This window comes from Dasypus novemcinctus, chromosome 17 (assembly GCF_030445035.2).
Source record: "Dasypus novemcinctus isolate mDasNov1 chromosome 17, mDasNov1.1.hap2, whole genome shotgun sequence".
Taxonomy (NCBI): Eukaryota; Metazoa; Chordata; class Mammalia; order Cingulata; family Dasypodidae; genus Dasypus; species Dasypus novemcinctus.
The window spans coordinates 37,637,975-37,782,153 of record NC_080689.1 but is presented as its reverse complement, the minus strand read 5'-3'; the positions used below and the strand labels follow the sequence as shown (position 1 = coordinate 37,782,153).

Sequence of the window (144,179 nt, the reverse complement as noted above, 5' to 3'; positions counted from 1 at the left end):
TTGGACTCTTTGCACCATATAAGTGATCAGAGAGTGAAAGTTTCTCTTGTGCCTGAGCCTGTGTTCCCATGATACACTGCATAGCAAGTCACTCCACAGGAGCTATGGTGCACTATGTAAGTAACATGGTGTATTAGTCAGCCAAAGGGATGCTGATGCAATATCCCAGAAATTGCTTGATTTTTATAAAGGGTATTTATTTGGGGTAGGAGCTTACAGATATCAGGTCATAAGCATAAGTTACTTCCCTTACCAAAGTCTATTTTTACCTGTTGGAGCAAGATGACTGCCGACATCTGCCAGGTTTCAGGCATCCTGGGTACCTCTGGGCTCAGCTCCTCTCTTTTCTCCACAAGGTCAGCTGTAGACTATCAAGTGAATGGCTCTGTCTCTCTCCCTGGGGTTCTGCCATGTCTAAGGAGCCATGTCTAAGGAGCCATTTCTATTCTTCAGTGTTTTTCTCCTGGCTCAGGTCCTCTCTTCCCATGGCTTGCTTCTCTTTCCTCTGTGTGGGGCTCCAGCTTAAGACTTCAGCATCAAACTCCAACATCAGAAAACCCTCAACTCTGTCCTTTGCCATGCCTTTTATACGTGAGTTCCCACTCCTTGATGGGTAGGAACTCAATGCCCTAATGATGTGGTCCAGTCAAAGCCCTAATCATAACTTAATCATGCCCAGGTACAGACCAGATTACAAACATAATCCAATATCTATTTTTGGAATTCATAACCATATCAAACTGCTACATATGGGGTTCTGGATTACCAGGTTGTTGCCCCCCACTTATGAAAAAAAGGCATTCTAACATAACAAGTGCCTCTTCTAACTTATATTAAATGCTGAGCCTGCCTCACCTCATGACTTGGGGGATCTGACTGAACTGGCTAATGATGGCCAGGTCTAGATGCTTGGACACTTAGTATCCCATAGGAGTGTTTCTTCTCTACCAGCATTAGCTGTGATCTGTTGCTGCTTATCAATAGGCATTAAGTCTGCCCTGCTGGTTTGCTTCAGAACCTCAGGAGGTCCTGCACTGTGTGACTCCCTCTTGGGCTTGCCATGTATTTCACATGGCATCCCCATTGACACCTCTAATACCTTAGGGCCTGCTGAATCTTATAGCCTAAGTGGCCCAGAAACCTGCAGAGCCCTTTCCTGTTCTGGGCAGTATTCCCAGGTATAGAATAAGTTATCTCCAAAACCTGAAAAGGTCTACAGATGTTGCCCTTCCTTCTTCACAGTGGAAGTAATGGATGTAATAATTTATCTTTTTCTTGATTAGGATGTCCCTAAATACCCCTGAATGCTAGACTACTAAAAATGTTACTGACCTGGCAGACCCCAAATCCTCATAGGGTTTACCTCCCATCTCCTGAGGGCAGTCAGGGGAGGACAGGCTCAGGCACCACAGAAACAGGGCCTCCAGTATCCTGGCCACATCCTGCTCATCTGACCCTATTAGCATGATAACAATAATGCAGCTGATCAATGTGATGTCCTCTGGAACGCTCAGATGGTGCAGATCTCATTATATAATATTATGACAGAGAGTGGGAGAGTTAACATAGCCTGGGGCAAAAATGGAAATGTTTATTTTTGTGCATTCCATGTGATTATGAAATGGTTTGATTCTCAGCAAATCAGTGGCTGAGTATTATGCATCTGAGGCCATGCTAATCTGCACTAACAAAGACACCCTATCTTGAGGCAAATTAAATGGAAATATGCTGGGGACCACTAGAACTGCATCTTCTAGATCCTTAAAATGGTACTAATTTATATTCAGGATGTAATATTACTCCTTTGATCATGTTGTGTGTTTGGTTAGGGAAAGGGGGCAATTTTAGAGGCTTCCAGTTAGCCTAACCCCCATAGGTCAAGAACCCAAATAGTGGGTTGACCCAAATACCAAATACATCAATCCCAATGATAAATTCTTGGTTGGAGAAATGACTACAAATATGGCCACAGACATGTGGATTCATTGTAAGCCAGACCTTGGACAGGACTCCTTTTATTGCCTGGCTCCATATTCCCCATGTCAACTCAGACACTACATCTATAATTAGTCCTCAAAATATTTGGATGGTTCCCTGTCACAATTACATGAATAAATGTCTATAACTTCCTTTGTGGGGAAAATTGGCTTTCAATTGTCTGGAAATTAATCACAGCTTCTGTTAACTTTTTTCAGAGGTCTCAGTGGTGCTTTGCAATAGCCATCATAGCCCATTGTCAGACACCTGATCCATCACACCAGTCAGTGCGTTCTCTTCCACCAGTGCACCAACCCAATTCACCACCAGTGAGAATTTCAACAATTTGACTGCCATCAGGAACCCACTGTGATTCACTGTGAGTCCCCATTGTCTGCTGGGTACCCCATTTTATTGCTGCTTGCTCAGACCACTCCTGGTGACATTTCACCAATGGGGGAAACAGTTCTGAAATCAAACTTAGTGTTCTGGGTAGTTCTTAGGATCAACTGCTGTGGTAGGAATGGGGAGGAAGCAGAATTAAGCAGAGGAAAAAGTGGGACTTCCCTTCAAGCCCAACACAGCCTCTGGAACTCTGGAGCCCATGCAGCCAGTCAAAGCTGTTTTACATTCTGATAGAATGGCTAAGACTTTATACTGCCCTGTCAATCAGCCACTTGATACGAGCCCACCCTCTCCTTATCCATGGAAAGGGAATGCCCTTGGGTGAGGCTCTCTGCTGCTGAAACAAACTAAAAAGGAGCAGACAGGCAGGGCAAGAAGTCCTTCCTGGAAGGGGTATCAATAGAGCGCATCTCCATATCCACCATAGTTCTTCCACAGGATGTTAATAGAGGTGCTGGAAAACAGTGTTGTACCTTCAAATTGGAATTGTTCAGTTAAAGAAATCTAGGTCTCAGAGCCTTGATAAGGCTAATATGTGCCGTGAGTCCCTGGAAGGAGATACAATATATATAGCATTTTCCAAAGCACAACAAAGTTCCAAGATACTTTTATTCTTAGCACAACTATTAACATCTACTAATATTGAAGAACACAGTTTGAAAATCACTGATCTATTCTGATAGTGTTTTCCTATAGTGATAGGGTTCTAAATCGAGTCCTGTTCCAGGGAGAAGTATACTCACAATTAAATATATCAGGGACACACCCTTCCCCCCGTTTCTACCAACATAAAGAATAGTTTCAGAGCCTCAGACAAAAAGCAAGCTCTGAGAGCTGCTATCACTCATAATTAATTTGGAAATGTGATTTTCTATTAATCAGCAATTTCCATTGAGTGTTTGAAACTAGCTACTTTTTTTGTTTTGTTTCGTATTTTGTATTGTTGAAGCTGGCTACTGTCAAAAGCTTGATTAATACTGTAGGGGGTGAGGGTCCAGGGTAGATTTCACCAGTTGTTTTTCTTCAATGAATTGATACCCTTTCAGAAGAAATGGATTGGGATGTAACCTTGCTATGCTTTGGGGAAGTCATCAAAAATATTTGAAAGAAGAAAGATAGGATGTAAGTAGGCCCTATGTTGATTATTTCAAGCTCATTTAGTCTGCGCCAATAAGGTTCCCCTGTGATGTTATATTTTAAGTGATTAAGTCTTTTGATTATAACAGTCTCTGATTGTGAAAGAAGAAAAATAAACTCTGTATTTCTTATGAAAATGTTTAGGAAGGAATTCACTTTTGCCTTCTTTGAGTAAGGTAGTAAAAAATATTTGTGATGAAATTCGGAAACAATTGAGTGTGTCTGAATTCACATACCTGTTCATGGAATCATCTGTACATAGAAACATATATTTTAGACTCCTGTACATAGAAACATATATTTTAGACTCCTTTGGCTCTTCTTGAAAGTAAATATTAAAGGAAGTCTCAGTGTCATCTTGCCTACACTATACAATAATTATTTACACTAAATTATTATACCATAATAAAAACAATGTGCTATACTGGAATTAATATGGACATTCTGATTCAGCTTGACATCCAGATGCCTCTAACTTGACCCTATACAAGTTAGGTAAGGAACTTGCTGAGTATGTTTACTCATCAGTAAAATGGAGATTATTGTAAAAATTAGAGCTATTTGTGAGAATTGGAGGTATTACATGTGATAAATTTAGCACAGCAGCCAGCAACCAGTGGGCATCCAATAAATGGTAGTTACTATTGTTGTCAACACAGAATTGAGGTTACTGTTCCCCCTTCTTTTCCCTAAAACTTTTAATTGACTTTAAAATCAGACAATTTAAGTAGAGAGTGAATACCTTACTCTACTGGCTTTTTATGCATGTTTAAATAATGTCAAGTGCTACAATGACAAACACTGTTTCCTTTGGCAAAGATCTATATTGCATTTTGCTGAAATGACAAATAGCTCTTCCATGCATGACGTCAGTGAAGCTTTTAAACAAATTACCCTCTTCGAAGCACAAAGAGAGCACCATCCCTAATGCTACAAGTATTTTTTTTTTCCTAATTATTTGTAATGGAAGCTGTGTAATAGGAACTCTTATGGTGCCTTCCATAAGTGCTAATTAAATTATACGGTGAATACATGTGCAATTGATTTAAATGCCTTAAATTCTTTTCAGCATTGTTATGAATAAAGGCACATATGCTTACAGATCCTAATGTGGTACTTTATTCCATTATCCTGAGTGGTTTGCTTCTGTGTCTGGGATGAAAGTCATGCAAGGGAAAATGTGTGGCTGTCAAATGTCCAATGCAATAAGAAATCAATTATTCTAGGAAGAGCCATAACAAGGGCTACTAGCTCCTGGGAATATGAATAATTTTATAGTCTCATCTGTCCCTATTGCTTCTGAAGATGGCATAACTACTCAGACATAGGAGATAAGAAGTCAAAGAGAAATTGGGTTTGGGAAATGTCTCATAAGATTGATATACCCAGAGCCATCCATGTAAATGATTTCCTAATGCAGATGTGCAAGCCCTACCAGGATTGACAATGCTTTGACTTTTCTAGGACATGTGAAAATGAGAAAAGGAAGGGTTCTAAGTATTTTTCCCAATACTATCAAAAATTCTGTGATTATGTCCCTCTGACTTTGGAAGAGAAGGCATTAAAATGACATTTCCTTTATGATATGAGAATACAAGCTAATGATAGTTTTCTGTTTTGTTTTGTCTTTGCGTCCTTACTTGGTCATATAAAACACTGACCATTCTTTATCAGTTTGACAGCTTGATTGAGATGCCAATGGTTTCTGAAATCCAAAAACACTGGGAACCACTGATCTATATGTATTTGGTCCTGGCTCCTTCCTTCTCCCAGAGGTCCCTTCTTCTGAAGCTCTGAGAAGTAAGTTTAAGACAAAACAATATCTGATTCACCATCACTATTAATGACTCATTTCAAAAATATCTATTTTCTTTAACCTATGTTATGTGAACTTGCTTCCCTGGCCTATCTGCTAGGAACCAGAAGTTTAAGGTTTCTGCACTTGGCTTGATATAAGAAGAAGGAAACTCCATCTTGTCAGGTTATTTCCTAAATGATAGTATTAATGGGTATACATAGGACTCTAAAGTTCATAAAATATTTCTATCTCATTTAACATGCAAAAGAAGTCTATGAGGTAGATTTTACCCTCCTTCTGTTCAAAAGAAGTAATTAAAATCTCAAAACAGGGTGGGAAAATCATAAAAGTAGTATGTTAGGACTTGAACCCAGGGTTTCTGCCCAATTTCTAACACTTCTCTGTAGCACAGCCTTCTCGGTCCTCCAGGAGCACAACTTCTACTCTCCCTAGACTATGGGTACAAGAGAATGGTTTCATCCCTTCTCCCCACAAGGGTGATATGCTTAAAAACTCTGGAGAAGTGAGACTTACTATCTCGCCCCAGTTTGAATTGTGTCTCATGTTTAATCATTGCTCATGTTTCACTGTCCTTTTCCAATGGTCTTTGTGTCTTCAGTTCACCAGATCCTTGAAAAAGAACTGCTGCTGCCTCATATTTCTTCTCTCTTCTTAGTGTTTGATCTGCCCCCTGAGCTGTCACTGCCACAGCTCTCTCGCCACTTAGTGTTATCATTATCACACGAGAGGACCATGGCTGATATGTCCTGGTAATTTGGTGAAAATCACTGGATTGCAAAGCTCGTCTTGGAATGTATTTGTCAAGCCTTTTATATTAGGGAGGCAGTCCTAGCTGTTCTGGAATATTCCTCCTTTGGCTCAGGTGAGCTTGGTTCCCTCAAGGTGCCAGGTCAGGTGTGGTAAAATGGGGGACATTGCATCCTACTGGATGATGAGATCCAGGGCCCACATTCCCTCTTCTGCTTCCTATATATGTAGATACATACCTAAATATATTCAAGGAAAAACCCCGAGCATTCCAAAGCTTCCTGAGATAAATGTGCAAAATAAAATACTGACCCTGGATTCTACTCTTAAAAGATTAACACCAGGCCAATGCCAATATGCAGGACTGCAAAAGACTATGGGAAAATGAATAAAGTGTTATTTTCGGGAAGCGGACTTGGCCCAATGGATAGGGCGTCCGCCTACCACATGGGAGGTCCGTGGCTCAAACCCAGGGTCTCCTTGACTCGTGTGGAGCTGGCCCATGCGCAGTGCTGATGTGCACAAGGAGTGTCGTGCTACACAGGGCTGTTCCCCACATAGGGGAGCCGCACACACAAGGAGTGCACCCCGTAAGGAGAGCTGCCCAGCGCGAAAGAAAGCGCAGTGCCACACACACGGAGAGCTGATGCAACAAGATGACGCAACTAAAAGAAACACAGATTCCCGGTGTTGCTGATAAGGACAGAAGCAGTCATAGAAGAACACACAGCAAATGGACACAGAGAGCAGACAACTGGGAAGGGAGAGAAAAATTAATAAAAAATAAATCTTTAAAAAAAATTTAAACAAATAAAGTGTTATTTTCAGCAGTGTTTTGTGTTTGTTTTCTAAGTGCCAGTCTTTGGATGCTTCTGCAAGATGGTTTCGCAGTTTGTATGGTCCTAAGCAGTTCAGAATTAAATTAGAGCAGACTTCAGCAAACCCTTATGAAGAATATGTATTTACCAATTTCAAAAGTCTCCTGGAAGATTTAAGAGGGCAGGAGTATTTCAGTCACAATCCATTAACCCTATTTATCATCCTCTGAAAATGTCTAAGTGTGAAACCATTTTCAATCTCCGCTAATGTGCCTAGAACTGATATAGCGTATCATACTTAATTTCCACACTGCATTATGTAGTTGTGTTTTGTGTTTGTTCATTGAAAGGTGGCAGATCTCACAAATTCAAGCTCTCACTCCTGCACAGCCCCCAGAGGACGGAGGCCTGAGGTTTTTTCATCCTTTAATGGAGGGGGAGTCAGCCACGCGGGCCGGATCCTGTCTCCTGTGCTTTTCACTGTCTAGCCTCTCCATCTCAGGGAAAGTGGTTTGGAGAATAAAATATGCAATAAGTTTGAGTTTGATTTACAGGTAGAACTTCAGCTCTAAAGAATTTTTTTCTCGTGTTCTTATTTTCGCTCTTTTGTTGATTTTCCCTGTTGATTTTCACAATCTTTATTGAACATCTATTATGTGTGCCTGGGTGGCAATTGGTTCAGTAACATTTCTTGAAAACGCACTATGTTTTAGGCGCCATGATAAACAGCTTGCAGGCAGTTTCATTAAATATTCGAAACAACCCCATATGACTCAAGTGGAGCAGATATCATTGAAACAACTTTACACTTGAGGAAACTGAGCCTGGGAGAGTTTAAGCAACTTGTCCAACAACAGAGTTATTGTGATTTGTTGCAACCCAGCTCCTGAAGGGCTCAGGTCGGGGCGGGGGCACGATCAAAGGACACACTCAGAAAAGGGTCAGACGTGAGCTTTATTTATTGGACTTATGCACAGGAGAGCATCTTGGGTGGCAGCAGGCTGAAGAATGAAAGTAGTGTCCTGCAAAGAGGTGGGAAAATGAGGGGCAATATATAGGATCTCAGAACAAAGACATTTCATAACAGTTACATAAACAGGGTCTGGTGATATCACAGTAGGAAGGAACTGTACAGTCTGGAGAACATTACAGTCTACATAACATCTGTTACATTGTTGTCCTGTGAGGAGGTTTGTTACATTTTAACTTGTGTCCTGCGCATTCAGGGGCTGCTTACTGCCAGCTGGCTGAGTTTCCCTAAGGGAGGGGACCCACTGAACCCCGCAACATTCAATACCAGTCCTTTCTACTGTGAAGCCCAGCTTTTAACCCCTGTTCTACAAAGACTTGAGGGGTTAACACACATTAGCACCCATCAGGCAGATTCAAAGTAGGTCAATCATTTCATTCAAGAACATGACTGTAGAAAAGTCAGATCAAGCCGTAAGTTGATTCCAAGGGGGAAATAGTAGAAAGAGGTTGGTATAGCATCTGGGCTTCAGGAAAGGAATGGAATTAGGACAGAGATCCAAAGAGGGCAGCAGAGCAAGAATATGCCAGAAGGACCATGGGAGAAGCAGGAATGAGAGGAAGAGAGGGGAAAAGTGGGACCAGGAATCAGGCAAGGGATGGAGCAAGAGAGGGTGGGCTCCTCTGGCAGGGTAGGGCACGTGAAGGTCATGACTACGTCCTTTTTGGACTCCAGGACCTTCGGCAGCTCTCCTATGAAGGCATGCACCAGTCATCAAGTCTGAGGCTGGAGCGAGTGAAAGGATCTCAGGAGGGCTAATGCCCAGGGTAACAGAGAAGCCCTGCTATTGAAACGGTTCCAATCAGGGTCGGAGATGATAGAGAGGGTGATGGGCTTTGGGGCTGGGGAGGCACTCTTGGAACTGTGCAGGGCTCAAGTGGCACGGTCCTAACTGCACACTTAAATGTATGGGGCTTTCCTTATCCCCACTCCCAACTGGCTTCAGACAAAATTAATCACACCTTCCTCTGTGGTCCGAGGCTTTAGGTCTATCTCTCTATGTGCCTTGCCCATAATTGTGAGTGGTCTGAGAGCATGTCCTCTAAATTATCATTACCAAAAAAAAAAAAATACAATTAAGTCTGCCTTTAACAAACACATTCAATGGCCTTTCCCTTAGAGACATTTTTCAGACATTGCATGACTGTGTTTTGCCTTTGTTCCTGACTTTTCCCATGTAAGACTTGTTGGGGCATGAAGGGGTAGATGCGGCCAGTGGCAGCCAGGAAGGGAAAGTGTGCCCAGTGCATCATGGGAACCCTGGGCCTGCAGGTGGGGATGGCCCGACACCCACTTCTGCCTAGGGATCACCTCCCCACATCCTGTACTAATAATCACCGATTCAACTCAATCTCCCTGCTCAGAGCTCTCTGGAAGCATGACGGCCCCACCTTGGCTCTCATGGGGCAAGGACCTGACCTTGTTTGAAACAATATCTGCCCTTGGCCCTCACTTCCCCAACCTCCTAAACAGTCTGCTGAGGTGGCCGAACTTCCCAAGAGGTGCTGGGGCCGAAGCCTCTCTTGCTGGTGGCTCTGGCAGCCCTGGATGGCAGGAGGGTTGGGAAGCACGCCCGCTGCTTAACCAGCCTCCAGGACCTGCCTTCTCATTGGATTTACAGACATCATTTGTGGGAGTGGACAGTGCAGTTCACTGGGCTGGCCTCACAGATGCTCAAGTAGATTTAGTTCCATGTCTGGAAATTACTATGCTTACTGAAGTCAGCCACAAATCTGAGCTTGGCTTGCAGAGAAAGTGATGAGTTCTAACCAGGAGCATTCCCTGAGGATGTTCTCTCTATGTAGAGAGTAAATGTGCTGATGTGTAGCTCCAAGTATTGTTACTGGAATTTGTCTAGGTTCTTGACTAGGCTGCTAAAAATGAATTTCAAGAGCGGGTCGGGTTAATTAGACAGTAATTTTTTAAGGAACGGTGGGAAGAGAAATGGGAGAAAATAACAGATCGTGGGTCCCAGGTAGAGAGGAAGGGGCTGAAAAGTGATAAAGTGTGCTGATTTACAGACTACAATTTCTCATTATAGATTATAAATGCCCAGGTTTTACTTGTGTGGCCATCATGGCAGAGGACAGACGGTGAGAGCTGGGCTCAGAGAGCAGGAACAGGCAGCAAAAGGCCTTTGCGTTTGCTTCTTTAACCATTAATTATTCTGCCCCTTTGCTAAAGGCGTGGGAGGAGTTTCAGCTGTTTGCTGTTTCGGTTGATTACCCCACCCACCAGTCCACCGGGAGGGCCCAACCATAAGGCCCCTGCAGATATCCGGGGCTTCTCCTGCTTCCCTGAGGAAATCACTTTCCGAATGGCAGAATCTCCTGAGAGTCTTCCGGCAGCCATCTTGTGGGTATTGATGTCACACAGACTTTTTGCCGAGTTCCAGATCCGTCTATTGATTCCCTATCTAGCCTGAATCAGTATGATAAAGGAAAGCTTTGCTGTTGATCAGAGTGGCAATTGGGAAGGGAAGGCCAGATTAAAAGATAGGGGGAATGCTTTGTGCTGGGTTCTAACTTTTACCACTTGCTTGTGCTGCTTCCTCAACATGAACTTCCTCTCCTATATCTTCTCTGTGTTGGGGAAAAATGTAATTTTGCAGCTGAGGGTGTGAGTTCTGGAGTCAGACAAACCTGGGCTTAAATCTCTATACTTTCATATATATGCTACTTAATTTTTAAAGGCTCAGTTACCTTTTCGGGGATCCAGAGAGCTCCTATTTCATCAACTTACTACCTGACAGAAAATAATCAAAAAATATTGTAAATTGTGGGCTTAGGTGTTCAAAGCCAAATTCACCCCCCCCTCACCCCCAACACACACACACACACACACACACACTGGCTTTTTTTCCCATCAGAACTACCATGCCTTTTACAGTCTACACCAAAGTAAATAAGGACTGTATAAACCTTAGACCCTCAGACATGTTTTATTTTTCCTCTTCACATGGTTAGAGAAAATGGATTGAATGATTTTGAAAACTAACAAGCAGTTAGTTTTTACCTAAAAATACTAATTTCTAGCATCTTCTCAAAATTCAGAAACTCTGACTACACTGGCCACCATTTCTACACAGCAACAGTTAACTGTAGCTCCATAGGTACTACGCCCCTCTGAGAAAAAGTGCTCTCCAATTAATTTAAGAGAATCCTCATCACTCTATAATCTCCCTGTAAACAAGGCATGTTGTCAATTGTCATTTTTTCATTGGGCTTTTGCTGCTTTTTTCCCCCTTTATTATAAAGAACACATGGCTTCTATTAGATTATTTTATTGTATTAAGCAACTCATTTTATTCTCCATACTCAGACTGGCATATTTAAACATTCACAGTGCTCAGCAAAATGCACTCCAGGTTACTAGAACCCATCCTCCTTAAAAGGCAGTTCAAATGGCTTGCTAATTACTTATTAACAGATCTTTTATGAATATGAATGTAAATGTAAATATGTATTAATAAAAATCATTCTTCAATTAGAGGACAACCACATAGATATCTCATGAAGGTGCCCTCTGTATAAATATGAAGATAATGTACTCAGACTTTATTTTCTCCTGATACAACTCAACCAAAAAGTGTTGCCCAGTGATTCAAGGCATAGACATACTATAGTATCCCTAAAAGAAACTGCACATTCTCAATAATTATCCCCAAAGTGGCCACTTTTATAAACTCATGACAAAATAAGGCTTTGCTTTCATATAAATCAAAACTGATCATATCATAATATAATAAAAACTTTATTCCCTGAATATTCTACATTGTTTAAACCACCCTTCATAGAGCTTAATTGTTCCTACCTTCTTTGATGATCATCTGGAAAATTTTGCTAACTCTGAACGATACAGACTAATCTACAATTTCTACTCTGCTTTTTTCTGTATTTCGCTTTTCTTCCTCTGCCTAATTTGATTTTCAAGGATTGTTCATCTCTGATCCTCTACTAATAGTTCCTTTTATTTACACTTTTCCAGTTTTTTAGGAGGAGAGTAGTGGGTTTCACAAAGAAGCTAATGAAGCTTGGGCTTCAGAAGACTGTTGTTAAGGGAGCCCCTTCCACAGTACTGGGAGGGGCTTTCACAACATGTTCCTACCGTCGTTTTTCTTAAACGTATACAATTAAGATATTTTAACCACAGTTGAGTAGGATCTCTCCCCTTGCTCTGAGTCCTTCCCCACCATGTAAGTGGTGCTGGAGTAGCCAAGGCATTTTTTTAATATGGCTAAGAGCAGACTGAGTTATGGGTAGATTGAGAAGGTTTGAGGAACATACAGTTCCGTAGTTTGTGACCACTTTTGGGTTTAAATATTGCCAGATAACCCAGTTTTGGAATGGCTTCCAAAACTACTTCCACCTCCCATTATCCTGGTTTACCCAATGTTGTAATAGGACATTGATAAGGCCAAAGGTCTTATCATGAAATGAGCATGCCCTGAGGTACCTACCGCCAGAAATACGGGCAGAGGAGAATCAAGGTTTGAATGTATTGAGGTTGGCACTAGTTTGCATAAAATCCTTGCATTCACTTTATAGAAAAAATTTTAAGTAGGGTCTTTGGTTCTCATTGACACCTAATCAAAGTATATGTTATCACTTGGACCACATTTGATAATGCAGTATATACAATTACAAAAGTGCCATACTCTTTACTGAAGACTAATCTACATACAACAAAATGTATAGTTTTCATTGTGGAGTTCAGTGGGTTTTGAGAGATGGTGACTCATGTCACCACACCAAATAGACTTATTTCCAATCCCAGGATGTTCCCTCACACCTCTTTGCAGGAAATCCCCTCCTCCTTCAAGTCTCCTCAGACAACCAGTGATCTGATTTCTATCACCTTAGATTAGTCCTAAAACTTCATACAAATGGAATCATACAATATGTACTATTTAATATTTGGCTTCATTAGTTCAACATGTTTGTGAAACTCATCCATGCTATGGAGTATATCAGTAGTTTGTTTTGTTTTATTGCTTAGCAGTATTTCATTGTATAAATATACCACAATTTGTTTATCCATTCACCTGTTGATAGCCATTTGTTTCCTTTTTTGTTTTCTAATTGTGATATAGATCAGCTATTCACATTCATGTACAAGGATTTGTGTGGATAATGTTTCATTTCTCTTAGGTAAATGCCTAGAAGTGTAATGCCTGGTTCATCTGGTATGTGCAGTTTAACTTTTTAAGATAAACTGGCAATTTTCAAATTGTCGTACCATTTTACATTGCCCCAGCATTGTATGGGAGTTCCAGTTGTTCCACATTCTTACCAACACTTGGGAATGCTAGTCTTTGTCTTTTAATCATTCTAATGGGAATCTAGTGGTACCTAACTATGGATTTAAATTCATTTCTCTAATAACTAATGACGTTGAGCATCGTCCAATGTGCTTATTTGCCATTTGTTTATCTTCTTTGAAGAAATGTCTGTTAATTATTTTTCCATTTTATTAGGTTTTCTTGTTGATTTGAAAGAGTTCACTGTATCTTCTGCTATAAGACAGTTGCTGTTATAGGTGTTGGAAGTGTTTTGTTTAACTCTATAGCTTTGCCTACTGCATAATAGTTTTGTAATGGAGGGTTAAGAATTAACAAATAATTTTGATTACTAACTCATTATATACATGCCTTTTTACTTCTGGTGTATTATAAAATAGCCAAAGGTTGAGATCTGAAATTGCTGAAACTGGCTGGACTGACCTCACCCTTTGTATCTGGTCATTCCCAACAACAAAACTGCCATTTTGATGATTTCCAGACAGACCTCACCTTTGTACACAATTATTTCTACCTGCTATTATAATGATTAATCTAGAGGCCTCTTACCCTTGTATATGAACATTTTCACTGAAGGGGTAACCACTCTACCCTCCTTTGTTTAATATACATACCAAAAACCTTGTAACTGACCTTGGTTCTGCATGCCCCTATCTCAGACGCCCTGATCTCTAGTAAAGAGTGTCTTATGATTGGAATAACCCTGTGACTTACCCTGGTTTGGTACCCCCCCCCCCCATCCTCTTCAGCCTCTTAATGTTTATTAATGAAGGAAACTGTACCAGTTCTACCCCAATTACTCATCAGCATAAATTGCTAGTCATGGATATTATTGCAATTCCGGGAGGCAGTTTTGGGGTCGTTAAGATGACTGTTCTTTACTTGTACAAATGTTTTCTCTCTTTGAAACCCTGGTGTCTCAGGAATTGGTCTCTAAAGTGCATCAGGATGAAAAGAACCCACATTTGCTCGGTATCAGTGTCTTGAAAAGCAGAAATATTTAATTTTGATTAAATCTAATTTACCAAATTTCTTATTTTAGAATTGGTATTTATTTAAGTCCTGTTTAAGAAATCTTTGCTTCCTTTAAGGAAGTAACGTTTTCCCCTATGTTTTCTTCTGAACATTTTTATCCATTTATTTATCTTTTTTGAGCATTTTATAAGTGTATTTATTATTGTTCCTTTCAAAATCAAGGAGTTTTCCCCTAGAAAACTATGGCATTCTGGGGCTGGCTGCGAGTGTTCCTGGTCCTTAGTGTTCTGTCATGTGGCAATGCACATAGTGGCCTCTCTTGTCTTCTCCATTCCATTGACTTTCAGCTTCTGCCTGCTTCCTGTGTGACCTTCTCCCTCTGTGTGACCTTTCCTATACGGCATGAAGTAAAAGGATTAAAACTCATTCTGACTCAGCTGGGTCACACCTTTAACTGAAGTCACCTCATTAAATCGTCATATTTATAAGAATTCACACCCACAGGAAGAATTAAGTTTAAGAACATGTTTTTCTGGAGGTACTTATCTCCAAATTGCCACAGTATACAGGATAAAAATATACACTACACTAAAAAATGCAGAGAACTCTGTATTTTCTGTATGATTTTTCTGTATACTTGCAATAACACTAATAAAAAAAATTAAACAAAATACAAATATGTATCTAAACTCCACCATCACTTCCTACCACCAAGGCTAAAATATGATTCTTAATTTTATGTATAGTATGTTGCAGCATATATATTACTTAATATACAATAAAATATTAGAAAACAGATATTTTATAAATGCTAAATATTTTATACAGTCATATTGTGGATATCAAAATATCAGCTATGTAAATTCAAACTCTGTTTTCATGATTATAAAGAAGTTCCACCTGAGGATGATAAATAGTACTTACCTATTTAAAAATTCATGTTTACTTTTTGTTTACATTTAATTTCCCTGGAACTAATCTTGGTATAAGGAATATAGAAGGGTTTTGCCATTGTTTTACCTCCTGGTGCCACTCTTTCTAGATGCAAAATCTTTAAAGGTTTTTAAATATTAGCATTTACATTTAGCTTTATAATTCATTCTGGATTAAATTTTGCATGTGGATAGAGTAGGGGTGGAAGTTCATTTTCTTTCACATGAATTATATAGTTGATCTAGCCCTGTTTGCTGAAAAGTCTGTCCTTTCTTCATGGAACTCTTTTGTCAACTGTGTCAAAAGTCAATTGACCATATATGACTGGTGCTATTTCTGAATTCTCTACTACATTACATTGATCCATCTGTGTATCCTTACAATAATACCACACAGGCTTGATTATTGGAGCATTATAATAACCTCGAAGTCAGAGATAGTATAAGCCCTCTGAATTTGTTTTCTTTTTGTCTGTATAGTTTTATTTACTCTATATCACTTGAATTTTCATATATTTTAGAATTAGCTTTCTATTTTCCATTGAAAAAAACTGCAAGGAATTTGACTGGGATTGCACTGAATAAATAGATTAATTAGGGAATAATTTATATCTTAAAGATATTGAGTCTTCTACCAAGAATATGCTATATCTCTACTTATTTAGGTCATCTTTAATTTCTTTCAGCAGTTATTTTATGCTTTTGCACATTTTGTTAACTATATTCCTAAGTATTTGATATTTTTATAAGATTATATGTAGAACTTTAACGTTATTTTACAAATATTCTTCATTATAATATATTGACCTTATTAATCCTGTGATATTATCAAATTCAAGTAGTAATTTAAAAATTTTTGTAGATTGATTTTTTTCTGTGTAAACAAACAATTCTTCTTTCCTTCTGACCTTTACAACTCTTATTTTCTTACCTTATTACACACTGAAACTTCCAATATGATACTGAATAGAAATGGTAACAGGTACCATCATTGCTTTTTTTCCAATCTTGGGGGAAATATAGCCATAGATGCCCTTTGTTAAGTGGAGGAATTTGTCTTGTTTTCCTAAGTTGCTAAGAATTTTTATCATGAGTGCCTTTTGTCAAGTGCTTTGCCCACTTCTATTGAGATGATCATATGAATTTTTTCTATTCCATTCCATTAATGTAGTTCATTACTTTGATTAATTTTCAAATGTTGAAATACTTGTATTCCTACATAAACCATGCTTGATTATGATATATTATCATTATTATATATTGTTGGATTTGATTTTGTTATATGTTGAGATTCTTATGCTTATGAGGGATAGCGATATACATTTTATTTTAACATATTTTTTGGATTTTTGTAGGATAAAAAATATAGTCCTCATTTTCCTTTATCTGAAGTATTTATGTAAGATTTCTAACATTTCTTCTTTGTATGTTTGGTGAAATCCACTACTGATATAGTATGGTCTATGAATTATGATGGGAAAGTTGTTTTATTATGGATCCAATGTTATTACTAAATCTAATTTTAGAAGTTCTACTACATATTCTATAAGTTATAGAAAGTAGTGTTTTCAAATAATGCTTCCATCCTGTCTATTGTTAAATTTATTGATATAAAATTATTCACACTATTCTTTTATCACCTTTTTATGACTCTGAGAGCTGTTGTAGTATTTTTTTTTTCATCCTATATGGGTAATTTGTATTTTTCTTCTTTTTTTCTTACTCAGACTTTCTTAGGATTTATTCACTCCATTAATATTTTCAAATGATGACACTTCATCCTTGTAATTTTTGCTGTTTGTACATTTTCTATTTTATTGTTCTATGTTTTTATCTTTTAAATTTTCTTCATTTGAGTTACTTTGTTTGAATTTCCTTTTCTTTTTAACCTTCCTAATGCGGAAACTTAGATTAATTTAAAACATTCTATTTTTACAATATGCACTTGTAACTATAAAATTAGTTACAAGAACTACTTAAGCTACATCCCACATACTGTGACATGTTGAGTTTTCATTATGATTCAGTTTGAAATTGTTTCTAATTTCCAAAGTGATTTCTTCTTTGGCACATGAGTTATTTAAAGTATTCTATAATTTCCAATTATTGAGGAATTTTATAAATATCTTATTATTATTTTTAATATAATGACATGCTCAAAGAATATATTTTTGTAGTTTTAGTATATTTAATTATAAAAAGTAAGATTTAAATATTTTCAGTTATATTGAGGCTTATTTGGAAAAGAATGTGTTCTCTATAAATGTTGGCTTTAGTATTCCATAAATGCAATCTATGTTGATTGTGTTGTTCAGATCCTCTATATCCTTTGTGCAGTCCTTTGTCAATTTGATCTAACAATTACTGAGGATAAGGTGTTAAAATATCTGGCTATGTTTATATGGATTGATCTATTTCTTCCTTGAGCTCTGTCAGTTTTTGCTTTAAAAACGATGAAAGAGTTGTTACATACCAATTTAGAATTACTATTTCTTCTCACTAAATTGACTGCTTTAGCATTAGGAAATGACAATTTTCATGTGCAATAATCCTTTGCTTTCTTATCTTAGTATTAGTATGGCATATCCTGTTCCAGACTCCTTCTTTCAAACCATTTGTGCCTTTATATTTAATGTATTTCCCTTTTATAATATGTTTGGGTCTTGCAATTTTGTATAGTCTGACAAATCTGTAATTTTAGTTGGAGTGTGTAGTTCATTATATTTAATGTACTATTGATATGGTTAGATTTAAGTCTACCAACTTTCAATGCTTTCTGTATTCATCTTATATATTTTTTACAGATTCTTCCCCCATCTTTTCCTATTTTTGGGTTAATTAAATATCATTTTTATTCCATTTTATTCAATATATTGGCATTTTAGCTATACCTCTCTATTATGTTTTATGGGTTGGAACCTTAGCTTTATATAGTTTACATTAAATTAATATTGCAACCATTCTTATTTCACTCTTTTCCACTCATCTTCATACTTGACCAATTAAAAAAAAACTTAAAATGGTATATTTCCATTTTTACATTCACCCAGCTTTTGTGTTAAGGCTGTCGTGTTTTACTACTACTTGCATCATAAATCTTACTTATAATGATATTTCTGCTTCTAACAGGCATTTGTCTTTTAAGATACATTTTCATGCTTCTTCAGATGTATGGAGTTTTATATATATACACTAAACATTGTGGATGATATGTCATTAGGAGACTGGATTATGTTATCTTCCTTTAAATAACGTTAAGTTTTTTTCTGGCAGTCAATTTCTAGTTTGGCAATTCTCCATGATGCTAACGAAGTTTTTTTTTTTTTTTTTTAGGATTTGTTAGAGTTGCTCTTATTTTAGGGTATTGTCCTTACTTCTAAGGTGTGAACTTTCTGGTGTTTTAGACTTAAAGCCTGGATACTGACAGGGTCTCTCCATTCTGGCTGTACCTAAGTCTGCCAAAACTACGTGACCTCTAGTTTTTCATTCCTCTTTCTACCCCATGGCAGCTGCTTTCCACTAGGACTTAAGGGGTCTTGCCATGCATGTGTACAGCCAGACCTCAACTAAAGTCCCACAGGGATCCCCATGCAGATTTCTGGGGCTCCCTGTATATAAAATTTCTCTCCTTTCCTGTACCATACCCCACAAGTTCCATCTGTTTCAGAAGCCCCAAACTCCAAACTCTGCCCTTCACCTCAGTAAGATGACCATGCTCTTGGTTGGGCTCCACCTGTTTCCCACAATTAGGAAATAGCCCCCGGCCAGAAAGCCAGGGAAACTTAAGGCTCACCGTGTGAGGTTTCCCTACTCTCAGAAACAGCAGTCCTGCTTATTGTCAATGCCTGAAAACCCCTGCTGTGTATATTTTGTCCAGTGTTATAGTTTACAGCAGGAAGTCAACTCTAGTACAAGTTACCTCATCATGGTTGGAAACTCCATATATTTATTTTTTCCTTTTTGATGTGAATCGTTCCATATGCATTTTTTTGAATTTATGTAGTTGTAGGCAGCACTAAAAACACAATGGTGTGTGAAACTGCATATTTTACATATCACAGCTAATCATAATAATAATTTTAAAAAAAAAGAAAGACTAGAGGAAGGCTGAATTGACTTTTTATTCTCCCAATAGAAAATATTATTACAAACTCATTAAGTGAAGAGGCAATCAAAAAATATGAAGCCAAAATGTATAGGAATAAATGGTTTTATAGTGTTGTTTTAGGCAGTTAATTAAAGAAAAAAATGTTTTGTTGTGTTGCTGGAATTTGTGAGTAGAGTACTATTTGTCAGCCCTACTAAGTTGTATATTCATTAATTTGTATGATGATTGTATAATCTTCCTGCCCCCCCTAAAACCTAAATTTCAGAAGTCTGAAATATCCTGGAATAATATTTTAGTAAATCAATAAAGATCAAGGAAACAAGAGACTTTAAAACAATTTAACTTGTTAAAAGTAGCATGCAATGACTTTTTTAGAGTATATGTGGATGTGATGAGAAAACATCAAACCAATCTATAGTATTTTATCTCTTTCAGTTTGTAGAAGGTAAATGCTAGACATAAAAAGTTCTTTGAAGGCTGAACTCTAATCACTGGGTGTAATGTGCTAACAATGTGGGGGAAATTTAGCAAAAGATTACAAGGAAAACCAAATCCTTGGAATTCAAATTCCAAGAGAATTGGGATACACACACACACACACACACATATATATATTTTTTCCACCTCCCAGTTTTAATCAAAATCAGTAAGTAAATTTGGAGAATTAGAACAGATACATAGATTCCCAACAGCAAAGATGATTCTCTCCCAACTTCCCCAAATCCCACAAACTGCTTGTTTAGAGAAAGGGGTAAGGGTTGGGGGAGTAACAATGAGTCCATTATCTGTTAGGCTCAATTAAAACAGCAGCTGTGTTCCAAAATAAACAAGGGAAGAGGCTATTTTGCATTAGAATGCATTAGGGAAAGAGCACTGGGGAAGCACAGATGGTTCTAATCAGGGACATTGGAAAATTACCATTCTCTTCACTTTTCCAATGTCTGTGTAACTTTGAGTTCTGGAGAACCATACTCCTTCTTCTCTCAGCCAATTAGGGGTAGAAGTTTTTATCACTAGCTGTGATGAGTGTGGCTTTTCTGAGCTAATCCTGTAGGGATGGCTGCCTGTTTCTTCCTTGGCAAGAATATATAAATTCTTGCCAAAGAAGAATGTATAGCAACATGCTTGTTTAATGTTGGAGAAGTGGGGAAAGAAGTTAGAGCCAGGTTCTAAAAAGACAGTTGACAATACAGGTGTCTGAATAAAGCACCTCTGGGCATTTAAAATGGAAATGAAAATGACACTGTGTGATATGTTAAGACCCAAAAGCTAACTGGAAAATTGATAATCAAAAATCTCTGGTTCAGTTCCTGGTTCAACTAGTAACTCATTTTGCAAAGTATTCCCAATTTTCATGTAGTTAAAATGTCCCTCGTTAAAACAGTTCACTCCTCTGTATCTCTTATTCCCTTCATCAACTTTTTGATGTCAGACTAAAATTCTCTAATCACTAAAAAAGAGCGAAGTATATTCCAAGGAGGAAAAATGAATAGAACTAGACAGATAGAGGGTGCTTGTCTGGGTGCCAAGTTGAGGTGGTAAGAGCACTGAGGATCTGGTTATTGTGTGTGGTTTATGGAAGCTGTTGGATGCTTACAAAATTTTATTCAGGTAGAAGATCCATGGCAATCAGAATGAAGCAAAACCTTGGAAACCTTATATTTTTTTATAGCACAATCTATCATGTACATTGGAATTGTGTGCACTGAAAATCCCTGTCTAAATACAAGATTTGCTGTCTTTATTAGGGCAGCTCCTTGGTGAAGTTCCTTGGCTGTACAATGGGATATCCAAGGTATAATGTTGCTGGGAAATATAATTATGGTTATTTTCAATATTAGAAAAATATATCACCAATGTTCCAGCCAGAAACTACTTGCTTTCTATTTATTGTCTAAAATTAATAAAATTTATGAGTTTAAAACTCAATTTGAGTTTGAATTGAGCTCTACTATAGATGTGGCCTCTCCTGGGAAACCTTTCCTGGCCTCACTGGCATTCCCCTGCCCACTGCAGCACAGCACTTTATGAGTCGGATTCAGACAATTCTAAGTCAAGTTGCAGCTACCATGATCAGTAAACAATGAGAGAAGTCAGTGCCTGACTCTTTTTATAAAATCTGAAAACGCTGCTGCTAGAATTCTCCAGCAGAAAAAGCCCCTGTCTCTTTCAAATACCATCACCCTTCTTCACCAAGAACAATCATTTGTAATTTCCAGCATCAACAGATTGCTTTTTCCATGCCTGGCAAACACAGTCATTTTAGCCATTCACCATACAGCTGAGAGCAGTCAGAGCAAAAAATCAGAAAGAAGAGGTCTTTTTGCCTTCAGAAAACTGAGAGCAAATATTAAATAGCATTTAGTGCTCACCATTTTAATAAGCTCATTCGAGGCCCCTAGTCTAACTTCTATAGAATTAAAGAGCTCTTATAGAAACATTTACCAAAAGTGCTAACTCATGTTTCAGAAGAATTTGGTGTCCTCAGTACTGAAGAAAATCATTTTGGAACACGTTTTCACAGATCACCTTAATTCAACTTGAACCAAATTCATTTATGAGAGCTACTGGGCTGTACATTTCAACTTATCTCTGTCTTCAATTTGCCTGCAATGGATATTGCTCACACTGCACGGATCATTGAGCAGAGAAGAACACTTGTGCCCTTTCTTGCCCTTCCCGATAATTAGACGTAACTTGTGACTTACATATTCCCATAATAAGGTATTTAGAAATAGCCTTTGCATGTGGTCAGGTCAGGGGTAGTGTGGAAATGCCTCCTCAGTCACTACAGTTATTGTTGGTTTTGTGGAGAGCTGTGGAGAATGTGGTCATGGAATGGAAACAGACTCAGAGTAGCTAGTAGTTGGCTGAATTCTCTGTGTCTGAACCGAGTCCCCAAACCAGGAATTGGGAACACACTGCTCTCACCCCATGTCCTGCTGCCTTCTACCTACTATGATGTCTAGTTTTTTGTGATGGGTTCCTCAGCTACAGTTCCTTATAAAATTAAATGCCTCTCAGATCTCTGCTTATACAATCTTTCTCATTCCATACCCTCTTCCTTTCTTCTCCCATTTGTTATGTGGTAATGATTCCTAAATCACAATTCCTGGTAGCTCTCACTCCTGAGCTACAGACTCAATGATCTAGCTACATACTGGACAAACACTTGGATATCATGCAGGCAACTCAAATCTGACATACCCAAATCTGAATGCAACTTCTTGTCCCCAGAATCTGCTCCTATTCCTAGATTTGCTATGTCTATGAGAGGCACAGTTGTCTAACTCGTAACCCAAGCCAGAAGCCTGGTGTATTAGCCATCTATTGACATGATAATGCTGTGTAACAAACTATCTCAAAACTCAGTCGCTTACAATTGCAAACATTAATTCTCCTGCCCATAGGTCTTAAGGTTGACTGTCATTTGGCTCATCTTATGTGAACTTGGCTGGCCAGCTCTGTTTCATGCTGCACATAAACTAGTATGGCTCAGGTTCAAGTATAGATTCTGGGATCCAGGCTAAAAAGGCAAGTGGGTACCTTGAGCATTTTCTTCAGATACTAGATTAATCTAGTAATCTTCAGATACTAGAGCCAAGTAAAACTGCACAGGGACAGATAAGTCCCATGCTTATATTGCTCTGCTAATATTCTATTGGCCAATGTGAGAGTAACATGGTCAAATCCAACATCAATGGGAATGGGAGTATATTTGTTCTCTACAAATAATGCAATCTATCATATCTGGGCATCATAATTATCTGTTCCTTTCTCCTTATCAACACTCTTCTACTGGGAAGTGGACTTGGCCCAGCAGTTAGGGTATCTGTCTACCACATGGGAGGTCCGCATTTCAAACCCCGGGCCTCCTTGACCTGTGTGGAGCTGGCCCATGCGCAGTGTTGATGTGCACAAGGAGTGCCCTGCCACTCAGGGGTGTCCCATGTGTAGGGGAGCCCCACGCACAAACAGTATGCCCAGTAAGGAGAGCCGCCCAGCGCAAAAGAAAGTGCAGCCTGCCTAAGGATGGCGCCGCCCACATGGAGAGCTGACACAACAAGATGACATAACAAAAAGAAATACAGATTCCCGTGCCGCTGACAACAACAGAAGCAGACAAAGAAGACAATGCAGCAAATAGACAGAGAACAGACAACCGGGGGGGGGGGGGGGAGGGGAAATAAATAAATAAATCTCTAAAAATAAATACTCTTCTACTATCACTGCCACCACCATACACAATCAATTGCTAAGCCCTATTGATTGTACCTCCTAAGAATCGCTAGAATCCATGGTACAGACCCCCATCATCTCTTGTCTGCAATAGCTTTCAGTTGGCTTTCCTGGTTCCAGGTCTGTTAACAATCCTTCAATCTACACATTGAAGGTAGAGTGACCATTCTAAAAATCTTTTTTTTTTCTTCAAACAAACAATACACAGTATATCAGAAAGTAGGTAAGGACAGTGGGGGGGGGGGCAGTGGGAGGGGGGAGGCCAGGGAAGAAGGAGATAGACAATTTTAGGGGAGGAGGAATGAATTTACAAATAGGGTGGACATAGAAGGCCTGACTGATTGAGAAGCTGACGTTTCAGCAAAGCCCTGAAGGAAGTGAGGGGATGGAGATCTAGGGCAAGACTGGTGTAAGTAGAATACAAGTGCATGGGCGACAAGGTGAGGTGGGCTGAAGCACACTGAGTGAGGAAGAAAGTTGTAGAAGATAAGATCAGAAAGGATTTGGGACCACAAAAATGCAAGATCTGAACCAGCTCCCTAGCTCAATGCCCTAATAAAACAAAGGTAAAATTCAAACTCTTTGATGTGAACTGCAAGGCCATTATTGGCCCCCTTTATTTATCATTTTAATTGCATTTCTTGTTTATTATGTCTTCACATTCCACTGTTAAAGCCATTTGGAACATCCTTGGGTTTTCTGAATCTATTCTACTCTTTCTCAATACAGAGTCCCTGAATGTACCATTCCCTTGATCTGAAACATCTTTCCCCCAGCTACTTTGCCTGGGTACTTCTTTCTCTTCCTTCTCTCCTTGGGTTGGAAATCACTTATCCAGGGAAACCATCCCCAAGCCCCCAAAGACAGTATTAGTTTTTTCTCCATTGTGATACAGAGCATCCTGTACTTGCCACCTCTCCACACTCATCCCTCTGTGTAGTAATCACCTGCTTATTGTCTGAATATCCCACTAGATATTGTTTTATTAGCCATTTTATATGCTCCATCTTAAACAGTGCATATCACAGAGTGGGTACTCAGCATATATATTTTGAATAAATGTAAAAACAAGAGAACAGAAATATGATTTTACTAAGGGGATTGGAGTGTTTTACTCAAATTTGCTATAAGAGTATAGAAAAGATTATCAGAGTAGGTGACATCATTAATAAAAGGGTTCAGAGACCTGGCTTCCAAATAGCTCAAGGATGGGATTTAGCAATAATGTACTGTCTTCAAAATGTGTATTTCCTGTCATCCTTCTTCCATCTGGTGCCTGCCTCTGTGTCCTTCCACAGGGCCACGTATTCTAATAGCTGTTGGATAATCCCTAATGCACTGGTAGAAGAGGTTTAAGGGTTATGCTTTCCACTAATATTTGCATTTAAATGTTCTTTAAAAATTAAAAAAAATCTTCAAAACTTAAAGGAAATGTTCACCAATAAAGGGAATTCAAGCAATGATTTAAAAAACAGAAGGAGAGATATTAGGAGAAATGAAGATCTTCTAGGTAGACTTCATAGTATGTGGGATAAGTAAACACCTACTCCAACAATTATAGACAATAAAAATCAGTCACTGAATTTCTTTCTGCTTTATATCTTACATAGCAGTCATATGCACTACCTCCTTTATACTTTGCAATGGGAATAATAGACTGTCTTAATTGGCCAGAACTTCTATAACAAAATACATAGACTTAAAGTACAAAATTCATCATCTCACAGTTTTGGAGGCTAAAAGTCCAAAACCAGGCATCAGCAGGCCATGACTTCTCCAAAGGCTGTAGCATTCTGGTGGAGGTTTGCTGGCAATCAGTCTGCCTCTGTCATACCACCACCTATTTCTGTCTTCTTGTACTTCTGTGTCCAAATGCCTTTGTTTATAAGGACCACAGTTGTACCAAATTAGGGTCCACCATGATGTAGTTCTGCCTTATCTTACTAAGATTGTCAAAGATCCTATCTACAAATGAGTTCATGCCCACAGGATGATGGGATAAGGACTTGAATTATCTTTGTGAGGGACATTAGTCAATCTACCAAATGGGCCAACTTCATAGATGAGGAAACCAAGTTTCAGAAAGGCTGAGGGACTAGTATAAAAGGACAAGCAATAGGTAAATTGGAGCCAAGACTCAAACCAACTCTAATGCCCATGCTTTTATAAGGAAAAAAAAAAAAAGGGGCAGAGAGAATTTAATTAATGCTTATAATCCAGGCCACCATCCACTCAATGGACATCCACTATGAGTTAGGAGATGTAACTCTACGACCCACAATTTCATAATTTTATCTCAGTTCCTGCAAACCAATCCTAAAGCAAACATTTTGCTGAGCTAAGCATGATTCCAATGTTAAAAAAATCAGTACTTTTCCTACACTGTGATAACTAAGCACAAGCTTACTGTTTTGTGAAATGTTACATAGTGATTAAGAGGATGGACTGTGGAGCCTGAGCTCAAATCTTGGCTCCAAATCTTACTAGTTACTTAACCTCTCTGGGCTTCAATTTCCTCTTCTATCAAATAACAATACTAGAACATTTGTCTGATAGGGTTATTGTGAGGGTTAAGTGAGATAATATCCTCAAAGTGACTAAAACAGTCCCAGGCACATAGTTAATAAAGAATAATTATTAACCATTACTTTCTCCTGCTCATCTGCCTGTTCTAGCTCTTCATGTTGGAATTATTGAGAGAAAAAGGGTTAGGAGATGAAGGGGTGTGAAAAAATTCTCCATGTTGGAATTACTGAGAGAAGGTATTTTGGTCCCCAAGGAAGTACATATGCATGATATGCTCACTTTACGGATGTGAGGCTGCTTTGCCAAAACCCAGGGAATTTTTTTATGTTAAACTTTGAGGAAAAAGCATGCTTTTAAAAAGCACACTCTGTAGGTTTGTGTTTGAAATTAGGCCAAATCAGAATTTGAGAATTGAATTTCGCATTAGATCTTATTATAGAAATATATTGATACGCATCTGGATGGTGAGTTTGTTCATAATAGTACTTTTAGGTCACTATAGCTGCAAGATAAAAAGACCTTTTAAACCTGTGGCTATCCCCTATTTTTTGGCTGTAACATTTCTATAATCTAAAACTTCTTTAAAAATAAAGTTAAAAAAACCTCTGAGACACACACAAAAAAAACAAAACAAAACAAAAAAACAACCGGTGTCATCTTATAAATAGTTTAAGGTCTCAAACAGGGTGGGAATGATTCAGCTGGAGGAAATGGAAAGTTCCCAAATGCCAAAGACAAGTTCAGAATGCAAAACCTTAGTTCTAAGAACTTGAGTTAATTTAGGCATCATTTTCAAGAAACAGAAGGTTCTTAATAAAGTTGCCTAGACAACAGAAGCTCAGTCCCAGGGCAACGGCCCCTTTGATTTCTCACCATCCTGCATCAGCTCACACCAACCCCCTAAACAACTTGAAAGCCATTAAGGGCCACTTGGAATGGCTGCTCGTTGCTGTCTGTAGGCCCATGTGTCTGCAACCAGAAGGATCAACATACGTAACTCAGCCAGTTCAAGGTATGGGAAAGATGTCGGCCACAAGGTAGCAGCTGGTACTTAGGAGAAATCTCATATGCTGGGTCAGCCACATATCTAGTTCCTACCATGGAATTTAAGCAGCAGGACTTATATTCAAGAAATGTTTGAGTCCAAACATTTCAAAGGCTGCTGAAGTACCATGTAATAATATCCATATTTCCCTGTTTTGGTTTTGTGATAGGTACTCAATGCTTAGAATCCTAATACACTGTAGTAGGAAGAACACCATTCATCCGATTCAGGACCGCTAAGAATTTGGCTTAAAATTCATTTATGTTAAGTCATTTATTCACCTCTTTGATTAAGTTTATGGGCCCTTTTATAGAAAAAAGGCACTTAGGCACAAACTTTTACATGCAGTTTAAGAAGTTTCATAACTCCTGAAGCTGAACAGGTAATCCACGTTAAGAACTTCATGTTCAGTATTTTATGGCTATTAGTCGGAAAGGTATAGGAAGTTTTCTTCCTAAGCAGCCCTTATCTAGGTGAGAGGGGTCCAACCGAGCTAAGTCAGAGTGCTTTCTGCTGTGCACAGTGGAGTAAAATCATGGGCCCCTATAGAACTGGGAAAGCCAGCTTCACAGACCATGTGGTGATGTAAAAGACTACCCATATGAGAGAAAGTAAGGAGTCCTGGAATATAGTTCTGCCCTGTCCCCAAATGCCTGGGTGATATTATTTTCTTTGTGCCTCAGTTGTCTCAACTGAGCAAGGAAGAACTGGATTAGTTGATCTTTGTAACTCTAAAATTCTATCATTCCAAAGTACAAGATACATACAAACTATAGCAAAGTTATACAATGGGAGGGAAAGTTTATGCCAAGTTAGAGAACTTTCACAAAAATTTGCCTGAAGCCTAAAATTGGTTATCAACACCACTTAGCTATTGGATTATAATAAATCCTCATGCCTTTTTCCTGTCTCCCTAGAAGGACATCACTTCTACCTCTTCCAGCAGTCACTATAGAGTTTACTTGGGAGGGGGGAGGGGAGAGTAGTAAGCTCAAAAGGTACACCTAGAATTCAGACTTCTTTGGATGAGACTGAGTAGGGAAAAAACACCATAATCTTCTTACTCTAAGAAGCCTTTACTAAGTCCACAGCTAACACACTGGTTAGCCTAGAGAGATCCCAAGTGGATGTACTGGACATGCAGTGTGCTTAAGAATGACCACCAATTTGAGCTTTCCTAATCTGACTCTTTGATGATTCAAATTCCCAGATTTAGAACTACATCTGCTTTTCTATGTTTCCTTAAATCAAAAGTCTTGTGTTTTTGGAATAAATACATTGGAATGCATCTGTGTTTCAGAGGTGTGATTAAGAAGAGAACTGTTTGGTAACAAATGAATAGGAAATAAAATTTCATACTGGTTCCTCCATCAGAAAAAAAACTGTTTTGAACTTTTCCAAGGTTATATAATGTTCAGACAAAGCTATTCACATCCCTTTGCAAAGATGACATCAGGATAAAAAAAAAAAACAAGAATGTTCTTATAATTGACTTAAAATACAATCCAGCTGTTGGTTTGTATAGTGCTCACTGCTACAAACAATAACTCAGGATAAGCTTGACATCGTTTTTCTTTGTTCTGAAAAATTTGAACATTCTCATATATTAATCTTGAGACTTTAAAGAGCTCAGTGCTTCAAAAAATTAAGTATAAACATCCCTCAAGTTCAAGGAAAATATGGCTATCCATATTAAATTTGTTTACCAGACACCCAGGCTCCTGGTCCATCCTGACCTTGAAACTTGGTCCATCCTGACCTTGAAACTTGCCCAGCCCCTCTGGGATACTGTAACTGGGACCAGCTCCCTCCTTTCTAAGAACTTCTTTTACATAGAACCATCTTTTTAAACCATGATAGGAAAGAAATACTGCTCATCTACTATCTATCAAACACTGCCACACACGCTACCTCATTTACTCTCCCTAAAAAATAATGTTGTATGGGAAACTAAGTCTTCGTGAGATTAATTTACTTGTCCAAATTCTCTTATTTATTAAAGGAAATAACCAGAATTCAAACCCATATATTTAAACTTCCAGGGCACACTTTTTTCCTTCCTATGTTATTAGGATCCAAACACCTTCCTATATTATCAGGCCTTTTTTTTTTTTAATAAAGCAGAGACTCCAAAAACATTTCCCCAAAAATGGTACTTGATTAAGAAATTGGATTTTAGGATTAAAAACAGCTTTGGAAATTTGTTCTGCTTTCCGTCTCTCACAGACCCTGTGATTTCCCTCATTGCATGTCCTATCCTCCTTATGGTCTTCTCCTGACTAGAAAATCTTCTAAAATTCTCCCATCCAAATTCTATAGGGACCTGATCTAATTGGCTAGCTGAAAACTCAAACCATCATTCTAATAATTCTTAAAATGACTTTTGCACCAGGACACCTATTGATTTGCTGATCAGCTATGGATGGGCCATCCTTGGGACCAGTGTCCACTCCTGGTCCAATCGATGGCTGCTCCTGAGCACAGCTTCCTTCCTTGGGCAGAGCTCTGGGTGGAGTCATTTCAGCCCAAACCACATACTGGAGCCTGAGAGTGAGGAATGCTGTGACTGTATACAATAAAGGTCTATTAAAGACAGGAGGCATCAGCTAGGGGAAAGCAGGGTATCTGATGATTCTGTGTTCCTTGACTCTTATTTGTATACAGCTAACCTGCCCTGTGAATGCTTCTGGGCAGCCTGTTTATGTAAATGGTTAAGAGATCTAACACCTTTTGACTTTGTTACTTTTTGCTTTTCCCTCACCCTGGAACCCTTTAAGTCAGTATTACACTTAGATGGCTTTCCAGTTTTCAACATGTTCAATATATCCATAACACAAAAGCATTTCAAAAAATATATGAACTAATTAAGCATAATAAATAAAAATGATTCCTAAAGAATGTTCTATCAATTCCTCTGTTGCCATAGGTTACCACTGTTGTTTTAAACTAATAAGCTTGCATACTCTTTACCTGAAAGCTGTCCTTGATTCACTCTCCTCCAAGTTATAAACCCTTCTACTAGCCCAGGGAATATGATAAGTCTAAAAGGCTCATGGTTGGATCTTTATCTTGATAAACTACAAAATATTTTGAGAAATTAGATCAAAATGTGTGATTCTGCTAGTTAAATAGGTAAAGTTTATCTTTCCAAATGATTACAGCTGACACATTTCTCTCTGAAATGTGACTGTTCTTTTTTTAGAGTCTCCTCCTCTCCTGCCACTAAAGTGGTATTCCAATACATCACAAGGTGTTCGGGCAAGTAGGTGTGCTTATATAAAGGCCCCATGATCACCTTAATCCCCTGCCCTCTATCTTCCTACCATTGCTTCCACCCAGCCCTCCATGCTTCTTTTCTGCCTCTGTTGACCCTTGGATTTGTGATATGCCATGAATCATTTCATATTCCAGCCTCCCCACATACACACAAACATATACTCTGCATCACACCCCCTCTGCATCACACCCCTCCACACACACATCCCACCCTTAAAGAGGGCACTGAATGCCATGGCTGTCTTTAACGAGGACATGGTGGCCTCCTGGCAAGGTGGCTCGTTGTACTGCAGTGGTTTGCAAAATTGTGATCTGTGACTTTCAGTTTTATAGCACTGACCCAAAGGTTGGAAAGGGGGAATCCTAAGAAGAGAAGGATCCCTTTCTCAGCTACTCCCATTTCAAATAAATGGTGTTCTGGTGTGTGTTTGTTTTTTAAGTTTGATTTTTTTAAATAGATCTTTATCTTAGGTCAGGTTCCCTAGAACTAGACTCTGAAATAAGGATTAATGTGAATTTAAGGGGTGGTCTCAAGAGAAACTGGAAAAGGGATGGCGGAAGCCGGAGAGGAAAGGAGACAAAGTCAATAAGGAATGAGAATTCACTTTTGGCAAAGATAAAGTAGAAGAATAAATTTTTCCTCAGAATTTGCCTGATTTGAGCCAAGAGATCTGGGCTTTCATATTCCCACACCAGTGAGTCATTGGCTAAGGTTATTTTCAGCCCCCTGGTACAAGCAAGGAGGCTCCAGCCTGAGACAAGACCATCAAGAAAGGCCACAGGTGTGAACTGTTAGACGAGAACATGCACTAGCAGAGGGAGGGAGGCACCTATGCGAAAAGGAATCCTGTGGTGCCTGGGAACAGTAGCAACAGTGTTTGCTATCGACCTCCATTCTGCTGGATCCCCAGTACTCACTGCACTTTATTTTTCAGTGCACTTTTATTTCCCACTGACCACTCTTTCCTTGAAATAGTCTTTTGGTTTTGCTTCCACGGCACCCACCTCTCTTGAGTGACTTCCCACCCCTTTACTCTTGCCCAGCCAATTTGTCAGCTCATTTAACTCTACTCTGACATTTCATTTTGGAGTCCCTCAAGGCTTGATTCTAGGCTCTCCTATCTCTCTGTACTTTTTCCTTATTTGATCACATTCCATGAATTTAATTAGCATCATACATTGATGTTTAAGCATTAATATCTCCAAACCAGAATTCCGTCCTGGGTTCCAGATATGTGGCATATAAAATTGTGCTTTTTTACTCCAGCACCTCAATTCAAACTTGCCAAAAACCATGATTGTTCCCTAAGGACCATACACTTTTCCAATATCCTTAATGCCATGTTCATTCATCATTCATCCATGCTATATCCAAAATTCACCACCAATTCTGTTAATTAAACTCTGAAATAGATCTCAAATCAATGTTTTACTACATCTATATGCTACCACCCTAGTCTTGCACTGCAATGATCTCTTGCAAGATAGATGATTAGCTTCCTAACTGGTCCACCCACTTTTACTACCTTCTATTAATCCAGTAATCCTCAAATCTTTGATCTATGATACCTTAGTAAAATTATTAAAAAGGGAGCTAGAAGAAAAATTTTAAATTAAGACTAACTTATACAAAAATATTGCTTTTGTGGATTATGTCTTTGATATAGGTCACATAAGAAATAAAAACTGAGAAGTTTTAAAAATATTTATTCACTATTTAAAAAGAATTATGTTAAATCCATTACATGTTGCTATAAATGACATTTTAATGAAAAACCATATATTTTTCAAAACAAAAATTTTAGTGAAAAGTGGCATTGTTTTTCATTTTGCAAATCTAATTATTGAGTTTAATAGAAGAGACCTGGATTCACATATCTGGTTCTAAATTCAATCTGTTGTAATATGCTATTTTGGATGAAGAATGTAAAGAAAAGCAGACTTCACACAGATATTTAGTTGAAAAGGAAAGCAGTATTTTAAAAGCCTTTGCAGATAGTTGTGGATATTCTTCTTTGATACTACACCAAAACTTAACAAACTGAGGCTTCTTGAATATAGATAGAATTTAAATTTTGTATTTAGTCACATTAAAATCTTTTGGTCTAGTTTATACTTTGAGTGGGTTTTTTAATATCATGCATTGGTCATTTAGAAAATATTATTTCTCAAGTTATAAAGATCTTCCAAATATTGATACATTTCATCATAGGATATTAAAAAATCATCTACATTGTGGTAGTCTGGAGCTTTATGTACCGAAGAAAAACATGTTCTTAGTCTTAACCCATTCATGAGGATAGTCCTTTTGATACTTCAGTTAAGGTGTGGCCCAATTCAATCATGATAAGTCTTAATCTCATTACTAGATTCCTTTATAAATGGAATGAAATTCAGACAGAAAGGGAGAAAGCCACAAGAAGCAAGAAGGTCAATGAAACCCAGGAGAGACCACCACTGCCATGTGATGCAGGAGTCCAGCACCAAGGTTCACCAGCAGCCAGCCCCAGAACACCCATCTTTGGGTAGAAAGTATGCTTTAATAACTCCTTGATTTGGGCATTTCCTTAGCCTCAAAACAGTGAGCTAATAAATTCCCATTGTTTAAATCAAGTCATTCCATGGTATTTGCTTGAGCAGCCAAGAAAATGAAAACACTCATTATCACTATCAGTTTTTCCATCTATAAAATGGACATTGATAACCTAAAGGGACCATTATGAGAATCAAATAAGAAAATTTTTATACATTGCTTGTCAGAGCATCAATGACATAGAAAACATATTCCAAACATTAGTTCCTTTCCTGTGTTGGAGATTTCTAGAGTCATCAATATTGATGTCATGGTTTCCAAGAAGTATCTGATCCCCACAATTACTTCCTTGCCAAACTGATGAGTCCTGAAATTCCTACTAACAGGTCTGGGCTTTGCATTAATAGTGACAGTTTTGGCCTAAATGTATACACGCAGGGGAGAAGACATTGATACAGTCCCTAAGGAAGCAATTAACAGCAACAATATTAGCAGCTAATAATTTTTAGCAATTGCTGTGCTTCAGGCATAGTGCTGAGACCTTCCTGTGCATTTAATCCTCACAATAATTGTTTTTACTTGCTAAATGCTGCTGGGAGCAAGATACCAGAAATGGGTTGGCTTTTATAATGGGAACTTTTTAGGTTAAAGGCTCACAGTTCTGAAGCTTTGAAAGTGTCCAAATCAAGGCTTCATCAGAGATGCTACCTCACCAAAAGATGCATACTGGAGATCCTGGATTCCTGCCACGTGGCATGACATAAGAGCAGCTCTGCAGGCACACAATAATAGCAGCTCTGCAGGTTTCTGCCTTCTCCTCCAGGCTTACTTTCTCCTGGAGCTCAGCTATAGGAAATCATTCCTTTCTTATCCTTTCTTCCCAGCCTCCTTGCTTCAGCTTCTTGCTTTCTATGGGCCTTCTCTCTCAGCTTCTCAGGGGCCTCTTTCTGTGCTCCTGAGCTCCACTGCTTCCAGCCTGTGGCCTCCAGAACCTCACTCTCTGTCTCTGCAGCTTTTTTTTTTCCAACTATGCCTGCAGCTTTTTAGTCCTCCATTTATAAAGGGCTCCAGAAAGAGGATTAAGACCTGCCCTGGGTCCTGCAATCCAATCAAAGACCCTTAAGTGAAATGATCTAATCATAGATCTAATCAAAAAATCCCTTAACCAAATCTAATCAAAAGGTCCCATCTATGATAGGTTTAAAGGCACAGGAATGGATAAACGCTAAGGACATGATCTACTGGTTCCACCCAGCTTCAAACTGTCACAATGATCTTACTTGGAAGATAATATTTTTAACCCTTATTTGCAAATGAAGAAACTGAGGGTTGAACTATTCTTCCTGAGAATAGTTTGAAGATATGGGAAGGGCAATTGAGGTAGGCAAGGGAATAGGAACATTATGAAGATCTGCAAATGGATCAGGTCATGGAGGATGGAAGGTACCCTGGTGATGTAAGCCCTGTACATACATTGGCCTTTTTCTCTGCACAGCTCACCATGAAGGGGCTTGTTTGGTTTGTGTGTCTGTTTCCAGGGGCTTACTATGTCAACTGTGGCTTTGCTTCTGTGCTCAGCCTTGGACCTGGCCCTTTATTTGAAGAGCAATCCCCCCACACCTTTCTTTCTCATCCCAGTAGAGAAGAACTGGGAAACACACACACACAGACATTCCTGTCTCGTGGGTGTCTTTCCCAGACCTTTCCTACCAGGGTCTTTGCTCACAGCTGCATTCAGAGCCAGAAGTAGGGCTCCTTTCTCCATGACCAAATGATCTTTCAAGGCAATGAATATCCAATGCCATCCTCACATACTTATTTTTTCCCTTCTCAGGAATCAGGCTAGAACTTTGCATCTCTTTCAGATATTCCAATAACTACCCAACCTGCCCTCCCAGCAATCTGTACTATGCCCACCCTGTTGGGACCGTCAGAGGATGAAACCAAATAGCTAAGGAGAAGACAGGATGCATTAGCAAAAGGGTGAACAGCATTCATCAGGTACCTAGGGCTGTCATGAAGTCATGTTCAAAGCACAGGATAAGAGCATATAGAAAAAAAACTAAACATAAAAACACTCAAGGCAGAACCAGGCATAAGACAGCACAATTTTCACCCCTTTCCCTATAATAGAGTAACGGTCATATGCTGTAAACCATTGAAAGGGGGCTAGACTGGTGATATGGTAGCAGATCAGCAGGTTTAGAAATTGGGGGTGTAGAGCACAAAATGTGGATGTTTTCAGTGACCACTCTTGCTATTTCTAACCAACTTGGATGGCGTTTGCCCACCTATATATCTGTGCTCCCTATTAGAATTCAGCTTGTCTTAAGTCTGCCATTAACTCTGTGACCTCAGGTAAGTTATTGAAGCATGTTCAGCTTTGTTTTTTGGGTTCTTTTCAGGTTTTAAAATTCCAGAGTTCAGACCAGACTTGAAAATATCTTCTTAAAATGGACCAGACTGTAAGTAGGCTACTGATTTCCAAATGTATAAGTAAACTCCCTCCCCATCTACCACCTGACCCTGAACATATTATTTTTCAGGAACTTAGGTTATTGTCCACATCCCTTCAAATAATATTAAGTCATACCTCCCCTACTGATTTCCCTTGTTGTATGCTCCTTTCATAGCTAACACAGAATTTTATTCCATACAATGAGCTCCCGCTCAACATGACAGTTAACAAAAGTGAATGCAGATTTTGGACTTTCACTCTAAGCATCATTCTACCTTAGTCCTCCCACCAACCATGTGATATGGGTATGGGTTTCATCCTTCTTTTTCTGATGAAACACAGATGCACACAACCAACTTCAGAGAACTTGAGCAAGTTGCCCAGCAAGTAGGTGACAGTGCAGAATTCTGAATACCCGAATACAAAGACCACTAACTTTTGTCCTCTGAAAGAGGTATCCATTTACATCAAATGTGCTAATAACTAAGAGGCAAGTGGGACCAAAGTTATAGAGATGATGTCTGATAATATGAAACTGTACCTTAACTCTACAGTATGTGTTGGACATCATAGTGGTACATACATTAAGGGAAATTACTATGATGTTAGTAATTCAATTTTTCAAAGAAGAAAGATCAGATTTGTAAATTTAAGAAACTTGCCAAAGGTGGATCTGACTTCTACCCAGATAGTTTCCAATTGTCAGGATAGCAACTTCAGATTTATCTGGAGAGAGTCATTTAAGAAAAGTTGTGATTCAGTATACCTGAATCACAATGGGGCCTGGGAACCTATAGTTGCAAAAGGTTCCCAGGTGACTCTGATGCATTCCCAAGTAGAAGAAAGACAAGAATCATATAAATATAAAATTTCTTAGGGCTCAGCCCATTTATAATACTAAAATACCAGGCCAGTGATGTCTCCTAACTTAACAGACTTTCAGAAATTACTTTTAAGACAGGTTCTAAGGGATGTCTTTTCTCCCTACCTCCCTGAAAACTTGAAGAAATTCCCAAGCCCATTTGCACCTTGGGTGTCAAGAACATTCTCCTTTCTAACAAGATCACTACTCCATACTTACTCTAAGGCAATGGGAGGCAGAAGGGACTTTGAGCCAGTCTCTAGCTCATGGCACCAATGCCATGCTTGTAGGGTACTAATGCCTTTTTATAACTGGGTCAAATCTTTTTGGTAGTGATTTTTTTTACCCACCTCTCTCAGGGTTATTTTACCCCCTCTCAGGGTTATTTTACTCCCTCTACTAACCATTTTTTCTTCTCCCTTCAACATTCCTGTTTTCAGGAAATTAGCTCCAGGCAGTCATTTTTCTTCTTAAAGTACTCTCTCTCCCAGGGGGATTTATATCCTACCTTTTCCCTCCTTTCACCTTTTTATCATTCAATCATTCAAGCTAATAATTCAACAAATATATTTTGAGCACCTGCTTCATTCCAGGTACCATTTTAGGTGCTGGGGGTGGAGGTAGGGCAGAAGAGATAAAGAATCTATAGTGCTGATGGTGCTTAAGTTCCACCACAAACACACACACACACACACACACCTGCCTTGGCCACGGCTTCCCAGTAAGAAGTCCCATACAAGGCAGCCTTGGCATTCTGGATTTTTTTCTGAAATTTCTCCATTGCCTTATACCTGAAGTAATACATTTCAGATCTTACCCCACAGGGAGATAAGCCAACAGATGGGTTCAATTTCAGTTAATAGTTACTGATTAGGAAGTATTAAGTCACTACTCTCAGAAAATCTGCACCTAATAATCAATTCCTTCTATCCAAATCCCCTGTACTGGGATAAAAAGATGAGATCATTTGACAGGCAGGGGAGACTTTAAGCTCTCCTCAAACCATGATAGCATAGACAACGCCTTCTTTCTCCAGATCCATGGACAAATAGAATCTGCATGCATCTCACCCTTCCCAATTTAGAAATCACAAAGTTTTTTGCTTTACTCATCTCATAGTTTTACCTAGTTTATAGTTCTGCATAAATTGGAGCTATTTTAATGTGCCTTTTCTGAAATCTTTTCCTTACAGTTTCCCCCTCATCCTTCTGGTTAGATAACTAGTCCATGCACCTAAGTGTATATGTAAAATGGAAATTGCAAAAGGATTTTATTCTTCCTGACTCAGCAGTATGATGCAAAAACAGGTCATTGACCTAACAAACTCTGGCATAAACCCAATTCAGAGAGAAATTGGCCCCTACCATGTTTCCACGGGTAGCACAGTCTTATCGCAATGTGAGTATGTTTTCTAGATGTATTCCGGAGTACAGGGCCTCATAGGAAACCAAGAGTTAAAACCACAGACTGCCTGAGAGGGGATGGGTTGGGAATGCCACTGATAAGGGAAAAAAGTGCTGCAAGGAGATAGTGGGTAATCGCAGCAGCAAATTTTAGTCAGCTTGTTACTCCACTCCCCAGAGTTAATAGGTAAAGTCACTGCAGTGGCCTACCTGGTCCTGCGAGATCGCCCCTCCCTCCAGCTACCTCCCTGTCCCAGGCCCTTCCCCACCCCCTCTGCTTCTGCCAGCATCCGCCTCCCTGTTCTTCCAGCAGAGCAGGCACAAGCACAGGCACAGGCATGCTTTCCTCTTATTCCTTCTGCCTGACAAACTCAACTATAGCCCCACCCCAGCACTCGCTATCCTGTCCTTGCTTTACTTTTTCCAATACATGCATCATCCTCTAACTCTGCATGTTACTTGTAATTTATTTCGTTAATTTTCAGTCTTGACTCATAGGATGTAATCCCATGAGGGAAGGGATTTTGTCTGTTTTGTGTACAACTGTGTCACTGAGACCTAGAACCGTACCTGGCACAGAGTACATGCTCAATATGTATTTGTTGGGTGAACAAACAGGTTTGCTAAAGCTGGCTCTAAGACCATGGTTATGGAGGAAAAAACCTAATTCATTGGTTTCCTGTTCTGGTGCTAATAGAAGTGAGCTTTCAAGTGTTGCATTGGCTAACACTGAATCACATAATGAAAGAATCTATTCACTTTCCATTCTTTTTTTTTTTGAGGCACCAGGGATTTAACTCAGGACCTTGTATGTGGGAAGCCAATGCTCAACCACTGAGCCACATCATCTTCCCTGAGTTGGTTTTTTGTTTGCTCTGATACCACAAACAGCATCTCCTTCCATCACCAAATATGCAGAAGGTAGGATTGATTTCATTAAGGGAGGCTGGTTTTCTTTGCAATAACCACCCAAGTCCAAATTAAAACAGCTGTCCAAGATATATTTTCAATTAGTTTTAAAAGTCAAAGGGTATTGAGGATGACTTAGAATTAAGTTTTGAAAGGAAAAGGAGGTCACTGATTTAAAACCAAATCAAAGCAAGTGGAAATTTATTGTAAGAGTGTGGGAAGATGGTTGCTTGGGCCTCTGCCAATCCCTCCAGCCTCTTCTGTCACCTCTACACTTCAACCCAACAGAAACAGTAGATTCCCTTAATTAATATTGCTTCCTGGCTCAGGATTTTGCCAGATTTGCCTCCTATCTGGAGTGCTCTTCCTCTACCTCTTTCTTTCTCCTGGAAAATTTCTCTCTCTTTCAAGGATCATTTTAAGCCCCAGTTTCTTATGGAGCTAATAATTTGCAATGCCTTTATAATTACATCTTTAAAACTCTTTTCATAAAAACTGCCTTCTTTTTTTCAATGCTATTTTCAATAGTCATGCTATTCATACATCTTTATTTTTCATATAAATTTTAGAATGCTTTGTCTTCTCATATTTACAATAAAAATCCTGCAGAGAATTTGATTAGAATTGGACTAAATCTCCCTAGTAATTGCAAAAGACTGGGTATATTAACAATATTACCATATATAGCTTTTTATATATTCAAGGCTTTTTAAAATAGCTTTTAATATAGTTTTTAAAATTCTCTATAAATTCCTTGAGTAGTATTTGTTGGTCAACTTCTATATATGTTATAGTTTAAGATTTTATTTTCTACTCTAAATTTCTATTTCTATTTGTTTATTGCTAGCACAGACAAACATTACTAATTTTTCTTGATATATTTTAAGTAAACATATTAATGAAGTACACTTTTCAAAAAGTACACAAATCCTAAATGTATGGCTCAATAACTTCACATAGGGAACACACTACCAAGATAAGGAAAAGAACATTATTAGCACTATATAATCTCATCTTTTGCTGCATCCTTTCCTTCCATCCCCATCTTTATATTCTAACTAATGAACACTGGGAACCAGATTACCTTTTCCTGTGTACTCTTCTATGTAGGACTCTCTTAATTCATTCTTTTGTATTATGCATCTATGTTCTTTAATGTAGAAGAATTTTTTTCATCCCATTGTGTATAGTATTTCATTTTAAGAAAACATGGCATGGAAACTATCATTTCTACTGTTAATTCACATTTGGGTAGTTTCCAGCCTGGGATTATTTCACATAGGGCTTTTATGAACATTCTCATATTGAATCTTTTGCATATGAATATACATTTACTATGGCATTTCTTTCTATTTTCTTTGAATTTAGTTTGTTGCTCTTCCAAATTTTTAGATAAATCTTGGATTATTGTTTTTTTATAACATTTAAATTTAAGGCTATAAATTTCCCTTTAAGTATAGCTTTATCCACATGTTTTTAAATGTTATTTTCCCATTATATTTCAGTTAAAAACATTTTTACTATTCATCAAGATTTCTTCTTTGATACATAGGTTATTTAGAAGTCCATTGTTTAATTTCTGAACATTTGGGAAATGTTCTAATAATCTCTTTTATTTTTATTTCATTATATTTATATTCAGACAATATGCTCTGCATTATTTCAATCCACTGAAATCTGTGGAGACTTGTGCATGTCCAATTTCAAAAACTGTTAGTGCCTTTGAGAAGACTGTATAATCTACCAGTGTTAAATGCATTATTAGGTCAATGTGTCAGTCATGTTGTTCAAATGTTCTATATACATTGTAATTTTTTGCTTCCTTGTTCTATCCATTAATGAAACTGTTGTATTTAAATTACTTTAAATACACATCTTAAATACCACAATACCTTTCCCCCATACCCTGCACTCTCTCTCTATCCATTCGCTGTGCATTTTTCCATGTCTGCTTCTCTTCTCTTTAGGTGGCACTGGGAACCAATCCTAGGATTTTCTGGAGTGGGAGAGAGGTGCTCAATCTCTTGTACCACCTCAGCATCTTGGTCTGCTTGTCTCTTATTGTCTCTCTTCTGTGTCTCTTTTTGTTGCATCATCTTGCTGCCCCACCTCTCTGCTCAGGCCAGCTTGCTGCATGGGTGAGCATTCCCACAGGGACCAGCACTCCACGTGGGCTAGCTCTCTGCTCAGCCAGCTCAACACATGGGCCAGCTTGCATTCACCAGGAGGCCCCAGGAATCAAACCCTGGACCTCCCATATGGTAGATGGGAACCCAGTCACTTAAGCCATATCTGCTTCCCTGTTGTATTCAAATTTGCCATCAAGTTTTTAGATTTATTAATTTCTCCTTAAGATTCCTACCAATATTTTCTTTATATAATTTAAATCTATATATTAAACACATCCAAATTTAGAATTGTATACCTTCCTACTTGGATGACTGCTTGATAAGGATGGAATATTCGTCATTATGTCTATGAATGCTTCTTTCCATAAAGTCTATTTTGTTTTTCTATAATATAGCTACTGTGGCTTGTTTTGGTTAAGGTTTGCTCTTATTTTCAACCTTTCTGTGTACTGATAATTAAAGTTATATCTTGTAATCAACATAAAATTATGATTTATTTTTTAATCTAATTGGATACCCCTTATCCATTATAATTGTTTAATTTGTTCTCCAATCATTTTTTTGCATGTAATGAAATTACTAATAATTTGAGTCTCTACCATTTTACTGATTATTTTCTGTGTCATCTCTTTGGTGTTCCATTTTCAATCCTTTCTTATCTTCTTTTAAAATAAGCAAATATTTTTATTACTCCATTTCCCCCTATATTAGCTTGTTAGTTATATAATCCTTTTTTCCTTTTAGTAGTTACCATTGAAATTACAACACATGTCATTGATATATTAAAGTTTAAAATAAATTATTACTGTTACCACTTCCATGACAAGAAGGATTTTTCAACATTTTAATTTCATTTATCCCCTTCCTGCCTTTTATATTATAGTTGTCACATAAACCCTACAAGGCATATTGTTACTATTTTATATTGTTAATATTTATTTGGATTTCTTCACATATTTTTGTCTGGGGTAATATTTCTTCTGCCTAAAAAATTAACTTAATATTTCTTAGCTTGTTCGTAGTAAATTCATTTTTATTTTTTTAAGAAATATCTTTAGTTCATCTTTATTTTAAAATAAATTTTCACTGGGTTGGCAATTTTGGGGGGCATGTTAAAGATGTTTTCAATTTTTTTCTGGATTGAATTATTTTTATTAGTAAGTCAATTATTAGCCTTATTAATGCTCTTTATGGCAATATCCTCATTTTTCTGTTTGAGTTTTCTCTTTAGCTTTGTTTTTTTCTCTTTATTATTATTTTTTAAATGCTACATTAAAGAAAATATATAAGAGATCCCCATATACCGCCCACATCACACTCCTCCCTCATCAACAACCTCTTTCATTATCATGGCACATTCATTGCACTTGGTGAATACGTTTTGGAACATTGCTGCACCACATGGATCATGGTTTACATTGTAGCTTACACTCTTCCCCAGTCCACACAGTGGGCCATGGCAGGACATACAATGTCTAGCATCTGTCCCTGCAGTAACACCCAGGACAACACCAAGTCCTGAATATGCCCCCACGTCATATCTCTTCTTTCCTCTCCCTACCCTCAAGAGCTACCATGGCCACTTTCTCCACATCAATGCTACAGATCCTTCCATTACTAATCACAATAGTCCCATGGTAGAGTATCAGTAAGTTCATTCTAATCCATACTCTATTCCTCCTGTGGACCCTGGGATGGTTATGTCCACTCCACCTCTATATCAAGAGGGGGCTTAGATTACACATGGATGATAGATGCAATTCTCCTGCTTGCAGTTGTAGGCATTCTCGGCCCCCTGGTGTGGTGGTTGACCTTCTTCACCTTCCTGTTAGCTGGCTGGGGTAAGTCCAATGTACAAGAGGGTAGTAGTTCCAAGTCTGCTGAGGCTCAGAGCCCAGCTGTTACAAGGACAGTCCAGAGATTCAGGTCTCCTGAGTATATACCAACCCTAGCGTCAACCACAGGTTCAGTAAAAGTGACAGAAGAGGCATGTATAGAATGGTCACATCTGAGTCTATCTCCATCACACTCAGGAGCACAAATTCCAAAGTAGAGCCCACTGACATGGCACTGAACTCTATAGCCATCTGTCATTACCATAGAACCAGTGGGTCTCTGTAGCCCTCAGGAGAGCCAGTACCTGGGGTTGTATCTACTTTGGCTGTCTCTGGGATCCTGCTGACACGTGCATAAGTGTGACCCCTCTGAGGACCTCCCGCCTCTTTTTTGGAGACTCACAGCTATATAAACTCATTTGTCCTTTCCATTTCCCCCTTATTCAAGGTCAAAAAGCAGCTTTTAACACCTGTGCTGGAAACTGAGGCACAGTGGTCTCACCAGTAAAGATTGCTGTCTCCATGGCTACACTTGCAACCTAAGGAATGTAGTAATTAAGAGTTCCCAGCAAACAGGATGAAGCTGTTAAAGGCTGAAAGAAAAGATGAGCACATAGCCTTTTGTAGTAAATAGAACCCTTAGACTTTGTACCTTGAGATAAGATTTTTTTGAATTCCTTAGACTTTGAGTAATGCTGATAGTTAACTGCAAGTTGCTGCTTGTTGTCACTTAGACTGGGGTATATGGAGAGCCCCTTGTAAACAATAAAGTTGTCTGATGAGTCTCCACTTGCAGACCCCCTGATCCCAGCTCTCTCGTTCTTCCTTTCTTTTTCTTTCTTTCTTTCTCTTTCTTTCACTTTCCCTTTTCTCTTCCTTTCATTCCCGATGCCCTATTTAAGCAGTATGTTTATGATGTGCCAAGGAATAGAGTTCTATATACTTATCTTCCTTGGCATTCAGACAGTTCTTGCATCTGTGAATCAATGTCTTTCATTATTTTTTTAGTAATAACAGCAAACATTTATCAAGCACATACTAGGAGTCAGGCACTATGTTAGATGCTTCACATGGACTATACCTTTTGTAAACATTTTATTTTGACATAATTATAGACTCTTGGGTACTTGCAAAAATAGTACAAATAGTCCCATCTACCTTTTACCCAACATATTCCAATGTTGACATCTTAAATAACTAATGCAATATCCAAGTCAGGAAATTGACATCAGTATAATACTGTTGGTATTATACCAGTGGTATTCAGTTTTTAACATGTTTTACATGCATTCATGCATATATGTGTAGTTCTATGTAATTTCATCCTATGGTACATTCTTGTAACCACCACAAATTAGACATAAAACTGTTTCATTACCACGAAAGAACACTTTGTACCACTCCTTTATATTGGCAATGCCTACCCCTGTCCTCTGACCATTAATCTGTTCTCCATCTCTATGCTTTCATTTCATTATGTTGTTACAAAAATGGAATCACATAGTAACTTTTTGAGATGGCCTTTTTTCATTCAGCATAATACCAATGAGATCATCCATATAACTGCATGAAATAATAGTTTATTCTTTATTTTTTTATTCCTCTTCCCCCTTGTGGCTTGCTTGATATCTGCTCTCTGTGTCCATTTGCTGCACTTTCTTCTGTGTCTGCGTGTCTCCCTTTGTCGTATCATCTTGCTGCACCAGCTCTCTTTGGGCACGGGCTGTCAGCTCTCTGTGGGTACAGGCCAACTTGCCTTCACAAGAAGGCTCTAGGACATGAAACCAGGGCATCCCATATGGTATATGGGAGACCAATCAACTGAGCCACAGATGCTTCCCTAGTTCATTCTTTTTTATTGCTGAGTAGTATTTCATTTGATGACTGTACCAGTTTGTTTAACCATTCATCCATTGAAGGACATTTCTGGCATTAGTTTTTTTTTGTTTGTTTGTTTTTTTAAAGATTTATTTTTATTTATTTAATTCCCCTTCCCTCCCCCAGTTGTCTGTTTTCTGTGTCTTTTTGCTGTGTCTTGTTTCTTTGTCCGCTTCTGTTGTCGTCAGCGGCACGGGAAGTGTGGGCGGCGCCATTCCTCGGCAGCCTGCTCCCTCCTTTGCACTGGGCGGCTCTCCTTATGGGTGCACTCCTTGCGCGTGGGGCTCCCCTATGCGGGGGACACCCCTGCGTGGCACGGCACTCCTTGCGCGCATCAGCACTGCGCATGGGCCAGCTCCACACGGGTCAAGGAGGCCCGGGGCTTGAACCGCGGGCCTCCCGTGTGGTAGACGGCTCTCATCCTCACTTCAGCTATGTCTAATATCTTAAATCCTATTTTATTGTGCATTTTATATAGTATATTTTATTCCTAGAATTTAAAGTATTTGTTTCTTTTTCATAGAGTACAGATTTCTGGTGGAATTCTCTATCCTCCCCTTTCTTTTCTTGATCATATAAATCATGGTTATTTTAAATTGATTGTTTAAAAACTCAAAAATCTGTTTGTGGGGTTTTTTTGTAGGCTTGTTTCCATTATGTGCTATTCTTTTTTTTCCTCTTTTTTGTTATGCATGGTAATTTTTTACTTAATGCTGGGTGTTATATATAAATTGTAGCATCTCTAGAGGCTATTATCTTCCTCTGCAAAGGATGGTCATTAGCGTCTGTCAGGTCATTGGTCTAGGGGTACATCCCCTTTACAAATTTAAGAATTGGGCTTATTAAAGTTCTGCTCTATATCTGGTTATTCTGATGGACTGTCCTTCAGTAGTCTTCGCTGCCGAACCTATTTTGTTTACTTGGGTGTCTTAACCTTGGAAGTTCTTGGACTCCAATTTTTATTTCCTTGTTACCAGAAGACTGCTGGTAGTTCTGCTTATTTCCTCAGACTTTGAACAATGAATTTATTTTTGGATTTTTGCTGCTCTCAGCCTATAATGTTTTGGAATTGGAAATACCTTTAGGGAAGGTACCCTGTCTGACTTAACTTCTCTGTGCATCCCTTTTATCTGACATATTTGTCCTTCAAGTCCTCGCTGCTGTGGTAGCCCTGAAATACAATTTCTGACTCTCCAGTGAGGCTGCTAAAAATTTCTGTTGAGAGTTTCTGCCTCTTAGCAGCTACTTTATACTTTGCTTCTTAGCCTCACTGCTTGGGTTAATAAAAAATTAGCAAAAAGCATCAAAGGGAAAATTGGCTTAAAATATAAGATTCACCTCAATGAATTCTCCTTCTCCCCAGGGTCTTTGTCCCTAAATACTGACTACCTTTTCAGCTCTCCAATTCTTTCAAACAGATGATTTTCATACTTTTTTCCAGACTTCCTAGTTGTTATTGGTAAGAGAATTGATCTGTAAGTTGCTAGTCCAGCACAGTCTGACAAATAATTCTTTAAAAAATGGATCATCTAATCAGCAGAGTTTCTAAATTCCCTTAGCCACCGGATTTTCCATGTCAAAAATAATATCTTTGTTTCCTTCAGGCACAGATGGGGTGGTTCACCTGCAGCAAGTATTGGGATAGTTAGGGCTCAAGGTGTTTTTTGAGGGATAAACGCCTTTGAAAGGAAAGGAGAGGAAGCAATATAAAGTAAAAGGAAAAGTCAAACTGCTCTGCAGACCTGATAAAGCCTCAGCTATCTCAGCACGGAATTCTGGAGCAAGTAGTACCCATCAGTTGTCCCAGATGGGTCAAAACAGTCAGGTCTTTATTATTGTGCCTTACTCAATCATCAGGTAAGTGCTCCAGGAAGGGCAGAACCTCTGATGAGGAGGCTTTATGCAACTGGGAGGCCCTGAAGGAGCAGACTGCTGAAGGCTCTCTGCCAACCACGCTGCCTGCAGCAGGGAAGCAAGTCCTTTATTGAAATGGAATAGAAGCAGTGGATCTCTCTGATTACTATACCTTCTAAGCCATACACATACACAAACACATACATAAGAGAGAGAGAGAGAGAGTGCAATCATTAGACAGTACTTCAGCACTCTGTCAGTAGGTATGTAGGAATGGTTGTAGGATTCTTGTCATATTCTTGACCTTAAAGGGAATATGACCAAAGTTTCCTCATAAAGTATAATATTTGCTATAGACTTTGTTAGATAACCTTTACCAAGATAAGAAAATTACCATCTATTTCTGGGTTTCTAAATTAAAAAAAAAAATTATAATAGATGTTTAACTTTCAGTTGCCTTGTTTGCATCTATTAACATAATTATGTGTTTTTCTGCTTTATCTCTTAGTAAATTATGTCAATAAATCTTCTTTCTGAACCATTATTGGAATAAATCCTATTTGATGAACATATAGACGTGAATACTTATCCTCAGGTGCTTAATATTTCATTTAGGATTTTTCATTATATTTATATGCACATATATATAATTGGCTTTACCTTTCTTTCCTTGAATTGTCTTTTTTTCACTAGGTCAGAGTACTCTCTTTTTCTTTATTCTGGTAAAGCTTTCATTAAAAAGGAATTATCAGTCCCTTGAGAAATTTATAGAACTCAACCATAAAGTTATCTTGGGTTAAGTCATTTTTTAAAGAAATATTTTATTTTTTAAATTCATATTTATTGGCCTATTCAAATTTTCTATTTATAAATACATATTTTTATTTCTTCTAGAAGTTTATATCACTGAGTTTTCCAAATGAACTGACATATGGCCATTCATAATAATCACATAGTATATGTAAGCATTTCAAACTTTTAAGTCTCTAAATATTTATTGATGTTAATTTTTCCCATTTTAGTCCTGCCAAAACTTTTCTATTTCATCAATCTTTCTAAGGGTCCAGCTTCTTAATTTGTTAATCATATTTGTGGCTTTGTTTACTTCTTTATTTATGTCCTCAATTTTTTAAAATATATTTTTTATTTATTTTTAATGTAACATTTGTTGTGGTCTATGTATCTTTTACAAAAAGACAATAAAAAATTAAGTTTAATTTAACTTAAAAAATAAATAAATAAAAGATACTTAGATTACATAAAATGTTACATAACAAACATATAAGGAATTCCCATATGCCCCACTCCCCTGCCCTCCCATCCTTCCCACATTAGCAACTTCTTTTCTCAGTGTGGTGCATTCATTGCAATAGATGAACACATTTTGGAACATGCCACTAATCATGGATTATAGTTTACATTGCAGTTTACACGCTCTCCCACTCAATTCTGTAGGTTTTGTCCGTATATGTAATGACCCATATCTGTCATTGCAATGTCACTCAGGACAATTCTGAGTTCTGAACTTGCCCCCTTTGTCCCTTTTCCTGACTTCAGCACCTCCTGTGGCCACTGTCTCCACATCAATGATATAATTTCTTCCTTTGCTAGAATCACAATAAGTTTATAGTAGAATACCAGTAAGTCCACTCATTTTATTCCCCTATCTTGAGGATTCTGGGATGGTAATGCGTATCCCACCTCTAATTGAGGGGGGTATTTAGTCCCATATAGCTGATGGATGGGATTCTCTTGCTTGCAGTTGTAGATTCTCTTTGTTCTTGGTGTGGTAGTTGTCCATCCTTACTTCTGTTAGTTGTCCTGGATGAGTCCAATGAACTGGAGAGTAGGTGTTGCCAATCTGCTAAGGCTCAGGGCCCAACTGGCACATGGACAGACCAGAGATTCAAGTCTTTTGGATGTACACCTACCAACATTAGCACCACCTATAGGCTCAAATAAAGGGGACAGAAGTGGCAGAGAAGTCATATCTGAGTCCAGCTCTGTCATACCAGAGAGCATGAACTCCAAAGTAGGGCCCACTGGCAAGGTACCAACCACTGGAGCTATCTGCCATGACCAAAGGAACTGGTGTCTCCAGAGCCCTCAGGAGCCCCACTATTTGGGGTAGTATCTACTTTGGCAGTCTGTGAGATCCTGCTGAGATGTGCATAAGCATTACTCCTGGGAAGACCTCCTGACTCATTTTGAAGTCTCTTAGCCATATATACTCATTTATCTTTACCTTTCCCCACTTTTATTCAAGGTCTTTTTCCAGTTGCATTGCTTGTTGGTGTTGGGTAGTATTCCCTCAGTGCCATGGAGGCTAATCCCCAGGAGTCATGTTCCATGCTGGGGAGAAGGTAATGCATTCATATGCTGAGTTTGGCTCAGAGAGAGGCCACATTTAAGCAAGACTCTCAGGAGGTAACTCTTAGGCACCTTACAACACTAGGTTGCATTGCAACTTCAAAGACAAAAGCTCATAAGGATAGACGTAAATATCAAGGATCCAACAGATGAATGGGTAAACAAAATGTGTTATATACATATAATGGAATATTACTCTGCTGGAATATTACTCAGCTGTGTGTTATCCTACCACACAGGATAACATGGATGAATCTTGAAGACATTATGTTGAGTGAAGCAAGCCAGGCATTGAAAGAGAAATATTACATGACCTCTCTGCTATGAATTAAGCAAATTGAGCCAACCCAGAGAGCTAGAGTCTGGAAAGTAGAAATAGAAATAGAAATAGAAATAGAAATAGAAATAGAAATAGAAATAGAAATAGAAATAGAAATAGAAATAGAAATAGAAATAGAAATAGAAATAGAAATGGAGGAAAAGGTTGTGAGCCAATGCCCATATGGGCAAAATCTATGATAAGGTGGAACTGAGTAGAAAAGTGGAAGTGAGAAGTGAAGTAAGGGGATATGACAGGGGTATAATGATACATTGGGTTAGATGGTGTAAGCTTAACAGGGGGGTAGGGTGGGGAGGATGGGTCAGATGGCCCATGGAACTGGTGTGAGGGCTAGGGAAGGGAGCAGGTGAACACTGGGGATTGGTGGGTATGTGGTTGAAACTACAATGTTGAGAAAACACTTTGGCAATATGACAAGGAAGGGTTATTGGTTTAGCGTGTTGGATGGGGTGTATTTGGAACAGTGTGCCCCTGGGGAAGTCTTCTAGAAAATGTGCAAGTTATTATTTTGGAGTGGGGAGGAATTGGACTCCGATCCTGGAGGAGACCTGATATATTCTCAAAGAGAGGAGAGGGTTTCTCTTGAGAGCATGGGTGGTTCCCTATAGGGGAGGACAGACTAGTGTGTTAAGCCTTCTGTGTTGTTGCAAATACCTACGAATCTTGTTGTTCAAGGAGTGAAGACTGGTGGTTGCCGTGGGCCCCAAGGAGAGGGAAAGGGAGGATAGAATACATTAAGAGTGGGTATTTAGAGGGCAATATAAGTGTTCTGCATAGTCTTGCAATGATGGATACAGGATATGTTAGATTTTACCAAAAATTTTATAAAAGTACATGGTCTAAAGTGTAAACCATAATGTAAACCATTGACCATGGTTGGTAGCTATGTATCAATATTTTTTTACCAGTTTGGCAAATGTACCAGCCACATGTAAGAAGGTTATTGATACAAGAAGGGGAAAGAAGAGAGGATGTAGGGTGCATGGGAGTCTCTTATATTCTGTATGTGACTTTACTGTGACCTAAAACTTCTCCGAAGACAAAATGAAAAAAAAAAGTAAGACACAGTGGAAGAAATGGAAGAAAATTCCACCGTACATACAGGATGACAGATATTACGGTGATGAAAGGCAAAACATCAAAAATTTTTTAAAAATATTTTTCATTATTTTTTTAATATCCCCATTTTTTTAACTTTATTTCAGTTTCAGTTTTTCTAAGGTATTATGTATTTTATCTCCTACGTTAAACCATCATTATTGTTTCATTTTCCTAAAAATTGTATTTGGCAATATTCTGGACTTCATTTTTGAAGAAGGTTTGGATCACAGAAGGGCTACAGCCATGGGAGGGGAGGATCATCGGTGTGGGGTGTCAGCGATGGGAGCTACATGGAGGAAGTTCACCTGGGCATACATATAAGGCATATAAATGTGTTCAAGTGTTCATGGGGCATTGCCATAGTGGGTAGAGATTCACACAACAGTGGAAAGAATAATGAATTCCTATCCTTGGGAGCTCTGCCACATTCTCTAATGGAACAGCAGTAATCACCCAGGTACACGGGCAATGACTAGTGTCCATTGATGGGCCCTTGATAGCTATGACTATCCTTATGAACCTTAATTTTATTATGTCTTTCCTTCTGATATTTTGCCTTTTTCTAGTTCCTCACAGAAAATTCAATTTCAAAGTTTTTGTTGTCCTTGTTTACTTCTTCTCTAATGAATTAATTCAAACCAATACCTAATAAATGCTTTAGCTGATTCCAAAAATTGTAAACTACAGTGCTTTAATAGTCATTTGGCTCTAAGTGTTTTTAATTTTGCTTTTGATTTTTTTCTGTAATCTAAATGTTCCTTAGCTAAGAGATCAATTATAAGAAATTTGGGATTTTCTCTGTAGATTATACTTTTGTTACTGATTTTAAATTTTACTACATATGTTCAGGGAACATGTTCTGTATGTTGCTAATTGTTTGAGATCAACATAGGCTTATATTATTTTGAAATAAAATTAAATTTTCCAGTTTTTGTATCTCAGATATACAGATTTTGATTAATTGTAAGTCCTTGTTTTGTAACACAATGTAACTTTCTAAGCATGATACTTTGTTTTATTGGTATATTTGATCATCTATTTGTTCATATGTTTACTTAATTATCTGCAATGTAACACACTGGAACCTTCCATCTAGAACTAGAACATTGTCAAATAACTTAAATTTCCTTATATGTTCCTTTTCTCTCCCTTATTGTGTCATCTAGCATATCCTCAATTTCTGTGAATGTCCTATATAACTGGAAAGAATGAATTTTTGTGTATATTGGGTATAAATTCTATACTGTCTTTAAATTGAGCTTTTTAATTATGTTATAACAGTATCAGAATACTATCTTATTTTTTTCTCTGCTTGATCTAACAGCTACCACAAAAGATGTATTAAATTCTATAACTGCAATTACTGATTTATCTATCTCTCCACAATTTTGTCAATTGTCACTTTACATAATTTGAGACTGTTCAGGGGGAGGCTTCATATATTTGACTTTTTCTATTACTCCATTGTTCCAATTACCAGTATGCAACAATACACTTGTCACTTTCACCTTTAACTTCATTTCCTCTAAATTTGGAATTTATTTGGTTTCTGATTTGTCAGATATACTCTTTCCATCCACATATTTTCACACTTTCTAAGTATATTTCTTATATTCAACATGTTGTAGGAGCTTTTAGTATGTAGTCCATAGTGGTTATTCATAATTCTAAAATTAAAAAATCTCTAAAAACTGAAAGCTTTTTCATCATTGATTCAGCAGCAAAACTGAATTAACCTAAGTCTGCTTGGTATAACCAGGCTTAAGCTGACAAGAGGTTCTCTATAGTCTATATTTATGCAACTTGGTTTATACACTCAAGCATTTTACTGAAGAAATATTTACTTCTTTGATTATAGTAAGATGCTCTGGAGCCCACTACAAGTGGTACTTATTAAATGGACCATATATCACCATTGCCTTTCTCAAATCCAAACAGTTCTGAATTCTGAAATATTCTGGCTCAAGGGTTTCAACTACAGGTTTGTGTATCTGTATTTTATTGGGACTTATAGTTAGCCCTTTTTATATTTTCTATATGTTTCTTTGTTTTCCTTGCCATCATTCCATTAAATGTATGGAATTTTCTTATCCTGATTTGAAAGTTTTACGTTCTAGTTTTATTCATTGGTTGTAACTGCTTATTTATTAAGACATATCTATATGAATGAATATGTTTGGTATTGATATCCAAAATGTATTGTAGTAGTTTGATATGGTTATGAATTCCAAAAATAGATATTGGATTATGTTTATAATCTGATTTGTACCTGGGCATGACTGAGGTATGATTAGGGCTTTGATTGGGCCACATCATTAGGGTGTTGAGTCCCCATCCACTGATGCATGGGGACTCACAGATAAAAGTCATGGCAAAGAACAGAGTTAAGGGTTTCTGATGTTGGAGATTTGATGTTGGAGTTTGATGCTGAAGTCTTAAGCTGGAGCCCCAGGAAGTAAGCACACAGAGGAAAGAGAAGCAAGCCCCAGGAAGAGAGGACCTGAGCCAGGAGAAGAACATAGAAGACTAGAGATGGTCCTTAGACATGGCAGAAACCCCAGGGAGAGAGACAGAGCCGTTCACCTGATCGTCTACAGCTGACCTTGTGGAGAGAGGCAAAGTCTAGAGAGCCTCATCATCTACAGCTGACTTGTGGAGAAAACAGAGGAGCTGAGCCCAGAGGAACCCAGGAACCCTGAACCCTCACAGACGTCAACAGCCATCTTGCTCCAACATGTGGAAATAGACTTTAATGAGGGAAGTAACTTATGCTTTATGGCCTGGTATCTGTAAGCTTCCACCCCAAATAAATACTCTTTATGAAAACCAACCAATTTCTGGTATTTTGCATCAGCACCCCTTTGGCTGACTTATACATGTATCAATATCTGTACCTTGCCTCTCCCAGTGTAGGAGCCTCTGAGCTATGAGCAAGCTGGGGCAAGGATGACTGCTGCCTGGTTATTCTAGGCCTCCTACACCTGGGGAAGAGCACCCACCTTATGAGTGCAGGCTGGATGGAGGAAGGGAACCCCTGGCATCCCAGCCAGGTATTTAGCCTCAATGGCTCAGAGCTGGGTAAGATGAGAAATCAGGCAGCCCAGTCTCCCAGTGAAACACCATAGCCCTGGCCTGGAAGCTAAGGGGAGAGGAAGCGCTCACCTGAATGAAGCTCCCATCAAGCTAAGCTTGCTGGGAAGAGAGGTAGAGAGGAAGCAGGTTGTGGGTTTTTTGCCACATACTCTTGCTGCTGTTATTGAGATTTAGTTGATTTATTGAATATAGGTTTCGTTATTTGCTATATGCCCCTAGAACAACTTAGAGAGACTTTAAATGGTTGTTTTTAAAATGGACTCATCATTATGATTGTTTCACTGGGAAACATGTCCTCAGATCAACTCAGGTTGCCATTTTGGAAGTGGAATTCCCAATCTATCTTTACTTGATGTCTTCTGAGAGGGTTTCCTCAATCCAATCTTTTAATACCTTTTCAGATTATACCTTAATCTTTCTTTTTTACAGTCCTCTTACATTGCAGATATGTATCTCCTTACTCCTGGAAATTTCCTAATATTTCAATCCCAAGTATTGCTCTCCTCTGGGGTTCTCCACACCCTTTTACATGTAATTGGTCCACTGATTGTGGAGGGAGGACTAGGTATGGGGGAGAAAGTTGATCAGGGCCAGAGAAGCATTCCTGCAGTCCTTAATATCTCTACCCAGCCCTATGCAGTTTCTTACTGCATGTGGTTGGTGCTGGACAGAAGCTGCTGCTTCTCTCCCCCAGGGTAGCCATTGGGCAGGTGATGATGCACACAAAGGGGTATAATAGACGGGAAAGGGCAGGATTAGAAAACTATTTCCAGGAACCTCAAATGTCCCCTTAGCCCTCTCATTATATATTCTACTTTTATTTCCCTACCTTTCACTTGGTCTTCAACTCCCACTCCTGAACACACGCCCAGAGGCCACATCACCCTATTACCATAGTATCCCCAATTCTTTATTTTATTAGTAAATTTGTCCTGAAACCCATTAACCTCCTTTTCCCTTCTGTGGCATTTCCAGGAATCTAGAGAAGGGATGCAGGATGCTCTGCTTGTTCTCCAACTCCTGTGGAATTGTATATTAATTTTCTGATATCTGCACTTCAAGGCATCTGTGTTTGCTATTAATTGATTGCATGTCTCTCTTTCCCCCTGGCCTCTGAGGTCAGGGCCCACTTCTTCTTCTTCTTTGTATCCCCAGTGCCTGGACAGTATTAGACAAATATACCAGAGACTTAATAACATGGAATCCCAGTTGTCAGGGTGCTTGGTATTTAGCAGAAGGTGAAGAAGGAGAGACACCTGGATTGGTCCTTTTCAATGATTTTTCAGTGCTGCAGTAAATGAACCTAATTTATCAAGCATTAAGCTTATAAATTAAGTCCACAGTTTTAGAATGCCAGTAAATGGAAGAATGATCTATTACTTCCTAACATTACTGCATTGATAACTAATGCAAAGCTAGCTTTTTCAGTTGTGTATCAAACTCTTTTCTTCCTCTAGGTATTACTGTACTTCCGTGCCTCCCAAAGCAATTGCATTTTTGTTTCTGCTTTTAATAGCAGGCCATTAATCCCAATTTCTGTTTGGAGTAAGGTGATATGTATGAACCCAGGCTTAGGAATTATGATTGTTAAAAGCCCACATTTAAAAAGGCAGATGCAAAATGGGATTTCATTTCTTTCTAGCATTAGGCTTTTAAGAGCCAGAAAAGGAGCAATCTACAGAGAGGAATTTTTCAATAAGAGCTGCAACTCTGATATTTTAGTCACAATTCTCTCCAAATCAGTTGCAGATATGAATCTTGTTGGAGTAATGATAGTTCAAGGAAGCAATTGTATAAAATTGATTTAAAACCTTTGACAGCGTGTCTACATTCTGCAGTCAATAAAAAGAGTTTCATGGGCCAGAGAAGTGATTGCTACAAAGCAGATATGCCTCTTCCTCAAAAATTATAATACAGGACTTTATTCTCTAATATTTTGGCTGTTCCTTCCCCTGCAAGCTTTGCAGCCCACTTGAATCAGGCCCATTTACTTGATGTATATATGGAAAAAGTAAAGGTGATTGAGAACGACGCATTTGGGACTGATTGTCATTTAAATGGAAATTTTTTTTTGCATTTTTATGGAGAACAAGAACTTTCTACTTGAAGTTCTCAGACTTTTTATATTTTCTAAAGTTAGTGGGGACCTCACACAGTCACACAGGCCAAATCTTTTTCTGATATGGGAAAATGGGACACTAACATTCTGTGTCCCTGTCTCTGCGGGAGATGACTTATGCACATTAACTCTCTTAGCCAGGTTGGTGAGTATCAGCTCAATGTTACAGGTAAGGACATGAGGCTCAGAGAGGTAAGAATGAAGAGAAAATCAGTGTCAGAGCTGAGATCTGACCCCAGACCTTGCTTTTCTCTACTTGTTGTTGACTCCTACAAAACTGAGGCAAACTCTCTCCTGTCAGAAAATCAATGCATTAAAATACATAGCCCTAAATTCTTCGTAGTGACAAAGGATTTTCTAGCAGGTCTCTGTAAACAGCTAGCACATTTAAAATACTAACAACAGGGAAACGAACTTGGCCCAGTGGTTAGGGCGTCTGTCTACCACATGAGAGGTCCTCAGTTCAAACCCCGGGCCTCCTTGACCCATGTGCAACTGGCCCATGCACAGTGCTGATAGGCACAAGGAGTGCCCTGCCATGCAGGGGTGTCCCCGTGTAGGGGAGCCCCATGCACAAGGAGTGTGCCCCGTAAGGAGAGCCGCCCAGCACAAAAGAAAGTGCAGCCTGCCCAGGAATGGTGCCACACACATGGAGAGCTGACACAACAAGATGACTCAACAAAAAGAGACACAGATTCCCATGCCGCTGACGACAACGACAGAAGCGGACAAAGAAACAAGATGCAGCAAATAGAAACAGAGAACAGACAGCTGGGGTGGGGGGTGAGGGGAGAGAAATAATCTTAAAAAAAAATACTAACAACAAAACATAGCATTAAAAATATTAGAATATTTACTTTATACTTAATTTGCAAACACCATTTCAATAATAGTTTGCCTTTATCAAGCAATTTTGTATTTTGTATATTATTATACCACTAATTCCTCACAATTCCCCTGTGAGTCCTTTATAGCTCCATTTTATAAGTGAGGGAATTGGGGCAAGGAGAGAGTAAATAAACTCCTAAAGTCACACTCACTTAGAAAGTGGTGGAGGCAGGATCTGAACCCAGTTTGTGTGAGTCCTGAGGTCATGCTCCAAGGCCATTTGCTGTATTTCTAGTGAGTAGAACGTTTCCTCAACCTGATTATGGTTCTCTGACACTCAGGAACCTCATTTCTTCTTCTTTTTTTTTTAATAGTATCTTTTTTTAAATTATTATCTTATCTGTTTTTAAAAAGATACATAGATCACATAAAATGGTACATTAAAAAATATAAGATATTCCTATATTCCCTTATTTCCCCCCTCCCACTCCTCCCACATCAACAACCTCTATCATCAGTGTGGCACATTCATTGAATTTGACGAATACATTTTGGAGCACTGCTGTAGCACATGGATAATAGTTTACATTGTAGTTTACACTCTCTCCCAGTCCTTTCAGTGGGTTATGGTAGGATATATAATGTTCTGAATCTGTCCCTGCATTATCATTCAGGACAACTCCAAGTCCCAAAAATGCCCCATATCACATCTCCTCTTCCCTCTCCCTGCCCTCAGCAACTACCGTGGCCACTGTCTCCACATCAATGATACAGTTTCTTCCATTGCTAGAGTCACAATCGTTCTATAGTAGAATACCAGTAAGTCCACTCTAATCCATATTTTATTCCTCCATCCTGAGGATCCTGGTATGGCAATGTCCACTCCACCTCTAAATCGAGAGGGGGCTGAGATCGCACATGGCTGACGGATGGGATTCTCCTACTTCTAGTTGTAGACTCTCTGAAAGGAACCTCAATCTTTTGACAAATAATTTACTGATGGGTCACAGTGAATTTACTGTCAGGCAGGTGCTGACTGACAGGTGTTATTTGCATATCACTTTCCTGGGTAAGAATGTGGAAAATAACAGAGTGCATGATGCGGTCACTGCCCTTGTGGAATTTTCAGTGTATTTGGGGATATCTTCTTAATTCTATCTGCTTATCCTAAATATGGACATCTATTTACTGAGTATCTGTGACAGTGGTAAATCCCTAAGGAAGTGGCCCTCCGTGGCTCTCAGCCACACAAGAACATTTACCAACATCCCTGCCAAGTTCCCGTTGAGCTTAGGAAATGGCCACTGTAATGAAGGGCCCAGGATACATTTCTATTTCTTTTTCTCTCACTGCTATTTTACAAGGCAAAGGAAAAAAGAAAAAACACTTGTTAAAAATATTTTTACCATAATTAGGCATAAATCTGAAATTTATAGAGAGAACGGATTGGGAGAGAAAAAGTATTGCCGTGGGTGCTTCTGGAGACTTAGAAGTTGCTGGTAGTTTTCTCTCCATTGTCCCGGAGGATGGTCCCAGAGGATTTGTACCACATGCTTGGTCCTGTGCTGCAACATGGCTTGATTTTTCTACCCAGACACTGATTTTTCTACGCATCAGGCCATAAAGACTTCCCTGCCAAGGCTCCCAGTTGACAGATTGCTTGAGATGGTGCTCATGGCTGTTGTCTCCAGGGAAGCCCAGGAGTGGATGCAGGGACTTCTGCTGCTTCATTTTTCTAAAAGAAGTGTCTGTGAGAATTTTGTATTCAAATAACACATGTGATGTAGTGTTGAAATGTTGGTCTAAATATAAAGACCACAGAGGCATGAAGAATCCCTGCAGATCCTGCCTGCCCTCTGGTTCTGCCGCCACCAAGGCTCACCATTTCTTGCTTGGATTATTGTGGTAGGTCTGGGGATGTCCTTCCTTTCCCTCTGACTTTCTAGTGTACCTCCGTCAGATAAATTACCTTCATTCAATAATTTGCAGCCTGTCATTATGGAACACAAATGTTTCCAGTGGTTCCCCATTATATGCAAAATAAAATCCAAGCTCATTGACATGGCATGTAACCCCAACATGTCCTCACTGTACAATTTCACTATAACAGTGGTTCTCAGTAAGGTCAATTTTGTACCCGCATCCCCACGGGACATTTGAAATGTCTGGAAATATTTTTGTTGTCATCACTAAGGGAAGTGCTACTGAAATCTAGTGGGTAGAGGCCAGGCATGCCATTGAACATCCCACAGTGCACAGGACAGTCCCCACAGTAAAGAATCGCAGGGTCTAAAATGCTGAGTCACACCAATGGTGAGAAACCCTCCTCTCGACAAAGGGGACTGGGAGATGGTCCTGGAATGTTCCATGCACACATGCGCTGCCATGCACCCTCGCCATTCCATCTTCAACGTCTAAGTGTTACTCCTACTTCAACTCCTACCAACAACACAAAGCCTTCTGAAGGAAATGCTCTTCATACTCTGAAGTTTTATGGTATGTATTGGTCCCATTCCTGTGTTGCAATTCTTAAACGTCTCATTTCCTGAAATACAGTCTACGCTTTTGATGTATAACGAATCTGTCTTCTTCACCACATATTCCCACAGTACTCCTCACAGAGCTGCACATAGGTGCTGAAAAATATTTATTTGCACTGGATGCAAGAAAAACAGTTCATTTTAACTGTGGCCTCCCTTTATAGCCATGTCTCTCCACCTACTATATAATTTGATCACTGCTACTGCAGTCATTGAATTCCTAATATGTAGACTCAAGCACAGTTCCTTTATTTTAAGACACTGACAGTTTTACCAGGTCCACAGCTCAAGGAAGCATAATGGAAGAACAGTGATCAGGTAGGGCCCCGTCTCCTTTTGTCATGCCTCTTGGCCTGCTATTATCCTAAATGAGTGGCCATGTGGAACAAATCACTAATGCGAAGGACAAGGCAAAATTACCAGGAAAGAAAGCATGAAATGGTAAATGTTTTATTTAATCTAGAATGATATGGAAATGTTTCATCAGATGCCAGCCTGCTGTTTTAAACAACCTCAGCCTCATTATTCAGAACCACTAACGTTAATGCATCTTTGCAGTGGTAAGCTTGCTAAGTAGGCTAAGGGAACATATTAGTGGGATTGGGTCTGTTCTAGTTACTGCCTCTCATAAAGATAAATGGCCCAATATAATTTAATTTACCAAACATGTATAGAAAACCTACCATATAAAATATACATATGTATGCTGCCTGGGACTGTGGGCAATATGCAGTCAACCCCAGAGAATTCTCAATCTGGTTGGAAGGAAGACTTCAGCCAACCAGCATATAGAGTGAAATCACAAAATTGGAGTCTCTGGGTGCTCCAAGTATACAGTAACCAGGCTTAAGGGGAAAGCAAATGGGTATGATGCCACCTTTAAGGAACAAGAATGTTTGTTTTGTGGATTTTCTTTTTTGAGGTGTATTATTTTTTATTGCTACTGTAAGCATTACTACAATCGTAGTATCTTAAAACAACACAAATATGTGCTCTTACTGTTCTGTGGATCAGAAGTCTGACATGGGTTTCACTGGTTAAAATCAAGGCATTAGGAAGGCTGTGCTTCCTTCTGAAGGTTCTAGGGGAGAATATGTTTCCTTACCTCTTCAGGGTTCTAGCCATCCTTTTTCACCTTTTTCTTCTTTTTTTTATTGAAGTATATCATTTATACATGAACACACATAAACAATAAGTGTATAGTAAAGATTGTGAACTTACGAAATAAACATACATAACGTCACACAGGGGCCTCATACATCACCCCTCCACCAACTCTTTGCATTGGTGTGAAACATTTGTTACAAACTATACTAGGGCATTGTCAAAATATTACTACCAACTTGTTCCTTATCTTACATTTGGTGTATTTTTCCCCCAACCCATACTATTTTTTTTAATGTATTTTTGTTACAGATACTGTGAACTTGCAAAACAATCATACAGATGTGTAGATTTCCCATACAACTCCACACCCTGGGGGAACATTAGTTACAGATTATGAGAAAATATCATCAGACTATTACCACCAATCACAGTCCATAGCATACATTTGGCACACTTTTTCCATACACCTCCATTATCAACACAGTATACCTTGGTATTAATGCAAGAATATTATAGTATTGCTATTAACCACAGTCAATAGGTCACACCAGTTGTAGATTTCCCATGTTTCTCTATATTCCCATCACCCTGCAATAGTGATGTACATCTGCTTTAGCTAACAGAAGGACTCTCTTGCATTTGTACCCTTAGCCACACTTCTAAACTGCCTCTGGGTTCACTGTGTTATTCGGTCCCTAGATTATTTTTTAGCATTCTTTCTACTGACATTTACTTCCCCAGGCTACCTTTTTCAGTCACAATCCCATTTATAAACCAGTTGTTACTCACTAGAATGTGTTATTATCAACTCTATCCATCTCCACACTTTTACAGTCAAGTTAATTAAAACTTCTAAGTACATTAAGCATCCATAGTTCTTCTCAACCCTCCTCTTATCTCCTTATAGCTTATAATCTAGGTTTTAATTTCATGTGTTTATTATTTGTATTTAGTTCATATTAATGAGACCATGCAATATTTGTCCTTTTGTGTCTGGCTTACTTCGCTTAGTATAATGTTTTCAAGACACATCCATGTTATCACATGTGTCCCAATTTCATTTCTTCTTATTGCAGCATAGTATTTCATCATGTATATATACCACATTTTGTTTATCCATTCATTGGTGGATGGACACTTGGATTGTTTCCATCTTTTGGCAATTGTGAACAATGCTGCTATGAACATTGGTGTGCAGATGTCTGTTTGTGTCATAGTTTCTAGTTCTTCTGGATATATTCCTAGTAGAGGAATTGCTGGATCATATGGCAGTTCTATATTTAACTTTCTGAGGAACCACCAAACTCTTCCACAGAGGCTGCACCATTTTACACTTCTACCAACAATGAAGGAGTGTTCCTATTTCTCCACATCCTCTCCAGCATTTATTGTTGTCTGTTTTTTTAATAATGACTCTTCTATGTGGTGTTAGATGATACCTCATTGTTGTTTTAATTTGCATTTCCCTAATAGCTAGGGATATGGAGCATTTTTTCATGTGCTTTTTGGCCATTTGTATTTCCTCTTTGGAGAAATGTCTATTTAAATCTTTTGCCCACTTTTTAATTGGATTGCTTGTTCTTTCATTGTTGAGTTATAGGACATCTTTGTATAGAATGGAACTCAAACCCTTATCAAATAAGTGGTTTCCAAATATTTTCTTCCATCGACTGGGCTGCCTTTTCACCTTCTTGATGAAGTCCTTTGAATTACAAAAATGTTTAAGTTTGAGGATGTCCCATTTATTCATGTTTTCTTTTATTGCTTTTGCTTTTGGTATACGGTTTAAGAATCCACCACCAACCACCAGGTCTTGAAGATGTTTCCCTACATTTTCTTTAGGAGCTTTATTATACTTCTTTTTATATTTATGTCTTTGATCCATTTTAAGTAATTTTTGTATCAGGTGTGAGGTAGGGGTTTTTGTTCTTTCTTTTGGCTATGGATATCCAGTTCTCCCAGCACCATTTGTTGAATAAATTGTTCTGCCCCAAATGGGAGGGCTTGACAGGCTTGTCAAAAATCACTTGGCCATAGATATGAGGGTCTGTTTCTGAACCACCAATTTGATTCCATTGGTCTATGTGTCTATCTTTATGCCAATACCACATGCTGTTTTTACCACTGTAACTAGGTAATATGATTTAAAGTCTGGAAGTGAGAGTCCTCCAACTTTACTTTTCCTTTTTAAGATGTTTCTGGCTATTCAGAGCCTCTTACCCTTCCAGATAAATTTGATAATTATGTTTTCCATTTGCTTAAAAAATGCTGGTGGAATTTTTATTGGGATTTCATTGAATCTGTATATCAATGTGGGTAAAATTGACATCTTAATGACATTTAGTATTCCAATCCATGAGCATGGAATCTTCTTCCAATTATTTAGGTGTTTTTAAAATTTCTTTTAGCAATGCATTGTAGTTTTCTGAATACAAGTGCTTTGCATCCTTGGGTAAGTTTATTCCTAAATATTTGATTCTTTTAGTTGCTATTGTAAATGCAATTTTTTCCCTGACTTCTTCCTCAGATTGTGCATTATAGAAACACCACTGATTTTTGCATATTGATCTTGTTTCCTGACACTCTACTGAAATCATTTATTAGCTCTAGCAGTTTTGTTGTAGATTTTTCAGGATTTTCTAGGTATACAATCATGTCATCTGTGAATAGTGAAAGTTTTAATTCTTCCTTTCCAATTGGGATTTCTTTCTCTTGCCTGATTGCTCTAGCTAGAACCTCTAGCACTATATTGAACAACAGTGGTGACAGTGGACATCCTTGTCTTGTCCCTGATCTCAACAGGAAAGCTTTTAGTTTTTCAGCATTGAGTACAATGTTACCTGTGGGTTTTTCATATATGGCTTTTATCATGTTGAGAAATTTTCCTTCAGTTCCTATCTTTTGTAGTATTTTAATCAAGGAAGGATGTTGTATTTTGTCAAATGCCTTTTCTGCATCAATTGATAAGATCATGTGATTTTTCTTTTTTGATTTATTAATGTGGTATATTATGCTGATTGGCTTTCTTGTGTTTAACCAGCCTTGTATGCCTGGTAAAAATCCCACTTGATCATGTTGAATAATTCTTTTATTTTTTTTTAAGATTTATTTATTTATTTACTTCTCTCCCCTTCCCCCCCCCCCCCCACCCCGGTTGTCTGTTCTCTGTGTCTATTTGCTGCATCTTCTTTGTCTGCTTCTGTTGTTGTCAGAGGCATGGGAATCTGTGTTTCTTTTTGCTGCATCATCTTGTTGTGTCATTTCTCCATGTGGGCAGCACCATTCCTGGGCAGGCTGCACTTTCTTTGGTGCTGGGCGGCTCTCCTTACAGGGCGCACTCCTTGCGCGTGGGGCTCCCCTACATGGGGACACCCCTGTGTGGCACGGCACTCCTTGCGCGCATCAGCACTGTGCATGGGCCAGCTCCACACTGGTCAAGGAGACCCAGGGTTTGAATCGCGGACCTCCCATGTGGTAGACAGATGCCCTAACCACTGGGCCAAGTCCACCACCATGAATAATTCTTTTAGTGTGTTCTTGGATTTCATTGGCGAGTATTTTATTGAGGATTTTTGCATCTGTATTCATTACAGAAGAGGGTCTTTAATTTTCTCTTTTTTTGGTAATATCTTTATCTGGCTTTAGTATTAGGGTGATATCGGCTTCATAGAATTTGTTTGGTAGCATTCCTTCTTGTTGAATTTTTTGGAAGAGCTTGAGTAAAATTGTTATTAAATCTTCTTTGAATGCTTGGTAGAAGTCACCTATGAAACCATCTGGTCCTGGGCTTTTCATTTGGGGGAGCTGTTTGATGACTGTTTCAATTTCTTTGTGATTGGCTTGTTGAAGTCTTCTATTTCTTCTAGTGTCAGTGTAGGTTGTTTGTACATTCCTAGGAATTTTTCCATTTCATCTACATTGTCTAGTTTTTTAGCATAAAGTTGTTCATAGTATCCTCTTATGATCTCCCTTATTTCTGTGTGGTCACTAATAAGGTTCCCTTTTTCATTTTTTATTTCATTTATTTGCATCTTCTCTCTTTTTTTCTTAGTCATTCTAGCTAATGGTTTGTCAATTTTGTTAATCTTCTTGAAGAACCAACTTTTGGTTTTGTTAATTTTCTCTTTTTTTCTTTTGTTCTCAATTTCATTTATTTCTGCTATGGTCTTTGTGATTTCATTTCTTCTACTTGCTTTAGGATTAGCTTGCTGTTCTTTTTCTAGTTCCTCCAGCTTTGTAGTTAGAGCATTGTTTTTAGCTCTTTCTTCTTTTTTAATGTATGCATTAAGGCTATAAATTTCCTCTCAACACTGCCTTTTCAGCATTCCATAGGTTCTGATATGTTGTATTCTCATTGTCATTCATCTCAAGATATTTATTGATTTCTCTCGAAATGTTGTTTAATCTCCGTATATATGTGAATTTTCCCTTTATTTGCTGCTTGTTGATTTCCAGCTTTACTCCATTATGATCAGAGAATGTGCTTTGTATAATTTCAATTTTGTTGAATTTATTGAGATATGCTTTGTGTTCCAACATATGGTTTATCCTGGAGAAAGATCCATGAGCACTTGAAAAGCATATATATCCTGCTGTTTTGGGGTACAATGTTCTGTATATGTCTGTAAGGTTTAGTCCATTTATCATATTATTCAAGTTCTCTGTTTCTTTATTGATCTTCTGCCCAGATGTTCTATCTAATGCTGAGAGTGGTGTATTGAAGTCTCCAACTATTATCGTAGAGATGTCTATTTCTCCCTTTAGTTTTGCCAGTGTTTGCCTCATGTATCTTGAAGCATCCTAGTTAGGTGCATATATATTTATGATTGTTGTTTCTTCCTGGTGAATCATCCCTTTTATTAATATGTCATGTCCTTCCTTGTCTCTAATAACAGTTTTGCTTTTAGAATCTGTATCTTCTGATATAAGCACAGCTTCCCCAGCTTTTTTTGGTTACTGCATGTGTGGAATATCTTTTTCTAGCCTTTCACTTTCAATTTATTGGTATCCTTGGGTCTAAGGTGAGTCTCTTGCAGACAACATATAGATGGCTTATATTTTCTTATCCATTCTGCCAGTTTGTGTCTTTTGACTTGGGAGTTTAATCCATTAACATTCAATTTTTTTACTGTAAAGGCAGTTCTTATTTCATCCATTTTGATCTTTGCGTTTTATCTGTTATTTCATATTTGACACTTTTAGTTACTGTTACTGATACAGTTGTCATTTCTAGACTCTCTTTCAGGCTTCTCTCTCCTGTCTTTTTTTTTTTTCAGGTTGTAACACTCCCTTTAGTATTTCTTGCAAAACTGGTCTTTTTGTTATAAACTCTCTCAGTTTCTGTTTTTCTATAAATATTCTAATTTCACCTTCATTTTTAAAAGATAATCTTGCTGGGTATAAAATCCTTGACTGACAGTTTTTCTCCTGCAGTATCTTAAATATATCATACCCCTGCCTTCTTGCCTCCATGGTTTCTGATGAGAAATCGGCACTTAATCTTATTGGCACGTAATCTTATATTATGCCTTGTTTTTCTCTTGCTGCTCTCAGAATTCTCTCTTTGTCTTTGGCATTTAACGTTCTGATTAATATGTGTCTTGGAGTTGGTCATTCAGATTTATTCAGATGGGAGTATACTGTGCTTCTTGGACATGGATATCTATGTCCTTCAATAGGGTTGGGAAATTTTCCACCATTATTCCTTCAGATATTCTTTGTGCCCCTTTTCCCTTCTCTTCTCCTTCTGGGACACCTATGACATGTATGTTTGCATGTCTCTTGCTGTCATTTAGTTCCCTGAGACCCTGTTCAATTTTATCCATTTTTTTCTTCATCTGCTCTTTTGTTTGTTCACTTTCAGAGCCCATGTTTTCAAGCTCACTGATCCTTTCTTCTGCTTCCTCAAATCTGCTGTTATATGCCTCCAGCATATTTTTTTATTTCATTTATTGCACCTTTCATTCCCATAAGGTCTGCTATTTTTCTATGTATGCTTTCAAATTCTTCTTTGTGCTCATCCAATGTCTTCTTAATATCCTTAATCTCTTTAGCCATCTCACTGAATTTACAAAGGAGATTTGTTTGAACATCTAAGATTAGTTATCTCAACTCTTTTATATCATGTGCAGGCTCATCTTGTGCCTTTAATTGGGCCATCTCTTCCTGTTTCTTGGTATGGATTATAATTTTTTGTTGATGTTTCCACATCTGGCTTGCTAAATGTATTTATTCTGGGTGCAGTTTCTCCCTTTAGTTTAGGGATTTCTTATCTTTTTTTAAAAAAATTATTTATTTTTAAAAATTACATTAAAAAAATATGAGGTCCCATTCAACCCCACGCCCCCACCCCCCCGGGACTCCCCCCACAGCAACACTCTCTCCCATCATCGTGACACATCCATTGCACCTGGTAAGACATCTCTGGGATTTCTTATCTTTTCTACCTTGCTAGTTGTGTAGTAGGAACCAAGGATGTAGTTGGTGCTGTAAGCTATGGAGGCTGAAGCTGCCCATGTTGCCCCAGGAATTGATGAAGTTTCTCCTACCTTTCTCCTCTGTCAGGGATATGGACAGAGCTGTAACGGTGTATAATAATCCCAGTTGGGCATAAGACTGTCTGTAGTCACCCAGAGACACTGATGAAGCTTCTCACCCCTTCCTCCCCTAATGGAGCTATAGTTTTGCTCAGCAATCTATACTGTGTGGGTCCAAAATGACCACAGTTGCTCAGGTAAACTGAGGTATCACCAGACCCTCTCCCTACTGGGAGTGGGAATGAACCCTCTGGAGTGCCCAACAATAATATCTGTGAGTCAGATATGCCTGCAGTTGCCCTCAGAGGCTTAGGGAATACTGTCCCTTCTGCTCTTTAGGGAGTGGGAACAGAACTACAAATGCTCAACAGTTCAGACCTGTAGGCTAAAAGTACCCAACATTGCCTAGAGAGGCTGAGAAAGCACCAGCTCCCTCCTATCCTATTGGGTGGTAGGGGTGGTTCTATGGGTGCTCAACAGTTCAGTCCCTTTAGGCTGAGAATACCTGCCATGGCCTGGAGAGGTTGAGGAAACACCAGCCCTCTTCTATCCTCTTAAAGCATGGGGTTGGATCCACAGGTACCTGACAGTTCAGTCCCTGTTGGCTGAAAGTGCCCACTGTTGTCCAGAGAGGGCTTGAAGACACCAAAACCCTCCTATCCTATAGGGGGTAGGGTGGGTTCAGAGGCATCCAATAGTCCAGTCCATGTAGGCTGAAAGTCTGCTGTTTTCCAAAAAGGCTATGGAAAGACCAGCCCCCTTCTTTCCTATTGGGGGGTGAGGGTGCATCTACAAGTACCCACCAGACCAGGCTGTGTGGGCCCAAAGCACCTGCAGTTACCCAAAGAGGCTGGGAAAACACAGTCTGTCTCTTGTCCTATTGGGGATGGAGGTGGAGCCACAGGTGCCCAACAATCAGACTTGTGCAGCCTAGAGCTGTTGCCCTGAGAGGTTTAGGCAACTCCAACCCCCTCCTCTCCTGTGGGGGGACAGAGGTGGAGATGTGCTCAAAGGCACTCAACAAATCTGTGTGGGCTGAAAACTCCTGCCATTGCCCAGAGAGGCCAAGGATACCCAGCTCCTTTCCTATTCTCTTGGGGTGCAGGGATACAGCCCAGGTGTCTGACTATTCAGCCTCTGCCAGTGGAGAGCACTTGCACTTCCCTGGAGAGCCTGGTACACATCCTGATGGCTACCACTCTGCTGGAGGTGGGGCTGGAACCTAGGCTAGGGCTGCAGTCCAATCTTGGTGGAAAGAAGACTGTCCCTCACTTCACTGGGTTTCAGTCAGCCAGGCTCCCCCTCATGCCAGGGGTGGAGTCAAGATGGCAGCTACCGGACTCTTTCTCACTTGGACAGGCTCAGACCCTAGCTGGCTCTAGGATTATACTTTAGCCAGCCAAGTCCACTAATCAGTAGCTGAGGTCAGTGAACATCTGTCTCTTCCTCCACCATTTATGGGAAATAGAGCTTTTAACTCCAGCCACAGAATAGCTCCTGAGGCGCTTGCACCCCTAGAGTAGGATGAGCAGCAGCAGCTTCCCAGAGAGGTGGTGCAGGTCCCCCCAGCTTCCTCCCTGCCGGAAGTGGGACTGGGGTTTAGGCTAGACCTGTAATCCAACTTGGGTGGAAAGAAGCCGGTCCTTACAAGCACTGTGATTTTTAGTCAGCACCGTTTCCCCTCGTGCCCGGGGTGGAGACAGAATGGCAGCCACCAGCTTCCCTCTGTCCTGGACAGGCTCAAAGTTTAGTTGTTCCTAGGATTCTACTTCAGCCCACCGAATCCACTAATCAGTCGCTGAAATTGGTGCCACACCGTGTTTTCCTCCCATTTTTACTGGGGGAAATGGAACTTCCAGCTCTAACCACATAATAGCTTCCAAGGCGGCTTGCATGCGACGGGCACCGACCTCCGTGGCATGGAGGGCTCTACTCATGATGCCTCTGCGCAGATGGGTGGTATCCTCCTTCCACACTGTCAAGGATGTTGCAGGATACTCCTCTGGTCTCCTGGATCCTCCAAAAGGTGCTTTAAGTAGCTCTGGGTGACCACCAACTCCTGTTTCAGGAGTTGAATCCAGGAGCTCCTTACTCTGATGCCATCTTGGCTCTACCTCCCCCTCTTTCACTTTTTTTTTTTTTTTTTGGTTTTTATAAAGGGTATTTATTTGGAGTAAAAGCTTACAATCACAAGGCCCTAAAGGGTCCAATTCAAGAATACTTCCTTACCAAACTGTAGCCACATGTTGAAGTATCCCTCTTTCACTTTTAAGGCCTCATGCGATTCCATGTGTCCCATATAGACAGTCCAAGATAATCTCCTATCTCAGAACCTGTAATCTTAAACACATCTTCAAAGTCCATTTTGCCAAGTAAGGCAACCTATTCATAGATTTTGGGGGCTACGGTATGCACATCTTTCATGGGCCATTATTCTGTCTGTCATCTAATGTAAAATTTATAGTAAATTGTACAAACTTGAATTTTTAAATGTGTTTACACCCAGATGGCCACTGCTAAGATACTGAATGCCTCCAACACTCATTTTCTTTAACTTGCTGGCAACCCCTTCCTGTTCCAAAAACAACCACGCTTTGACCTCTATCATTGTAATTAGTGGTACCTGTTTTTGAACTTCAGGTAAATGAAATCAAACAATATGCACTACTTTTGTGTGGCCTTCTTTTTCCAAAAATTATATTGATGAGGGTCATTCCTGTTCATCTTACTATAGCAGAAGTTCGTCTTTTTCATTGCTGTGTATTATTCCATTTTATGAATTTACCACAATTTACTTACCATTTTATCAATGGCAGATACTAAGATTGTTTCCAGTTTGGAGCAATCATGAATAAAGCTACCATGAATTTTTTTGGGTATAACTTTTAGTGAATGCAAGCACTCATCTGTTTGGGTTACATATCCAGAAAAGGAATTGCTGGTTCACGTGTATATACAATACAGATTCAGCTTTAGCAGATGTTATCATAGAGTTTTCCAAATCAGTTATGCCACTGTACAACCCCACTAGCAATAATACTCTTATTATTATATAAAATGTAATATTTTATTATATAATTATATCATAATTGCTCTATATTCCCCCCAACACTTGAGTATCAGAACTTTTGATTTTGACCTTCAGAGAGGAGTACAGTAGTAAACTCATTGTGGTTTTAACTTGAATTTTCTTGATGACTAATGATGGTGAGCATCTTTTCTTATGTTTATTGACCATTTGTATATTTTCTTCAAATCTTGCTCATTTTTTTTGTTCTGTTATCTGTCTTTTTCTAATGATTTGTGTTGTCTATATATTTGAAAAAAGTTTTTTGTTAAATGTATATTTCGCAATATATTTCCCACCCCATGACTATTTGTTCATTCTCTTAATGGTCTCTTTTGATGAATAAAAGTTCCTGATTTTAATAAAGACCAATTTAGCAATCTCTTTTATTCTATTTTTTAAAATCTTTGCCAACCCCAAGGACATGAGTCATATGATGGCAACTATGTGGATGTGTTCCATTGGTCTATTCACCTATCTTCTTGCCAATTTCTCACTGACTTAGTTACTCAAGGAACAAGGACAGAATAACCTTATAGTGAATTCTGACCAAGAGTACTTCTGTTGTTTAGGGCAAAACTAACAGGTTTTCATGCTAACTATTACAATTATTCTATCTCATGCTAAGGTAATCTTATATGTCAATATTTATATTATAAAACTGCTTGAAGAAAGCAGTTTTGCTGCCTGTTTTGTAACTGGTCATCCTATACTAGTATAGAACCAAATATGATTGAATATATCAAATGTGTGAAGTTTTGCAACTAATAGGTAAGTGAGGATGATTCTGTTGGAATATTCAAAAGGCTGGAAATTTGTTGGAAAAATCTATTAAAAGATAAGAAAACCAAGTGAAAATTCTCTGAGTAGGCTCAAAGATTGGGAAAACCTGGAAAATAGTCCTGGCTTTGCTGGTAAAGTTATTCTTCATGATCCCAGGCAAGTCACTTATTCTTTTTGCATTGTGTTGACCCATCTGTAAAGTGAGAAAAAGAAAAGTGTAATAATATTTCAACCTTACAGAACTACTGTAAGGGTGAATCAAAAGCACATTTAAGGAAAAAAGTTTTTGCTACCAAAGACAGTTCATCTAAGATGCTATTCTTTTTTTTAAAAAAAAATAAACTTATAATTCTATTGTGAAATAATTCTATTGTGAAATAAATCATTACATATGGTAACAATTCTAAGATCCTTCAAGATTCGAAAGAATATTTTAAATTAGCATCAAGAAAAGACACTAATTTTAAATGGTTTAGAGTTAAGATCATTTTGTTATACTCTAAGTAAAAACTGATCAATTACAGTTAAGTACATATAGAACTCTCTACTAATTACAGCCCCCTCTTCTTCAGTTTAGCCTGGAAAATGAATGTTCATATTAGCCACATACGCTAAATGATTGGGTTTTTCCTTTGGTTTTGTACAGTTTAATTGTGTACACCTATGAATTCAAACTCAAAGGTAAGTAGGAGTTAAAAAGATACAAACTAAAAATATATGATAGAATGCAGAGCTCAAAAGATTTATTTTTCTGGTTATTTCCTGGGAAAAAGAAAAAATTTACAAAACAAAACAAAAAAACAGAAAGCAGATTGAAGATTGTCAAGGGCTATGGGGAAGGGAGGAATGGGGATTAACTGTTTAATGATTATGAGGTTTTGTTTTGGGGTAATAAAGATATTCTGGAACTAGATAGAGATTGTAGTTGTAAAACATTGTGAATGTCCAATTGTCACTGAACTGTTCACCATGCTTAAAGCACTGTACTATTCTGATACTAGAGTGAATTAAAGAGTTGGGAGTGTCTTAGAAATCTAGTCTAGTGCTGCCCATACATAGGCACTGGCCACATGCTGCTATGGAGCACGTGAAATACAAGTGAAATGACCTGTAAATGTAAAAAAACACTAGATGTCAAAGACTTAGTGCAAAAATAAGAATAATAAGGACATATTGGATTAAATAAAATATATTATTAAAATAAATTTTAAACATTTCTTGTTACTCTTTTCAATGTATCTATTAGAAAATTCAAAATTAAATGTGACTCTCATCTGAGGTGCACATTATATTACTCTTGGGCAGCACTGACATCAACGAAGCCTCTTGGCAGTGTCCGGCCACCATGCTGGGGTGCAAGGGCAGAGCATGGGTCTCTAAATGGAATTACAACAGCAATTCCCAACCGGGAGCAATTTGCCTCCCCGCCACCCCAAGGGAAGTTTGGCCATCTCTAGAGACATTTTTTTTTTATTGTTATGACTTGGGAGTAGCATCCACTGGGTGCTACTGGCATCAAGTGGATTAAGGCCAAGGATGTTACTAAACATCCTACTTTTACAGGTCAACCAACCACAACAGAGAATTATCTGGTCCCGAATATTCATAGTGCTGTGGATGAGAAACCCTGGATTTGAGGATGAGGAAGACTAGCATAAGCAGGTGAGATTCCCTGCTCTCTGAAGGATCAGGAAACTAATCAGGCAGGTGGGCAGAGGATTAATGTAAGGATGTAGGAGTTAGGTCCTAGGATCAAGGTGCAATGCAAGGACTAAGTCTCAGGGAACCAGGCATTTGTGAAAACTCAGTCATGTTCTAGGGCTGAGCCCCACCCCAGAACCACTGATCTTATCCTGAGATAGTCTCGAGTTCCTGAGATCCAGGGATTAGAGCAGGGGCAACCCAGTCACTCAGGCAGTTGTTTTTTGTTGTTGTTTTTTAAGCACTATGGAACGAACCTGGGACCTCATATATGGGAAGAAGGTGCTCAACCACTGAACCCCCGTGCTCCCCATCAGACAGCTCTTAATTGGGAGTGGGGGTGGGGGGAAGGTGTACAGAACCCTGGAGCCACGCAGCACCTGATGAACCCAAGGAATGAGATCCGTCATGTTATTTTTTCATGCAATCTCTGGACTCAATGTCAGGGCTCAGAGAATAGTCTCTTCAGCCAAATAATATACACTGCATTTAAGAAAAAGAGGCTTGGCTGTGTGGGTTAAACCAGCATTTTTCCGAGGTACTTTATTGGTTTCAATAGACCTTTATTATACATTTTAGAATACCTTTCAAGTCAAAGAGACAGCTAGGTTTTTGTTGAAGACTGAATTTTAGCAGCAAAATTTGAAACCTGTGCTGTGTACATATTAAACTACAGAGGCCTTCACTTCAGAAGATAAAATGATTAAGTTCTGCCTCTGTTCCTGAGACACTGCAGCATGAAGCAGGGTGTATGCCTGTGCTGTAAACAGAGTTTAATTTTAGCCTGGGCTTGACATGGAATATTCTCTCTCAGTATGCTCTGCAACAGGTGTCTCTATGTCTCCTTTAAGTATTTGTCTACATCACCTTGCTCAGTGTCTGACTGTAAGTGCTAAGAAGGAGCATGGTGTAGCATTAGTGAGTAGTAGGTGGCCTTAGTCGCTGGTGCCCCCAGCGCCCTCCACTGCTCATGTTGCCACACACCCTCTGTTGCCTCTGCCTGTGCTCACCTCTCAAGTGTGCTGGGAGACAGCCACAGTGGGCAGGCAGGGCATGCTACTACCCTCTCCAGGGAATTTGCTTTTTTTTTTTCTTTAAAAGAGGAACCAAGAAGAAGGCAAGGCTAAAAGAGAAACAAAAGCAAGAAGGCTGTGGAAGTGGAAAGACCTGGGTTTTTGTCCCAGTTCCCTCTTGCTCACATGGCTGGGTGCCCATGACACGTGATAAAAACAGCCCCTGCCTCGGCTCTATCATTGTACAGCAGGATTCATAAGACTGCCAATTCAATGCGCTTATTTATGTGAGATTAACCAACAGAGACATGTGCTAAGAGCACTGACTGGAGTCACAGCATCTGGGCTCAATCCTGGCTTTGCCTCTTACCTGTTCAGTGACCCGCACCAGTGACCTAACATCTCTCTATCTCTGTAATTAGTATGGACCAGGCAGTCTTCCAAGTGCTTTACCTGTCATAAAGCAGGTACTTCTCACCTCCTAAGTACTAAGTAAATGTCAGCCATAGAATAACAATGATTAGAAGCATGATAAAGTTCGTAAAATTCTTTTTTTTTTTTTTAAGATTTATTTATTTATTTATTTATCCCCTCCGCCCCAGCTGTCTGTTCTCTGTCTATTTGCTCTGTGTTCTTCTTTGTCCACTTCTGTTGTCAGCGGCACGGGAATCTGTGTTTCTTTTTTTTTTGGTGTGTCAGCTCTGTGTGTGTGTGGTGCCATTCCTGGGCAGGCTGCACTTTCTTTTGTGCTGGGTGGCTCTACTTACAGGGTACACTCCTTACGCATGGGGCTCCCCTATGCGGGGACACCCACGGCACTCCTTGTGCGCATCCTTGTGCACTGCACATGGGACAGCTCCACAAGGGTCAAGGAGGCCCAGGGTTTGAACCATGGACCTCCCATGTGGTAGGCGAATGCCCTAACCACTGGGCCAAGTTTGCTTCCCTGTAAAATTCTTAACACAAGAAGTACTTAGAAAATATTAGCTTAACAATAATAGTAATAATAGTCAATAATAATAATGATGGAAGACTTTTAGGCCTCCATTAAGGAGAGAATCCAGGGTAGGAGTATTTCTTGGGGCCATGATATTGTAGTATGAGAGACTTCCTCCCCCCTCTGCATGTAAAAGCATACCCATCTGGAAAGAAGGAATGGAATCTGTTTGCTTTACTCTCTGAGTTTGCCAGGGCTGCTATGACAAATAGCACAAACTGGTTCATTTAAACAATAGGAATTTATTGGCATACACTTTGGAGGCTAGATATCCAACATCATGGTATCAGCAGGCCATGTTTTCACTGAAGTCTGTGCCATTCTGATGGTGATTCAATTCTCTGCTTCTGTTGCATAGCATCCTGTCTCTTTCTGTTACCTCCAGTTTCTACTTTCACTCCAGTTTCCATTGCTTCTAAAGAATTCAGCCATTTTAGAAAAAGGCCATCCTGATTCAGTTTGACCTCTTCCAAATAAGGTCTTTGAAGGACCAATTTACAAATGAGTTCACACCCACAGGACCACATGTCTTTGTGGAGGGACATTATTCCATCCTGAACACTTACTTCACACAAATATAAGCACAGAGCTCTGAGGAAGAAGTTCCACAATTTGGAGTCCCTGCTACCTGCAAGGTGCTGAGGCTTATTCCATCTCATCTTTACTTTTCCCTGCAGTCAGGGTCAGTATCTTCCTATTAAATTATGGGGACAGTGAAGGTCAGAGAAATTAGGTGATTTTCCCCATTGTCTCTGATATAACATGCTAGCATTGAACTTGGCCAAGACTGGGACTCAGATCAGTTTGACTCTCTCCAGGTGAGTTAAAAAAAAAAAAAAAGCAAAAATAGAAATGTAGGAAGATGGAAAGGCAAATGGAGAAGACAAAGATGCTGTGCAAGAGGCACAACGAGCTCTCCAGCCCTGAGATACAGAGTCCTTTACTCCTGTGAGGCCACCAAAAACACAAACATGAGGAATTTGCCCTGGGTGCAGAGGAGAGGGGATTACATATCACAGTGGTATAGGAAAGAGCATCTGTGATTATTTGGTGTTTTATTAAGTAATCAACTATACAGTGTTTACTACTTGTCAGCATTGTTCTAGGCTTTACATTATTTTAACTTATTTAGTCTTCATAACAATCTATTAGGGAAGTATTGATATTATCCCCTTGTTACAAATTAGAAAACCAAGACACAGAGAGGTTAAGTAATCAGCCAAAAGTCACACAAGCAGTAAATGGCATTGCTGGAATTCCATCCCCTATATCTGTCTCCCAAGCCAAAGCTCTAAACTTCAGTAAAGTTCTAAATCTACTACCTTTCAAGTAAAGAACCTTGTGATGGTTTGACCACTTTAATTAGCATCCAATTTGTTACAGAAAGCACCTGAGGAAGTATCTCATTCAGTTCCTAGTTTTATTATTAATGAACTGCAGCCCAGTGAGGTTATGTTATTTGCCCCGACACACAGCAAGATAGGAGCAGACTCAGGACTAGAAGACAGGACTTCTGATTCTCCTTTCTCTTAACTCTGCTGCTAAGAATTCTTTCACCTTTATCAGCAGTAAGAGAAATATTGTATTAGGAAGGATGCTATTAAAAAAGAAATATTTCTTGGCAAGGGATATTTTCAGAAAACTAAGAAAAGAAGAGGAATTACTTTCACTGAAGTGAAGGGGTTATTAAAATATGAGAGAAAATAGAGGTCTCAGGGTGAGACCTGGCAAGGGGATATTGCAATAGTCCTAGTAAAAGATGACACTGGCTTAAACTACTGTGTAGCAGTGAAATTGTTGGAAAGTGGTTGGATTCTGGATATATTTTAAAGTTGGCTGACAGGATTTGCTAATAGAAAGGATGTGAAGTACATGAGAAAAAGGAGTTAAGGACTTCAAGATTTTTTATTAATACAATTGAAAGGAATAGTAGATTTGGTGGAAGGAAACCATAATTCCTGTTTTGGAGAGATTAACTTTTGAATACAAGTAGAAATATTGAATAAGCAGTTGGATATATGATTCTGGAATTCATGAGAGAAGAACTGGTAGAGACTTAAAATGTGGCAGTCATTAGGGTACAGATGGTACTTAATGGCCTGTCCTGAATGGAGATGATCCAGGAAATGAGTATAGAGTGGGTGGAAAAGAGGTCAGGAGACTGAGGAATGCGGCAATCCAAAGAGTTTGGGCCAGGAAAATGGGAAAGAATGTGCAAAAGAGTTTAAGAAGAAGCAACAAGTAAGGTAGGAAGAGAGCCAAACAAGAAGGTTAGCCCTAAAGAAGGTATTTCAAGAAGAAAGTATTCAACTACGTCAACTATTCCTGAGCAGTGTAGTTTGATAATGACGGAGAACTAACCATTTGTTTTAGTACATGGAATACACTGGAAACCTTAATAAAGCAGTTTGGGTAAAGGGATGGGGATGAAGGTATAATTGGAATGGGCTCATTAGAGAAAGTGAGTGAGGCAAGTGACCAGCCTATCTTCATATTAAAATATTTTACGCAACTTCAAAAATTAAGACAGGACTAGTATTCATTGGCACATGAAGAGAAAGACAGAGCAGTGTTACAGAATAAAATTTCTAGAAATAGACTATATGAGTATTTAGTATATGATAAAGGTAACATCCCAAGAATAAATGGTGTTGAAACAACTATCTACCATCTGGAAAAAGATAAAAGTTGGATTCAATTTTATCATTTCATGATTTCCAATAAATTACTTTGATGAAGAAAAAAATGTCCTGAAAGAAAACATGGATACATTACTTTATAAACTAGATGTGGAAAAACTTTTCTAACTATAACTCAAATTCCAGAGAGCCACATTAATAAATTAGTATGAAAAGAAATTTAGAAAATCTATATTTAAGAAGACACATGATAAAATGGAGAAGATATTTGCAGTGAATACCACAAAGAGCTAAAAATTATGAACTCAAACAAAAGTAACCAATCACCCAACAGAAAAAAAAATGGCAAAAGATATAAACAGAGAATTCACAACAAAGGAATTATTAATAGCCCTTAATCATATGACAAGATGCTTAATCACTCATAATTAAAACATATACATTAAAACTACCCCAAGGTAGTAATTCTCATCTACGAGAAGGGCAACAATCCAGAGTTTAACGGTCGGTGAGGCCAAGCAATAACAATCATCATACTTTGCTGGTGAGAGGGCTGTGTGGTTTGATGGACATGGAGGACAATCCTGGAATATTCATCAAAATTAGAAATGCACTTTCCCTTTCGCCGAGGAACCCCACTGTGGTGAGGTATCATATATATTTGCATCAATAAGAAGTATGTGTAAAAAGTTAATCATTATAACATTGTTCCTAACAACAAACACTTGAAAATAACCCAGGTGGTTACCAATAAGGGTCAGTTAAACCAACTATAGAACATCCATGCAATGGACTATACAGTTGAAACCATGATAAAGGAAACTCCATGTACTAATATGCCATGATCTTTAGTATGTATTGTTAAGTGAAAAATGCATTCTGTTCATATTGGCCAAAAGAACAATTTTGGAAAGATACATCAGGAATTTAATAAAATACTTCACCTGTTGAGAAAGGAACCAGGAGAATAGGACAAAGTTGGACACAAAACTTCTCACTGGGTATCTTTTTGCTTTGATTTTTGAACCATATGAATATATTACTTATTCAAATATCTTTATTAAGATCTCTGTGGTAAATCAATTATTTACCCCAACAATTAGGCATGCTCTTATCTTAATCACATTCCTGTGGGTATGAATCCATCGTAAAAAGTATCTTTTGAAGGTATTCTTTTTAGTTAAGGTGTGACCAAAATGAATCAGGGTGGTCCTTGATCCATTTTTTTCAAGTCCTTTGTAAGTAGAAGAAATTCAGAAGTAGTCAGTTGGAATAGTCCACTCAGGAAGAAGCTGGAAAACATTGGAAGCTGGAAAAACAGACAGAAGGAGAGAGATCACCTTGTGACAGAGGCAGAGGTGCCAGCCAAGGAACTCCGAGGACACCAGAATGCTGTAGACTTTCAGGGAGAAAGCATTGCCTTGCTAATACCTTGATTTTGGACTTTTAACCTCTGAAACCATGATCCAATAAATCTGCATTAAGCCAACCCATTGTGTGGTATTTTTCATAGCAGCCTGGTAAACTAAGACAATCTCTATGAAAACAATTACAGAATGAGTGGAGATGATTGGAGATGAGTATAGACATCTTTTCTGCAAGTTTTGATTCTGGTGCTTTTCTATCTTACCAAAAAGTACTAACGAAAGGTTTTCAACCAGAACTCATAATCCTTCTTCATATGATCCTTAAAGGGTCTCTTGACTGAAAAGTAGAGGGGTAGCATTTCCCAGCAGAGCCATAACCTCAGGAGTACAACCAAGTTCTAATGCCACAACTGCCAACTTGACACAGAGGTTGCCATTGACTTTAAATTGCATTTGGATTTCAGAGATGTATAAAATGTGAATGATTATGAGTTTCAGATTAAATGAAATGTGGTGGCACGACTGCAGAGCTGCACCAAGGTCCTATCTGAAGTTTATGATCATGGATTTAAAGTGGAACCAAGTGGCCTGATTGTGTTTCATTCTATCCATATTCAGCTGCCTGGATGCAGGCACAGAATTTACCCAGAAGTTTTATCAGGCAGTAATGACTGAAGGTAGAGCGGAAGCTAAGGGATATGCAAGTAGGTGATTTTCATGGTGATAAAATTTAAGCTGGGCAAGGAGGGAAATGAAGACAATGACATGTCAATGACTGATTTCCCTTTGTCCTATGGTATATCTGCACTTCTTGCATTCCTTTATTAATTTGCCAAATATGTATTGAGTCCCAATGCTGTGTGCTATGCACTGTGCTAAACCCCAAGGTTTATAGTATTGTAGATGATAGAAAAGGTCCCTACGTCACCAAATAAAACAAGGCAAAAGCAGATCATAAATGACAAATAAAACAGATAAACAAGAACAAAATAATGCTCAGAGCTATGCAGAGAATTAAAGTAAGGCAAAATGAAAGAGATTAATTGGGTAGCAAATACATTTAGGGTGGTCAAGATAAGCCTCTGGGGGAGCAGGTGTAGCTCAATTGGTTGAGCACCTGCTTCCCATGTCCAAGGACCTGTGTTTGATCCCTGAAAAGAACCCAAACAAACAAAAAAAAACAACTCTCATTGGGGAGTGGATGTAGCTCAGTAGTTGAGCACCTGCTTCAATCCCCGGAACCTCCTAAAAAGAAAGATAAGCCTCTGAGATAAGGTGACATTTAAGTTGAGATCTGAATGATAAAAATGACTCTGCCACATAAATATCAGGGAGAAAAAGTGTCCCAGCAATAAGAAAAGGCCATATGCAAAGATCCTAATGTGGAGACTCAGTTTATTAGAAATATGGAAAGGAGGCCATACACTGGAGCATAGTTTGTGTGGTATAAAGTGTGGAAGAAATAAACAGAGACCAGATCATGTAAAGCTTCCTCAGCCAGGATGAATTGTTTGGAGTTCATTCCAAGTATAGATGCTGTGGTCTGATCTGTCCAGGCTACTCAATCTGGAAGCTATAGAATGGACTGGAGAAAGGATGGCAATGGAATTATGGATGCCACTTAGGAAATTATTACAACAGTCCAGGTGAGAAATCATGATCATGGAAATCAAGAGAAACAAGTCTCACAGGTAAGTATTCACAATTTTACTCTTTTATAGTGGTCAATGCCTTATCTCTGAGAAGGGTCAGCATATGACAGGTCAGAGAAAAATCATTGGGGGAGATGGTGAATGCTTGACTCTGGTATATAAACATTGCCCCTTATTATTCCCACTTCAGCCATGAACCCTAGAGGTGACCTTAGGCATATTCATTTATGACAAATGTTTTATTCTGCCAAAGATTACTGAACTGCCAATGAGGAATTCATTCACTTATCAGGAAGGAAGAAAGAGGGAGAGGAAGGGAGGCAGGGGGAAGGGGAGAGGAAAAACAAGGTAGGAAGGGGGTAGGAAAAATAAGGAAGGAAGGGGCATTGAAAAGATGGCATGATCTGCATACATGAATGCTTCTTGTTAAGGGAAAGGATACAGTGAATTTGCTCAGTTTTCATTTGGTAATTGGAGACCTGCATTTTTAACATTCAGCAGGTACTTCTCAGAGGCACATTTGAAAGAGGTAGCATTCAGTTTCCCTGGAAAATGAGTAGGCACGCATTTGTCCTAATTTTCTCAGCCTGCATGTGGTGAAGAGCAAAGCTGTCCCTGCTGTACTCGTTAAACAATGCAAGTATTAATACTCATGAAAATCACTGCACCACCTCAGAGATCATGGGATTTCAGCATCCACATTAACCTTTAAGAAGAGGGATAACATTTGCCTTTGCATAAGGTGTGGGCAGGGGAGGAAGAAAAGACCCCGAAGAGATGAGGGACATCAGCAAGCTGTCAGTGACATAACAGTGCCTGTGTCTCCATCCAGAATAATATGATGGAAAAGTCTCCATAATGACGGACTGAAAAGAAAACAATGGCTTAAATGGCAAACCACAAGTCTGTTATAAGGAGAAAAAACACAGACCAGCTCAGTGGATGCCAATGGAAGAAATGCGAGTAGTCTGCATAGGGGCACAGGCGTTTCAACATTTTCCTGCAGGTCAGTCAACTTAGGGATACTGGTTCCTAGCTCCAGCTGCATCACTTTAAAGTGGTCTCTGGGAGGGAAAAAATAGAGGTATTTGAACCTGGAGGCTAATCGTTACATCATTTTGTGGACAGCCACACCTGTGCAATTGGCAACAGCTGCTCACAGCTCCATTTTTAGTAAATAGTTAACCCTAACCTCAATAGCATGCAGTTGGTATAAAGACAATTGGATTTTCTATGCCTTTAGAATGACTTTGAAAAAGTCCTGCATTTTGGCCTCAGTCACTAACACATTACAAGATAGGGTGACAGTCACAAATTTTGATGCACTCAAGTGCAGATGTCTCTCATTTACATACAAGATCTTAGAGAAGGTCCTAAAAATGGGTCATGGTAGGTTATCATTGACATTTTCTGGAGAGGATATATTTTGATGCCATAAATTGGCACTACAAGTTAAACGTAATGCTGTTGAATTAACTAAATCTCCACATATGAAATCAGCTTCAGAAACTTAACACCTGTCAGAATTCTCCCTGAATTGGTGACCAGGGTTATGATTTTACCTAGGGCTTAATTGTGAGTCTCTCTAAAAATACACAGCATTCATTTTTTAGAGTTGCTGGTACCAAGTAGCAAAAATGTGAGCCAAGAGATGTTACTGGAACTTGCTGTGATGAGATAAAAGCAGGCAGTGCTAAGGGTTCTGTAAAACCAAATTAAAACATCACCCAAGGAAGCAGATCTATGCTGGAAAACTTGAAGCAGAACTTTCTTCCTTTGCAGAGCAAGGAGCTACAGGAAGGAAATCAGAAGAAAGGGCTGTGCCAGCATCTCATCCATAAAAATGCTTTTCCAATACTAATATTTTCAGAGCACATAAATACCACCTTTACCTAATTCATTGTCCACCCACTCTGGCATCATCTTAAGGGATCAAGTGATTAGGGAGACAGCTAGGCAAAGAATTCTAGGCTCTTTAATTCAAGTCTGCAATGTTTGGACTAGAATACAGAGTAAATCCATTTGCCCAAGGCAACCTTCTTGAGAAGTACAGCAAGAGCGAGTTTCAAAGGATTGACAATTATTTAATTTTCTTTTCAACCCCCCAGCACAGTACTGGATACTTAGCCACCATGCTGGGTGACTGATCCAAAACTTGCAAATGTGAGAAAGGGCGCATTATATCTTTTATATCTCCCTCCTCAACACCTTCCCCCTGCACTAGCCTGCGCTGAGGTAGAGAGAGCAGAGTGCTGGAGCCAATTTGTACCAGATCATGAGAGCTAATTATTAAATTTTCAGAAATTTTATAAGCCTGTTATAAAACACAATCATTATTTAAAATTAGGTTATGTAACTTTATAATTAAATGATTTATATTTAAAACAAATTCTCAAAATCCCTCACTTCTTCATTAGTTTAACACATTCTCCAATCTGTATTCTTGAGGTTATTTATACCCATTGTACCTATTTGGTAGAAATACGATATAATGCTGTGCTACCCCTCATCTCTAACTCGGCATTAAATGATGTGACATTGGGGGCTTAAAATCAATCATGGTGGGAATATACCACAGATTTCAGCAAACACACAAGTCAGGGTTTGATTTACTGTCTTGCTGATAAGCGTAAACTTTAAAAAGTGATGGAGAAAACAGTAGTAATAATAAGTATAAAATAGTAGTAATAAAAAAATATAATGATGCACATTAAATGTATAAATGGATTGGGTCTGAGGTTGTGACATTGTTACTAGTACCAAAAATTGAGGAAATGTTCCTCCAGTATTCAGAAATTATCAGATTCAACAAACAAGTTACTCCTATTGTTGGTGAATAGATAAAATTCGTACCATAATTGTTTTATTTTCTCTTTAACGTAAAGATAAATATCAACTAATATTCATGTTGCAACTACACCTGATGGTTAATCACAAACATAAAGTGGCTAAAGATAAAAGAATTCAGCAAAAGTCAACAAAAGCATTCTGTGATCGCCAATGGGCTTTGTCAAATTTAAAATGAAGATTAAAGTGTTCAACTTATTATTATTTGTAAATTTTGTGCTACACATCCTTTATTTCAGTAAAATTCTTAAGTGTGTGTGTGTGTGTTCTTGGAGAGCCAGTTGTTAAACACTTTTCATCATCCCACTGGAAATAGTAGGACACGTAAAATAACCAAAAGTAAAATTCTCACAGGACAAAGAAAATGAGGCCTAAAATTATCAATTTTCCATTTTTAAAATGTAGAAGAACAGATGACTATCTGTGACACAGGATACCTAAAATTTTAAAAATTAACATATGCTGGACAAAGCAGGTCAACTCGACCACTGTTGTGTATTTCTGAGAGCACCTGTAGTCTTTGATTATACTTCTCCCTCTTCACAGGAAAAAGTAACCCAAATACCTACTATCTATCAGATAGTTACTATGTATCAAAAACTATGCTAAACACATTACATGGGACATCCATTAATCACACCAACAACTCAAGGAGGCATTACCGTCATGCCCATTTTCTGATGGGAAACCAAGGATCAAGGGGACATGAGGCATCTTGCCCAAGGTTGCAAACTACTATGTCTCTCTTCATTGCCAAGGCATTTAAATTCTGTTCTGGCCTTTTGTCCAGCAAGGTTATTTTTAGACCAGAAAGAGGAAGTGCTTATCATTTCTGGCCCCCTCAAAAAAAAAAAAAAAAAATTCCCAGGCTCCTTCATCCGAGAATCAAAATCTTCCTGAATTTTAAACTTCCCAGCTCTTATTCACCACTATGGACTTGGTACACAAGCTATTCTGTCCACCTCACCTAATCTTTTACTTATAAGTGTCATATTTTCTACCACTTTGCTTTTGCTCAGATGCCATCCTTCTAAATACCTTGCCCTCACAAAACCCCAATTCCAAATTCTACTCATCCTTAGGGCTCACTAAAACAATCTCCTCTATGGTATCCTTGAGTTAGCCACCCTGAAAATAATGTTTTGTCCCTCTGCCAAACCACTTTATCTGTATCTGTCTTGTAGCACTTAGCCACTTCCCACATTGGATTAGGCAGACTTTCTCAAAATACAATCTGGTAGAATTCTAGTCACCAGGTCCTACCACCGTCAACCGTCAGCATACTAAAGACTTAAAAGTCCTGCAGTGAAGAAACATCTTTAACTTTGCCTTTCCTAGTGTTGTCCCATTTATATTTTGCCCTGAAACAGATGTCTTTACAAAATATCTATTAATATCACATGGTTCTAGTATCCTAGGGAACCTCAATTTGGGGAATGATGGAATGTATTGTTTTCATATTTGCATCACTGAATGCAACCTACCCATTGCTTTGCATGTAGGGACTGAGAAAATATTAATTGATTGAATGAATGAATGAATGAGCATGAAATCACTGCCTAGCTCTTGAGTAAAGATGACATAAAGGGCGATGGACAGAAGGTAAACTCTTGATTCCCTTCTACAACTTAGCATCCCTTTCAGAATGTTAGACAAAGAAGCAGCAGAAACAGCAATTGACAGAGACCATCACAGGGTATGTGACTGGTTCTTTTTCAGTTTACTGCTCAACTAGGGCAAAATAATGACAACATTTTAGGAAATATTAGGATGGCCTGACAATACCTGAAAAGTATACCCAAGGGGGTTGCCAGAAGACTGAGATACTTAGAGAGGTTTTTTCCTTTAGTTTAGACCTTCTCCATGCCCCTTAGTTGCAGTCTTCCTTGATAGGAAGCTCTCATTCTAGCCCTTACAATTTTATCCTACAGTCCTCTTTTATCCAGATTGGAAAGCATGGGCACAGGAGGCAATGGGTGCCTTCCATGGAAAGAGTCTTGAAATAATTAAAGGGTTTTAGAATTTGGTCACCAAAGGCCTAAGGTATATAATGGTACATGTTTCTCAAATGTGCATATGGGTGTGCTTATTTGTGTCGGCCTTTGTGTAAAAGGGTTTCCTCTTTTTGAAAGCTACTTTTCCAGCAATTGGCAAACACGAAACTCCAAAAGGCTAGAATAAACACTTTATTATTAACAAAATTATTTTCCATTTGCCTTGGACCAGAGCTGCCAGGAGAAAAGCTTAATGGAAAAGTTCAAAAACTGCAGACACAGTGAACCCAAGTTCTATACAGATTAGCAGTATGATAGAAAGGTGAATCTTCATTACCACTTACAGGCTACCTGCTGTGCTCCCTGAAAAATTATCAGGTTCTGTTACCTCCTAAATTATACATGCTCCTCCTCTGCTCACCCACCTAGGGCCACATGTCTTATCTAGTGTCACACACAACCTCCCCAACCATGATTATGGTTGAGGAAGAGAAAAAGGATTTCTGGGATGAACTGCATACTACAGCAGAAGGAAATCTAGAAAAACACCAAGTGGAGGAATGCAAGAAGATGGGTTGAAAAGGAACAATAACAAAAAAGGAACTATTCAATAATTCACAACAGTGGCCCAAAGGAAAACAGATACTGAATGGAAATGAAGGAAATAAATAAATCAAGGTGCATAGCAGAAGGAAAAAATAGAGTATAAAGGAGAAGGAGATGAAAGACCTCACCCAAGGGAGCAAAGCAAGAAGGCAATGCTAGTCCTGGCAGGAATATTAATAACTGGATAAACAGTAGAAAAGAAATAGCTGATAATTTGCTGACACTCTCAGAAAAGGCCCCAGGCAGTGGCTCCTTAGGAGTACACGAGTTTGCGATGTTTCTGAAAGCCGTGTTCCTGGCCCAGTTAGAGATACTTTGGAGTTGGAGCAGTTGAGCCATGCACTCATGTGGCGTACAGGGACTTCTGGAAGTGGTGACCTCTGGCTGAGGACAGAAAGAAAGGAATTTTAGAACCTCATTCTAGATTTGAGATGCCATACTTTCTGAAGTTAACAGTGGGGTCTGAAAATGTGGAGTCTATTCCAGTTAACCATTTTAGCCCAGCCAAAGTTGAGGAAAGATGATTGAGACCATGCTGTGAATGTTTACCCCATTGTCCAAAATAATACTCAAATAGTCTACTTTGTTTTTCCAATGGCTGGGAAAATTCTTCTCAAGTAATAAAAGCAATAAATGTGAGTGAGTGTGAACGCAATCTTTACTTGACAAGAGCAAGCCTCTATAAGAGATGCCCTCTGACTATAGAGGAGAAAGATCAGTGGAGCAAGTTGATTATTTGGCAAGTATTTATTGAACACCTGCTATGTGCCAGCCTCTGTCCCCCTACAGACAGAGTGAGGCAGGAAATCTGGGGTGGGGTCAGGTAATCTGCATTTAAGCACGTACCTCAGCTGATTCTGGACAATGATCTTCTGACCATTTTTTAAAAAGCACTATCCCAGGGAAATGTTTCTCTACCTTTTTCCCTATTATCTCCCCACAAGGAAGCTTTTTAGACATGTTTTTTTCCTAATTGCATCTCCCCCATAAAACTTTAATACTAAGACATCAAACCATTATAAAGTCTAAGTTCTGTGTTTATTTCCAATCCTTCAAGAACCAATTTTTATCCCCTTGGGGTGAGAATGCATGTTCTAGGCAGATCCTCATAGAGAGCTGTGCTGGGCTCAACAATTAGTCAGTCACAGAGCACAAATTATGAATCAGGCATTGTGCCTGACCTTGTTGGCACTAGGTGCATGTAAATGAGTAATACACATCAACCTTATCCTGGACTCAGTGGAAAAAAGACACAGTAAACACATAATGTCAACACATGTTAAACAAGAGAAGAGAGTTAATCACCTGATATTTTCCTTCCACTGAGGAGGGTCATTAGTTCAGGTGGAGGATGAAGGAGAACATCCTGGAGGAAATAGCATGTGAATTGTTTCATGACATTGACAAAAAATACCAAAAAAAGTTGGTAGTTAAGCTAACCTTCACGGAGGTTGTCGATTTCAGACTGAGTTCTAGAACACACCTGTGATTTGGACAAACATTTGCGATTTGTCTGTTGTGGTATTAGGATATAATCTAGGAGGCTGGAGAGATGTCTCCATTTGCAAATATAACTGGACCATGTATACAGCAAGTATACAACCTTAGAAACTTTCAAAAATCAATTTTTATAAATAGGATGGGGTGGGTGCATGTGTGTGTACCAATTCTGCACAGTGCTAGGCACTTAGAAAGCACTATGAAAGTACGGGTTTTTAATTTATTCATTTATTTTTATGAGCTAAGTCTTTGAACAGACCAACCCCTCACTCCAAACTTATTTAGGCTACAGAAGTTCTTGCCCTTTGTTGGGCAAGATGGTAGATAGTGAGACAACTAAGCAAGCAACATGCCTTGGGCATGGCACCACTGTCCACGTTTGAGACTTCTTCCTTTTTATTTTTCAAATATGTTTCACAACCACAACCCATGGGGTGAGCAGTCTCAAACATAGATGAGCTGAAAGAGTACATGATCCCTTAGGTCTGCACTTCCCTCACAATGCAATTGCTTGACTCACAGTTCACTTCTCTGTAGAATGTGAATACAAGTGGAAATTTTACCTTACCTTCTCTACTCTGAAAACATGTTTTCTTTGCCCAAATCAATTGATTAATAAACCATCATCAAGAACTTGACATGTGCCAAACCTGAAGAGTGCAAGATATAACACTTAGCAGTCCACCTTCTAGATGGACACATGCATAAGATAATCCAAGAAAACAAGTGTGGGTCGGCCTTCACCCAAATGTTAGAAGATGTTACATGAGAAGAATTACCAATGTCTCCTGCTCAAGTAAGTTTGAGAACACTGGGTTCAAAAAGTTAACCTTTTTAAGTTCTTCATGGGCCTATTAAAATGTGAATGTGAGTTATTGAACTGTGAATCTCTAAAACTAGCATGGCCATATAATGTATTACCCAACCTGGGATACCTTTTGGAGGAAAAGAGAGAACTAATATCCATATGCCAGATTAAGAGGCATAAAATAGAATGGACTCAGGCATCCTGGGTATGTTCTATCCCATCTGAAAAGGTAACAGAGTATCTGTGTCTGCTATGCTCATTCCACGTAACATGTAAGCTAGTCTTCCCTCAGAGGATCTTTAAGAAAAATAACACTTCTGTAATAGGAAAAAATGTGGTGTAATGGAAAGGGCACAGTTATTGTGAATAGACAGATGTAGACTCATGTACTAGTCTGCCAAAGGGGTGCTGATGCAAAGTACCAGAAATCAACGGGCTTTTATAAAGGGTATTGATTTGGGGGTAAAACTTTACAGTTACAAGGCCCTAAAGAGTCCAACCAAACTCAGTCTCCATTAGTTGAAGCAAGGTGGTCGCTGATCGCTGCCTCGTCTCTCCTTCCTGGGCTTCCTCTTCCTCTTGAGGCTCCGTGGGCCCAGCTTCTTCCCAATCTCAGCTGTAGGCTGGCATAGGGCTTGTCTCTCAGGGCTTCCTATACAGGCTTGACTCTCTTCCCAAGGTCAGCTGCATACCAAAAGGTGAATAGCTCATCTTTCTTCCCGTGTACATCATCTCGAGTGAGTGTTCTTTTATATCGTCCCACCAAGGGGGCAGGGACACAATCTGAGTCATGCCTTACTGATATGGCCCATTCAGAAGCCCTAAATTGATTTTATCAAGTAAACACAGGCCGCTCACTGAATTTAATACAACCAAAGAGTATCACACCCAGAGAAATAGATTAGTTGACAAACATGATCTTTCTCTTTTGGGGATTCACAAAAATTATCTCAAACTGTCACAACTCATAACCCACTTCTGCCAGATACAAGCAAATCCTAGACTGAGAATTACTTGGTCCCTGGACTGGCAACACTGGCATCACCTGGAAACTTTTCAGAAAAGCAAATTCTAGCACCTCACCCCAGACTTACTGAATCACTCTGGGGATAGAGCCCAACAATCTTTCTTTACAAGTCCTCCTGGTGACTCTGAAGCACACTAAGTCAGAAAATTCATTTGACCTCTCAGAGTCACAGTTTATTTGTGAAAGAAACTAATAACCTGCTGTGATGGTGATTTCATGTGTAAACTTGGGTAGGTTGCAGTGTCCAGTTGTCTGGTGAAGCAAGCACTGGCCTGATTGTTACTGTGAGAGTATTTCATGGATTTAAGTCATTAGTCAGCTGATTATATCTATGACTGATTATATCCACAATCAACAAAGCCGACTGCCTCCAGCGATGAAAGGGGTCTCCTCATCTAACCAGTTGGAGGCCTTAAAGGGAGAACTGAGGATTTCAGCAGTGACAAAGAAAGATTTCCATCTCTACTCCAGACAGCCTTTCCTCCTGGGGAATTCATCAACTTCATCAAGTTTCCAACTTATGGCTGCCCTAGGAATTCAGGCTTGCCAGTCCCCATGGTCATGTGATAAATCTCTCAATATTTAAAGATATGTATATATTTATCCTGTCAGTTCTCTTTCTCTGGAGAACCCTGACTCCCTTATGGATTAGTTGTGAGAACTACTCATGGTCTAAGGCAGGCTCTTTAAAATGTTTGCTACCTGTGAAAGTCTGAGGGTCCTTGCGGAAACAGATGGCACACTCAAAATGGTAAATCAAAGAGAATCTATTGAAGACACTACTTACATAGATGTGGGCAGATTTAACAAAACAAACAACAAGTAATGGAGTATCCAGGAACTAGCAACAGCAGGAAGCTTTCATCACCCTAGACCTAAAGGTGCAAGGGAGGGAATAGGGTTTCTGGAACCCTGTGAGAGCTGCACCTGTGAACCAGTGGTTGCCTCTCAGTAGCTTTGTAGAAAACCCAGCTGCTACCAAAACTGTCAATAGGCAGGGAGAGAGCAAGGAAGAAGAAAAGCTCCCACCCCTCTGTAACATCTGTGATCCTGCTCGTGCCACCACTGCCCAGAGGACAAAGAATCCAGGAAACACAGTGGCTAGACTTCCAAGGTGCAGAATAGGGCAGTGAAGGATGGAGAATGGGACTAGAGAAGCAACAGAGCACCCAAGCACCCAACACATTACCTCTTGTTCTTACCCCCTTAACCCTGGTGTGGGAATTTGGAAGAGGCAGGCAAAATACTACCCCGCCCTCCCGTATACACATACATGCACACACCAGCTCAAGTGTGCATGTATGTGAGGAGCCAGCTGACTGGCTCCTCCTCCCCATGCCTTCCAAGTCTAGTGTTCCCCTTTGCTTCTCAGTTGAAATAGTCTCCCAGTGAAGCAATTCTTTCCCACAGCTTCAGCCACTGAGGTGTTTTAGACTCCTACTTGTGTGTGATTGTGTGTGTGTGCACGTGTATGCATGTGCAGGTCTCAATCCTGGACTCAAGATAATGTAACTGATAGTTTTCTAGGCATATAAACTTGGGTGTCATACAAGTAACTAAACTCAGTATGTCTAAGTTGAACTCACTTTCTTCCTCCAAACCTGTTTCACGTGGATCCCACTGGCCTTCCTCACTAGAGAAGGTACTGTTCCCTTCAGCATTCCTCTGCTCTCCACTCCCCACATCCAAGTGTCACCAAGTTCTGTTGATTCAACCCCAGCCATGACAATTCCTCCCTAGTATTCCTCACTCTCCCTCCCTCTGTTCCAGCCCTCAGCATGCTTGCCTGGGCTATTCCAACAGTCTCCTCCCCTGACTAATCTCTGGCTTCTCCAGGTCAGCTTCCTCATGGTTACTCTGAAACAAATCTGGCCATTCCAATCCTCTGTATCAAAATATTTCTTGACTACCCAATGTCCACAAAATTAAGTCCAACCTCCTTACCATCGCCTACAAGGTCTTTTCCCTCAATTCTATCTCCAGCTTTATCTTCTACCTGTGCTGCAAGTGTCTCCCGGATGCTGAAGTCTGCATCATTCCCTAGATATCCCTGATCTTTTCATACCTCTATGCTCTTGAACCAGATATACTTCATACTCAGGTTCCCGGTCACAACCTTCATACCTGATAATCTCCTGTTCCTCCTTCAAAATCCACCGCAACATTCACCTCCTCTGGGAAGCTTTCTCTGATTCCTGCAGTGTTTGTACTTGGTCTTCTGTCATGCTTTTCACACTTAATTGAAGGCATATCCCCCTAAAACCCTTTCCAAATGTCTTAAACAATAAAGGAAATATATGAAACAAGTCTAGAAGTAAAACAATGATTAGACGTGATTCTCTATGCTTGTCAATCCCGGGCCTCACATCTTCACTGGAACAACTTCTAGATGAAATGACAATGTTGCTGCTGGAAACTTCTCATTCTAGAAGTTTCTCAGGAGAGTAAGGAATTTTCTTTCACAGTCAAGCCCCATGAACCTCTCCTTCTGGCTCATTCATCTACAATGAAGTGATTAATGACTCATTCCTGAAGCAAATTCTATGACCAAAGGAGACATGCTAATTGGCTGAGGCCTGTTTTTCCATGCACCAGTCCCCAGGTCTAAGATAAGAATGGTCCTGTGTGGGGTGATGCAAGACCCACACCAGTAGCTGGGGTCAATCATCCACAGTGCCCAATGTGGAGCAGGTGGAGTGGAGGTTGCAGAGGCACCCACAACAAGCACTACCTATGTGTTATAACACTACAGCTAATTAAACCTCCTCATACCTACATGTCCTCCTCGACAGGCTGTGAGTTCCTCAAGAACAGTGATCGTGCCATCTATTTTATTATACCACAGCTCATAGTAGGTCCTCAATTCATGATTGAATGAAGGAATGCATAGGTTTAAAACAAGTCCCTGAACTGTCTTGATACATCAGAACAAAGAAAGGAGAGAAATGACAATTAGATAGCAACTCCTCCCATCATGGATCAGCCCATGGAATTGTACCAACCCATAGTAAATTGTTCCAGTTCCTTGCTTAGATTTTTGCCCCTTTTTAAACAAAGGCATAACATGTGAGGCTAAAATGGAGTCTCAGCAGCCAACCTTTTCTAACTATTGCCATCCCAAGCTTCCTTCTAGGCCCCACAGTCTCCACTTTAATGGATATGTGTCTCATTGGAAACAAACAAACTTTCTGGGGTTTGATAATTATCATCCTTTAGTCAGGTTAGTGGAAATATGGGTGAGTAAATGGTTTCCTGTACGTTACTAAGTAAATTGCTCCTTGCTTTACAGATGAGAACACTGATGCTCATAAACTGATTAGTCTGTCCAAAGTTACGATGCACTTGAGGGTCTGTTTGTAACTCAGAAAACAGTATGATTTACATGGTCTACTTAGGCAGAATGCTTTAACTAGCCCCTTTTTATCTCTCTACATAACACTAGAAGTCTGAAAATGGATAGGATTGTGGCCAGCTAAGGAGATTGTGTGCAGTCCCTCTAATTGTCTTTCATTGTGACAAAAGCCCTTCAGTGTCTTGTTCGACAAATTGGATTCTCAACAGCCAAATCTCACTTCTTTCTTTCTATGCCATTCCTTTCTTTCCCTAGACTTCCTTCTGTACCAACTTTCAACTCCTCTTTATTTAATGAGCAATACCTACCTTTTGTTCAGGATATATTCTGTCTCATTTTTCCTTGCTTGAACTATTTGGTACTATTAATTTATTTTCTGCCTGTGTCTACCACCTGGTAGGTGTTTGTGAGGATTCCCCAGAGAAATTGAATCTAAAGGATATATATATGTAAATATTACAAGATTTATTTTTGGATTGGCTCTCATGACCATGGGGATTAATCAATCCAAAATCCATAGGATATGCTACAAGTTGGGAACTCAATGGTGAAGGTAAATTCCCCAGGAGAAGATGCAAGTTGAGAACACCAATGAAGGTGACAATGAATTTCCCAGCGGAGGCTGGAGTAGAGATAGACATTCTTCTGACTGCTAAATCTTCAGTTCTCCCTTTAAGTCCTCCAACTAATTAGATGAAGAGACTCCTCTCATTGCTAAATGCAGTCTCCTTTGTTGACTGCCGATGTTACCAGCTACAGATGCAAGCAGCTATAGATGCAAGCCGCGGACTAATGACTTAAATCCATGAAATAACCTCACAGTAATAATCAGTTCACTGCTTGCTTGACCAGACAACTGGACAACCATAACCCAGCCAAACTGACATATGAAATTAATCATTACATGGTGCTTGTTTTACTTTCCTGCTCTCCTTTTGTCACTTAGTTTCCCCTAATACTTCAGAATATTGACAAAAGGCTTCAATATAATCTCCTGGAATCTATTCCCTGGTTGATTAATCATTCTCATTTGTCAAAGTAACACCTTCCATAGTTTATGAACCAATTCATTTCTGCTGCTTCCCTCTGCCTCCAGTTGGTAGCACCCTCCTGGAAGTATTTACTCAGAAACTTGCTTGGCTCAGGACACCATTTCAGTCTCTAATTTGTGCTTAATGTCTAACCATATTAATATTGCCAAGTCCAACAGCCATTTTCTTCTCATTATCCTAATCAGCATCTGTAGCAGTTTGATATTATTGATGAATTCCAAAAAGAAATATTGGATTATGTTTGTCAACTAATCTTTTCCTCTGGGCATATTAGATTATATTGGATTAAGAGGTTTACTTAATTAAGTAATTATGTAAACTCTTGTGCCAGTAGGGCATTGCGTCCCCACCCTTTGGGGGGGGGGGACAGATAAAAGGCATGGCAAAGGACAGAGTTGGAGCATTCTTAATGTTAGAGTTTTGATGTTGGAGTTTGATGCTGAAGCTGGAAACCTGGGAAGAGAGGAACCTTAAGCCCAGAGAGAAGATGACCTGGGAAGAGAGGAACACAAATAAATACCCTTTATAAAAACATCAGCACCCCTTTGGATGACTAATACAGAATTTGATACCAAGGAGTGGGGAAGTGCTTTTGCAATTACTAAAATGCTGGAATGATTTTATAAATGGCTAAGGGATATTTTTTGGAGGAATTATGAGATGCTTGAAGGAAAAGCTTATATTGCTTTGAAGAGACTGTTGATAGCAATAGGGATGCTAAAGAGATTTTTTATGATGCATTAGAATTAAATGATAAAACTATTAATGGAATCTGGAGGAAAGGTGATCCATATTTTAAAGTTGCAGAGAACTTAGGAAGAGTAACTCCTGGTGTTTTATGGAAGGCAGAATTTGAAAATGGCAAACCTGGGCATTTAGCTGAAGAACTTTCCAAAGTAAACCCAGAGAATGTGGCTTGGCTTCTGCTTACAACTTATAGCAAAATTCTAGACTAGAGAGATATACTGAGGACTGAACTGTCAGTTACAAAGAAAATAGAAAGTGATTCTGGAAATTCTAAGCTTCTGGAAATCAAGATCCCTGATGAAAATGCCCCATTGGAGGACTTAACTGAACTTGGAACTGGTAAATCAAGATTGAAGATGCAGTTATCTATGAAAGACTTGTGGAAAGTCTTACTGTCTGATGGCTTGGACCCCTGCTTCCTGCATGCTAAACCAACAAGGTTTTTGAGAGAGCTGTATGAATAAAACTACTGTCAGCCTGGAATAAAAAGGATTTGGAAAGGAAAGATTGAAGAAGAAACAGCTTTAAGAGGAAAACCATGGAAGCTGAGATCTGGAATTCGGACATCACCTTGGGCCAAGAGAGGAACCCCACCCATGTGTACAGAGAGGGTGAGTTTGCCCCTGCAGTTGAAGAAGGTAGATGTTCCTATCCGATATTCTGGGAGAGTTTTGCTACCCCAAGGTGGAGCACAATCTTCAATGATTAGGGTGGTTAAGGTCAGCACCCCACAGGTCTGAGAGGGGTGGACCTATCCCCCAAAGGTTTAGGAAGGCCAGGTGGTCAACTTGTTGCTCTGAGAGGGTTGAGCCTGTATGCCAAATGTTAGAGGGAATGTTGTCTTCACATCACTGTACCAGGAGGGTAAAGACTCTAACCCAAAGATTAGGTAAGGTATGGCAATCACCCCAACACTCTTGGAGGGAGAGGTCTGGAGCTTGGTCAATACCCAGATGCTTGATAAGTGTGGAACCAAGAAAATGAGGCAAGCTGGTGGAAAGCATGGGTTCCCATATGGTCCCAAGAAGAAGAAACCATCATCTTAATCTCAGATTGAAATTGAATGGAGGATGCCCTGTAGGTTTCCTGAAATGTAGAGGACCCATGACATATGCTTCCCTCCCAAATTCTCCTTATTATAATTAAAATGTTTATCCTTTGTCTGTCCATTTGTGTATTGGAAGTAAATGAATTGTTTTGTAAGTTTCAGAGGTCTATAGCAGACAGGACTTTGCCCCAGGACAAACTGTATTTCTTTAAATTGATTGTGATATGATTTAGTACTTGCACTGTAACTGATTTAATGTATTTTTTTAAATATTATAATGTCTTTTTGGAATACAGAGGGTGGAGTGTAGCAGTTTGATATTCTTGATGAATTCCAAAAAGAAATATTAGGTTATATTTGTCAAATGATCTTTTCCTCTAGGCATATTAGATTACATTGGACTCAGAAGTTTACTTGATTAAGTAATTATGTAAATCTCTTGTGCCAGTAGGGCATTGAGTCCCCACCTTTTGGTGAGTGGGGACTTACAGATAAAAGGCATGGTACTTACATGCCTTACATGTACTTACAGATAAAAGGACAGAGTTTGAGAGTTCTTAATGTTGGAGTTTTGATGTTGGAGTTTGATCTGAAGCTAGAAAACTGGGAAGAGAGAAATGCTAAGCCCAGAGAGAAGACGACCTGGGAAGAGAGGAATCCAGGAAGCCTGAACCCTTGCAGATGTTGACAGCTATCTTGGCTCCAACACATGAAAATAGACTGGTGAGGGAAGTAACTTATGCTTTATGGCCTGGTATCTATAAGCTCCTATCCCAAATAAATACACTTTATAAAACCAACCAATTTCTGGTATTTTGCATCAGCACCCCTTTGGATGACTAATAGAATATCTGAATAGTATTTGACACAGCTAACTCCACTTTGTCTTCAAAAGTGTCTTCTGACACCATGTCTTTTTGTTTATTTTCCTATTTCACTGTCCTTTACTAATTTCTTCACTACTTGATGTCTGAATGTGGTGGTATCCCAGAGCTCTATGTTTGTTCTCCTCTATAACCCTCTCTCTCACTAGGTGATCATAGAGCTGAACTTAAGGATTTTATAACAAGAATGGCTTCAGTGACCTAAGATTCTAAATAAATCTGGGTAGTCATAGCTGAAGCTGAGTAGAGATGAATGTTATTAGGATTGAGTAGGTTAAGAAACCAAGAGGCCAAGGCTTTGGGAAAGTTGTTCACATGAACCTTAAAATCACCCCAAAATGGGGTATTGAAGTGGACATGGCAGCTGTGGGCCAAGCTCCAGGTCATCTGATGAATTTGGAGGAATGTTTGGAGGCATATATGAGGGCACGTAATGGCAGGAGCCAAAAGGAGGTCTGGGAGTGTCCTTGGGACCTGTATTAGTCAGCCAAAGAGGTGCTCATGCAAAATACTAGAAATTGGTTGGTTTTTATAAAGGGTATTTATGTGGGGTAGGAGCTTACAGATATCAGGCCATAAAGCATAAATTACTTCCCTCGCCAAAGTCTATTTTCCTGTGTTGGAGCAAGATGACTGCTAATATCTGATAGGGTTTCAGGCTTCCTGGGTTCTTCCCTTCCAGGGTCTTGTTTCTTTCTGGGTTCAGGATTCCTCACTTCCCAGGACTCCAGCTTCAGCATCAAACTCCAGTATAAAAACTCCAATATTAAGAACCCTCCAACTCTGTCTTTTGCCATGCCTTTTATCTGTGAACCCCACCCACCAAGGATACAAGAAGTTTATCTGATTAAGTAATCAGGTAAACCTCTGAATCCAATATAATCTAATATGCCCAGAGGAAAAGATCAGTTGACAAATATAATACAATATTTCTTTTTGGAATTTATCAATAATATCAAACTGCTACAGGACCTGAAGCATATAATAATCTCATCTCTTGATTCCTGATAACTCCAGTCACTATTGACCTTTCTCCTGATCACTTATAGTACTTTTTTGAACATTCATTTCTCACACTCGATTTTTTTTCACAATTCAATTAATATGCCAGCAGATACAGTGTTGCATTCTTCTCTTTCTTCAGCTTGGGGGAGAAGGAACTGGGTCTTTTTTATGTCCCCTGCATAACCTCAAAGAACTATTAGACTACCACTTAGCCCAGATCTGGACAAGAGGGACTCCATAATTAATACCATGGCTTTGCTCTCAGGGTTGTAAAGGATTCTTGGCCTGTGAGATTCACTGAACCACCTCATCCCATAAGAGGCAGTCAGCCCACCCGGATGGGCCCAGGGTAGCCATGACTCAAGCTGGTAGAGTGAGGCTGGGGGCTAAAGGATGCTGCCTTCCCCCTTTACTGTGAGCGTGGCTTTACTCTTGAACACCCCAGTTCTTGAGTACCTTGTACACAAAATAATCTGGAGAGGGAAGCTCGGGTGTTTGTCTACTACATCGAGAAAAGTGGCAAGAACTGGTCCATTCTTCTCAGGGGAAGTTTGTGGAAAGGGGGAGGGTGTCATGACCATCATCGCACCGACTGGAAAACCCAACCCTACTATCCTTGATTCATGTCAGCTGATTTTTCACAAATTAGGTCAATCCATGAAATACCTGAAACAGCTTCTCCACACCTCATCTCTTTGTACCATGTTTTCATTTGCCAAATAATATTGGGTTTTTTTGAATAGCCTACTCATTTATTCACAAGGACATATTGTATACCTAATACCTGGCAGATATCATGCTAATTAAAGAGACAATAGAGATGAATAAAGCACATGACCAGCCTTTAAGGTGTTCATAATTCACTAAGGTGATTGTGAGCATGTGCCTGGGTATGTGTCCATGTGTGTGTAACTCAGAGAAGCAAGTCCTAGAGCTGGAGAACACACAGGAATTTATGGGAGTAAAAGAGAAGGCTACCACCCCACAGTGGAGTGTCTGTAAAGGCTTCCCAGAAGAGAAGAGCCCTGGGTTGACTTGTGGATCTAGTTGGCAGTAACCAGCACCCCAGGGTTCTAGGCCGATCTGGTGCAAAGGCATGGGTGAGGGGAGTAAGAGCATAGAGCACTCTGAAAACTGCTTCAATAAGGTTTATTTTCTCACCGCCACTTACAGGTGAGTGTTCTAGACATGAACATTGTAAACAGCTTCCTTGGTGTTGATTTAAACTTTTTAAGATGGCCAGGGGCATGATATCAAGTAGGCAGATTAAGGATCAGGGCTGGAAAAGGCCACTTAAAAACACTTTAGAAAGGCAATGGAGTTTTTGAGGATGCTGCAATTCATCAAGACTCATGTACAGCTCTGCTAAAGAAAAAAAAAGAGAGAATCCTTTCTTCTCTTTACCTTTTCTAGCCTAGTTAGAGAAGATAAGGTCATGATATTTTCATTTTCTCTGGTGATTCACTGAGCCTCTATATATTTGACGAAATCATAGACATAAAGCCTCCAGCAGACTTTAAAAAGATATACTCAGTTCAACAAACATTTACTAAGGATCTTCTTTGTCCCAAGCACAGTTCTAGGCACTGCAGACATGAAAGAAAAGAAGCTCTGAGAAAGATGACTCGTATCTTCAGGTTGCAGCCACCATCACAGCCACCATCATTGAGAACTCTCCTGGATTATGGGCAGTCATTTAATCCAGCTCTCATAAGAGCAGGGTGCATTCCCTATGCACTCTGGACCCTGAAGCTTCATAATTAAGGAACAGAACATCCAGCTTGCCTAATAATTGTTGTGGACCCAAGAAGATGTTTAAAATTAGTCCTGAAATTTCCTGACATTTGTACACTTTTATTGTTGCCTAGTATATTGCATCCCTTATCATTGGGAAACATGGATACCTGTTTTCTAAGTCTAAATGGCACTTTGAATTTATGGCTGCATTTCTATTTGCTCCTAACAGTATTCACTAGATCAAGGCTGCATGAGAAATTGGATATTTTCCCTACTTTTGCCCCTGAAGAGTGTAATCAAAAATATAACCCAATAAATCTGGCAAATTACCAATAAGATAGCAAACTTTGGGGCACATGTGTAACTGTGCTGTTGGGGAAAAAATACAAAATTATTGACAGTGGAACCAACCAGATTGCATTTTACTATTTACAAACAGGAAGGATGAAACAACAATTCTTCCGTCTCAATGGAATCAAGTATACCACAATGAAAATAAGAAGTCTCAGGGGTGGAGAATATCACTGTTTTACTTCCTATGCAGCTACCTTATATGAAAGAGAACATTTTGAAAGTTCGCTACTAAATTTTTTTTTTTTTCACTCAAAAGTTGGAAACTTGGACAGATAGGAGTCTTAGACAATTTCCTTTCGTAGACTTACTGGTTGTGGTATTGGCCTAGAATTAAACAAATTGCCTTATTCTGATACATGTTCCCTTGACTGTAATAAAAGAAATATTAATTCCAAGTCCATGAGCAGCTACTTAAAAAGGGAAAATTAGGTTGTTATATGAGAATTCAGACTGTCAAGATTCACTTTGTTTGGAAGAAGAACTGGAGAACTTGGGGCCATAAGGGGGCTTCTTGTTCTTGAGCTAGAGACAAATAAGTTATAAGGAATCAACCTCGCTGTCTTCATTCCGCCGTCTCTCCTTAAAATGATTCTCTTCCCAGACAGTGGCTCATAGCCTCTGCCTGCCAGTAGTTATTATAGACTGAAGAAGCAGAGCGCGGCAGAACAAATAAAAGCCTTTGCTCCCTAAATCCTCCATATCAAAACATTCAGCTTCAGGTAGAGAGGCTAACTGTGGAAGCCCTTGTGGCTTTGTTTGGAATATCACCTTTGTACCCAACACTCACTCAGCATTTACCAATTTCATGTCGGGCTATTGCTGGACGTTCAGTGGGAAATGGCACAGTCCCTGCTCTGAGGAGGTCACAGGCAGATTTCCCCCTATGGGCAGGAGATTTTCTGGCACTCTATGATGCATCCCTTTACTTTATTTCCATTTATCTCAAGCATATATTTTCATAAAAACTCTCATAATCCTACCATTCCATTAAACATTCCCTGACCTCACATTCTTTCCCTCCAACCAACACAACTAGTCTGCATTACCCTTTGGATATTCAATAGTTCCTGTTCTAACTTGTGACACAAATTGGATTATTATAAATACTATTATTATTACATGATATTTAGGATTTCTTGTGTATTTGTTTCATTTCCCTAAGCTATAACATCCATGAAAGTAAAAACATCTTCATCTATGTTTTTTCAAATCCTTCACAAAATTTAGATAGTACTATATGTGCAGTAGCCATTCAATGACTAATGTTTTTTAGAAGGAAGGAAGGAAGAAAGGAAGGAAGGGAGGGAGGGAGGAAGGAAGGAAGAAAGGAAGGGAGGGAGGGAGGATGGGAGGGAGAGAGAGAATGGGAGGGAGGGAGGATGAAAGGAAGGAAGGGAAGTTGGAGGGAGGGAGGGAGGATGGAAGGGAGAGAACTGACTGAACACTTCTAAGTACTTACTCATTTACCCAATCGAAATTTCATTCATATTAGTATGTTTCACAAAAGGCAACACACTTAAATGCAAATCATGATGGATGCCAGGTAAGTACGGAAGAATGTTATAATATTGAATTTGATCTATGAACCTGAAAAGTGGATGGAGTGATCTTGTTTAATGACAGTATTTTTTATTATTTATGTTCAGCTATATATGTGTGTGAGAAAGTAAAAACACTTGAATAAAACAAATATATTGAAACATAATCCCAAAAGTCTGGTTCTTATGTGTTCATTCTTTCCTATTACTGATTTTATATATAATTTCCAAAATCACAATTATCCCTCTCCTGCCCTATTCCTTTTCCTCTTCCAAGACCTGCTAACTCTTAACCAAATAGGTGATGCTACTATGAATGACTGGCAGCAGGATATACCAGTAATTGTCACTTGCTAGTATAAGCACATAAGGGACTTCAGTCCAGGATCCCAGCTAAGCTGGCGAGATGGGATCCTGGAATTTAGAGAGACAGCTGTCCTTCACAATAAACATTAGCAAAGACAATTTGGGACCCCTTCCAACAGGTATAGCCTATTATTTCTATGGTTTAATTTGAACATCTTTATCTTTAATTTAAGGGTAACTATGAATGAAACATTAAAATCAGCAGAAAAAAGAAGGCACATCTCTAAGAGCAATATAGAGGTATCACATGATGCTTCTTTTTTTTCTTTATCACATTCCAATGCTTTGAGATCTCAATCTCTATATACCCAAACCAAGGGCCAAGCAGAAGTAGAGAAACCTGGCAGACCCAAGACGGACGCTTACGTTAAACATCTCTCTTCTGGCTCCTATCACTGGGTTTTGTCCCCTTTCATGGTGTTTTTTGTTTGTTTTTTTTACTGCAATTTTGACTTTTACAAGTAGGGCAAAATTTGAACTATCTCCTGATTTTGAGAGCTGGACCAGTAAAATGATAGATGCCCTGAAGGTATCCTTAGGAAAGAAACTTAAAATAAAATCAGGTTCAGAGAATTAGTTCAGTCCCATTTTCTCTGGTCAGAATGGTGTAAAATTGAAGTAAAAAATGAAGTCATGCAGAGCTGCGAGCAACACCTGCTCTCCAGTTCATCGGACTTGCCCAGGACAAATAACAAAATGATGATGATGGACAACTCCCCATCCCCCCAAAAAACAGAGTATCTACAATTGCAAACAAGCATTTCCTTCCATCTGCCCTCTAAGTTCTAAGCCCTTCTCAATCTGAAGCAGAGCAGGCATCACCATCCCAAAATTTTGAAGATTAGGGACTGAACAAACATAAGGGGGAAATGCAACTATGGACCAAAGTAGACTTATTATTGTAGTAACAGAAGATCTTGTAACATTGATATAAAGATAATGATCACCAGAGTTTCTGAAGGGAGGGAGAGAAAAGAATAGGTGAACATGGCGCATTTCTAGGGCACTGAAACAGTTCTGCATGATATTGCAATGACAGATACAAGACATTATAACATTTTGTCAAAACCTATAAAATTGTATGGTGCAAAATGTAAACCATAATGTAAATTATAGACCTTGCTCAGTAGCAATGTTTCATATTTGTTCATCAAGTATAACAAGTGGATCACACTAATGTAAGATGTTATTAACAGGGGAAAATGTAGGGTGGAGGGGTATATGAGAATCCCCTATACTTTTGAAGTAACTTTTCTGTAATCTAAAACTTCTTTATTTTTTTAATATTTTATGGAAAAAAAAAGAAGTCCTGGATCTGCTGCTATATGTATATGACGTTGGACAAGAATTTAACCTCTCTCTGAGCTTCAACCCTCCCATTTTTAAAATAAAAATATTCTTAACAACCAGCATACAAGTTTGTTCTGAATTTTGAATGAAATAATGTTATGGAAGTACCTTTGGTAAATCATATTTGCTATTTGTAATAAATTATAATCTCTTAAAGGGTCACACTTGGAAGCAAAAAATAGACACCAGAATAAACTGGTCTGCTTTTACAAATGTGGGTAAGGCAGAAGTGGTATAAAATTTTGCAGGAGGGAAGGAGACTGAGTGGCATGTGGGAGATCAGAGACTGAAAAAACATTTCTAAGTGGAAACCCAATGCCTGTGATGAGGAGGGCACAAAGTGATTTTCCCAGTCTCTGCACAAATAGGTATTTCTCGATACCTCAGGATCTTCCTTGGACCAAGTTTTCTAACAGTCTGTCAAAAGGTCAGAAGCACTGGAAAAATTAATCTCTAGGGAAATCTATTCAACCAAATGGAAGTTTGAAAAGCAAGAAAGGAAAAAAACACCTTATATAAAATTCTTTATAAGCGACAGAAGATATAAACTGTGGGGTGAGATATTGTATTTCCCTGTACACTGTCTGTAAAGTCATCTCTTCTCTTAGGAAATGTTGTTTCTATTGGACTCTAAGCTATTTGTCATTCTGGGCCCAAACAAAATATTTTTCATAAGAACATCAGAAATGCCATGCTGAAACAAACCAATGGTCCCTCTACTCCTGTGTTTTGTCTTTGAAAGTGGCACCAAGGGAGGAGTCATGAGAGGACACAGATGCTCTATTTTCATGGCTTTCAAAAATTCTTGACTGTGGCTTACAGTTGGAAATAAAGTTTACTTTGTTATCCACACACACAAACACACAACTATACATATTTCTGTATATAAAACTAATTCTTTGTTTTCCACCCATTAAATTTTTTAAAAACTACTGGCCCCAACCCATTAAATTGATTTCAAGATTCACTAATAGAATCACAACTGCCAGCTTGAAAAATCTTGCTCTATTTGCTGTCAGCCTCAAAGGCAAGAGATGTATCTCTAACACTCCCATTTTTTCTTTAACCTAGAGAGGATCTATTACCCATGAATTTACCTAAAGCTTCCTTTTGGGGAAACAAGTTCTGCAAGAGTAAATACTCACAATATGAAGTGGAATTGACTGTTACTTGTGATTCTGTAGTACTTTCAGATATGATCAAGAGATTTAGATGAAAAACAAGTAGGCTTAAATTCCCTCCTCTTCCTCAGAGATTCCATCCCTAAGGCAGAGAGGCTACAAAATGAAGCTTATGGGAAGTGGATGTGGCTCAAGTGATTGGATTGAGCTTCTGCCTACCACATGGGAGGTCCCGGATTCAGTTCCTGGTGTCTTCTAAAAAAGATGAGCAAGACAGAGAGCTGGCAAGAGCTGATGAGCTGGCGTGGTGATCTGACACAACAAGATGATACAACAAAGAGACACAGGAGGAGAAACACAATGAGAGGCACAACAAAGCAGGGAGCAGAGGCGGCTCAGGCAATTAGATGCCTCCCTTCCACATCGAAAGTTCCTGATTCAGTTCCAGTGCCTCCTCAAAAAAAAAAAAAAAAAGGAAGATGAGCACTTAGTGAGCACAAACAACAAGGGAGGGGGGTAGAAATAAAGAAATCTCTAAACAAAAAAGCTTATACTGGATTAAACCTTATCACAGTGAGAAACTTAGAGCATTCCTGGAGGATTATTTGGTAATTTTATAACAAGGTCCCTTGAGCACTGATTTATCAAATACATATTATGGCCTAGATTGCATTTTCCAAATGTCGTTTTCCCAATATGTTTCATCCCTCATGTTTTTCTTCACTGCAACCCTGCCACAGCCCAGTAAGAGATGGCACTTATGGGTGACAACAGAATCAACCATGCTGAATTGAAGTTGACATCCAACAAAACTTCTGAGTTCAGAAACCAAGTCTAGCATTCTGGAAGCCAGGTGCCCAAGGTAGACATTTTCACCTGGAGGTCCCCAAATCCTCCAGTTATATGGGGAGATGTCTTTCAGTCCTTTAATATTTAAACAAAATCACACAAAAAAGAGAGATGATATTTATCCCTGCCACCCTTGAATCTGGTGGGCTCTGTTACTGCTTTGACCAATAAAGTATGGAAGAAGAGATGAGGCCCAGGCCCATGGATAACCCTTAGCTGACTGGAGCATCCTCTTCCTGGCTCTGAGGCCAGCCACCAGGTAATGGGTGCAACCACACTGAAGCCATTATGTGAGAAGCCCAAGCTGAGTGAAGAAGCCCTGCAAGATGGTATGCCACAGAGTATGGGGAGGGAAAAAAAGAAAAAGAGTGTGATGGGAGCCAAGAAGCAGCAAAGTGCCCTGGAGAGCATACTGTCTTGGAAAGTGATCCTATAGCTCCAACTGTATATACCAACCCCCCAAGACAAACCCTTTCTGAGTTCCTGACTCACAAAGTTTTGAATAAAATAAGAAATTGCTGTTTTAAGCCACTAAATTTTAGGGTGGCTTGTTTTGTAGTAATAGATTAAAAAATTATCCACATCATGTGCATCTGAAGTTAGTCTATGACCAAACAAAAAAAAGGATTGAATTTGTGATAAGTGTATTTTCCAGCAAGAAAATAAACATAGATAATGTAATGTGAACTTAATTCATTAAAATGTGAATATGAAAAGAATACTCAAATAATTTGGTTGCTCCTTTTTTGCTAATATTCATATTTAGCTAATATCTATCCATTAATTCCTTTCTCTTTTTCTTTCTAGACTGAGTGCCTAGTATGTCTTACGGACTCTGCTGGGCATGGGGGAATTCAGGGTCAACATGACACCATCTTTGATCCTGAAAGTGCCAGTTTATTAGGGGAGAGAAAAGTAAAGAGATCATTATATTTTATCAGCATCAGGAAAAGTTATTCAGGAAGGCTTCACAGAGATGATTATTAAGCTGAATCTTTCAGGATGAATAGGTGAAGAAGAGAAAGTTGAGGTATATATATATTATGCAGAAAACAAAATAGTGGCATTCCAAGGACAGAAGGTAGAATATTCCAAGGCAAGGAGAAAAGAAGTTATCGTGGGCTAGACGTGGTTTTGGGGATGACAGGTCAGTGGGCAGAGTGGAACAGTAAGACTTAGAATAGTTGGGGCCATATGATGAAAGGCACTGGATGTCCTGCTAAGAAATATAGACTTGGTCCAACAATGACAGCACCAAGGAAATATTTTTGAGGAGAGATATGTCCGGAGCATTTTCATATTGGGGAAGAACTATGACAGGAATTCCCCACAAGCTTTAGACTAATCCACAATAGATAAAAACACAGTTCAGTGGGAATCACTTCTTTTACTTGTTTCCATTCCCAAAATGGAGAGGGGGCAGCCACTTCCCAGGATTCTCATTGACCTATGAGCGTCATTTGATATCAGCAAACAGATATTTTTCTTCAAGAAAAAAGGAAAGAAAACAGTTAACCAAAATTACAGCAGCTCAGAATGGGGGAAGTTTGCACAGAGGATATATATTTCCAACACTGGGATATTACACTTTATCCTCATATCTAATACTATACTTCTATCACAGCTTACAAAGCAGAAAACATAAATCACTACCAAAGATATAACTTTCTGAGGTGCGCTTAGGTTTTTTTCTTATACCACAGGATTTAGCTTGAGAATTTACACTTCTCTAACATTACAGAACAAGTTTCAGCAAAGACAGGGGTCAGGATGTTTGATTTGAGGAAGCTAATCTTTTTATTACTTCAGTGGAGCATCTAAGCAAAGAAAAAAGCAGCTAGACCAGATGGCCTGTGGCTAAACACTTTAACACAAATGGACATCACAGTCCAAAGAATCCTGCTTCTGGAAAGAAAAAGACAGAAAAGAGCCTTAACCTCTGCATGCAAATCTCATGGGAATGACAGAGAAAAATAAAATTCTCCTTCATAGCATATAATGCTTTATTATGATGACCCTGTCTCCAGGGCTATTTAAAATGCTGAGTTCAAGTTCCCTGAGTTCTGATTCCCTTCTCATCAAAAGCACTACCCCATTTTTAACTGAACTTCCCTGGGGGCAGAAAACATCAACTCGCCATATTTATAGCTGGTGCATAATTACTATATGCAATATTTATCTGGCTAGTCATCTGTTTGCACGTCTTCTGGCTAGCTGAAGTTAGTCTTTAGACAGATTTCTCAGCATCTTGTACAGGAGTATGTCATTTTGCTGAATATTTTATAAGGACCACCCAAGGTCCTTCCAGGGACTCCCAGGTAGCTTGGTGAATTTGAGATGTGGAATCATCTTATTCCACTTCCAGGGGAATACCAAAATCATGGGGCAATGACTATAGCTGAAACCTAATCTAGTCAATCTTCAGGGAGGAATATTGGACTCAAGGGAGGAAAGACAGGAGAAGAGATAAAAATTATTATAGATACATATATATTAATCTTGGTCTCTATATAGGTGATTATCACTAAATATCACTTCTATTGAAAAATAATATTAATTCTAAGGAAATATCAACATTTAATATTAAAAAGAACTTTGGAATCAGCCCCTTCCCCCATCCCCATTTTCTACTAAGGCAGAATATTTATGATTGACTAGACATTTTCCTAACAGCTTTCCTCTTATTGCCTTTATTTCCTTTGTTATTTCAACTAATTGCTTTAGAATAACCCTGCCTTTTCCTGAATAAAGACGTTCTCAAAGTAACTTGATTTGTTGATGTACAGAGCCTATCAGTCACATTGCAAAACATGAGCCATAAGAAGGACAAGTGAAGGTCAAGGATGGATCAGTGGGAGGTATTAGTTATTGGGAAGTGACTAGGAAAGTATTTTAGGGGGGCGGGGCAAAATGGTGGCTGAGTGAGCTTACCTGATAATCTCTCCTGCAAAGAAGTGGCTGGGTAGCATTGGAGGTTCTTCGGGACCAGGCTGTTTCAGGAGTTTTGCAGGGCAGGAGGTGTCTGGACATCAACTTGGTGGGAAGGTAACAGAGGAAATTCATCTATAAGATACAATTGAGACTCTATTACATGGAGGTGGGAGCTGTGCACTGGACACTCCCTCCTGGGGTGGGTGAAGCCAGGGCACCGGCGCTGCAGCGGCAATCTCTGGAGGCTCTGCAGTACTGGGGAATTCATAAGCCCTGAGCAGGCTATTGGGGGGTTAACAGGACAGGAGGCCTTTGCAGACCATTTGGGGAGACAAACGGGAGTTTCATTGCGAAGCAGGGAATTTTTGATTGCGGACACAAATAATAGCGCTTCCGCCTAGAGCCCCGCCCCCCCCCCCAAGGCCGGCTGCCGATCTGCAATGGACTTAAATTGCTAGCAATAAAGAGACGTCATCAGGAGGCTGTTACAGGGTCTGGCAGGGTGGAAGACATCTGGAAGCCGATTAGGGGAATATTTTGTGAGGCGTGGGAATTTCGGTTTTGGACTCTCTTATCAGCGTTTCTGGCTGGAGCCCCACCCCTGGGCCTGGCTACTGATCTGCATCATTAAATTGGCTGCAGTGTAGAGGCGCCCCCAGGTGGCTGTTCCAGGGGCTTACAGGGTGGGAGGTGTCCTGAAGCCGAATTGGTGATACATCCACAGAATAGACCCCAGTGAGTGAGTGAATTGCAGGGTTCAGACACGTAAGATAGAGTTTGCGGATGTGACCTCACCCATAGGACTATCACCCAGCTGCGGGGATCCCTGAAGGCTGTGTTGCACTGCAGTGCTCCCAGGCTCCCTGTTAACCAGATTTGAGGTTGCCAGGTCTGAGTCCCCTAAACCCTGGTGGCCCACACTGCAGAGACTCACACCTCTTGAGTCTTCAATATCTCAGACTTTCCATCCCTGAATCCATCATGCCCTGAGGTCCATCGGAGGTCCTTGAATGTCCTAGCCATCAACGTTTGCGTTTTTTCTTTTTTCTTTTGTTTTGTTTTGTTTTATTTTTATTTTATTATATTTTTTATTTTATTTAATGTCCTGATTGCTAACATTGCATTATCTCCTAGTCTTTTCTCCCAGTGTATCCCCCAAAGTCTTTTTATTGTTTTTGTTTTGTTTTGTTTTTGTTTTTATTTTTGTTTTTCAGTTATTTAAGGTTTTTGTTGTTGTTGTTGTTGTTGTTGTTGTTGTTGCTGTTGTGGTTGTTCTATATCTTATTTTTCTTTTCCCTACTTGTTCCCCTCCCTTTATCCACCCCTTTTTTCTTTTTTCCTTTCTTCTTGTTTTTCTTTTTTCTTCTCTCTCTTGTCCCTCATTTTCTCCTTATTTTATTTTATCTTAATTATACAATAGGTGCTACAGGGAACACCTCACATTTGCTAGGTTTCCTCATCCTCTGCTGCCTCATTTCTGTGTGAATTGATTTTGGCTACCTACACTATCCCCTTTCCCCTACATCTTGATATCTGCCATCATCTACTATCTCTCCTATATCCCACCTCCCTTTCTTTGATCCCCAAAGTGTCTAACTCTTAATTTCTAATACCTTTGTTTTGTTTTCTGTCTTTTATCCACTCTTGAAACTATTGCCTTTCTTTTCTCTTTCCCTCTCACACGAAAACAATAGCTTTTTAATTCATACCATATTCCTCCCATATTCAGTCAACTACCTCATTATAGGTACTCTACCTACTGCTATAACTCTACACAACTTACATGAATCTAATATCCATCCTCCCAGATCTCATATTGTTGCTCTGTTAACATTTATCACCAATACTACTTTACACTTTTTCCTTGCTTACACAATTGCCTTTCCCTGGCCCTAATACTTTCCTTTAAAGTGAACTCAACCAGCAATAAGAAATTAGAATAAGAAGAAAAAATTTACAAAGAGAAGATATAACACTTACGCAAAAATAACAGCTAATTAATCCCCAAGACTAGACAAAGAAGCTAAGGAACTGATTAAACCTGTCAAGATAAAATGATGACCAGACAGCAACAAAAATCTACAAACCAAACCAGTAATCAGGAACATGGCTGAATCCAATGAACAAACTAAAAACCAGGAAGGGGAGGAAACTTTGCACAAATAATTAAATATTTCAGAACATTTATCACTGACAAATTTAATGAAGTAAAGGAAGAGGTTAAAAACATGAAGACAACACTTGGAGGGGAAATTACAGACACACGCAAAAAGATAACAGATATGATGGGAATGAACACCACAGTTCAAGAAATCAAAAATACACTTGCTGCAAATATCAGCAGACTAGAAGAGACAGAGCAGAGAATTAGTGATGTGGAAGACAGTACATCGGAAATCAAACAGATAGTAGAATTGATTGATAAAAAGATAGAAAAACTCCAGCTAGGACTTAGGGACCTGAATGACAATGCAAAACACTCAAACATATGTATTATAGGCATCCCAGAAGGAGAAGAGAAGGGAAAGGGGTCAGAAGGAGTGTTGCAGGAAATAATGGCTGAAAACTTTCCAAATCTACTGAAAGAGACAGATGTACATATCCAAGAAGCACAGCACACCCCAATCGTCATAAACCCCAACAGGCCCACCCCAAGACATATACTTGTCAAATTATCCAATGCTCAAGACAAAGAGAAAATTCTAAAAGCAGCAAGAGAAAAGAAAACTATCACATACAAAGGAAGCTCCATAAGATTAAGTGCTGATTTCTCATCTGAAACCATGGAGGCAAGAAGGCAGTGGTATGATATAGTCAAGGTACTAAAAGAAAAAAATTTCCAACCAAGAATACTCTGTCCAGCTAAACTAGCATTAAAAAATGATGGAGAGTTCAAAATATTCAGAGATAAACAGAAATTGAAAGAGTATGCCAACAAGAAACCTCCCCTTCAAGAAATTCTAAAGGGAGTTCTGCAGGAAGAATGGAAAAAACAGGACAGGCAGAGTTGGAGGAGACTGTAAGAGCAACAAAAAAGACAAACAGAGAAGAAAAAACAAACAAAATATGACAAACACAAGTCCAATCAAAATATGGCTAACACAAATAATTCCTTGAAAGTAATAACACTGAATGTCAACTGATTAAACTCACCTACCAAAAGATTCAGACTGGGACATTGGATAAGGAAATATGACCCATCTATATGCTGTCTACAAGAGACACATCTTAGACCCAGAGACTCATGGAGGCTGAAAGTGAATGGTTGGAAAACAATCATACAAGCAAACAATAACCAAAAAAGGCAGGAGTAGCTATATTAATATCAGACAAAATAGACTTTAAATGTGAAACAATTGTGAGAGACAAAGAAGGATACTACATATTAGTGAAAGGGACATTCTGTCAAGAAGATTGAACAATCATAAATATTTATGCTACTAACAAGGGCGCCTCTAAATATGTGAGGCAAATGCTGGAAAAGCTAAGTGAAAGAATAGATGCATGTACAATTATAGTGGGGGATTTTAATACACTGCTATCACCTCTGGACAGAACATCTCAAAAGAGAATCACTAAAGAAACAAAATATTTGAACAGTATATTAGAGGAGCTGGATCTAATAGACATATATAGATCATTACACCCAAACACAGCAGGATATACATTTTTCTCAAGCACACATGGATCATTCTCCAAGATAGACCATATGCTAGGCCACAAAGAAAGGCTTAATGAATTCAGAAAGATCGAAATCATACAAAATAATATCTCTGACCACAGTGGAGTGAAGCTGGAAATTTGCAAGGGCCAGAGGCCCAGATTTCACACCATGATTTGGAAAATAAACATCACACTCTTAGAAAAACAGTGGGTCAAAGAGGAAATCTCAAAAGAAATCAATGACTACCTTGAAAAAATGATAATGATAACACAACATACCAAAATTTATGGGATGCAGCAAAAGCAGTACTGAGAGGGAAATTTATAGCCATAAATTCATATATCAAAATAGAAGAAAGAGCAAAAATTGAAGAACTAACTGCACATTTGGAGGAATTAGAAAAAAAAACAACAAAGTAATCCAACAGGAAGAAGAAGGAAGGAAATAACAAAGATAAGAGCAGAACTAAACAAAATAGAAAATAAGAAAGCACTTGAAAAGATAAACAAGACCAAGAGCTGGTTTTTTGAGAAGATCAACAAAATTGGCAAACCTTTAGCGAGACTAACAAAGAAAAAAAGAGAAAAGATGCAAATACACAAAATAAGAAATGAGAAAGGCGATATCACCACTGACCCCACAAAAATAAAGACTATCATAAGAGGATATTTTGAAAAACTATATTCCAACAAAAATGACAATTCAGAGGAAATGGAAAAATTCCTAGAAACACATAAGCAGCCCATATTGATGAAAGAAGAAATTGATGATCTCAACAAACCAATCACAAGTAAAGAGATAGAATCAGTCATTAAAAACCTCCCAACTAAGAAGAGCCCAGGGCCAGACTGCTGCACAGGTGAATTCTACAAAACATTCTGGAAAGAACTAACACCAATCCTGCTGAAACTATTCCAAAAAATCGAAACAGAAGGAACATTGCCTAACTCCTTCTATGATGCCAACATTACCCTACTACCAAAGCCAAACAAAGACACCACAAGAAAGGAAAATTACAGACCAACTTCTCTAATGAACCTAGATGCAAAAATACTTAACAAAATACTTGCTAATCATATTCACCAACACATTAAACGAATTATACATTGCATTCCAGGTATGCAAGGATGGTTCAACATAGAAAATCAATCAATGTAATACACCATATAAACAGATTGAAGGAAAAAAATCACATGATTATATCTATAGATGCAGAAAAAGCATTTAACAAAATACAGCACACTTTCTTGATAAAAACACTCCAAAAGATCAGAATACAAGGAAATTTTTTGAACATGATAAAGAGTATATATGAAAAACCTATAGCCAACATTGTTTACAATGGAGAAATCCTAAAATCCTTCCCTCTAAAGTCAGGAACAAGACAAGGATGCCCATTGTCTCCCCTTCTATTTAACATTGTCTTAGAAGTACTTGCTCGAGCACTGAGGCAAGAACCAGATATAAAAGGCATTTGGATTGGAAAGGAAGAAGTCAAAATTTCATTATTTGCAGATGACATGATTCTATACATAGAAAACCCTGAGAGATCTACAACAAAGCTCCTAGAACTCATAAATGAGTTTAGTAAAGTCGCAGGTTATAAGATCAATGTGCAAAAATCAGTAGCATTTCTGTACACCAATAATGAGCAGGATCAGGAGGAAATCAAGAAACAAATACCATTTACAATAGTAAATTAAAAAATCAACTATTTAGGAATAAATTTAACTAAAGATGTAAAAAACTTATACACTGAGAACTATACAAGACTGTTCAAGGAAATCAAAGAAGACCTAAATAAATGGAAGAATATTCCCTGTTTATGGATAGGAAGACTAAATATTATTAAGATGTCTATCCTACCAAAACTGATCTACACATTCAATGCAATCCCAATAAAAATCAACACAGCCTTCTTTAAGGAACTAGAAAAACTAACTATGAAATTTATTTGGAGAGGAAAGAGGCCCCGAATAGCCAAAGACATATTGAAAAAGAAAAACGAAATTGGAGGAATCACACTACCTGACTTCAAAACATACTACAAAGATACAGTAGTGAAAACAGCATGGTATTGGCATAAGGAGAGACACACAGACCAATGGAATCGAATTGAAAGTTCTGATATAGAACCTCATATATATATCCTTATAATATTCGATAAAGCCACCAAACCCTCTCAACTGGGAGAGAATGGCCTATTCAACAAATGGTGCCTGGAGAAATGGATATCCATATGTAGAAGAATGAAAGAGGATTACCATCTCACACCCTATACAAAGATCAACTCAAGGTGGATCAAAGACCTAAACGTAAGAGCCAAGACCATAAAGACCTTGGAAAGCAGTGTAGGGAAACATCTACAGGACCTTGTAATAGGAAATGGCTTCATGAATATCACACCAAAAGCACAAGCAGCAAAAGAACAAATAGATAAATGGGACTTCCTCAAAATTAAAGCCTTCTGCACCTCAAAGGAGTTTGTCAAGAAAGTAAAAAGGGAACCCACACAATGGGAGAAAATATTTGGCAACCATATATCTGATAAGAGACTTACAACTTGCATATATAAAGAACTCATATATCTTGAAAATAAAAAGATAAACAACCCATTTAAAAAATGGGAAAAAGATTTAAACAGACACTTCTCCAAAGAAGAAACACAAATGGCTAAAAAGCACATGAAAAAAAAAATGCTCTAAATCTCTAGCTATCAGGGAAATGCAAATCAAAACTACAATGAGATACCATCTTACTCCCACAAGATTGGCAGCTATGAAAAAAACAGAAGAATACAAATCCTGGAGATGATGTGAAGAAATGGGAACACTCATCCACTGCTGGTGGAAATGCAGAAGGATCCAACCATTCCGGAGGACAGTTTGGCAGTTTCTCAAAAAACTAACCATAGATTTGCCATATAACCCAGCAATACCTCTGCTGGGTATATACCCAGCAGAACTGAAAACAAGGACACAAACTGATGTACACCAATGTTCATAGCAGCATTGTTCACTATTGCCAAAAGTTGGAATCAACCCAAATGCCCATCAACAGATGAGTGGATCCATAAAATGTGGTATATACATACAGTGGAATACTACTCGTCTTTAAGAACAAATACACTACAAACACACGTGATAACATGGATGAATCTTGAGAACCTTATGTTGAGTGAAGCAACACAGGCATTGAAGGACAAATACTACATGACCTCAATGATATGAAATAAGCAAGCTGTCTCAGAGAGCTAGAGACTGGAAGATAGGCTTACAGGAAATCGGGGTTGGAGGAAGGATGTGAGCTGACATCTGCAGGGGTGGAATCTATGATGACCTGGTGGTAAGTATGAGCACAAAGAAGAGATAAAATGGAGGCAAGGGGTTGCCTTTGGGTGGGGCTTTGCAGGTTTGAGGAGGGCTGGGGATGGGCGGAGGGGTAATATTGCCCAAAAAATTGGGGGGAGGGAGGGGCAACATACGAACATAGGAGAGTGTCAGGTGTTGGTTGAGAGTAAAATGCTGAGAAAACGGTATCAAAATATAATTAGGAGGGTTACCTGTTTAGGATGCTTGGAGGGGATGGTCTGATGCGGGACAGACTCCTGGGGAATGTCTGAATGCTTATTTTGCCAGGGTGGGTTGTACCATTGGGTAGAGACCCAAGTAATGAGAGTTGGGGTGGACCCACATCCTGGGGATGACTAATGCCATCAAATAGAAGGAACTGTATCTCTCGAGAGAAAGGGTGGCTCCCAGGGCATTAGGGCAGTTGAGCAAGTTAGGCCCTGAACACTGCTGCAAGTATCTCTGGATGTGGCTCCTCGGGAAATGGAGATTGGCTGTCGCTGTGGGCCCCAAGGGGAAAGGAAAATGGATGTTGAATAGATGGAACCAAGATAAATGTGGGGGCAAGAGAGGAGTTTCATGAGAGTACACAAGGATGAATATAAAACATGTAATATTACACCAAAAACATATAGGGAATGACAGACTAATAATGTAAACCATAATGTAAAACATAGGGTAACTGAAAAATTTAGAATACTGTATAATCTAAAGTATGGACCACAATGTAAGCACAGATGTCACCTTGTTTGAAAGCTATTGTTTCGGAGTCTGTACATCAGTTTCAGTAAATATGATATGAATAAGTTAAAAGATTAATGCTGTGGAAGGGAAAAGGTTTTATGGTGGATGTGTGGGAGTACTGTACATTGTATATATGAATTACTGTGATCTAGGGTTCCTGTGAAGAGAAGCTCAATAATTAGGAAAAAAGAAAAGAAAAAGATAGGATGTAGAATTTTTCCAAATCAATATGTATTCTATATCTAACCTTTAAACTCATCGCTATATTCCATTTTACTAGTAAGAGAACCTGACATTATATTGGGTTTCACTTTTCAGGAAGTTTTGGATCACAGAGTGGTTCAACAATGGCAGTGGAGGAATACTGGTATAGGATGTTATGGACAGGCAATATATGGTTGGCAGGGAGTTATACAGGGCATATGTCCAGGGGGCATGGAAATGTTTGGATATACTCATAGTGGAAACAATTAAAAACAACAGCTGGGGGGGGTACTGGGTTACTGGCTGGGGGGGGCTCTGTCGTGGTCTCTAGGGGAGCAGCGGCAGTCCCCCAGGTGCAATGGTAAGGATCAGGAAGGAATGAGGGTCCAACAGTGAGCCCCTGATACTAATGACTATGCTTGTGAGCCTATACGCCTGAAATAAGAACAAGGCCTAGAGCAGCACTGTGCCTAGGAGTTCCCTCCTGACAGCCTCCATGTTACTCAAATGTGGCCAGTCTCGAAGTCAACCTCAGCATGTAAATGCAATGCCTTCCCCCCAGCGTGGGACATGACACCCAGGGATGAGCCTCCCTGGCACCGAGGGATCACTACCAAGTACCAGCTGATGATGCAACTAGAAAATGACCTTGAATTAAAGGTTCAACATGGACCAGCAGAATATCCCTGTCTACATATAATAACAGGAGTTAAAAATGCTGTTTGACCTAAATTAAGGGGGAAATGGAAAGGACAAATGAGTTTATGTGGCCATGAGTCTCTAAAAAAGAGTCTGGAGGTTGTCAGAAGGATTGCCCTTAAGCACACCTGAGCAGAGTCTCAGAGACAGATAAAGTAGATACAAACCCAGGTATTGGTCCTTTTGAGGGCTAAAGAGACCCACAGGTTCTATGGTCATGGCAGATGGGGTTCACTGCCATATCAGTTGGCCCTTCTTTGGAGCTGGTGTTTCTGCGTGATGGAGCTGGACACAGATGGGATCTCTTTTCACAAGCCTTTCATGCTACTTTACTGGAATTGTAGTTGGTGTTGGGCCTTAAGATATATCTAGGGGATTTGAATCTCTGGACTGACAATATGATAGCCAGGCCCTGACCTCAAGAGACTACAGCTCCTACATTCTGATTTATTGGACTTACTCCACTCAGTTAACATGGAGTTGAAGAATGTCAACCACCACACCATGGAGCCTAGAGTGCCTACAACTGAAAGCAGGAGGATTGCATCCAATATCCATGTGGAATCTAAACCCCCTCTTGACATAGATGTGGAATGGACACAACCAAGCCAAGGTCCACAGGAAGGAGAAATACATTAAGGATCAGAGTGGACTTAATGATATTCTATTCATGAACTATTGTGGTTAATAATTGAGAAAATGTGGCATTGATGTGGAAAAAGTGGCCATGGTGGCTGCTGGGTGTGGGGAAGGGGAGGAAGAGAAGAGATGTGGAGGCGTTCTCGGGACTTGGAGTTGTCCTGGGTGGTGCCCCAGGGACAACTGCCCGATGTTGTATGTCCTCCCATGGCCCACTGGATGGAATGTGGGAAAGTGTGGGCTATGGTGTGGAACACGGGACATGGGGTGCAGCGATGCCCGGAGATGTACTCACCAGACGCAATGGATGTGACATGATGATGGGGGAGAGTGTTATTGGGGGGGGGGGGGGAGTGGTGGGGTGGGGGCTGTGGGGGCGAATGGGGACCTCATATATTTTTTTAATGTAATATCTTATTAAAAAGTGAATAAATTGAGTAGAATTTGAAAAAATAAAAAATAAAAATAAATAAATAAAGTATTTTACTATTCCGATCTTTGACGAATATGTTAACATTTTAAAGTTTGACAAAGGCCTTATCTATATCAGCCTTAACCAAGGAAGCCACCTAACTTCCAAAATAAATTGGATGTTGAATATATACTATGCCAAACAAGTGGACTTTGTCTTTCCAAGGTATCCTAGGATCCCCCCCCTTCTCAAAATTATGGCAAATAAAAGAATGGGGACTGCCACCAAAACTAAATGTAAACTCCCTCCATGTCTCCTATTATTCTAAAGATCATGGCCTTCAGTTGTGAAGTTGGCCAAGAGTTTGTATCTTTCTACTTTCTTATAACACGCTCCAAATATTTATATATATATATACCTAGTCTATTTAGTGTATTTCTTAAGTTTCTCCTTTACTATCCCTTATTGAGAAGTTTTTCTTGTTTTCTATTGTAGATTGGGTACCAATAAGATCTTCACTTCTGTTTTATTTTCCTAGGCTGCTTAAAGCAAATACCATGACACGGGCTGGGTTAAACAATGGGAATTTATCCACTTACAGTTGTGAGGACTGCAAAATGTCCAATTCAAGTAATTATCAAAGTGATGCTGTGTTCCTAAAGACTAGATACCAGTGATCCTTGCGCCCTCTGTCACTGGCAAGGCACACAGCAATGTCTGCTGCTCTACTCTCTTCTCTTCTGGGTTTCACTAATTTCAGCTTCTTGATTTTGTGATTTTTTTTCTCTCTCTCCGTATATACGTATCAGGTGTTCTTAACCTTTTTTGTTCAATAGACCCCTTTGTCAACCATGGACCCTTTACTAAGCCCACACTACACTGTGTTTTATTTCATAAATATATCATACCTGTACCAACATGTCCCCATAAGAATTTTTTTTAATTTAAATTCAAGCTCATTTACCTGTTGTTAATAACTCCTACTCTCTCTCTCTCTCTCTCTCTCTCTCTCTCTGTCCATATATATTTATTCCATTTATAAAGGACTTTAGTAATAATTAGGATTAAGGCCCATCCTGAATGAGGTGAGTCACACCTTAACTGAAGTAGCCTCATCAAAAGCAGCCTGCCCAGGAATGGCACCGCACACATGGAGAGTTGACACAGCAAGATGACGCAACAAAAAGAAACACAGATTCCCGGTGCCACTGATAAGGATAGAAGCAGTCACAGAAGAACACACAGCAAATGGACACAGAGAGCAGACAACTGGGAGGGGGGGCGGCAGGAAGGGGAGAGAAATAAATAAACAAACAAACAAATAAATAAATGGCCTTACTTACAATGGTTTTATACCCATAGGACTGGATTCGATTTAAGAACATGTTTTTCTATGGTACATACAACTTCAAACTACCACAACTTCTAACTAATTATTCTGATCACTGATGTACACCAAGATCCTGAGTTAACTTTAAATTATTCCCTTACTATCCTTATTTAGCATCCCTTCCACCAAATAATACAATGCAATTTCAGGCTACTAAATATGATAATAAGATGAATGTTTTGGCATCCTTTAAAACACTCCATTAAGTTGTATATATTTTAGTGTGAACCCTAAACTAAGGTGTCATCTCCATGCCTACTAGAGATTCTAGTCTGCATGTGTGAGGGTGTGCAAGAGGAGTCAGACAATATCCTAGATTCCACCCTTCTTCCACACTAAACAAATTACAACCTCCAGCAGTTACCTAAAACTTCTTCATTGTCCAGCATGATAATCAGCCATTCTTAGCTCCCCAATTTTGCCACCTCTTGGGTGTTGATAAGTAAAACACGACAAAACCTTAGAGCAAGTATTTGGTTCAAGACTGGGGAATACAGGCAGTTACTAATGCTACCTTGTTAGCTCATTGCCATGCCAGAAAAATAAAACATTTTCTTCGACTTCTTTATTTTCCAAAGCAGTGACCAAGAGACACCCTGGATTGATACTGAGTCAGCACTAATTTACAGAAGCAGGAATAACTACTTTCTCTAGGGTGGTTTGGCTTTACCCAAATTCATGACTTTCCATTAAGTCTGTTTCACCTTTAAAACTCTTTATTCCCCAACAAGACCTATGAGATTGAAGAAATGCACGCTATTTTTGTTTTGTTTTGTTTTATTGCAGTGTATCATTCATACATGAACACACAAAAACAATAAGAGTATAGTAAAGATTGCGAACTTACAAAATAAACATACATAACATCACACAGGGGTCTCATACATCACTCTGCCACCAACTCTTTGCATTGGTGTGAAACATTTGTTACAAACTATGTGAGAGCATTGTCAAAATATTACTACCAACTATATTCTTTATCTTACATTTGGTATATTTTCCCCCAATCCATACTATTTTTTTTAATGTATTTTGTTTTGATATTGAAGACTTCCTTCATTTCTTTTAAACATATGAGGGAAGAAATTGTTACCTTCATTTTTCCCCCAATGTGCCTAGAAGAATGCTGGAAATACAGCAAACTAACTAACGTTTTATTGGTCATTCTTATAAGATTTACCATTGGAGTTTACTGATTTATTTTTCTCCTTGAACATGGTCTTGAATTTCTACCTCTCTATCTCTTTCCATGTGTCTCCATTCCTTTTTGCCCCCAAATTTCTCCCTCTTTTGAAAAAAATTTCTTAACGTGTCTCATTCATCCTTTACATTCTCCCTCTTAATTTAAACCCATACAATAGAAAGTGCTATCAAAACATTGTTTCTGAGAAGCCAGGGGTGGAAATGAGTAGGAAGTACACTCGTGTGTGTGGAGGAACCCCTTGTCCTTTGACCAGCCTTTGTGGCCCAGCTCCTCTGCTGTGGATGCTATGGAGATGGTCCCCTGCAGTGCCAGAGATTGTTCTTCAGGATTTCAGCCTTGGACTCTTGGCATCTGTCTGCGTTAGCTCTCAGCAACTATCTATTCCCTACTCTATCCACCTCCTTCGCTGTCAGTGAGAATGACAAAATCCTTAGCTCTTTCTTCCCCTGTTGTTTGTAGTCATTGTTAGAGCCACAGTTGTCCTCCCTATGCTGAGAAAAAGTAAAAGCTAGCAGCTTTTGTGTGTAGGTCAGACCTAAACCCCAACTAATGACCCCTAGGTCCCTTTGAGAATGCCTGCTTTTCCTTAGATTGACCACAACTTCCATTATAATATCCAATAAAACAAGGATGAATAACTTTTCACCCCCTCTGACCACTTGCATCCAGGAAGAAAAATAGTCTAGTGTTCTTTCATATTATTATTGTAAAACTTGATTCACTAAGTGGTAACTAGACAGGTGGAGGATGGGCAGTCAGGACTACTCTTGTTATTTATAGCCTATGTCAGGGCTTTATTTATTCCTCTTGCCTCTTCTCAGATCCACTTTAAAAACCTGTAAATTGTCAATGGTGTCCATGGAAACAAACTGGCAAAATGGACAGTGCACTTAAAAAGGAGAGAGAGAATGCAAAGGACAAAAAAGACCTTGTCAAGAAATAAAACCATGTTCCTTTATATTAATAGAGTCACACACAGATATTACAGTCATTAAACTAATGATTTCAAAAGATAGAAACTGGGTTGGTTTTCCCTCCAGCAGATGCTTTACTTCTTCTCCTGGAAAGCTGGGCAAGGCTGGCCAGGAGGAAGCAAACAGGATCTGCAGGCACAACCACAGGATCTGGAATTTTTGTTCTGGGTGTCCTGTCTCTTCATCTTCTCTGCCCCTATTCCATTTTTGCACTTGCACTCTGGCATCTTCCCCAGGGAGACATTGTCTAATTACCTACTATTAGACAGAGCTTGAATGACTGACCATTGGTCAGCAACGTTCAGTAGGGGTTCCCTAAAAAAGAAGGAAACACAAGTCTTTGGACTTCCTGCTTTATTCTGACACTGGTAACACTTATGTAGTAAAGATTTAATGCACTGTCCCTCCTAATATTCCTGCAATTTTAGAAATCTTCAGGGGCCAATATTCTTAAAAATCCAAAGAACTGAGTGCTCTATGACCAAGCCTATGCCAGCCCACAGGAGACACCAAAAAGAAAGCCTTACCATTAAACCAGTTAGAGAACAGGGAAGGAAATCCATTCATTTATTTCTTCCATGTATCTTTATTGAACTCTGTCACAAGAGGTAGGGTAAATTTGGTGGGTGGTAGAAGACTGGCAGGATACAAACAATTAATAGAGATATTTTTAGCATCACAGTGGAGAAACATACATAATTATAGTAATAATTGCTAAAATTTAACAAGCATTTTTCACCTGCCGGACACTGCTCTAAGTGCTTTGCAGATAAACTCATTTAATAGCCACAACAACCTGTGCCTCTTCTCAGAGCCACTTAAACACAAGCTGTAAATTTTCAGTGGTTTCTATGGGAACAAATTGGTAAAATGGACAGTGCACTTTAACAAAAAAATAGAACACAGAGAACCAAAAAGACCTTGTCAAAACTAAAACCAGTTTCATTTCTAGAATCACATGCAATTCACAATCAACACAGTTATGTTTTCAAAAGATAGAAACCTGGACCAATCATCCCCCACCCCCGAAAACACACACACACTGGCACTTATATTCAGCTTCTCCTGGGAAACCAGGCAAAGTTGGCCAAAAGGAAAGTGGGTAAGGCCTGCAGGCACAACCATGAGGTCCAGATTTTTTTGTCCCAGGTATCCCTGCCTTCCACATTTTCTGTGCCTTTCCCCTCTCTCATACTTCCACTCTGGTGGTTACTTTTATTACCCCCATTTTAGAGATGAGGAAACTGAGACACAGAGCTGGTCAATGGTAGAGCTCATATTTGAACCCAGGGAGTCTAGCACCAGAGTCCACACTCTTAACCACTCAGGTAATCTCCGTTCCTAAAATAGAGCAATCACGCCATGCCATAGAGAACAGGAGCCCAGAGGCAACAGCCATTCATTCTGCTGTGTAGTGTCAGAACAGTTCTTCGGCAACAAGTGGCCTTTAAACTGTGTCTTGAGAGATGCTTATAAACTTTGCAGCAAGCAAAGGGCATTTAACAGAAAACTAACAGTATGTGCATCATAAAAAAGCATGGCACATTAGCCAAATGACAGATAGTTTGATGTAGGTGGATCTTCAGGTGTATATGTTTGGAGACAGACAGATGGTGACAAGAGGTAGTGCTGGGAAGTTCAGCAGTGGTGAACTTGTGAAAAAAGCTTTTACTACACTATCCCTACCACATCTAGATTCGACTAGATGCATCCTTTAAGACTCACTTTAACTACAACCTCTTCAAGAAAATCTTCTCTGATCCCCTTTGGGATTAAGTTGAAAACATCCTGACATTTCCCCCTAAAAACTTCAATCATGCATCTCAGGAAAACAGAGAATTTTCTGACATGTCATGTTTTCTTGCATTTTACCACATTTTGGAAATTTAATATAAATTAAACATAATTAACTAAGATAGTGCTTCTCAGACTTTAATGTGAGGATCTTGTTAAAATGAAGACTATGCTCCAGTAGGTCTGGGATGGTACCCTTGATTATCCATTTTTAATAAGTTAACATGTGATGCTGATGCAACTGATCCACAAATCATATTTTGAGGGGAAAATATCTAAGGTACTGTCAACATTCAAAGTTTCCCAATGGTATCATTGTCCTTTATGGCATTTTTCTCTGATCCAGAATTAACCCAGGGTCACATGTTGCTTTTGGTTGCCTGTTCACCTTTATTACTGAAGAACATTTTGCTGGGATAAAATTTGAAGTTACCTGTAATTTTCCTTCAGCACACTGATATTATTTCATTGCCTATTTATTAACTTTGAAAAGTTATCATGATTTTGAGAAATCAGCTTTCAGTCTAAATATTGATCCTTTGAAATTAATCACTTTTCCCTTCTGATTACTTTTAAGATAATCTCTCTTTTTGTTTTCTGTGATTTCATTGTGATTCATCAAGGTATTGATTTATTTTTATTTATTTGCTGTGGTTTTTTGGACATCTTGAATCTCTAGATTGGGATCTTTCATCAATTTTGAAAAAGCTTCAGCCATTAGCTCTTCAAATATGTGGCTGCCCTATCCTTTTCTATCTTAAAGATAAATTAGACCTTATTGTCATCTTTCTCTTACCTCCTCTCCTGTATTTCCCTTCCTTTAACTCTCAGTACTTTTTAATGGATATTTTCTTCCAACTCACATTCCATTTCACTAATTTTCTCTTCTTCTGTGACTAATATGCTGTTGAACAAATCTACTAAGTTTGTAATTCTCCTTACTGCATTTTTCAGTTTGAGAATTTATACTGGTTCCTTTTCAAATCTGCTGTGTCATATTTTACAGGTTCTTTGCTAAAATTTAAAATCTTATCTTCTGTCCCTTTGGACTTGCTAAGCAAAATTGTTTTAAATTCCAGCATCTGGAGTACATGGGGCCTATTTTCTATTTTCTATGTTTCTCATTTATGTTATTTTAATCTGAAAAAACACCTGATTCTTTGATTCTACACTAGACATTGTATAGTCTAGTATAACTGACTATAACTGTATAACTGTAGACAGTTATAGAATTCAGTGGGGTCTGATGTTACTTTCCTTGATAGAGAACTTGACCTTTTCCCAAGTGCCTACGAAAACTACAATTGGGTATCACATTAATGGTCACTTTAGGTCCTGAGATTCCCTGAGTGACTGACAACTCAAAACTAGACTGAATTCTATGCAACAGCTGGTCTGTCTCAAGTTTGTCCTTACTTATAGGATGCAGCATGTCAGGAATTTTCCAGGCTAACTCCTAAACTTCAGTTCTGTTTCCCTGGCATTTATAATTATATAAAGGACTACTCAGCTTCCTAGATGTCTCCAGATCAGCAAATATCATCTGGTCAAATGGACTCCAAATGCTGGACTCTTCCAGATGTTGTTCCAGTAATTCCTCACCATCTTTTCAGCTCTCTGAGGCTTTCCATCAGATGAAATAAAGGAAAGAAAGGGAAAGAAAGGAAAGAAAGGAAAACAAGTATAAAAGGAAAGAAAGAAAGAAAGAAAGAAAGAAAGAAAGAAAGAAAGAAAGAAAGAAAGAAAGAAAGAAAGAAAGAAAGAGAAAGAGAGAGAAAGAAAGAAAAGGAAAGAAAGGAAGGAAGGAAGGAAGAAAAGGAAAGAAAGAAAGAGAGAGAGAGAGAGGAAAGAAAACAATCTGTCCATATTTTATCTTAACTGGGATGGGATGGTTACCCTGAATTACCTAGTCTACCAATTCCAGAAGTGAAAATCTAAATAATCTTTTAAAAATATATGCAATGAAACACACAGTAGAATACTATACAAAATTGAAAATGATGTGTTGTTGCCACATGAAGCAATACAGATGAAACTTAGAACTGTAATATTGATTTTTTAAAAAAGAAGCAATTCCCAGAAGAGTACATAGAATATGATGCTCTTTTTACAGAAGTTAAAATAGAACAATGTATTATTTTGATGTAATTAATTAAAGTATTTTTATAAAAACAGCAAGGGAATGAAAAATACAAAATATGGTATAGTGGTTTTATCAGCAGGTGGAGGGGATGCACGAAGTTTAGACTACCTTCACAGGTGTTCATTATACTATAATTTTGTATAACTTACACAAATGTGATACTATATTATTTTGAAGTATCATATATTATATAAAATATGAAAATAAAATAGAAAAGTTAAAATTATATTATAAGTCGCATAATCCCAAAGAAGTTAAAATACGTGCATTTATAGATGTAGAGGAAAAAGTCTGGAAGAAAAAGTATCAAAATGTTAAGAGTGATTATTGCTGGATTATGGAGTTTAAATATGTTATTTCTTTCTATATAATGGCATGTTTTCTGCAAGCATGCAATGCTTTCAACTTAGATATATATATAAAATGGGGGTTAAAATTTGAAGTGTTGCTCAATGCCCAAACAACAGATAAAGTAAGATGACAGAGGCAGATTTTCAAAACAGGTTTCTGAAAGCCAGTTGAACAACTGGTCCATAAGGAAGACAGAATTATGTTGAGGGAAATGAGTGGATATTTTGAGGAGGGACCCTTAATAAATATCAAGATAAGAGATTTGGAAGATTAGTCTGAGAGTAGGGGCAACATTCTCTGCAACTGGAGAGTACAGAAGCATTGTACTGACTCAAGCCTAAAGAATCCAAAGATGAGAGGTCAGCTGAAATGTCTCAAGGTAACAGAGTAAAAGGCCTTGTCTGGGTAGTAATTACCCTCCCCTCCAGTGATAGTCAATGATACAAGGATACCGGGGACCAGATATGGAACCTAGGGCAGGATTCTGATGTGAATGAACTGCATTTGACACCAGATAGGATTCATCATGATCCAGGCTCATCAGAGAACCTGCTTGCAGAGAATAAAGCAAAAAGGGTTTTCACATACAAGCTGTTGGTTCTTTACTGGAATAATAATTTCTGTTGGTTCTTTACTGGAATAATAATTTTGATTTTTGGAATTGTTGTAGTGACTTTGTACCAGGATCATGAAACTTTCTCCCTTGGAATGACAATGATGATTTTTTTATGCTCTCTTTAGTCATTTTTGGAGTATTAGTCACTCTTGAAGAATGCCAAAATTCTGAAGAATCCAGCACTGTCAGACTAGAAGAATTACCGAGTCTTCGAATGACCCAGAATCGATTTGTGACACCAACAGTCAGCGCCTGACTGACTGGATGTCTTTGGGCCATTGGGCCTTTTTAGAAGTCTCTGGAGCACTTTTAAAGAGAAATAAACTTTGGTTTCCTAAAAGCTTTAAAAAATATTTAAGGTGATCCTGTCCCAAAAGTTTTGCTTCCAGGGACAATGAAATTCCAGCAAATGGTCTAGGTGGAATGGACTGCCATTCCAGGAGTGAGGGGCACCAGGAACAGCAAGGCAGAAAAGAGGCAGTGCCCACAGGGAACAGCTGTGGTCTGAGGGCGCTGGCAAGGAGCCTCTGAAGGAACCCACAAATGTTATACAAGAGTCAGCCTTGTGCATCTCCAGACCTAGGAAAGGCAAAGCTGTCTAACGATAACACCAATAAATAAGAATACCTTGTTCTACTACTCTTCCTCCCAGGTACTACGACCCTGACCATGTAGCAAGTAGGAGAACAGGCGAGCAAATAAGAAAGATGGTTCAGATTATACTCTGTTGCTTGAAGTCAAAAAGCTTTAGATACAGGCAAGGGGGGAGAGTCTTTCCATGAAATGAAGAGTAACATGTTGCTTAATATGTTGGAATGGACAGCTTGGTTTCTGTATTGAGTTTATATTTGTAACTTAAGTAAACCACAGGGCTTTCTATTACCTACAAGTAACCAGAAAATTCATGGCGCCACTAGGTTGTTCAATTCGAGGGGAGAGAGAAATTTTCAATGCAGTAATTTTAAAGAATCAGTGATAGTTAAAACTATAGTTGAGTTTTGATGATATCCCACATTAATGAATAAATGCAAGCAAAATTTCAGTAAGATAATTCCAGAAGAGGAAAGCAGGATAATTTCAATGGAGAAGAAATTGGAGTCAGGCAGACTGATGTGGGACAATGAAAGAAGGAAGGCTTTTCAAGAACTGGGGCACCTGGAGGCAAGAGGTATTTGTGTCACCCCCAGGCTCCAGAACAGCTGTCGAGCTGTAAGAAGAGAAATGTAAAATTAGTGAGAAGCCCTTAGTGTACAATTCCATCCCTACAGTTTAAATTCTCAGAGATGAGATGTGGGGGCATTTTTGGGACTTGGAGTTGTCCTGGGTGGTGCTGCAGGGACAGTTACCGAACATTGAACGTCCTCCCATGGCCCACTGGGTGGACTGTGGAAGAGTGTGGGCTATGATGTGGACCATTGACCATGAGATGCAGTGGTGCTCAGAGATGTATTCACCAAATGCAATGAATGTCTCATGATGATGGAGGAGATTGTTGTTATAGGGGGAGGAGGGGGGGAGGGGGTGGGAGCATATGGGGACCTCATTTTTTGAATGTAATATTAAAAAAATAAAGACAAAAAAATTAACTTCTCTAATCCTCACCCTCCTTATATATAAAATGGGAAAAATAAATGTGATAAAATATATAGTGATATATGAGCTTTCCATAGGTGGCTTGAAAGATAATTAAGTTGCCTGAATGAATGAATGAACAAATGAGCACCCAGCCCGAGTGCAAGAGAAGAAAGGAAGAATGGATAAACTCTACAGCTCTAAACACCATCCAGATGTTACACAGGAGCTGAGCTTTTCTGTGGAAACATTTCTTTGTGTGTGTTTTCTTCTAATGATGAAAATAATGTTTACATATTAAAGAGATGGTTTCACTGCCTTGAGGAGTAGTCTAGAGAATCCACCCAGACTGGCACAAACCTGTTGGGGTGAGTGATCCTACTTGCTATTCAGTTTAGTGTTTACCAGAAGGTGCTCAGTCGGAGCCCCGTGCCAAAGGCTCCTGGCAAATCTTCCCATGATGGCTGAGCTGAAATGAATACCGAGGCAGTGTCAGGTGCTGGCTTTCATTAAATTCTCTTTGACTGAGTCGAATATTAAAACAAGGCCACCTGATGGAGTCATCTTATATTCCTGCAGGAAGGGACTGGAGGTGCTGGAAGCAAAATGAGGTGCAGGTGGGATGGCATAATAAGTACTGCAATTTACAAGTGTTAATATGAAAAATCAGAACGTGAGCATCACTGGAAAGGATCTATAGGCTATTTATCTACTCAAAGTGACCTTGTAATCTATCAGTCATTAAAGTGATAGCAAAGAACATGAATGCCACCCTGTGGCTACCAGCAGAAATTATATTTAATATGACATAATTTTACATAATTAGAGGGTAATTGGTATGTGATTAAAAGAGATCATGCAGATGCCAAGAGAAAGAGGGGCAGCCCAGATAAACAGTTATCTTTGCTAATATATGATAGGAGGGCATTACCTAAAATATTAAGAAACAAACCAAAAGAACACACAAACAACAACACACACACAGGCTAGTTTCTTCTCTAAATAATGTAAGAACAAGAAAAAAAATTCTGATTATAGACACATAAAGAATTAGACAGAAGCAAAAATATATTGCTGGTAATAACATCAGTCTGAATGGGAAACAAAGAAGGAAAAGTACTTTTTTTTTTCATTCTTGTTGCTCCAGCTTACCAAGGTTATCTGAGACTCTCACATGTATATAAAGGTATTTACTCCAGCAAGCCTGTGTGCACCTCCCTAAACACAATTGTGCTTATAACATGTCACACACACATACACATGCCTACTTGTTCTTGTGGAATTTTTCTGTGACAGCATCTGACAGTGGAAAAACAGTTGCTGATTTCCTTCATTTATTCAACAGATCTTCATGAAGTGTCAACTTTGAGTCACACACTCCTAAATTCTGGTGATACAGCAGAAGTCTCTGCCTTCATTGAGCTGACATCCCATGGGGATCAACAGACAATAAAGAAATACATAAATATACATCAGATGGTGAACTGTGCAAGGAAAAAGGGCAATATAAATGGAATAGTGAGTGCTAGAGGATGAAGCAGGGTGAGTCTTCTACAATCCATGACATTTGAAAGCTGAAGGAAAGTTGAGGGAGCACACCATCCATGTATGGGGCGAGAAACTTTCCAGACAAAGAGCAGCAGAATGTAAAGGCTCTGCAGCAAAGTATTCCTGATGAGTTGGAGGAACAAGGAGGTGGCCAGTGTGGTAACGAGCAAGTGAGCGGAGGAGAGTTTGGAGATGAGGGAGGAGGGTTGTGGGCAGTGGGTAAGGGAGCCAGGTACACAGGGCCTTGTGGACACTCTGAAGGACTTTGGCTCTTATTTAAAGTAAGATGGGAGCCAATAGAGCTTTCTGATGTGCTCTGTCTGACTTCTGTTGTAAATGAATAAGTCTGACTTTGGTGTAGAGAAGAGACTATAGGCTAAAAGTAAGGAGGCTCCTGCAATTACCCAGGAGATAATAGGGGTAACTTGGTCTAAGATAGCAGTAAATGGGTGTGGTAAAAGTGGTCAGATATTGAACATATAACAAAGGTAGACTCAAAAGCATTTATGACTGGATTGGATATAAAATGTGCCAAAAGAAAAATTGTTCTGAGAAATCAGAATGGAACTGCCATTTACTGATTTGAGAAAGACAAAGAGAGGAGCATGCTGGGTGAGGAAATTCAGGAGTTCCTCTTGGGCCCAATAAGCTTGAGGCAATCGTTATTCAAATACAAATATTGGGTCCAGGAGTAGGGATATCAGATTTAGCAAATAAAAATACCGGATGCCTAGTTAAATTTGAATTTCAGGTAATGAATAATTTTTTAACATAACTAAATGCAATATTTGGGACGTACTTATACTAAAATTTGTTGTTTATCTGAAATTCAAATTTAAACAGGAGTCGTGTATTTTGTCTAGCAATGCCAGTCAAGCGGATCTTTGAGTTTCAAGTCATGGGAGGTGTCTGGGTGGATAAATTAAGGAGTCATTAGTTTACAGATATATTAAAAACGAGAGATTGATTGGGATCACCTAGGGTCGAGTATGGACAGAAGAGAGATGAGACCTGACGATATACTGTGGGGCAAGATCCATAAATAAATAGCTTCAAGCCATCTAAGACTTCATTTGTCTTTGAACTTCAGCCACAGAATTATCCACATCTGGACTTATCAGAAGCACATAGGAGCAGTTCCAGAGCTGCATTTCTCCCAACTTGCTTGTAATAACATTTCTTCCCACACATTACCCCATCTATCACACCATGAGCAGGAACAAATAGGCAGAATGCTCAGTGTCAGGATGTGAAAGGAAGAAATCTCACACACTCCGTCCCAGGTCACCATAGTAACATAGTTTCTGAAATTATTTAATCTACTTTCAAATTCCATCTCCAAGGTGAGCAAAATCAAAATGAGAGAAGACATTTTAGACCAGGGAAGGCCAGTGGAATATTTGAGTTTTAATGCCAGTGTCTCAAATTTTAAGAGAAAGAGCATGAGGGTTTGTGTAAACCTCCACTTCATTTCACTTAGAAATACTTCAAGTCTCTAAATGGAAGAACAGAGGGTTACCTGGAGATTAACAGGCAGTCAGTTTGGGATAAATGAAGCAGCGGCAGCCTACCTGGCAATACTGCTTGAGGGATGCAGAGTTTTATTCCTGTTTCCCATCAACCTTGCCTGGCCTTGGATCATTTAGCTCTTGTCCTTCTTGCAGAAGTCACTGAAGTATCCAGCTAGATTCCTCCTTCTGTGCACTTACAGCTCATCACAGTGGTATAAACTAGAGGTCACATGGCGTCGTGTTGATGAGCCCGTGTCTTGGTTCTGCCCTTCCTGGCTGTGTGACCTGGCTCTTGTTGACTATTCTAAATTTCGGTTTCTCCATCTGCAAATTGGGAGTCTTAGCAGTACCAGTCATGAAGGAATTTTGTAAAGGATTATAGGAGATAAAATATGCTAATTTTTAGTAGAGAATCTGCCACATAAAAAAGTATTCAATAAGTGTTTCATATTTCTATAATCATTAGTGTTATAGAGGCAGTGCTTTAAATTAAAAAACAAACGAAGAGCATTCAAAGCAGAATCATCTGAAAAAGAAAAAGTAAAGAAAACAAAAAACCTCTATCATCCCTTGTTTTCCATTTTATTGCCTTCCAAGCTCTTTGTTTTGTAATCCATGGTGAAGTCACATTCACGGACATGAACACAGCAGGTCACCACTGCCTGTGGTAAAGCATCACTGCCACTCCAGACCTGGGCCACTATTTCAGCAGCACCCCCTAATCTCGGCACAGTTCCACCCACATATCCGGAAATATCTACTTCACTGAGACCTGTAATACTATCCCCTAATGTGGATTTTTGTGAACTAAGTTATAGAGATCTAATTAATATTATAAAAGCATACAAGTCTGTTTCAAAAATCACCAAATTCCTGTTTTCATCATGTGAATATACATAACACTTAAATTACAGGTAACACTTAAATTACATGTAACACTTGAGAAGTAAGCCCTAAAGCTGATTTGGAGGCAGGAGAGTTTGTAACAGAGTGGAGGCTTCCCTACTCTCAGTGCACACCTGCTAGAGAGTCAGAAGCTTCTTTCTAAAACAAAGGCATTTCCCAGAGAAAAGGCTTTGGGATCCTCCCAGTGCCCCTTCCTTCACTCCTACGGCCCAGGTCACAGCCTAATCCTGTTTTCCCCATCTTCCCCTCTTATTTGCAGGAATAGTCTGCCCGACCTTCGCTTTCCCAGAGCACTGATACCACAAACATGTCCACCTGCAAAATGGCAATACAATATTTGCTCAAAATTGGATCACCTGTCAACTCATATCATCTGGTAAATAATCGCTCCAAATTTCAGAAGTAAAGGAAAACCTTAGATCTTCACAATATTTCCTAGCCAGAAAACAGAATGATGTATTTTCTGTTTGGAAAATAATGATGACTATGACTCAGCTCACATATGGAAAAGAAAACATATGATCATTTTTAGATACTAGACTGAACAATATAAAACTGATGTCTGACCATTTTTGTTCTATAACTATAGCAATCACACACGTTCAAACTAAGAGGAAGATCATATTATTTGACTATTGCCACTGGAGGGAAAAAAAATACTGAAACATTTGCCATCACAAAAAGGCACGATAGGTAACCAGTGTCATTTAGGGAAGCCCAAAGTTTTTCCAAGTACCTCCTTTCCAATATTCAGAATGAAGAGACCTGAACAAATGCCATTTTGCAGGTGGGAAGCTAAAAAGACCACTAAAAATAAATTGACCAAACATAACATAAATCAATGGCTAACCTATTCCTCTTCATTTAGGGTCCAATTCTTGGTGCAAAAGTTTCTATTTGAGATTGCACATTTGGAGAATGAGAAAATAGGAGGGAAGTTGTTGCAGGGAAATAAAACTTGTGAAAGCAAAAGGAAAGTACCTAAGAGTTTAGAGGATAATAGCAGGGGTGTTGACTCACTAAACACAGAAGACAGAAGTCAGTAATTGCAATCACTCACAAAAGAAGTTTCTCACTCTAGGCTTAGAAATCATTCCATTAATCTCAGTTCTTCTCTCATTGAATTGAAAAAAAAAATGTGTTCCTAAGGCATCACTCCTTATGGCTGTCATTTTTTTTTTCCCTTCAAAAACTGTTCTTGGTGAATAGATCTGAGTCCTGCTTTAAAAAAAAAAAAAGTAAAACTAAAACCCCACAAGACTACTTTGAGGTGGGGAAGAAAAGAGAATCAATGAGTTCCCATGAAAAGGAGAAGCAGGGGGCTCAGTTCAAAGAGACACTGTAAAGAGGCCCTACTCTTTCTCACGTGGATGGCCAAGACACCTATGAGCACCATATCTAGATTCAAACATTATGTCATTTCAACACATTTAGAATCTTAGGGCAATATATCTCATAAGTGTTTTCAGTTTTTAAAACATATTCACAACAATTTATCAACACCATGGAGTAAACAGGAAAGGTATTGTTAACCCTATGAATAAGAAAGAAAAGGTGCTTTCATCCCTTTTTTACTGATCAGGAACCCAAAGTCCACATAATTTCTCAGGACCTCACAGACATTGCAAGACTCACAACTAGAATCTAAGCCTTCTGATCACTCACTTTCAGAAACTACGTAGTTTGGATCTAAGGAGATTTGAGTGTCAGGTTTACAGTGGATTTCCCCTGTACCACCTGTGTCTCAGTTTTGTTGCCTGTAAAATGGTAATAATGTCTATTTTGTGGGGCTGCAGTCTGTGCTCAATTAACATTGGTCCTTTTTCCCCTTTTTAAAAGTTTTTTTCTACCTCCTGTGTCTTCTTCCTGAGAGGAAGAATGATATTGTGGGGAAAGTGAAGTCAGATGAGTGGCTACTCAAAACAGGCATAAAAAGATGTGAAGAAAAAGACTTTTCTGGGTCAGAAGTTGAATCTACAAAAACGTCTTTTGAGGTTTTCTGGTCTACAAGGCAGTGTTATCTCTATATCTGAGTCCTAAACCTAGTATCATTTAGGTTGTTCATTTTCTCTATTAAACATAAATAATATGCTTTAACCTGACAATTAAATACACTTTAAAACCTAATTAAAAATAAAGGTTACCATATACTTTCCTTTATCCAAAAGAAACAAAATACAAAGAAAATTCCCCTAGAGGTTAATGGGAAAAAACTTACCTTGATCATTTTGCCTTTCTAAAACCTTGCAATTCAAACCCTAAATTGAATATCACATTACCTTTAATGACAGATGATGATTTCTTTAAAAATGCAATGTGGTCATCATTGAATTATCCTTATTTACAGAATAGACCAAATAAACAAAAAACCTAAAACAAGAAAATGTCTCAAAGTATTTTCATGTCATAAAAAAAAGAATATGAGTAATGTGGTATGGTTGGAGGCTCCACAAAATATTTGCAACATACTTATCTTCAGGAATGGTAAACAGATTAAACTATCAATTTAGTATACAAATCAGTTCATCAGCAGAAAAGCTGTTACCTCCACCCTAAGCAGGAAACTGACAAAATGGGACATGGGCATGAGTTTGGATACGCAGCAAAACTGAATTCAATAGAAGCTCACCTTTCCTGGTGTTTCAGTTTATAAAATATTAAGTGCTATTTTACCTTATTTATAAAGAATTATTTTATAAAGCATTATTCACGTATTCACTTTTTGGTTCAATAAATAAATATCAATGAATATTTGCATGGCTACTTAAGGGTTTATAAGAAACAAGGCTGATTAACTCATGGCTCCTGTTCTTGAACAGCTTAAAATCTAGTGATATATAAAGTTGTCAAATAACTTTACATGCCCTGTACCACATGCCATGGGTGAGAGGGGCAGTATCATTAGGGAATCACCAACTGGGCATTAAAAATTAACTGTAGGCATGTCAAACAATAAAGGCATAAAATGGGTATGGTACAGACTGCAATGGAATAGGATGAAACTATAAAACAAACTGAGTTCATTTAAAAGTATAAGAAATTGTTCTAGCTATATTAAATGGAAAAAAAACAGGTTTGAAATAGTATATCAATTATTTATGGCTATATTACAAACCATCCCAACATTTATTGATGTAAAATGACAATTTATTATTTCTCATGATTCTTTTGGCTGACTAAGCAGTCCTTTTGCTGGATTCTCCTGGGATCACTCCTGAGACTCAATTCAGCTACAAGGTCATCTGGGATCCTGGATCATATGGAACATGTGGATCCTCTGGGATGACTGGGCTTCTTGCTAAATGTGGTATTTTATTCTCAAGGAGGCTAGATTGGGCACTTATATATGCTTCCACTTGCATCATGTTTCCTGATGTCCCATTGGCCAAAGAAAGTCACATGACAAATCCCAGAGACAATGAAGGAGGGGAATATACCAGGGCATGCTTAGGTGGACTTATCGAAGCCGTAATACATATACTTGACAACAAATAGTACGCCTTTATAATCCCGGTGCAAAATACACACACAATCTGAAGGAGATCCACCAATACATTAACTTTAGGGGATGAAGTGAAGCTACAAGTATTTTTTTTCCTTTTTCTTTTAAGTCCTTACAGTTAGCATATCTAGGATGCATTGTTTGTATTAAAGATTCAAAGCTAGTTCAAGTAAAATCAACTGTGAATAGTTCCTATCCAACCAATATAAACTGATTCAACTTTTAAAGTGCCTGAACCATGCATGCTTCATAGCAAAAGTACTGCTTGGAGACATTAGCTTCTTAATTCCCTCATTCTCCTTGCAGGAAATTTGTGGTGCTTCCAGTGCTTTTTTTTCACAACTTGGCTAAACTTCATTTACCCATTTATTTTGAAGAGATAAAAATTACACATGACTCATATTTGATTCACCAAAAATTGCAGCAATATGAGCACACTTTCAGACTAATTCAAACACACACTGGAACCAAATCAAGCCAAATTTGGGAGCATCACCTCGTTCTTCCATTACATTTTAACCTCTAAGCTTTGAGAATAGCTTTTACCTTCCAGAATGTACCTGGATCCTCAAGGCCCTGTAGAATTCATTTTGTCCCAAACCTTAGATGACTAGTGCAGCCCACACTATCTCCTCTTAACACAATGGTTTAATCACCTGGTTACTTTCTGCCTTGTATTGTTATTTAATGGCTTATCTCATGAATACCCAGGCCCTCTATGAACACAGCAGTCACTTGAATATCTGAAACCTCTCAGAAATTCTGGGGTTTGTGTTTAGCACTTGAACATAAAACTTTGATTATTTAAATGCCTTCAAATGTAATTAGTTGAGCCTTTGGATTTTCAGAGGCAAAAAGCAGTCTCACTTCTCTCTTTTTCCTCACAACAGGAAAGAGGTATACATGTCAGGATTATGAGCATTTGTCATTTCTTCCAAGCTGTGACACCACACTTTGGTAAAGGAAGTTCCTTCCAAGTAGAAAATGCTGTGTTTGAGCACCAGGTGCTCTCGTTTTGGAAATCTGCAAAGTCATTTGACAAGAAGGCATTATGCTAAATGAAGGAATATCTCTGCTGTAGTAGCTTTAATGGGTCACAAATTAAACGAATCCATTTTGAATACCCCTTCTCCTAGCCCTCTGCAACTCCCTGAGTGTCCTGTCCATCATCTGGAGATGACAGAAGATGGTCATGGCAGAGAGAAGACTTAAACATTAACATTTCCTGGAACCAGAATGGAGGCAGGAGGCTCCTGTCACATTATGGAGATAAAAGGAAATAGGTGTGTTTCAAAAGCAATGTAAGTTTCCTTCATGGCCTCCTCTTTTTTACACTGGTGGTTTAAATATGAATATTTCCTATGGTTTTTGCAGATGATAAAATAGGTGGAAAGAAATGCTTACCTAATAAAGTGCATGGTATTACATAAGCAATTTTGTTTGGGAAAAAGGTACATCATTGTTTTCTTCCAAAGGCATCCAAAAGAGGATTTAGGAGGCTTTTCCGTTTTTCGTTCTTTCTTTTTTTTAAATCTCTGGTGCTTCTTCAGAGTTCAGTGTTCACGTTTGTCTCCTAATCTTGCCACTGGAACATGTAAGCCTCATGGTGATGATTCTCCACCATTTCCCTTCATTAGCATCATCCGCTTGCCCTGGGATCTGTGGAGAGGGTCTGTTCAGTTTATGGAGGAGAAAAATTAGGCCAGGAGAGAAGAAAAGGCTCTGCCAAAGACATGCTATGACTTGCACCAGTGCTTCTCTGACTCTTGCCCACATCTGCTGATTTAGGGTGTCCTAGCCTCTTATGAAGCACCCTTGCCCCCAAATAAAAGAAGTTTCTGAGAGTCCCCAGGTGTGATAGGTTAAGTTATGTGCCCTGACAAAAGACTTGTTTTAATCCATGTCCCTCTGTATTTCAACCTATTGTAAATAGGATCTTTTGAAGATGTTATTTTTAGTTAAGGTGTGGCCCCACTAAATAAAGACAGGCCTTAATCCATTTTACTGGAGACCTTATAAAGAGAAAGCAGAGAAGGCAAGGAGCCAGAAATCAGCAGAAACCTGAAGAGCAGATGCGAGTGGAGAGATGGCCATGTGATGGGGGGCAGAGATCAAGTCTACGACACCAAGGATTACAGCCAGCCACACCAACATGCTATAGACTTTAGGGCAAGGGTGCTTCCCAAGGGGCTGAGACCCTAAAGCATGGCCTTGCTGAGGCCTTGGTTTTGGACTTTTAGCCCAGCAACTGTGAGGCATTGAATGCTTGTCAATTAAGCTAACGCATTGTGCGGTATTTGTCACAGAACCCGGCAAACTAAGGCGCTGTAAGATAACCAACATAGTTCATAATAAAACCATCCTGTCAACCACTGCATACCTTCCTGTTCCTCTTCTCCCTCTTTTGGCCAGCTCTTTGACTTATATTCCAGGCACAGGCAACCCTAGGCCCATGGCACCTTCCAGGTCCCAGGGAATCTTTTGGATCCCACTGCTACTGCTACTTCTGCTGAGCTTGCTGCTGTGTTGGGCATTCCTATTGGTGTCGCCATCCCCCACCAGGCATCACTACCCCCACCCCCACTGGGCACTGTACCCCCCTATTGCCCTGGGACCTTTGAGGTGCCAAAGATATACACTGTGTAGTACCTTCTGTTACACAGAAAACCAAACCAGTGCCTCTTGTATCGCAGCCTATCTCTAAAATTTTAGCAGAACAGCTCTTTCTTCCAATTTCATACTTATGGCTGCTATCTCCCTCCCTTTTGTCTCATGGTAACGTTGGTTGTAAAAAGGAGTAGATAAACAGGACAAAAACACCATAATGTATTCAGACAACAAAGGCTTTGTTTCCATTTGAACCTGTCTTCTTGATTCTCTCTTCCATTAGGACAGAATTCCTAAGCAGAAATAAAAACAATTTAAAAAAATGAACACATTTTAGACACTTCCTCTGTGCCAGACATGGCTTAAGAACTTTACTTACATTAACTCCTTTAATACTCACAACAACCCCATGGCAAATGTAATATTACTATCGCCATCTAAAAGGTTTCGTCACTTGCCCAAAGGCTCACTACTAGTAATGTGCAGAGCAAATATCCCAGTCAAATTTGGCTGCCTCCAAGCAAGAGCCTAACTGCTCTACTATACTGTCTATGCATGGGCTTCTAAAGAGTTTAAAAAGTCATTGAAAATATACATAAATTGTTACACCTATATAAATCTTTCTTTCTGGGAAGAAATATCGGATGCTTAAAGGGCTCAAACAGGCCCTTGCTTTATTTTTCCTGTAGGAAAATCTACAGTCTCTTATGAAAATGGACTTCTGCCAAATCTGCCCCAACATGTCACCAAACCTGCCCAGACATGTCTAAAACTCAGTAGTAGACCCAGCTCAGGCCTGCACTGTGACTCCTAGTTACAAGCAGCAGAGTAAAGACCATGTGTTAAGATGTATTAGGCTGATTCAAGCAATAAGACCCTGTACCTCTCATTTCCCTTCCTCTATAGACTCTGTTCCTGAAGAATTTCTGGGTAACTGAAGACCCCAAAGAATTAGGGGCTGAAAGAGATTTATAGAAACTGAAAGTATCCAGTTCATGAGGAAGGTCAGAAGAGTAGAAGCCCAGTTGGTGGAGGCCACCGCTCTGGAGCCTGGGACCCGGCATCCTCCCCAACTGCATCTGCAGTCCCATGAGGTGACTTAGCATGCTGCAGCTGTGCAGATTTCCATCTCTGATAAAACTTCGCCTGAGAGGTATTTGCTGATGATTGTCAACAATCAAATGAATTATAGATGATGTTGGTAAACAAAATGCTGCCTTGATGAATGATGAGTTGGCTGTACTCTGACATGACTGCTAAGTCATTCAAAGCGCTGATTAAACCCATTACTGTAAAATAATCACCATCCATTACCTTTAATGTCGTGAACTGACAACCTAGTTAAGGCAGCTGATGGTGTCAGCAAAGTGATTTGTTGTACCACATGTCCATCGACAATAAATCACTTCGATAAATCAATGAAGAGTAGCAATAAAACAATATATTTTCATATTTTTTGACATTCAATTACAGAGTGTGTATACTGACTTATTCTTAAACACAAACACCAATATGGAAGGATTCAGCATTTACCAGCAATGAACACAGGACTAATTCTATTTTAGACCAGACTGGAGGAGGTTTGAAGAAGTGTATGTGTGTGTGTATGGCTTCTTCAGCTAGTTTCCTAGTTACTGCTGCCAAAATAACAGATTACACAAGTATAATGATGACACTAAAATGTTCCTTGTCCCAAACCCAGATAAGGAAAGGCAATAACACATGGACTAGGTATTAGGAGACCTGAGGACTCTGTTTTTAAGCAGCTGTATGACCTTGAATAAATCATACAACCTTCCTAGGATTTGGCTTCCTCATCCCTATGCAGGAATAATACCTGTCCATTTCAAAGAGTGATTATAAAAAATCAAATAAAAGAATATGCAAGAGGATCCCTTGAAAAATGTAATCCTTCTTTAAAATTTACTTTTTATTTTTCTTATTTTGAAGCCACAATTAGCTCTAAAATTTTCTTATTTTATATGTTGAGGAATTTTTCCAGCTCTAAAGGTCTTGCATGAAAGTAAACCTTAGCTAACTCAATTTCTAAGTGGGATGCTATTTGCTGAATTTTTTCTGTATTCCCTATTTTACCTAGCACTTAACTTTGTACCCAGTAATGGTGAGTATACAACAGCAAGGGGAAAAACTCACCATTTAATGTTGGGATTAAAGAAGACACAGGCGAGTAATAAGCCATGTAAAATACCACTATATGGAGGTTAGTACCACAAATACCTAAAACATATTTTCTCATAATCATTATGTAGAAATTTTATAAATTTTATGGCACAATTCTGGGTCTTAAATTTGGTTTCACAAATAATTTTCAGAAAACTATTAGATACAAGGGGCTGTACAGGTTAGAAGGGTGAGATCTGGACCCTTTGAAGGGCCTGCTAGCCTAGGGAGAAGAAAAATGATATACCAATGGTATATTTTTAACTGTGATATAAGGCAGAATTTGTGAAGAGCAATGAAAGAGTTTAACTGCCAAGCTTATTTATGATTAAAAGAAAGAGAAATGTTTGATTGAGAAGGAAAGAAAAGAACCAAGGCAGGGCATGCATTTGAGATGGTTCTGAAGGATGAGTAAAATTTCAATAGGTGCAGACGAGGAATTGATTATTTAGAAAAGGATGTTCCCAGTGGAAAGATAAGCAGGCACTGGTAAGGATATGAGATAGGGCAAAGTTGTGCAGGAATTGGAGATTTTGTCCCCATTAGTTGATAGATTAGGTTAGATAGGCTAAAGTTATGCTGTCGTAACAAATTAACTCCAGCTCCTAGCAGTCCAGCCCAACAACACATCAACACAACAAAGGTTTATTTCTTGCTCACACTGAATTTCCATTATAGATTTGAGAAATCCAGACTCCACCATCTTGTAGCTGTACCATCAAAAGATGTATAGAGAACTCACGGCTGTTTCCACTATGCTTTGGCACAGAAGAGATGTGTCTTTACTACTAACAGCCAATTAGCCAGAACAAACCACATGGCTTGCCTAACTGCACAGAGTTGGGAAACATAGGGGGAAAGTTGATGATTTGGTAAGCTTTGCTATCTCTGTTATGGCTGGACTACAGAAAATGTACAATGGGGAGTAAAAGATGGAAAATGTCTGTTACTTCCAACCATGAATATCAGGATGAGGAATCTGTACTCACTTTAGTAGGAACTAGGGTGCCATGGAAACTGCATGATCAAGGGAGTGGCATGAATGGGTTTGGTTAGAATCCAGCTGTAATCCTGGACATGGTCTGCTGGACATTGGGAGGACATTAAGAGTCATATGGTGCTTATTGGAGAGAGAGAGAGAAAGATAATTGAGGCTGATGCTGGTACTGATGCCATGGTAAAGGAAGGAAGAGGACATATGGGAATACTATTATGAAGGCAAAAATCTATTGGATTTGGTAATTAATTGAATGTGGGATCTGAGGAGTGGGTAGTAATGAAAGAAGAGCCCCAGTGGCTTGGACAATGGTGGTTCCATTTTACAGGTATAGGGAGGAGCAGCTGCACTGGAGGCTCTATATCAAGAGACAAAGGTTATCATTATGAAATCAGAGCAACTAGATCAGAAGCCAGAAGGGTGAGGAGAGAGCACCCTGATGTCTTCTCAAGAATCTTCCAAAAGGCTATTCTTCTATCTCTTTCTAAATATTAGGCCACACAAAAGTCACTGAAAAGATACCATGTTCTTATACATCAATAAACATGGTAGTTTTCAAAGCATTAGCAAATGTCTCACCAGCTATGGATAATTACTACTAATAATTAGGTAATATTCTTCTAAAGTTTTTATTTATAGCACAAAGTGATACCAGACTGTTGGTATTCTGCCTCTTATAAAAACTAGCTATGGGACCTCAGGAAAATTACTTCATGACTCTGTATTTCCATTTCTTCATCTAATATGTGCTGTTTACTAGAAAACCATCTCTCTGTGAGGTCTTTCCAGTCGCTCTACCTTAATTTCAATTGCCAGCCCTCTCCCAACATGGCTTATACTCCCCCCGCCCTTAGTTCTTATTCCCTCTAATGTACTACGTATTTCACTTCTAATCTCATTTGCGGTCTTTCTCCTCCCCTAGAATGACAATGGAATATTTGTCTGTTCTGTTCATAAATGCTTGCTACATAGATGGCTCTCTATGATAGTTAATGTCAATAAGAAGAATGTTATTACCATAAAAATGCGAATTGTAATTGGACTTGGCAACAAAGCAAATATTGGACCTGTGTGTACCATGTTTTTTGAACTCCAAGTTCCTCTGACCCTAAGCATACCTCATTATTTTTAACCCTACATAGTATTTCAATATAGATGTACCTTAAATTTACATTGTCATTTCCTGTTTCTTTGATACAGTATTTGCATTATCTTCTGTGAACCATAGGTAATAAATACCTTGATACACATACTTTTTTTTATATTATTATATTCCTAAATGAGGAATCCTGGGTTAAAGCATATGAATATTTTAAAAACTTTTACAATTCAATCATTTTTTGCTAAATTGTCTTACAGAAAGGTGTTATCCATTTATATTCCCCTTAAGTAGAGAAAGCTACAATATCTTATGTTCTCTGGGTTCAATTCTTAACTCACCCACCTCTGCTTGAAGCTACTGGGTGGGTTTTTGAACCATTCTGGGTCTTAGATTCCACATCTAAAAAGTAGGTTAAAATGGTATTTATTTCGTAGGGTAATTCTGAAGATTGGTTCTGACACATAGTATGTAGGAAATAAATTTTAGCCATTGTTATTTCTGTGCATAAGATTTTCTTTTCAGTATTCCCCTTATCAGTACTATATTTTAATAATCTCAAAGCCAAACTATGGGTTTTTAATATCAATTAAATTAGCACTTATTTGATCACTTCTGAGGATGAACGTTATTTCCCACAGTTATTTCATTTTTCCTTTGAGGTTGTAATCTTTTATTGACTTGTAAGATTTCTTTAAATATTAAAGAAATTAATCCCTTATCTGTCAAATATATCAAAAATATTTTTTTCCAGACTGATTTGCCTTTTAATGGTGTTCATGACTTTGTTTGCCTTACCAAATTTAAAGTTTTTATGTTATCAAATCCATCAGTATTTTGCCTTATAAGTTTTGTCTTAGGGGATATACCTAGGAAATTCTTCTTTATAAAATATAATTTAATTATTCACTTAGCTCATCTCTTCCTTCCAGGTTTCTGTTATTTATAGTTAAAATTCAATCCATCTGGAATTTATTTTGGTTTAATGCATGTGGTGAGGATCTAGATATTTTTTCCACATGCAAATTCAATTGACTGTGTTGTCTGCTCATAACGCCTATTCTCTGCCTTTTCACTGACAAACTAAGACAGAGCCAAAGAAACCAAAAATAAAAAGGGCATCCAGATTAATTAAACCCAGAACATTATTTTTTACAACAGTCTAATTCAAAAGTTCTGACATGACTTCTGTAAATTAGTAAAGTGAATGGTCTTGATGACAGCTATTTTGATTATTTTCCTTTATTTGCCTCTGTCCAAACTGTTCTTTAGCCCAAGGTTGCTAAAAGAATACCACAAGCTCTACAACCATTTGTATTAGTCAGCCAAAGGGGTGCTGATGCAAAATACCAAAAATTGGTTGGTTTTTATATAGGGTATTTATTTGGGGTAGGAGCTTACAGATAACAGGCCATAAAGCATAAGTTGAAGGCCTCACCAAAGTCTGTTTTCACGTGTTGGAGCAAGATGGCTGGCAATGTCTGTGAGAGTTCAGGCTTCCAGGGTTCCTCCTTTCCAGGGTCTTGCTTCTCTCTGGGTACAGGGTTCCTTTCTTCACAGGGCTTGCTTCTTCCTAGGCTCAGTGTTCCTCTCTTTCTGGCACTTGCCTCTCTTTCCTCTGGGGGCTTACTTCCTGGGTCTCCAGCTTAAGGCTTCAGCATCAAACTCCAATATCAAAACTCCAAAATCAAAAACCCTCAACTCTGTCCTTTACCATGACTTTTACCCTTGGTGGGTGGGGACTCAACACCCTAATGATGTGGCCCAATCAAAGCCCTAAGCATAACTTAATCACACCCAGGTACAGACCAGATTACAAACATAATCCAATATCTATTTTTGGAATTCATAACCATATTAAACTGCTACACCATTACCCTTGCAAAAGTAAAGCATGTATAGAGTCTACTGCATGGAAATACTCATATCTCCAGAGTGAGTTGCAGGGAGAATTCCTCAATCTATATACAACTCACCTACAGGCAGCTGTTTCACAGGACTCGACTTTAAAAATTCTGTTTGGCCTCCCAAAGCCTCTCCCATGATCTCAAAGAATCTAGAATGAATATTGTCTGGTAGCCATTGGAAAGCCAAAGGCTGGTGTTACCAAACATAAATTGGTTATAAATTTTTTTTCTACCAGTCCACAGGGTCAACTGTTTCCAAAGATATGTCCAGGATCTTAAAGGAATAGTGTTGCATGGAGAATTTGATTATTCAAAGTTATCACAGATGTAATGGTCTCCCTGCATTGCCCAAACTCCAAGGTCTTTGACTCAGATCTTTGAATGTCTTCTGCTAGCTTATAAAAGCAAGACCTGATGACTAACTGGCCTTGTAGACAAAGGTTCAGGGTTCCCTTTTCTGAAGCATCTTTCTCTAAGAATTCTGTTCTTATTTGACTTTATCTTCTTGATTTTGAACTTTTGATTCTATAACTTGACTTTGACACCTGATTCTGACCCTTATTGGATTTGGTCCTTTGATATTCTTCTCTTCTTTTGCATTTGAAATATTCTCACCTCTTTCAGGCTACCCTTTTCCATCCAGGATCCTTGTTGTCTTTCAGGAAAATGCAGATTTTTCTCAATTACATGACTTACAGTTTGGTATGTGTAATAAATAGATGATGCTTCTTTTTGGTGTGAAACTGTACCAAATCTACTTGCATAGGAGCTACGAAGATTATAAATCACATTTTACTTAACATAGCCACCTCTCTTTTCATAATGCTTATTCCTTATGTCTGCCCTCAAATATCTACCCTTTTCTCTTAACTATTTTCCATTTCTATCAAATCTTGTAGGTCCTGCTCAAATCCTCTCTCCTCCATGAATATTCTTCAGAATGTCCCTTTCTTTGATATTTTCTTTTTTTCAGAACCTTAACTCCTACTATCTAACAAGTCATAATACATATTTCCTTGTATTTTCCAATGCCATTATATCTGGGTTTTTTTCCTTCAGTTAGATTACAAGGTCCTCAAGGGGAGAGTGTAGAATGTTCTGAAATTCTCAAAATGGCTTGCATAGTGCTGAGTATACCATAAGTGCTTAATAGATGTCATCAACCAATGGACTAGTAGTTCTATTCCCAGTGCAATATAGCCTAGTGGGAAATTTGTGTTTGCATATTTTAATTAGAATTAAATCAAGGAGGTAAAATTCCCATGTGTTTTGGCCATGTCATCTTCCATAAAACTCATACTTTTTCTTTATCCGATATACTCTGGCCTTCCTTACAATTTTATAAATCACTATATTAGCAAGCATCTATTCCTTTTATTAGAAATATTTACTGGAAATATTGACAGGTTAGATTTGAAGACCTTAAACTCATTTTTCAGTATTACAAGTATTTTAACAAACAACTCTGCAAATTAGACAATGAAAATACATTTATTCCCAACGTATTGATGAGAAAATAAAAATATAGAGTTTGAAAGTGGTTTAACCAAGGCCATCTACTTGGTAATAACAATTAGTATAGGTGAGGCAAAAACTCAGGTC

General features: G+C 38.9%; 1 long non-coding RNA gene across 1 annotated transcript; it reads left to right on the top strand.

The window, feature by feature from the left end:
* The first annotated feature begins 26,913 nt into the window (after window positions 1-26,913).
* On the top strand, window positions 26,914-98,613 carry LOC131273957 (uncharacterized). The gene is made up of 4 exons (XR_009181142.2): window positions 26,914-27,024; window positions 35,272-35,331; window positions 71,642-71,740; window positions 97,895-98,613. It is a non-coding gene; the product is annotated as an uncharacterized lncRNA (long non-coding RNA).
* The last annotated feature ends 45,566 nt before the right edge of the window (window positions 98,614-144,179 follow it).